Here is a 140,019-nt window from a genome sequence, read left to right on the forward strand (position 1 = left end):
ACCTCAGCATTCATCGCTGACAGAGAGCTCACCGAGGCCTGTGATTGGCTGAGAGCTGTCAGCTGCCAGTCAGAGGAGGATGTAGGGGGAGGCTGGCACACACACGAAATGGTGCATTAGTGCAGAAAACAAAAAGCCATTGAGCTGCAGGGTGAGTTACAACCTGAAAACTGGAGAGAGAAACAGGGTTCACACTTAAAAGAATAAGCCAGTGATTCAGTGTGTCCCTGAGTCCAGATCCCCTCCACAGACTGGCAGCACCAATGAATGTGTGTGAATCCAGAACCTGGTTCAGCTTATGGGTCTGAGCCGTAGACCTCCATTGTTGTCCAAAAACTATTAGAAACCCAGCAGGGAGCCACACCGCTGACCTGGCTCACATGGTTCTTCCTCACCAACAATGGGAGGCCCGTCTTTTTCCAAAAACCAGCTCCAGACTCTGAGAACGATCATCACTGTTTACAGGCTCTGGTTCCACTGCAGCTTCTCTCTGGTCTCAGGGACGAGTGGAGCTGGTTTGCATCTGCCATGTAAAGGATGTAAGATCACAGGAAAGAGCCAGGTCTGGGCGGTGGTTCAGAAGAAATGCACCTGGAGCTCATGTTAAAATCCAACAGGGAGCTGGATGTTATTTACTGCAGTTTTCCATTTTCTGCTACTTCGTACACAAGGAAAGTACCTCAAGTGCAGTACTTCAGTAAATGTACTCAGCTGCTTTGCACCCATCGTACCCGTGCTGGTCACATTCCTGGTTCTGTACAGGTGCTCTCACCTGCACCTGATCTCCACATGCACCCTGAGCCCGAGTGAAGAGTAAAAAAGTCCAAAAACTCGACCGCGGACACGTGGAGATGAAACTGACTCGTGACTGCACACGACCACGGGGTTTCAACAAATGTCAGGCTGCTCCTGTAATAAACGTCCACTTTAGGACGACGCTGTGCAGGTTTCAAGCCACTAAGTGCCAGCAGGTTTCTGATTTTTTTTTTGTATGAAAAAGGTGTAATTCACTTGTTCTGAGTGTTTCCTCTGTAAACCCGAGAGCTGTCAGGTTACAACCTGCTGCTCAAATGAAGCACAAAGAATTCATTCACATTCAGAGAGAAAGCAGCCACAAAATGATCCCCCTTCAGGCTGACAAGTACCCCTGCGGTTCACACACACACGCGCACACACACACACACGCGCACACACACACACACACACACACACACACACACACACACACACACACACACACACACACACACTAACCTGCCCTCTCAGCGCAGCATTAAAAGGCAGCTGTCATTAAGGCCTACTGTGGTGTGGAGCGCTCCGTGTGTGTGGGCTGCCATTAGGAGCTCACTGTGGAGAGGCTCGGTCCACTCTGGCCCACTGCATGCTGGGAAAATCTTCAGCTTCCCTGCCGGTCTGAGCCCAGAGCCAGAGAGCTAAATGACAGGGTTGACTCCTCCTGGACGCCCCGCACCGCGAATCCAACGCTCCCTCCACTGCTACCCTGCAATTAACAGGCTGCTATAGGAGGAGGAGGAGGGTTGTAAAGATGAGGAAGGCCTGATGAGTTCTTCCATCTGAAAGTAGAGCGTGAATGTGAAGCAGAGAGCATCGAAGCTGTAAACTGTCTGATAACATAAATGTAAAGTTTGGCTCATTTTCTGCCTCATCAAACACCATCATCGTTAACAGGCTCAGAGGAGTCTCCAGTTCTGCTGAGGTTTGACCTGGATCCACTTCCTCTTCGTTATTATTGTGCTGCAAAGCTTTTATTAGTTTTGGTTAAACCTAAAGCCGCATGAACTCAGGTGTTCCCCACAGTCTGGTCCCTGCAGGTACCCAGATCCAGGCTGTGGTGTCTCTCAGCTATACCACCCCCCCAGGACTCTCTGCTACCTCCAGGTAGCTGGTGTCTTTATTTGTCCTGTACCTGGAATGGACCCTGTATGTATCATAGTACCATGTGTACAGCAGTACGTACCCAAGGTATCTGGAGATTAGGTATAAATACACTTACTCACATACTGTACTTCAGTCCAATTCGGAGGTATTAGTACTTTGAGTATTACCATGTTGTGCTACTTCAAATTGTACTACACTACATTTCAAATCTTGTACTTTTTACTGCTCTGCATTTATCCCACCTGAACTTACCTGGTGTGAAGACTTGACTATACGATGTTTGTGTGTACCTGTGTGTACCTGTGTGTATTCTTTGTGTACAATGTGTGTAGCGTGGTCTGTACATGGAGGGTCAGTGATCAGACTGTCAGCACTTCCTGTCTCCTCAGCTTTAACTGATAATTGGATAATCATCTAATCAAACGTGAACGTCCACCAATTAGCTGCTAATTGACCCGAGAGCCTGAGAGTGTTGATACATCCACCCCCGTTACACCAACAGTGTGTGTGTGTGTGTGTGTGTGTGTGTGTGTGTGTGTGTCTCAGTAGGGGTTGCTAATGGAGCAGGTAGGCTGTGAATTCATTACTGTGTCATTTATAAGGAGGCCGTTTAAATGACCGAACCCCACAGAGCCAAATTACTGCTCTCTGTCTGTCTGTCTGCCCCCTTCAGTCTCTCGCCCTGTTTCCATATTTAGTTTGTCTCTGTGTATTTACATCAACCACAGATCTCAGAAATAAATATCTAACAAAGCTTCTTCGTCTGGGCTGAGAGGAGCCGGGTGCAAAAGCCAGACACACGACGGATGAGGGGGAACACACAAAGGAAACAGCGCAACCTGCAACCTGAGACCTTTCCTGAAGATCCGGAACCCGGTCTGGCGACACAGACGGACCGAAGCAGCAGGAACACAGCAAGGAAAGCTGCCATTAAAGAGAGAGAGAGGTTTGAGAAGAGGCAGGCTGGTGCTGACGTTAGGAGCTGCTGACAGTTTACTCTCCATTATGAAGCAAAGTGACTCTGAAGGACAGGACGGCCTGAGTGTGTGTGTGAACTAAAAGGGCCGGTGTGCATCACAAGGTCGACTCATGCAGCCTTGTACATAATTGTTCATCACTAATAACGACTTCCCCCTGATTGAGCTCTTCATTTAGGAACACTCCCTCGTACCTGTCAGATACATTGAAATGCAGAAAAAGCAAATTAAAAGCATCATTGAGAGCTCTCGGCTCCCTCTGGCCTTGTGTTGGAGCCTCAGCAGCAGGTGGATAATCAAGCTTTTATCTTATTCACTGCGACGCAGGGGACGAGAGCAGACGCATCCATTCACTCAGCAGCAGCAAAACACAGTTGAATGAAGATCAGCAGAGTTACTGAAGACGGCACTTACTGACAATCCGGTCGGCCATTTAGGAGCGGTCATTTCACCAGCTCACACCAAAACACTTGTTCTCCACCGAAAAACATCATTAAATAAACACTGTGCTGAAAACAAAGATCAGTGAAAGAGAAGTGCAGAACATTATAAATGCTGACGTTTCCATTTGAGCTGTCTTTCACTTTTTTCTGTTTCATTTTCTTAGTTTTGTTCAGGTTGATGATGAGAAACGAGAGTTAGCTGCTAGTTTGAAAACATTATGGCGTCGCAGCAACAACATGTTTTGTCAGTTTTCCTCCGACACAGAAAGAAAATGGACCTCAGGGACAGCATGGTTCCCTCACCTACAGCAGAACCTTATTCCAGACCAGAGTTACTCTAGTCCAGAACGAACCCCAAACATTTTGACCAGTGAACCTGCCCAAACTAAAATGTAGAACGAAGTTTAGAACCTGCGACCTCACATTTGGCTTTTTACGTCATTAAGACCAAACGAATCGTTTTAGTTACTGATTCATTTTTAATTGACTTGAATTGTTGTAGTCAATTGTTGTTACTGTTGTTATCAATTATTATTGTTTTTGGTTTTTGTTATAATTATTGTTAATAATAATTATAATTATTATTATTTTTACAATTATTGTTATAATAATTATAATTATTACAATTATTATTGCTGTTATAATAATAATACTACTACTACTAATAATAATAATAATTATTATTATTATTATTATAATTATTGCTGTTATTGTTGTTATAATTGTTGTTGTTGTTATAGTGGCTGAGTAATTGTTTGAGTTCTGGTACAGGAACAATTCATTTAAATCTTAGTAGCAACGTTAGCTCGTGCACTAACCAGATGATCATGTGACCAGTGACAGGTATGAGACAGTCAGCTGTTCACAGATTCAGGACCTCCAACATGGCTGCCGCCGCCCCATAGGGGGGCGTGGGCGGGCGGTCCGGGGTCAGCGGTGGTCGATATTCAATCTCCTTGGTGAGCTGGAAACAATGTGGCTCAGTTCATCTGGAAGAAGATCAGGCTAAATGTACAGAGAGCGCCATGGGGGGCGGAGTCACTGACCACCCAACACCTCGTGTTTTCATCCTGTTTCCATTTTCAGAAAAAGCCTAAATGCCCAAATCACTTCAGTCATCAGCTCATCAGAACATGGCTCACAAGGTTCTTAGAGAAACAGTAGATGAGCCGTGGGAGGAAAGGTCATCTGGTCTCCTCATCATGAACAGGGAGGGACTAAGATGTGAGGGCAGTGACATTAGACACGCCCACAGCTCAGGTGGAAGATGTGATGTCATCATTAGCTGACATTAGCCGCTACGCTACATAGCCTTATCTGCCTTATCTGATACACACTCAGGTAACTCGCTCTGTGTGTGTGTGTGTGTGTGTGTGTGTGTGTGTGTGTGTGTGTGTGTGATGTTATCTCAATCCACCCCCCACCTGTTCCTGACCTCACTTCTGACCCCTCCCACCTGTGCCATCATCAGGTAACTCACCTGAACACCCACAAAGGTCAAAGTTCAACCCATTAGTTTCCATTGACCCCTGACAACCCCCACCTACATTAACAATTATTAACAACATGTCGCTCCTGAAGAGGTTTATTTGCAGATTCCTGCTGTCAATCATTTCATCGGTCTGGTGTCATTGATGGACTCCATGTTCAGCACAAACAGCTGCGTCACATCTGTCAAAGGAATGTGAAACAGGACAGACTCAGCTTTTCTTCTGCAGATTCCACTGCACCTGTTTGGTTCTTTCCGTGTTTGGAGGCTAAAGGGCGACTCAGTCCTCACTGAGACTTTTTCAGTTCTGTCTGCTCTTTTCTCCTGCGCTCAGCCTCTTCACATTCCTCTGTCTCCTTCAGAGAGGAGAGGAGGAGGTCAAGAGGAGTCAACGAGGACGAGGAGAAATGAGGGAGGAAGAAAAAGAATAAATGAGCCCTGGAATATCTCCCGTAAGCCGCACTACACGTGATTTCGCTGCCATCAGTGTGTTTTTTACCTGCCTTTTATTATTTGTTGGAGCTGGTGCTGCTTTTTCTTGGAGGCAGAATTTCAGTTGGATCTTTGTTTTGAAGCTGTAAAGGATCAGAATTTCATTTTTCAAACCAAAACAGTGAAACAAATATTTGTACACTGCACTAAACACAGAAACACATACAGAAGGAACAAGGCCCCATGTGGATCCAGTGTGAGCACACACACACTCACACACATTTTACATTTTACAGATGATTCATGCACAGACACGTCAGACTTACCTGACATTATGGGGCAACAGTCGGAGCTGCAGGTCTGTACCCAGCATGCTTTGCTTCACTGCTCCCTGCCTTTGAACAGCCTTTGATATCGTTTAAGTTGGCCTGCAGGATTTCATTAGGTGTCCTTAGAGAAGAATCAATCAGATCAATAGCCTGATGGAGCCGCTCACACCCAGCAGCAGCAGGATCACAGTGCGCACTGTTCATAAACACAGTTAAATACAAAACACAACAAACTTTATCAGATGCATGTTCTGCTCGACCGATAGATGGGCAGATATCGGCTCTCTGTATGGGACTCTGTACCGCCAAGCATGTCGGCCGATAAGTGACAGGAAATTAAACAGGAAGTACCAGAGAGTGGTGAGACTTCTACACTGTACAGTCTGATGGGATGTATCATAAATAAATTACATTTTAACATCTTCTCAGGTCATCAGCCTGAATGTGAGCTTTGATTTTAAGATATTAATCACAAAATAATCAGTTTTTTAATGTTTACTAAGGGAAAGTATTTCTTACCTCCTGTGTTGATGAAGCTTCAGCCGTCAGGTTGAAGCTGTTTGATCCAACAGGATCGAGCTTTTAGTTGGTGAGAGGTTAGACCATTAGACCCTGGACAGGTCCCCAGTCCATCACAGGGCCACATAGAGACAAACAACCTCACACACTCACACTCACTCCTATGGGCAATTTAGAGTCACCAATCAACCTGACATACATGTTTTTGGACTGTGGGAGGAAACCAGAGGACCTGGAGAAAACCCACACAAGCACAGGGAGAACATGCAGACTCCACACAGAAAGGCCCCTGATGGGTTTCAAACCAGGAACCTTCTTGCTGTGAGGCAACAGCGCTAACCACTAAACCAACGTGCTGCCCTTCAACATGTTGTCTCTGGGAAAAATCATAAAACTGCTGTTGTTCACTTTGTACCTGGTTGTTTACGATGGAAACGGCCATTGGTTGGTGAGTTACTGTGCAGGCTGCAGGGACATGAAACCAAGTTTTTAGCTCGGACTTAAACATTACCAGAGATGAGGCTCGTCTAACATCATCAGGAAGACCAGTCCAGACTTTATAAAGGCTTTTATTTGCCTCTGCTCCTTTAGAGGCAGCACAGAAGTGAAATGATGCCACACTGAGGAAACGTCGTTTTTGTTGCTGCTTCAGACACACAGGTGACAGTCTCTTATGATTTATTGCCTCTAGTTTCCTGCCAACAGCTCAGCCTTCACAAGCAAACACAAGCACCGTGAGGAAACTGATTCATCGTGTGTCATGTTTGTCAGGTCCTGTCACAGATCAGCAAGATGCAGTTTAAGGTTTTTGCACCAGTGTTTTGATTTGTCAGAATTTTATCTTTCCGAGTTTCTCCTTAAATAATTTTCACTTCATTTTCTCTGCTGCAATCTAAAAACGTGTTGCTGCAGACATCATCCCTCAGCCCTAACCCGAAGGAAAACAACATGATGGATGTTTAGATACCGTGAGAAATTTACCTCTTCAGGAAGTCAAGAGAACAATACAGCTGTATAAATATATAAATACAAGCTTCTACACAGATCAATAAAATATAAATTCCACCTTTTATATAAGGCCCAGGTACAACAATAACACATAACAGAAATAACCCGTCATTATTACTACTATTGTTATTGTCGTCATTATTGTTCATAATTATTATTATTATTATTATTATTATTGCCATTATTATTGTTATAGTTGTCTTTATTTTTACTGTTGTTAATTTGTGATTGTAGAATTAGTCTGATATCAATTTAAAAACCCATCAGAATGTGAATTATTCATCAGATTAATTTACAAATCAAAGTTTTTTTTTTTTTTTCTTTCGGCGGGGAAACAACCTCAGGTCTCCGGGCTGAAACGTTTCATGTTGGATGTGAAACAGAAAACACGTTGACCAGTGGATGAACAGGATCAGAGCAGCAGCTCCACCTGCTGACCGAACCTCCACCTGCACGTCCTTCATCTGTTCACCATGGACAGACTGAGGATGATGAGGATGTGACAGGGACGTTCGGGAGTTGGGTTGCCAGGTTGTGGACCACACTTTACATTTTCATTTATTATTCAATAGACTTTGTGCAGTTCTAAGGTATTAGTACTTCACCTGAGTACTTCCATGTTGTGCTACTTCATCTTTGGACTTCACTACATGTCAGAGCGAAACCTTGGACTTTTTCCCAAGATACCCAGCGGTATATAAAGTACTTCAAATTAGAAGTATATAAGGTAGTTAACGTCAGCTACCCAGCGGTATATAAAGTACTTCAAATCAGAAGTATATGAGGTAGTTAACGTCAGCTACCCAGCGGTATATAAAGTACTTCAAATCAGAAGTACATAAGGTAGTTAACGTCAGCTACCCAGCGGTATATAAAGTACTTCAAATCAGAAGTACATAAGGTAGTTAACGTCAGCTACCCAGCGGTATATAAAGTACTTCAAATCAGAAGTACATAAGGTAGTTAACGTCAGCTACCCAGCGGTATATAAAGTACTTCAAATCAGAAGTACATAAGGTAGTTAACGTCAGCTACCCAGCGGTATATAAAGTACTTCAAATAAGAAGTATATAAGGTAGTAATGCAGTAACATTTGGAATGCAGGACTTTTACACTGTGGTACTGCAGTAAAGGATCGCAGTACTTCTTGTACCACTGCTGTAATTGTTAGAAACTGCCTGTTGTTGTTCTCAGAAAAACAACAAAACCTGAAGCCCCCAAACTCAGTTTGTTTAAAAGGTCAGACAGCACCACAGAAGAAGAGTTCAATATTCACTTAGAGCAGCTTGACCTTCACATTGACACACACACACACACACACACACACACACACTCAGCTGCCAGTGACCAGGGCCTGTAATAACCTGCAGCCAAGGGCAGCACCTGAACACCAGCCACACACAACAAATACGCTGCAATTATGATTATTGATTGGTCCAGGAGGCAGCAGCTGTAACTCTGTGTGTGTGTGTGTGTCTCTGTTTGTGTGTGTGTGTGTGTGTGTGTGTGTGTGTCTTGTCACCGTCCAGCTGCTGCCTTCATGTACCTGAGGCTAACACTAACTGAAGCTCCATGCTTGTTGTTTTCCTGAGGTCAGCTGAAACGTGGTGCTTGGTTTCAACCTGCCTGCAGCCCGTACGGGCGGAGACACCGATACTGTCTCCGACCTGCTGCTGTGACAGAAGGCCCTGCTTGTCCACTGGCTCATTCAGTGCATCAGTCTGGAGACCCGTCACCCATTGCAGACCCTCAGTCTAAAGCCGGGAGGAGAGCGGGACTAACTGGTCCCACATGCTGCTGCAGACAATCTGAGCAGATGTTGAACAAACACCAACAGCTGCACCCTGAGGACCGAACCATTCACACCTGGACTCGGGTGACCCGAACTGTTGAATCCACCAAGACCTGGACTGAAAATCAGGTTTCCGGTGTGGACAGGTGCGCGCTCAGGTTGAGCTGGTGCGCACGTCAAGACTCAAGGTCAGAAGGTAAAACTGTGTTTTCACAGTGGAGCTTCGAGCTCGTTCACCAAGGACCAATCACAGCTGTGAACAGGAAACACCTGTAAACAAACCCAAAGACACTTGAGCCTGAGAAAATGAATCTTACATTATTAGACCGGAACAGTTCCCTGTTAGGGTCCAACCAGCGTTTGATTTTCATCATCCTGTGAAACATCATTTCTTCCACATGAATCGTTTGGGATTTAAGTTGTTCCTAAGATCCGACACCAAAACAAAAGGCTCTTCAATCCTGTTTGTCTCTTTCAAAATAAAAGCAGAAGAGACTAAGCCAGGTGCGGTTTTCACCATTGCCCCTCCATCGTTTGGTTCCTACTGTGACATGAACAGAGATAATGTGGCGTCTGCAGATCCAGCTGCTAAACTTGTTCCTTTCACATTTGATCCTGTAGCATTTTACACTTAATCTGATCATTAAAGTTTAATTCATTAATGAAATACACGAATCGTATTTTCAGTCCAACATCATTGATGTAGATTGTAGTTATTTCAGCTTTAAGAGCAAACTACAGGATTTAAAATACAAGAAGTGCTGATGCAGCTACATTTTATTCTGAAGGTTTTATTTCCTGTGGAGTGTATTGTGCAGTGTGGTGTGTTCAGGGACAAGAGCAAACAGGAAACCAGAAAGCAGCGGCTGAGGAGAACAAGTTAGTTTGACTGTGGACGCTCAGAAACTCTTTATTGGACATCAGGGAAACTACTTCACAGAGACCAGCGGTTTTTACCTGATGGAAGGTAAACAGCTCCCCCTGCTGCACAGGCCCAGTCACTGCAGCGCCCAAACAAAAGTTCAGTCTCCTGAAAGTCTCTTGGGCTGTAGACTGATGTTTCAGACAACACGGGGACTGTGGTGATCATGCAGCACGCACCTCATGTGACACATAGACAGTCCCTGATTGGTTCCAATGAAAACAGGAAGTGTGAAAAGTGAAAAACCGGAATAAATAAAAACCTGCACGTGGTTCATCAGATCCCTCCTTTCACTCTGGAAAACAACGAATCACTAAGAGCCGCAGGTTTAAAACGTCGATCATCACTCGCTCAAAGACGTGGCTGCAGCTCAGAGCTACCAGACCCGCTTCCTCCGCCGCCACGCATCACAAATTAAAACAACGACGTGATCTCAGCGGAGGAATTCCTGCAGCGTCACTGAGCAGAGGCTGAGTGAGGGAGCAGGGCCGAGCCCAGAGAGAAGCAGGACGGTTGACGACGCGCTCAGGACGGAATCAGATTTTTTATTCCAGCAGAAAAACTACAACTTTGAGTTTTGATCCGTCTCGCTCTTCTTGTGGCATAAATTGTTATCTCGCCTGGTTTTTGGACGTTTTTCGTTCGTGGCGGGTCTTTCAGTCAGAACGGACCCGCTCTTTGTCTGCAGTCTTCTTAAAAAAAAAAACAAAAAAAAAACTTTTTTACCGTTTCGCTACAAACGTTTATTGTTTTCCAGGACGAAAGGAGCAACAGGACACACGGAGCAGAACCTCGACCCGATCTTTCACCACTCCTTCTTTTCGTCCATAGAGACCCCCCCAGGCCCCAGGGCCACCACCAGCAGCAGGCCTCCGATCACCGACGTGGTCTGGAAGAAGTCGTACTTGAGGAAGTCGTGCATGGGCTTGTACGAGGGGATGGTCCAGAAGGCGTTGAAGGTGAAGTTGATGCAGAGCAGCCAGGCCACCAGAGTCAGTGCCGCCAGCTTGGTCTTGAAGCCCACGGCCACCAGGACGATCAGCGCCGTCCCCACCAGGTTCTGTAGGATCTGAACACAAAGTCGGCATTTTACAACGGGAGTCAAACAGAACCTAAACTGGGCCTGAAACAGAACCTAGTCAGGGTTAGGGTTAGACCACTGCCTGTTCAGTGTTGCACATGGTCATTACTCGGTCCAGACCGTTTCCTGCTGACTTAAAGTTGGACTGAGCGTCCTCAGCGGCCCCCTGTGTCAGCACCAGGAGCAGCTGAGGCCAGAAACCACCTGGCCACGCCCTCCGCTGCTAACATTTTTCTGTTTCACTGTGTCGTCAGGTTTTCATCGTGAAATATGGCTGAATGCCTGGTGGACCAGAACACTGGTTAGATAACTAGTGACAAGATGAATAACTAGTACTACGCAACCGGTTACAGCAAGACGACAACCGGAGCGAGCAAAGTAACTGGTTGGTGTAAGATAGTGACAACGGACATACTGCAAACACCAACTAGTGACATCATTAGTGCGAACCAAAGAGAACTGAGAACAAGGTGAGAACCAGTAGTTTGAAGACAACAGCCAGTCCAGATGTGCACAGCTGTCAGACCCAGGGTTCACATCCTGGATCTCTGGCTGAACGCTGGAGACCGGTTCCTTCACTGTTTTTAGTGATGAACTAGCCAAAGTAAGACCCAGGTGGATTCTCTGCACCTGGAACTGATTCAACTGTGTGTGTGTGTGTGTGTGTGTGTGTGTGTAGACTCACACTGAACAGGCTGAGGTCAAAGTGCAGCAGCGTCATGAACATGAGGATGAGGAGCACCCTTCCTCCCAGCTGCAGGAGGTGCTTCGGGGAGCTCTGGTGGCCCAGAGAAGGAACTCCTGCAAACACAGTCCGAACCTCCCCCCGACACTCGGCCAGCAGGAGGAGGAGGCCCCCGCTCAGCGCCAGGTTCCTACACACAAGAACAGCAGCTCTGCTACAGAACTTCACTCTACAATCTAACGTTTTAAATGGATGTAGCTGGCCGGTTCTGTACATCTGCAGGTTCTGTACAGAGCAGGTCACACTCACCTCATTAGGAACTTGAGGTCCCACAGGATGCTGTAGGCCACCGTCTGCAGCCAGAGAACACACACTGGGTTTCAGGCCAAACCGCCGCCCATTACACTCCAACAACAAACTGTTCCTAACTCATCTCGTAATTAACGGTGCACAGAACCTTCCTGACAATGCTCCAGTTCTAGGTTTTCTTCAGTACCACAGGACTTTACTGATACTTCCCAGTACATCGAAGTGCAAGGACCCACAGGAAGTGTGAAGTGGACGCAGCGTGGACGTCAACATGAAGCTTGAGCTTCAGTCTGTTTTCATTTTTACTCGTTTATGTTGTGGAACATTCAATCTGCCAAATTAACTATTTATTTTTGCTGCGCACCATCAGATGTACTGACATCAGGACTGAAGTTTTATTAAAGTCCATTAAAGTCCATTAAAGTGATCGTGGTCTTGGCTCTTTAACTTTAGAATATTTCTGCACATTAAATGTTAAATGTTTCTCATGTGCATATTTGCTATTTTGGGAAATGTTTGAACATTTGTTGACGTCACAGACAGGATGATCACATTCATGTCAACAGCAATAAAAGAGAAACAAAGGTCTTGAATGTTTGAATATTCAAATGGACTTCTGACTTAGAGTCTGACATGTGGCACAGGTGTGTGTGTGTGTGTGTGTGTGTGTGTGTGTTTACCTGCAGGGCGATGATGGTGAACAGAGCGAAGCAGGAGTACTGGACAAAGTTTCTGCTGAGGATCAACACGCAGCCGCCTGCAGAGAGTTCCACACAAACATCCCACCTCACATGTCACTTCACCAGGTCAGAGGTCAGACCTGCATTTACCCCAAAGCTCCCAGACTGATGCACTTTGGGTAAAAATGATTTCAAAGCTCTCCGCCAAAGACGACAGAGCTGAAGGTGTGTGTACAAATTACCCAGCTGCCCCAGCAGGTTGAGCAGGACGAAGATGTTGGCGAGGAAGCGTCCACAGCCCCAGGTGGAGTCAATGTATTCGCTCTGCTCCCCCCATTGGAACCACATCCGGACCCCGTCTTCCAGGAAGGTGCTGACCAGACAGAGCCGGGCCACGTGGGGGAGGTGGTGCTTGGTGGTCCGCAGGAACTGCAGCAGAGGGGGGGGGGTTGGTTAATGACTTTCAGCCTCTATTGGCTCCTGGTTTGAGTTTTTTCAGAGATAATACGTCATCAAGCAGTTGGACGCAGCAGCAGCACCACAGAGGCCCCGAGACCTCAGAACCAGGTCCAACACCAGAGGTTTGTCTCTTTGACGCACTTATTTTCTTGGTTTAAATACATTTTACTGCATTATCTACTTTGAATGATGTTGTTTTAACTGCCTGAAGTGTTTGTTCAACCTGAGTCAACAAAGACCTAGAAAGGTGCGTCTCTGTGCTCACCTGTTGCAGTGATTTGTCAACTCGACAGCCAACAAGAAACAATTCAGATCTTTCATTTTGTTCTTTAAGTTTAGAAACATCTGCTAATTGATCTTTAAGGCGTTACCACCCGCCATACAAGACTCCATTGAGAAATCTGCCGATTTAAGACTTGCTTGTTCACCACTTTGTAGTGACTCAGCGGCGGCAAATGCCTGAAGACGCCCGGCTCCCGAGCGGCCCCCTCCTGCCCTCGGCATCCGTGTATCGACCGTAGCTCATGGGAAAAATGACACATTTGCTTTGTTGTCCTCTGCCATGCAGGTCTCGTAGCAGCGTCGTTCTGCCTTCTCTAACATGCAACAGGCGTCACACCAGACTCCCTTGAGAAATCTGTCAGTTTAAAGTTTCCCTGCGCGCTGGCGAAGGACCGTGACCGGTAGAAAATAACGGAAGTCCTCCGGAACAACATGACAAACAGTCTTCACATCGGCTCATAACGAACTTGTTTACAAGACATTTCCGGTATCAAGCAACCTTTTACATTTCTGACTCCCTCAATCCGCTTCCGCCAAAACTTTACAAAACTTAAACGTTTGGTCCAAAGACCCGGGACCAACCGCCGCGTTAGGGGCGACTTGTACCGATCAAAGCCGCAGGAAACCACCGGATTTTAGAACGGAATTCGGAAGTTGCGGAAAACGACCGAACTCGCGGTCCACCAGAGCCGCAGCCCAGTCTGAGTTCCGGTGTCGACGGCAGCTCACCTGGTCCGCCACGTCCTCGGCCCGGCTCATCAGGTCTCCGTGTCCCATCTCTCGTCCCGCGGTTAAGGCACTTCAGTGCGGAGAAACGGCTCCGAGTGCAGACAGAATCCGGTGCCAAGTCCCGATCCCGGTGCCGTTTTTGTCGGTGCTGAGGATGATGATGATGATGCTCCTGCCTCCGACCCACAATCCACTGCGAGAAGCGGGAGCGCGCCCCCTGTGGGCGCGACGCGGTGACGTTTGCCACGTGGACTGAGACGAAAATCGCAGTAAATAATGAAATAAACAGTGTGTGCGACTAAACAGCTGCAACAGGCTGGACGAGTCTGGAACAGGTTGATGAGCTGATTTATCTGTCACATTGAATTTATTTTTCTTTTTCTGAACTAACAAATTAACCAGGAAAATAATCAGCAGATTAATTACTGATGAAATCATTTTATATTGATGAGTGAGACGTTTTTATCTGATCTGAGAGGGCAAGGACAGAAAAACCATAAACGTGTTTAACAGATTTTTTGAACAATAGTTGTGGAAATGACAAAGACAAAATAAAGACAAGTCCTTTTTCTCACAAGCTGAAACCAAAAGTCACGTGAAGGACTCATGGCGTCAGGGTTTGTCGAAGTCTGTCTGGACCACTACAGAGAAGGTGTCCCTCAGCATCTAAAATGTTTAGGCTGCAGTTCCTCCGACAGCCTCCAGGTGTCAGAGCGGGATGAAAACATTATCCAATCCTGATGTAAGGGCCTGAAAACCCTGAACATCAGGCGGTTCGACTGTACTATAGGCAGCAGGGTGACATCACCTGGGCACACAGGTGCATTGTGGGACGCAGGTCAGGTCAGCGCCTTCTGTCCTCGTTCCTCCTTCACAGCCAGAGTTTCTGCCCTGAGCTCTGTGGCTCTGAAACACAACAACATCCAGATACTACTGAACATCCTGGGATTAGACTTCCAAATGCATTCTGGGTAGCAGCACCAAAAGGATCCTGATAAAATAGACAGAGTGACACCTCTTCAGGTCACATGTACATCTCTTTGGGTGAAAGGCAGGGGTCCACCCTGGACAGGTCCCCAGTCCATCACAGGGCCACATAGAGACAAACAACCTCACACACTCACACTCACTCCTATGGGCAATTTAGAGTCACCAATCAACCTGACATACATGTTTTTGGACTGTGGGAGGAAACCAGAGTACCTGGAGAAAACCCACACAAGCACAGGGAGAACATGCAGACTCCACACAGAAAGGCCCCTGATGGGTTTCAAACCAGGAACCTTCTTGATGTGAGGCAACAGAGCTAACCACTAAACAACTGTGCTGCCCTTCTAAAACATCCTTTAACAGGAAAAATGGCAGAAAGGGCAACAGAGGAGGGACCGCTTTCCAGGACGGACAGACAGGAAGTACATTAAGGTTCAGGGCGATCAGCACAGTGTGAGCTGTATGGGAGCCACTTCAACATGTTCATTCACACACATGCAAATGGAGGTGTGTGTGTGTATGTGTGTGCGTGTTACCTGCAGTTTGAGGGTGTGTGTGCGTGTCCTGCAGTGTGTGTGTCGTGCTGTCGACTCTCTGGAGAAAAACTTGTTGCAGAGTCGACACAGGAAGCCGGACACAGGAACCACAAAACTGCTTCCTGTCAGATTTTACAACATTCTATTATTAACACACCAACACACACACACACACACACACACACAACTGTCCATCATCACCAAGGCCTCTGATTGGTCTGAGAAGCTGGAGCTCCGCCTCCAGCGTCAGTGTTTCTCTCTCACCAAACTAACGCAGGATCTCGTGTGTGTTTATACGCAGTAAATGAAGGAGGTCTGGACATGGCAGGTGATGATTTCTCTGTGACAGGATGGACACAGCTCAGAAACAGCTGTCACATCTGTCCTCACAAACATCTCGTTATGACCTTTGCTGCAACCAGCCACCAGGGGGCGATCAACTTACAGTGGCTTCACTTAGACTGGTGAAAACGAAGAAGTGAGACAAAGCTCCTGTAGCTGCTCTGTGTAAATAAAGGTCACAACAATAATTCACAGGAACGTACCGTGGACGTCATTGTCCGTTCCCTCAGGATCCACCGTCTGTAACGCAGTTTTCAAAAACATTATTTTAACTGGACGTTCAGAGGTTCTGTCAGCACAGTCAACACCACTCAGTTACTACTTTCACATATCAGATGAAATTCACGTGAGAGCTGAGCTCGTACCTCCGACACTTTCTCCTCTGACTCCTCGTCGTCTTCATCAGCAACCACTACTCCCTCCTCCTCCTCCTCCTCCCCCTCGAAGCAGCCGACAGCGTCCACAGTGATGAGCTCCTCCTCCTGAGCGTCCTCCAGCTGCACCTGGGAGGAGACAGGCCGTAAATCAAACTCACCTTCAGTTCACCTGCGCTGCGGCACACGCCGGTAGCTCCTGAAGGTGCGACCAGACCAAAGTGGATGTTGTGGGAGCTGACCTGCTGTTTGTGTTCTGGAGACTTCATGTGCTCCACAAACTTCCTGGGAGTCCTGAAGTGACGTCTACACACGGGACAGAAGGGCCGGCACAGCTGCTTACACATCTGGATCAGAGAGACACAGCTGCTTACACATCTGGACCAGAGAGACACAGCTGCTTACACATCTGGACCAGAGAGACACAGCTGCTTACACATCTGGACCAGAGAGACACAGCTGCTTACACATCTGGACCAGAGAGACACAGCTGCTTACACATCTGGACCAGAGAGACACAGCTGCTTACACATCTGGATCAGAGAGACACAGCTGCTTACACATCTGGACCAGAGAGACACAGCTGCTTACACATCTGGACCAGAGAGACACAGCTGCAGTGAGCGGCACTAACACGAGGCCTCCCCTGAGGGCGGCGCTGCCTCTTACCTTGTGCTGTTCGGTGCGTCGGTGAACAATCACGTTGCCACTGAAGTGAATCTGACAGGTGTCACACCAGCGCTGAGCGGCAGGACGGCGCCCCCTGGAGGACGACAGGACATTAACACTGAGCCCACACAGAGGTACAGCCCACCTGAACCTGAAGTTTCCTTTGCTTGTCTCTCCCACTGAAGAGGAAATGAGCTAAATTCACATGTACAGTTTCCTGTTGCCTAAATAAAGGATATTATCCTGAAGGATAATGAGACACCTACAGGTGCAACAACAACAGCAGAGCTGTCTGTCCCAACAATATTAGACTCAGCCACAGGGTGTGAAGCTGCTGGAGGATCCAACATTCACATCACATTTACTGAGACCTGGACAGTTTTCACCTGCACAGCTTTGTTTCTACTTCAGGAAACTACACACATTTTCTAACAGCTGCAAACTGGACCAGTCATGTGCACCCCTAAAACATCACAGCTGGATCAGTGGGACTTGTTCTGTAAACGGTCTTGACTGGACATAGAACTGTGGAAACTGTGAGGCAGTTTCAGATCAGACAAACAAGGGAATCCCAGCTGGGTCTGGGTGGGGGTGGGCGCTCATACCTTTGCTGCAGTGTGTTTGTGGTAATGCAGATGGAGTGTGTGATCTGCTGCAATTTCTTCAGGTGTCCTGATCCTGACATGTGTTCCTGAAACACCTGACAGACAGACAGACAGACACACGAATGAAACTACTTTTTCCCACATGATGTTTTAGAATATTAATCTCATTTACTTTTATAATCATATGTGACTTCAAATGAAACGACCTGAGGACCAGCTTCTCACCTGCAGAGAGCTACAGCTGAGGTCGCAGACGTGACAGTGGAGTCCACCTGTCTGTCTGTCTGCTGTTCTGTCCGTCTGTCCAAACTCTCTGCTCTCACTGCTCCGCTGGATGGTGACCTTTAGTGACCCCACGGTCTGCAGCTACACACACACACAACACAAAAAGATTTCCACTTGACGTCTGTGAGGGAGGACTCACCACAGTCGTAGCTGAAGAAACATTACAGACTGTGTTAGTGTCCCCTGAGAAGGCATCATCTCCATCATCTGTCCATCATCTGTCCATCATCATCTCCATCATCATCTGTCCATCATCTGTCCATCATCATCTCCATCATCATCTGTCCATCATCTTTATCATCATCTCCATCATCATCTCCATCATCATCTCCATCATCTCAACACTCCCCTTTCCCTTTCCTACCTGCAGGTTGTAAACAGAGCCTGCAGGAGCTGGCAAGGCTAACCGGCCCACACACTGGTCTTTACCTGTAAGCCTAACAGAAATCTACCTGTGGAAGTCCACTACTGCATTAGCAAAAGTAACACTACACTGTGAAAATACTGCGCTACAACTACAAGTACACAACTGTGTAAATATCATCAGCAAAATTCACTTAAAGTATGAAAGGTACTGCTTGTGTAGAGAAATAAATGAACCTGTCAGTGTTTTCCTAAAAAACTACAGCTAGTTCATACAATTCACCATTTCCTACAAGATCTTGTTTGGAGTTCTCCCTGGACAGGAACATTTTCAGGTGCATGTAAACCCAGTTTGATCACCTCAGCAGCTCTGCTGTCCTCACTGTGCTCTGCTGCCCGCTGCTGGTCTGGAGCAGGAACTTTGGCCAAAACAGCCTCTGATGAAACATACATACACACACACACACACACACACAAGAAGAAGGTTTTGTTATTCCAGGCGTGCAGGAATGGATATTTATCTGTGGATCGTGGTAAACACAAGGCGTTTATTAACCAGATTTATAATATTAAAAAAAATAGATAAATGTGACTACATCTCCCATACTCACCTCCTGCAGAGCAGCTATTGCTTCCTGGTTGACCACATGAGCCCTGGTCTTTCTCTTTATTGGTCAGAAGTACAGCCTCCTCAGATCTGCAGACACAAATCAAACCTTTCAGACAAGCTTGTTGTTGAGCTGTAATTCCATCCAAACGTCTCCACAGCTGGACTCATTCATATGGACCTTGGTTATCACATGATATTTGGTGTGTGGGGACCAGAGGAACAATGAGCACAGACTAAGGAAGGCAGGTGTAAATGATTATACATTTGGGATTTTAACTGGGACCCATTTTGGTTGAACCCAGAAAAGGACCTCTGGTTATGTCTAATAACAGAAACAAGGGTTTGATATTTCTGCAGAACTGAATAGTTTTTTATGTGTTGAAGTGTCATGATCTACAGTGACTGTGCTGATAAGCAGATAACATCACACCTGCAGGTGTAAACACAGCCTGGGTCCTCAGACTGCTGACTGGCTGTTCTGCAGACAGTAGAGAAGAAGCTATTATCACAGTGCAGATGTATAATTTCAACTAAATATAGTTTAAACTGGTCCACCTGGTACTCTCAGGTATAGTTACAGCCCTTCCACCTCCTTCTTAATGATAACCCTGCCTTCCTTTCTGTTGCTCTCTCTTTCTCTCTCTTCTATAAAAGACTGGATCATGTGGCTGTAATGAGTGTGTCAGCCTGTAGGGGGCGCTGTGCTCCGCCACACTGGACATAAACACGGAAATTATGACAGAAATAAAATCAGCTGTTAAGGCAACGACCCGTCCAGCTTTGCTCTCTTGGACTCCAACTCTCCTAAACCTCCGGCAGGTCCTGGGTCTCCTCTCTCTTTCTCTGTGGTGGTGGAGCTGCTGCTGCACGGCCAGCTGTCAGCACTTCCTGTACCTGGTCCTGCCCACTTCCTGCCTGACACCTGACGAAGAAAACTAAGTGTGAGGTGAATCCACGACAGAGGCAGCAGGTGGAGGTGGAGCTTGCTTGTTACCTACCTGCTGAGGTGGAGGCTGCCTCTTCTGTACAGGGCCAACAGGGAACTGAACCCGCGACACAGCGTTACCTGGTGAATGTAGAAAACACCTGCAGGGGGAGCAGACAGGAGGTGGATGATCAGAAACCTGCAAACCAGCAATGAACTTCAAGCAGCTGTTCAGCTGCTCAGGGTAAAAAAAACAATCACCATCTCTCATCAGCATTTATCAAAACAAAAATAATTAATTAATTACAGCAGGTTTTCTCCACACAGGACAGGTCTAGTTTAGTCCTCACAGAATATACGACCACAAAGACCAGTAACCAGTGACCAGTTGATCACAAAGACCAGTTCTCACCTGTCTGTCCTCCGCTGCTGTTTGCCCATGGCAAAGGCTAGGCGAGTTGACCTTTGACCTCACCTGCAGTGATGGGTACAAAAGTCATCAGTTATTAAAGTTACACCGGAAATATCAAAGTAAAAGCCCCTTCAAACATTACTACAATAAAAGCAGTGTAAACTGTAAACAGTAACTAGTTTGTCTCCAAACCCAAATATTTTGACACCAGGTGTTACTTAAAAACAGACACTCTGCATTAAGGAAGTCCGCAGAGACCTTACATCGTGTCCTAAAGAAGATGAGCCTCACACATATTGAAACAGAAGGTGTGTGGGACATGCTGTGGGAGACGAACCTAAAACTAAAATGAATAAAACGTCCGAATTAACTGTTCACACGGAGCGTCACTCTGCCTGAAAGCAAACAACCAGTAAAAACGTGTCGTTTAACGGAACCGAACTTTAATTGGACCCACCTTATCGCTCCACAGAAGCTAAAGCTGTTAGCGGAAGCGACGCTAGCTCGGCTACATGTAAACAGACTGAACTCGCTGATGCTGTAGCTGCTGTGTCGCCCCCTAGAGGCCGGGCGGTGCAACTGCGGCCAACCGAGGTACTGCAGATCTGTCTGAAAATAAACACAAATATTTGTATGTATATAAACAGTGAACGTATAACATGGAATACACGCAGCCACACAGAGTTTAAACATATATATGTCTAATAAAAGTCTTCAGTTCCATCACTTTTACAGTGTTGATGGGAACTTGTGCATAGATCAGTTTGTTTTCTGCTGTTCAGCTGGTTCATGTTTTCTCTCGATTGAATTTTGCATGTTTGTTTTCATGGTTGATTGATCAAGAATGAGCCTTTTGTCTCACACTGGCATAGTCTCAGCGACGCTGATTGATGTGTCACTGAAGAAAATCAAATAAAAGCTGTAAATTAGCTCCAGCTAAACATCCTGGAAACCTTCCATCTGTATGAAACCCTGTTTATCCATGGATTCTGAGCAAAGAAATACATTTCCAGGCTCCAGGGGAGCGCAGGGATTGGCGGATGAGGTCTGGAAGTTATTTGCAGGTTGCAGTGAATCTATTGGTATTTCCTGGATTCACTCTGCAGACAGACCGGGGAGCCGCACCAGTGTTGTAGGTCTTAGCTCAAACTCTGCATTCGAAGCACGTTAGTAGCATCTGGTCTCATTATCGCCTCAGTGTCTGGGCTCTAAAGTCGTCTCATCATCTCTTGTGATGAATTCATAAATCTTATATATTTAGTCAGATATCTAGAGACAAACACTGTCTCAGTCTCTAAGATCTGTTTTTCATTTTGGATGGAAAAAGTTGAACTCTTCCTAAAATACAAGACGTAAACCACATGGCCAAAAGTATGTGGACATGTGACTTTGACACAGAACACAAAACACGACAAAGATTTTGCTGGAGAGGAAAGTCTGGTGTCTGTGTCCTCCACCTGTTTGAGTCTGAGCCGACTTCAGATTCTCAAGTTGCTGCTGTTCAACCACCACAGAAGAAGAATGTGTGTTAGTTTCATGTCTTTGTGTGAGGAAGGTCACAGCTTCGTCAACGCTCCACACACCCACATGTGTCGGTCACATGGTTCATGTTTCACTTTCGTGTGCAAACGAATAGAAATAAATGTATGACACAGGTGTAGCTGCTGTGGGAGTGCTCAACCCTGTTTGGTGTTGTTTGGTCTACTTCCTGTTTCCATCAAAAACTCATGAGACCTGAGTGAAACATGAACGTGACATGAAACACATGTTGATATGATCCAGTGTGACTTCCTGTGGATCTCATAATCTCTGATGTCTCTCCACAATAAACAGAGGAAACAGAGGCTGCAGAACCTCATTGAAAATCCTGCTGTTTCTAAGTTTCCTTCAGTACCACAGGGGTCCAGGGACAGTTGTCTGTGCACCCATGGGTTCACTGCAAACAGCAGCTGATCACTGTCAGTTCTGCTGCTGGAAATGGAAACAAAACCATAAACTTGACAGAAAATGGGTCTAAAGTTGCAGCTGACAACAAACTCACTGAATCCACACCAACATTATGCTCCCAGTCTTTTCTGCTCTTAGATAAGGGCCAACATTTTTAAAGTTTCCTCACATTTGCTGTTACGAACCCATAGAATAACGACCTGTGACCCGAGTTTACAGTGGATGGTGTCACATGACAGAGGCGGGGACACGTGATAAAACAGACTGAAATCAGTGAGAAGCTGCTGTGTTTTTGCTGGTTAATAGATTCACCACATGTTGCTTCAGTTTCCTCTGAATGGAAACACAGACACACACAGTGGAGACGATCTCCAGATCTGGTTCAGGAAGTCCTGCTGCCTGAGCAGTTCAGGCTCCAACACATCTTACCTACATTCTGCTAGATGTGATTAAACCTTGTCACTGCTCAGTGTTACACTTTATTAAACCCTGTGGGACAAGGTTTCCTCAAACAGGGGTCCAAAATACTGGACCCATCCCAAAACAAAACAACGGAAGACAGAAATTCATGTTGAAAAACATGAGCAATAAAACCATCCAGCAATCATAAAGATGAACATGGTTTAGAGGGTGAGGAGAAACTGTCTCTGGCTTCAGTCCTGTCAAATCTGTTGCTCACCTTCAGGTGAAATCCTTTATTTCCTCAGTTCCTTCTCAAACACACCTGTGACTGTGATGACATGCAGCTGTATGGTTCCCTAAACCACAGCCACACAATTCAGGTTCATTGGTCCTGACTCTGGACCTACTGGGTTTTCTTCTGGATTAGAAGGTCTATCAGATAAATGTGGTGCAGTAAAAAGTACAAACTCTGTCTCAGATACTTCAAACAGTTTACTGAAGTACTTGGGTAAATGTACAGATTTAATTGGCAACACTGGCTTCACCACCATCTAAACCAATGAGACTAGTGGTTACCTGGATTTAACCGCAGGTGTGGGAGTCTGTTTGAGAGCAGACACATTCAAACCAGACTGAAGACGAAGGTAAAATAAAAGACCCGTCAGTCGAGGTGGATTATCTTAATTAATTAAGTGTTACACAAAATGGATGCTGTAGTTTTTTTACATATACTTGTAATATAAAAGTTTCTTTTTCACACTGACAGAACTGACAGGAAACAAACCAGCGTTCATGCTGCGTCTGCAAAACTCCGAACCCTAACCCGCCCTGAGTAACGTTAGCATACAGGGAGAATAATAACATCCAAATAAATGTTGTCTTTCTGCTATTTTCCACAAAGACAGTAAAACCAGTCAAAGTGAACTTTGTCACCATGTTTTACTCTAAAAACCAGCTCCAGACGCTGAGAACGGACGTCGCTCCTTACAGTCTCTGGTTCCACTGCACCTTCTCTCCTCTCACAGCAGAGTCTGGACCTGGTTTTTGGAAACAGACGGGCCTCCCATTGTTGGTGAGGAAGAACCATGTGAGCCAGGTCAGCGGTGTGGGTCCCTTCTGGGTTTTTAATAGTTTTTGGACAACAATGGAGGTCTACAGCTCAGACCCATAAGCTGAACCAGGTTCTGGATTCACCACATTGATTGGTGCTGCCAGTCTCTGGATGGGATCTGGACTCAGGGACACACACACTGTCATATTTATTAGTACAGAGCTGGAAACAAACAGGTCTGAAGGAGAATCTGTCGAGTCTCTGGTCCTCTGCAGTGGAGAGAGGCCAAATCACTGAGACAAAATGCATGATTAAGTCTGTGCCATCAGTCACCTGAGCGTGAGATGATGATGATGATGATGATGATGATGATGATGATGATGATGATGTGTTTACTGTCTTCGAAGGTCCAACAGAGGGGAAATGAAATAACATCAGATGTCAGTAGAAGTCCTGGTCGTAGTCTGCAGTGTCCATCAGCTGCTTCATCTCTGACACGCTGTTGGCCAGGTAGGACGACAGCTCCTCTGACACACACACACACACACACACACACACACACACACACACACACACACACACACACACACACACACACACACACACACGGGTGTTGTGTTAATTTCATTAACAAAAACAAAACCCAGCACATTCATCCACAAACCGTCTGTTCCATGACAAAGGTGAAATTAGTGGGGAAGGAGTAAAAATGACTGGATTAAAATCACCTGACCTGCCCAGCTCCAGTCCAAACGAGACGACTGAATCAACCCCAGGTGTGACCAGCTGCTCAGGAGCTACTGTCTGAAATACAACTCTGGTTTCTCACCTGATCCCAGTACTCCCAGTACAGCAGCGGCGGAGACAGATCCCAGGTTGTTACGCGCTATGCACTGATAGGTCCCTGAGTCCTCTGGCCCTGCCCCCTCAATCTGCAGCCAACTGGAGAGCTCGAATTTCAGGGGGCCACCCCGGGACTGGGTGACAGACAGAAAACCAGATTGAGTCAAGTTTTGTCTCGCTCTGTAAAGCTAGGCCAACAGCTTCAGGTCCTTCCAGTCCTGGAGCTACGCTAGGCTAACAGCTGGCCCTGTACCTGGACAGAGATGTGGGGGTCGTCTCCGGGCAGGACGACATCTCGGCCCTCCTTCCTCCACTCCACCAGAGCCATTGGAAACGCAAAGACCTCGCAGAGAAACACCAGGCTGCTGCCGGACCCATTCACCTGACTCTGAGGAGGAACCTTGATGATGGGGACTGACAGAGACACACAGGAAACTGGGTTTAGTCTGGGCCACAAGGAGGGTCAACCAGGGACGAGAGACAGTCAAACAGTTAGTCAAACGGACAGTCAGTCAAACAGACAGACAGTCAGTCAGCCAGGCAGTAAGTCAGCCAGGCATTCAGTCAGTCAGTCAGACAGACAGACAGACAGACAGACAGACAGTCAAACAGGCAGTCAGTCAGTCAGACAGACAGACAGTCAAACAGGCAGACAGTCAGACAGACAGACAGTCAAACAGGCAGACAGTCAGTCAGCCAGGCAGTAAGTCAAACAGGCATTCAGTCAGTCAGTCAGACAGACAGTCAGTCAGCCAGGCAGTAAGTCAGCCAGGCATTCAGTCAGTCAGTCAGTCAGTCAGACAGACAGTCAAACAGGCAGTCAGTCAGTCAGACAGACAGACAGTCAAACAGGCAGACAGTTAGACAGACAGACAGACAGTCAAACAGGCAGACAGACAGACAGACAGTCAGTCAGACAGACAGACAGTCAGTCAAACAGGCAGTCAGTCAGTCAGTCAGACAGACAGACAGTCAAACAGGCAGTCAGTCAGTCAAATAGACAGACAGTCAGTCAGTAAAACAGGCAGACAGTCAGTCAGACAGACAGACAGACAGACAGACAGACAGACAGTCAGTCAGTCAAATAGACAGACAGTCAGTCAGTAAAACAGACAGACAGACAGTCAGTCAAACAGGCAGTCAGTCAGTTAGTCAGACAGACAGACAGACAGACAGTCAAACAGGCAGTCAGTCAGTCAGTCAGACAGACAGACAGACAGACAGTCAGTCAAACAGGCAGTCAGTCAGTCAGACAGACAGACAGACAGACAGACAGTCAGTCAAACAGGCAGACAGTCAGTCAAACAGGCAGTCAGTCAGTCAGACAGACAGACAGACAGACAGACAGACAGACAGACAGACAGACAGACAAACAGGCAGTCAGACAGACAGACAGACAGTCAGTCAAACAGGCAGTCAGTCAGTCAGTCAGACAGACAGACAGTCAAACAGGCAGTCAGTCAGTTAGTCAGACAGACAGACAGACAGTCAAACAGGCAGTCAGTCAGTCAGTCAGACAGACAGACAGACAGACAGTCAGTCAAACAGGCAGACAGTCAGTCAAACAGGCAGTCAGTCAGTCAGACAGACAGACAGACAGTCAGTCAAACAGGCAGACAGTCAGTCAAACAGGCAGTCAGTCAGTCAGACAGACAGACAGGCAGTCAGTCAGTCAGACAGACAGACAAACAGGCAGTCAGACAGACAGACAGTCAGTCAAACAGGCAGTCAGTCAGACAGACAGACAGACAGACAGACAGACAGACAGACAGACAGACAAACAGGCAGTCAGTCAGACAGACAGACAGACAGACAGACAGACAGACAGACAGACAGGCAGTCAGTCAGTCAGACAGACAGACAGACAGACAGACAGACAGACAAACAGGCAGTCAGACAGACAGACAGTCAGTCAAACAGGCAGTCAGTCAGTCAGTCAGACAGACAGACAGACAGACAGACAGACAGACAGACAGACAGGCAGTCAGTCAGTCAGTCAGACAGACAGACAGACAGACAGACAGACAGACAGACAGGCAGTCAGTCAGTCAGACAGACAGACAGACAGACAGACAGACAGACAGACAGACAGACAGACAAACAGGCAGTCAGTCAGTCAGACAGACAGACAGACAGACAGACAGGCAGTCAGTCAGTCAGTCAGACAGACAGACAGACAGACAGACAAACAGGCAGTCAGTCAGTCAGACAGACAGACAGACAGACAGACAGACAGACAGACAGACAGACAAACAGGCAGTCAGTCAGTCAGTCAGTCAGTCAGACAGACAGACAGACAAACAGGCAGTCAGTCAGTCAGACAGACAGACAGACAGACAGACAGACAGACAGTCAGTCAAACAGGCAGTCAGTCAGTCAAATAGACAGACAGTCAGTCAGTAAAACAGGCAGACAGTCAGTCAGACAGACAGTCAGACAGACAGACAGACAGTCAGTCAGACAGACAGTCAGCCAGGTAGACAGGTAACCATCCAGGTGTGTCCTACCTGTCCTGCAGGGCCCCCTCCCTCTGATCTTGAGCTCGGGTTTGGAGAACGCGGCCTCCCTGAACTGGCACATGTTCATGTATGTTCCTCCATCGCTGCCACAAACCGCCTCCTGCTCCTCACACACACACACACCTCCTCCTCCTCCTCCTCCTCCTCCTCCTCCTCTCCCAATCCTCCTGCAGGACGCGGGTCCTTCTGACACCGCATCCCGGTCCCGCACAGCCCATAATAGACGCTGCGGTCCCCGGGGTCGCAGGCTTGACCTTCGAGGTTTGCGCACTCCTTGCAGCAGCCGCAAGAGTCCGGCACCAGGCCAGCCCGGCATCCGCGGGTCTCCGGGCACAGGTCCGGCTCACACGGTCCGCAGGCGGATCCGTTCCCGCTGCGGCCACCGCCGCCTCCCAGCTCCTCATCCAGCTGGTCGTAATCCAGGAACGGGTCGCTGAGGGAGGTGAGGTCGGGCAGCTCGGTTCCGAGGTCGAGCAGCTGGTTGGGGAAGGCCCGACAAGTGTTGAAGGTGAGACAGAGACTCAGGAGGACTAACATTTTAACCCGGACTGTTCCGCTCCAAATACCGTCACTGGGACAGACAGGTGATGCCAAGTTGACCCAGGTCCGTGTCCAGTTCAGAGACTCAGAAAAGACCAGAAGGAAGAGCCGAAAATGTCTGAGGGACCTGCCTCTCGGGAAAATCTAAAGAATAAAAGTTCGCGTTCTGACACAGAATCCGGTTTCTGTTGAAAACGGAGTAAACCGGGTTTACGTTAAAGTCCGAGACCCGGGTCTGAACAGCTGAGCCGCTCGCGCTGCATCTGTACAAACACGAGGAGCGTCAAGACTGCCAAAATAAAACACAACACATCCGGTCACACCCTTAAAAATAAAACTCTGGCGAATGCGTTTTCACCGGGACACCAGAGGATGAAGCTGCTTCCTGAAATCCTCCTCTGCACTTTCATTCCAGTGACAGGTACAGAAAACACGGTTTGAGAATGGAAAGAGGTCCACCGGATGTGTCAGGTGTCCGGAGAACCACACCGGAGCCAAAGCCTAAATATTCTCCGCTCTTGAGTCCCTCTGAAATGATTCAGCATCAGTTTTTTTCTGAGAACCGATTAATCAACACTCACAATATTTATTGGTGCATGTAAAACAAAAAACATAATATAGATTAGAAACCCAAAGAAACTCGGTAGAAAGCAGGTCCAGCGGAATAACAGGTAGAAAACTGAGAGTGGAGGTCAAAGTTTTGAACTTTAGTACAGACAGTACTGACTGACTGACGTCTAATGAGACATGAGGTCGGTAATTCTCTCACAGTCCTGCCTGGTTTTTGAAAAATATTCTCTTCCTGAAAACCTATTTTACAGTAACTAATCGGCTTTTATTTTGAAGACACGGCCTTCCTATTCCCGCAGTAGTTGTATGTCACCTGACAGAGCAGGTAGAGTATCTCAGACGTAGCCCCCCCCCCCCCCCCCCAAGGACCTGGCAGCTGTTAAACTCATCAGGTCAAGAAACAGAAATTTTAAGTGTGGGAAGGTTCCCAGGGTCCTCCAGGAGATTTCAGGGACTGAAGCCTTGTCCATGTTTCAGAGGTGTGAGTGGAGGTCCGGAGGTTCCCAGGGTTCCCCAAAGAATTTTTACTGGGTTCTTGTATGAGAACTGCAGGTTCTGCGAGTTGTTTTCCTCTGGAAACTGTACCTCCTTAAAGACCTGTGATCGTTCAAAAAGGATTCTTGGTGAGATCCTGGGAAATGGCCACCAGATCCTTAAAGGTTTTAATAATGCATTTAGTAGGATTTGGGCTCCAGGGGGGTCTGTTCAGGCTTTCTGAGAAGTTATGAGTCTTTAGAAAACTCTTCAGGGTTCCAGGCTTGCACAGATCCTTGATGACATTATACGGGTCATAAAATAGGTTCCTTGGGCTCTACTGGAATTTCTTGGGGTCTATGAAGGCGCAGGGGTCTTGAGTTTGTTATTATAGACTCTGAGGTTCATTAAATGGATTCCTGTGGTCCTTCAGTGAACTCCTCAGGTCACACCCCAGGATCAAGTAGATCTGGACTCAAAGATGGTGGTCACCTCATGCATGAGCCTGGGTCTGTTATGTGTTGTCTGGCCAAGGCACATGCTCAGTAGCGTTTCCCCTCTGCTCTCAGACTTGACACTTGAGGCTCAGTCTGACAACATTGGCGGCCTGATACCGCAGCTCCGCCTTTGGTCACTGCTCCTCAGAATCCCTGTGGAAAATGTTTCACAAAACCAGGCGGCAGCTGCGGTTTCACGATATTTTGGATTCAGTTTCGCACAGTGGCAGGAAGTGGTTTGCTGTTGAGCCTGGCTGCTACTGTTGTTGATGTTTACAGCTGTCACGCTGAAAACAACTAGACCACCCTGATCCAGTTTTCTTGCTCTTTATAAAGTCTTTAAAGTGACTCCTGAGTCCCTGAACGTCTGTTTCTCAGTAAATCTGCCTGTCACTTTTACAGCATCACCACTTCAAAGTAAAAGCCTGAAAATAACCAGACAGAAATAGAGCTTAATGGAGGGTTCTGCTTCGGTCTGCCGTCTGACTTATTTTGTGCCTGGCGCTGTTCTTTGCCCTGACGCTCTAACAGCTTGTCTGCTGCCACAGGCACAGCTCAGGTTTTCAGTCTGACTCGAAGGTGAACCTGGTCTTTACCTGTGCAGGGTCACACCAGCATTTATGTTTCTGACAGCACAGCCTGTATTTACTGCGGCTGCACTTCAGGTTTTTATGAAGGGTCTGTCACAGCTGGAACATCTTGGTTTATTGGACCTTTCGTGTCATTAATAAAGGGTCAGATCAGTAACGTTCATAGTCCAGAGAAGAACTTTATTCCATTAACACAATCAATCTCCAAAATCTGACAATTAATTAAAGGAAAAAACATCAGAACCAACAAGCTCCTGTTTCCCATCATGCCCTGCAGCCTCTGACACACCTGTGTACTGTGTAACAGTAAAAGTACCAATGCATCCAAAGCAGTAGTAGCAGTACTAGATGAGTCTGCAAACTGTATTTTATTTACCTTTATTGTCTAGTTTCTGTGTTCAATGTCCATTAAACAGACATTAAATACTTTGATTTAGTCTTTGACTGGAAGAGACTGATTAAAACTCTGAACAGCAGCTTGGCCAACAGGCGACGCAGGGTTGTAGGTTCACAGCTTTAAAGGAGCGTTCCACCTATTTTTACTGTGTTTTTGGAGGAGACTGAAACCTGAAGATGCACTGGGTCCATCTCAGGACATAAGGAGAGAGGAATCGAGGACACATGAGACATCTGTCCCTCTGATCTATCATCTGATCAATCACCAGTCCATAATGACTTCAGGACAGGGACACTTTTCAAGATGGCTCTAATGAAACACCCTGCCCACCTGCATTATGGGAAATGTAGGATCCAGGGTTTGTGGACTTGATCCTCTGATAATCTGCGTCTCACTGAAGGAGAATGGAAAAGACTGAAGTGACTTTTTGTACTGAGGCGTTTGTTGACATAAGTGTCCAGGAACAAACAGACGATTTGCTTCTGATTCAGTAAATATCTTCAGACAAGCAAGATTTCAAACATTTACTTGAGTAAAAGCTCAAACGTTTTATCAGTAACAATCAACGTAAATCTCAAAATAAAATCAGTCGTGTTTTCATGTTGCTGTACGTTCCTGAGTGTTTCCATAAAAACAGCACTGGAGTCACTTTAAAGTCACGTTAAAGTCACGTTAAAGTCACTTTAAAGTCACATTAAAGTCACATTAAAGTCACATTAAAGTCACATTAAAGTCACTTTAAAGTCACGTTAAAGTCACATTAAAGTCACATTAAAGTCACATTAAAGTCACTTTAAAGTCACGTTAAAGTCACGTTAAAGTCACGTTAAAGTCATGTTAAAGTCACATTAATGGACTTTTGGGAATTAAATTTATTATCGAACAAAGCAATGTCATTTCTCTTCTCTCTCTCAACAGAGTAATGACTGTAGCTGTACTGCAGTAAAAAGTACCTCATAGTACCTCAACTGCTGTAGAGTAGAGGTATCCTGAAACAGAAATACTTAGGTAAAGTACAAGTACCTCAAACGTGGTCAGCATTTTAGGAAATGGACTTTTCTGTGTTCCATCATTAGCTGTTGAGTTTGCTGATGATGAAACTAAATATTCTAAAACATGAACATGAAAACCTGTCCCTGGCCTCTGCTGGACCAGGCCGGTTCAGACCAGTTCAGGTGCCCTTCATGTGAGCGGCGGAGTCACCGATGGCCCGACAGGGTCACAACCTCGCCGTCATCCTGCCCCTCCGGCGGGGAGCAGGCGTGGGAGATGAACAGGCAGTGGTAGTTCCACAGCAGCAGCAGCACCATCAGCAGCAGAGCACAGAGCAGCAGGGCAACCAGCAGGGGGAGACGCCGAGATGCCAGGAGAGGGGGGGGTGCACCACCACAGCTGACAGGCAGGGGAAGAGGAGACGGGGGAGGCGAGGAAGAGGAGCAGCGATGAAGCCACCAACAGAGACATTTGAGTTCAGACCTGCTGGGTGAGGAAGACATGGTCCTGGAGGAACTGGAGGTGTTTCTGGGGGGGCACTGGTCTCTGCAGGTTCAAAACACAAACATAACTGATCCTGAATATGAGAAGTACTTCACTGAGTCCAAGCAGGTCTAGGTCTCTGTCTTTTAGGACAAAAATCCTTAGAGTGATGGAAACAGTGGAACTTTGAAGGTTTACAGGACAAATTGCTGTGATGGAAGAAATCTTCCAGACCTTTAGTACAGTAAAAGAAGTAATACTGCATTGTTAAAGTACTACATTACATGTAGAACTTTGGAATTCAAAATGTCTTAAAGTAAAAGTAGAGAATTATTATTAGGAACAAGAACTGAATACATAAAACGGAGAACTTTAGTTTCAGGGCTTCAGAACCTCATGAAGAGCAGTACATTTTCTCATGTATATGTACTTCAGTCCAATTCTGAGGTATTTGTACTTTGCTGGAGTATTTCCATTTTGTGGTAGGTCTTACTTGGGCTTCACTACACTTCAGAGACAAATCTTGTACTTTTTACTGCACTGTATTATTCTGATATGTGTGCTGTTACTGCAGTAAAGGATCTCCTGGTTCAGGACCTCTTGACAACCCTCAGACAAGTGGAGCATTAAACAGAACTCACCTGTGTTAAACCAGGTGTGCACAGAATGTGGTCCGGGGTCGGCAGCTGCTGCAGGCAACAGGACAGAAGCAGCAAGAAAATGACGAAGGCCACAGAACATGCAGGGTCCAGGAGCAAGTGCTGGCAGTAGGAACAACAAGCAGCTGCAGGGGAACAGGGTGCTCAGAGATGAGTAACTGAGCGGGGGGGGGGAGGGACTGGAAAGGCAGGAAAGACTGGAGACCAGTCTCTGTGGAGGTGGAGCAAGGTGGGGGTGGGGATCTGTAATATATTACAAAGACACAGTCCATCAGTACTGAGTTATGAGCAGCTGCTGCTGAATCAACTAATGAATTCATCAACTGTTTTCTGACTTTGTAAACTCAGCTGCAACAGATTAAAGTGAACTAATGAAGAAATGATCTGACTGCAAAGCAAATGGATTCAGGCTTTATGGGGCCAAATCCACCTACGGATGAAGGACATGTGAACTTCACACACAGTCAGCCTGTCCAGGCCTCCGGAGGTTAAATAAAGCACAGAAGGCAAACATGATGTAACTGCAGTTTAAGGCCACAAAGGCTGGGAATGTGTGAATGAACCACATCAGACCATCTCAGCTGGGGGGGTTGGGGGTTCTTCACAAAGCCACGTGTGGATGAACATCCAGGATTGTGCAGCACTAAAACTAATCCTCTGTGCTAAGTTAGCAGCTGCCACACTGCAGAGGGACCAGGCTGCAGACAAAGATGCGGATGAGGACAGTAAATATAACAGCTGGAAGAAGGTAAATATGACAGGTGGAAGAAGGTAAATATGACAGGTGGAAGAAGGTAAACATGACAGGTGGAAGAAGGTAAACATGACAGGTGGAAGAAGGTAAACATGACAGGTGGAAGAAGGTAAACATGACAGGTGGAAGAAGGTAAACATGACAGGTGGAAGAAGGTAAATATAACAACTGGAAGAAGGTAAACATGACAGGTGGAAGAAGGTAAACATGACAGGTGGAAGAAGGTAAATATGGCAGGTGGAAGAAGGTAAATATGACAGGTGGAAGAAGATAAACATGACAGGTGGAAGAAGGTAAACATGACAGGTGGAAGAAGGTAAACATGACAGGTGGAAGAAGGTAAATATGACAGGTGGAAGAAGGTAAATATAACAACTGGAAGAAGGTAAACATGACAGGTGGAAGAAGGTAAACATGACAGGTGGAAGAAGGTAAACATGACAGGTGGAAGAAGGTAAATATGACAGGTGGAAGAAGGTAAACATGACAGGTGGAAGAAGGTAAACATGACAGCTGGAAGAAGGTAAACATGACAGGTGGAAGAAGGTAAACATGACAGGTGGAAGAAGGTAAATATGACAGGTGGAAGAAGGTAAACATGACAGGTGGAAGAAGGTAAACATGACAGGTGGAAGAAGGTAAACATGACAGGTGGAAGAAGGTAATATGACAGGTGGAAGAAGGTAAATATGACAGGTGGAAGAAGGTAAACATGACAGGTGGAAGAAGGTAAACATGACAGGTGGAAGAAGGTAATCATGACAGCTGGAAGAAGGTAAACATGACAGGTGGAAGAAGGTAAATATGACAGGTGGAAGAAGGTAAACATGACAGGTGGAAGAAGGTAAACATGACAGGTGGAAGAAGGTAAATATGACAGGTGGAAGAAGGTAAACATGACAGGTGGAAGAAGGTAAACATGACAGGTGGAAGAAGGTAATCATGACAGCTGGAAGAAGGTAAACATGACAGGTGGAAGAAGGTAAACATGACAGGTGGAAGAAGGTAAACATGACAGGTGGAAGAAGGTAAACATGACAGGTGGAAGAAGGTAAACATGACAGGTGGAAGAAGGTAAACATGACAGGTGGAAGAAGGTAAATATGACAGGTGGAAGAAGGTAAACATGACAGGTGGAAGAAGGTAAATATGACAGGTGGAAGAAGGTAAACATGACAGGTGGAAGAAGGTAAACATGACAGGTGGAAGAAGGTAAACATGACAGGTGGAAGAAGGTAAACATGACAGGTGGAAAAGGGTAAACATGACAGGTGGAAGAAGGTAAACATGACCGGTGGAAGAAGGTAAACATGACAGGTGGAAGAAGGTAAACATGACAGGTGGAAGAAGGTAAATATGACAGGTGGAAGAAGGTAAACATGACAGGTGGAAGAAGGTAAATATGACAGGTGGAAGAAGGTAAACATGACAGGTGGAAGAAGGTAAATATGACAGGTGGAAGAAGGTAAACATGACAGGTGGAAGAAGGTAAACATGACAGGTGGAAGAAGGTAAACATGACAGGTGGAAAAGGGTAAACATGACAGGTGGAAGAAGGTAAACATGACAGGTGGAAGAAGGTAAACATGACAGGTGGAAAAGAGTAAACATGACAGGTGGAAGAAGGTAAACATGACAGGTGGAAGAAGGTAAATATGACAGGTGGAAGAAAGTAAATATGACAGGTGGAAGAAGATAAACATGACAGGTGGAAGAAGGTAAACATGACAGGTGGAAGAAGGTAACATGACAGGTGGAAGAAGGTAAACATGACAGGTGGAAGAAGGTAAATATGACAGGTGGAAGAAGGTAAACATGACAGGTGGAAAAGGGTAAACATGACAGGTGGAAGAAGGTAAACATGACAGGTGGAAGAAGGTAAACATGACAGGTGGAAGAAGGTAACATGACAGGTGAAGAAGGTAAACATGACAGGTGGAAGAAGGTAAACATGACAGGTGGAGAAGGTAAATATGACAGGTGGAAGAAGGTAAACATGACAGGTGGAAGAAGGTAACATGAAGGTGAAAGGGAAACATGACAGGTGGAAGAAGGTAAACATGACAGGTGGAAGAAGGTAAACATGACAGGTGGAAGAAGGTAAACATGACAGGTGGAAGAAGGTAAACATGACAGGTGGAAGAAGGTAAACATGACAGGTGGAAGAAGGTAAATATGACAGGTGGAAGAAGGTAAACATGACAGGTGGAAGAAGGTAAACATGACAGGTGGAAGAAGGTAAACATGACAGGTGGAAGAAGGTAACATGACAGGTGGAAGAAGGTAAACATGACAGGTGGAAGAAGGTAAACATGACAGGTGGAAGAAGGTAATCATGACAGCTGGAGAAGGGTAAACATGACAGTGGAAGAAGGTAAATATGACAGGTGGAAGAAGGTAAACATGACAGGTGGAAGAAGGTAAACATGACAGGTGGAAGAAGGTAATATGACAGGTGGAAGAAGGTAAACATGACAGGTGGAAGAAGGTAAATATGACAGGTGGAAGAAGGTAACATGACAGGTGGAAGAAGGTAAACATGACCGGTGGAAGAAGGTAAACATGACAGGTGGAAGAAGGTAAACATGACAGGTGGAAGAAGGTAAATATGACAGGTGGAAGAAGGTAAATATGACAGGTGGAAGAAGGTAAACATGACAGGTGGAAAAGGGTAAACATGACAGGTGGAAGAAGGTAAACATGACCGGTGGAAGAAGGTAAACATGACAGGTGGAAGAAGGTAAACATGACAGGTGGAAGAAGGTAAATATGACAGGTGGAAGAAGATAAACATGACAGGTGGAAGAAGGTAAATATGACAGGTGGAAGAAGGTAAACATGACAGGTGGAAGAAGGTAAATATGACAGGTGGAAGAGGTAAATATGACAGGTGGAAGAAGATAAACATGACAGGTGAAGAAGGTAAATATGACAGGTGGAAGAAGGTAAACATGACAGGTGGAAGAAGGTAAATATGACAGGTGGAAGAAGGTAAACATGACAGGTGGAAGAAGGTAAATATGACAGGTGGAAAAGAGTAAACATGACAGGTGGAAGAAGGTAAACATGACAGGTGGAAGAAGGTAAATATGACAGGTGGAAGAAAGTAAATATGACAGGTGGAAGAAGATAAACATGACAGGTGGAAGAAGGTAAACATGACAGGTGGAAGAAGGTAAACATGACAGGTGGAAGAAGGTAAACATGACAGGTGGAAGAAGGTAAATATGACAGGTGGAAGAAGGTAAACATGACAGGTGGAAAAGGGTAAACATGACAGGTGGAAGAAGGTAAACATGACAGGTGGAAGAAGGTAAACATGACAGGTGGAAGAAGGTAAACATGACAGGTGGAAAAGGGTAAACATGACAGGTGGAAGAAGGTAAATATGACAGGTGGAAGAAGGTAAATATGACAGGTGGAAGAAGATAAACATGACAGGTGGAAGAAGGTAAATATGACAGGTGGAAGAAGGTAAACATGACAGGTGGAAGAAGGTAAACATGACAGGTGGAAGAAGGTAAATATGACAGGTGGAAGAAGGTAAACATGACAGGTGGAAGAAGGTAAACATGACAGGTGGAAAAGGGTAAAGAGCAGCACAGGGCCACAGCTTGGACTGAGATTCCATGGGGAGGCTGAATTGAACGCAGTGATGATGTCCACAGAAAACTGAACCAGCTGGTGCAGTTTTCCACAGCATGAAGCCCACAGCCTTCTCTGTGCTGCTACTTTTATAGGCTCCTCTGCTGTTTTCAGGCCTCATGGGAAATGGTGTTTGCTAACGGAGATCTAAAAGATTCTAAAAGCTACTGTACTTATTCATCCACTTATTCACTTCCTATTTTCTCCTCTCTCCACGGCAGCCTGAAAAAAAAATACTACGCTTCACTAATGTCCATGAAATACTCATAACAGCAGGGAACCAGGAGAGATGTACTGGTGCACTGTGGGTAAAGCAGGTCAGTGAAGCTGAAGCAGGAGGAGGAGCAGGTACAGCAGGAACAGCAGGAGGAGCAGAAGGAGTAGGAAGAGTAGCAGGAGCAGCAGGAGGAACAGGAGCAGGTACAGCAGGAGGAATGACAGGAGGAGCAGAAGGAGGAGCAGCAGGAGTAGAAAGAGTAGCAGGAGCAGCAGCAGGGGGAGCAGGGGGAGGAGCAGGTACAGCAGGAGGAGTACCAGAAAGAGTAGGAAGAGTAGCAGGAGCAGCAGGAGGAGCAGGTACAGCAGGAGGAGTAGGAAGAGGAGTATGAGGAGTAGCAGGAGCAGCAGGAGGAGCAGGTAAAACAGGAGGAGTAGCAGGAGAAGCAGGAAAAGCAGGAGCAGCAGGAAGAGCAGGAGAGTAGCAGGAGTAGTAGAGGGAGCAGGGATAGCAGGAGTAGTAGAGGGAGCAGGGACAGCAGGAGGAGCAGCAGGAGAGAATGTATTCAGGTACTGAACCCCATGATCCGATATGTCTGCATCCTCCTAGCTCTAAAAATACAACATGGTTACTACGGCAACAGACTGAGGGGCTTCAGCGTTACCACGACGATGCCCAGGAGGAGGACGCAAAGTGGTGGAAGAATCAGACCATTTACTGCAGTAAAACTAGAAATACCAGAGTAAAAGAAGTAAAGGTCCTGTATTCCAAATGTTTCTGCAGTTTCAGTGCAGGTGACTTACCTCTCAGCTCTTCTTTGCTGGTTTCTTCTTCCTGCTCTTCTTCTGTGGTGGAGAACAAACACCTGTAGCCACTTCTGGTCTCTGACTCCACCCGAGGCAGCCTCAGCCAATCACAGCAGCTGATCCCTTCAAAGGAAATCACTAATCAGGCAATGAGGAGCTCACGTTTAATGTCCACTCAACCTGCTCCTCCAACCCCCCCCCGACTCCACATGAACAGTTAGGGTCCATGTCAGTTACTGTGGATATCACACACACACAGACACACACACACGCACTGAGGTTGTGAAACATCAAACAAAGGCAGAAAAGACAAATTAAAGAGGGACAAGGCAACGTGACCAGAAACACTAAATCTGCTTTATCACAGGTCAGCACACTCTGGGCATTGGAGTACGCACGTCCTGTAAAAAGCACACAAGTATTGGGAGGTTCATGTAGTAAAAGTACACAAGTATTGGGAGGTTCATGTAGTAAAAGTACACAAGTATTGGGAGGTTCATGTAGTAAAAGTACACAAGTATTGGGAGGTTCATGTAGTAAAAGTACACAAGTATTGGGAGGTTCATGTAGTAAAAGTACACAAGTATTGGGAGGTTCATGTAGTAAAAGTACACAAGTATTCTAAGCTTCATGTAGTAAAAGTACACAAGTATTCTGAGCTTCATGTAGTAAAAGTACAAAAGTATTGAGAGGTTCATGTAGTAAAAGTACAAAAGTATTCTAAGCTTCATGTAGTAAAAGTACACAAGTATTCTGAGCTTCATGTAGTAAAAGTACACAAGTATTGGGAGGTTCATGTAGTAAAAGTACACAAGTATTGGGAGGTTCATGTAGTAAAAGTACACAAGTATTGGGAGGTTCATGTAGTAAAAGTACACAAGTATTGGGAGGTTCATGTAGTAAAAGTACACAAGTATTGGGAGGTTCATGTAGTAAAAGTACACAAGTATTGGGAGGTTCATGTAGTAAAAGTACACAAGTATTCTAAGCTTCATGTAGTAAAAGTACACAAGTATTCTGAGCTTCATGTAGTAAAAGTACAAAAGTATTGAGAGGTTCATGTAGTAAAAGTACAAAAGTATTCTAAGCTTCATGTAGTAAAAGTACACAAGTATTCTGAGCTTCATGTAGTAAAAGTACACAAGTATTGGGAGGTTCATGTAGTAAAAGTACACAAGTATTCTAAGCTTCATGTAGTAAAAGTACACAAGTATTCTGAGCTTCATGTAGTAAAAGGACAAAAGTATTCGGAGCTTCATGTAGTAAAAGTACTAAAGTATTGGGAGGTTCATGTAGTAAAAGTACAAAAGTATTCTAAGCTTCATGTAGTAAAAGTACACAAGTATTCTGAGCTTCATGTAGTAAAAGTACACAAGTATTCTGAGCTTCATGTAGTAAAAGTACAAAAGTATTGAGAGGTTCATGTAGTAAAAGTACACAAGTATTCTAAGCTTCATGTAGTAAAAGTACACAAGTATTCTGAGCTTCATGTAGTAAAAGTACACAACTATTGGGAGGTTCATGTAGTAAAAGTACAAAATATTCTAAGCTTCATGTAGTAAAAGTACACAAGTATTCTGAGCTTCATGTAGTAAAAGTACACAAGTATTGGGAGGTTCATGTAGTAAAAGTACAAAATATTCTAAGCTTCATGTAGTAAAAGTACACAAGTATTCTGAGCTTCATGTAGTAAAAGTACACAAGTATTGGGAGGTTCATGTAGTAAAAGTACACAAGTATTCAAAGCTTCATGTAGTAAAAGTACACAAGTATTCTGAGCTTCATGTAGTAAAAGCACACAAGTATTCTGAGCTTCATGTAGTAAAACCACACAAGTATTCTGAGCTTCATGTAGTAAAACCACACAAGTATTCTGAGCTTCATGTAGTAGTACACTGTCTTGTGCACAAGTGTTCAAAACTGGAAAAACTAATGGAGCCATTGATACTTGAGATAAATATTCTTTTATTACAGGAAGAAAACGCTGTACACAAACGCGCTGAGCTCGTATACACACAACATTTATTAGGTTAACTTCAGGTGTAGTAACTGATCGTTATTTGATTATAACTAGTAACAAATGACATCGCAGTTTACAGTAACTGATGTGACAGTGACATAAAAAATCCTGTTTTTGTGATTGAAGCTCACGTGACATCAGCTGAACCAGAAGCTGTGAGTCTGACAACCAAACCCGACCATGGGGGGGGCAGTCAAAATACAACATCAATTAAAATACATCTATGTATGCTGGAAGAAGTACTTAGATCCTTTATACAGTAACAGTAGAAATACCACAGTGTAAAAATCTGTACCAAGTCAAAGTCCTGTATTCCAAATGTTACTGCAGTAAAAGTCCAAAGTACCATCATCCAAATGTACTTGAAGTATCCAAAGTTAAAGTACTCCTTGTGCAGAATGGCCCATTTCACATGAATGTATCTGATATTATTGGATTCTAATTATTGATGGATTATTGAAGCACTTGTTTGGTTGAGGAACAGGTCTGTTAGCAGTAAAGAAGTATTTTTACAGTGTGGTATTAGTACTTGTAGTGATTGAAGGATGTGAAGGCTTCGTCCACCATGTGAAATAATAAATACAACCACAGAGTGATCGGCTGCTCTCAAACTAAAATCAATATTAGTTTTCCAGGAAACGCTGACAGACTGTTGGACTTTCACCTGAGAAAACCTGCACAGTAACATCAGGTCACTTCAGCTCAACCTGACGAGGCAGAAAAAGACACGTCTCCTGAGAATCAGCCTGCACAGATGTGACCATGTGAGGATTAAAATGCACCAATAAAATGAAAGAGCAGAACAACTCTTCATCTCCAGAGACAGAAAGTACAACAGCTTGTGTCCGTTCAGAAATCACTTCATTAAACTCATTTAACTCGACAAACACACACTATTCAACTATACTCTACTCGACTCTACTCGACTCTACTCGACTCAACTCAACTCAACTCGACTCGGTTTAGGTCGTTTTCCATTACAACTGAGTACCACCTCAACGTGGGTGGGGACGTCATAGCACGGCGGTGCAACACATTGTTTCAGAGCAGCGTTGGTCATTTGCCTCGCTGAAGATGATAAAAATGGCAAAACATACGGTCGCTGTTGCTGATTTTTAAAAATGCCGGGTTCTTGATTCTCGTGTCGGACGTCGCTCTCATGACTCTTACAGTGACGTCACTCCCTGTCCAATCAGTGTCTGTTGATGTCACATTTTAGTATCGGCTCAGCTCGCTTGGAACCTCAGCCAAGCAGGTACTAAAAAAATACCTGCTACCAGGTACCATCCCATAATGGAAAACCAAAAAGTCAAGTCGAGTCGAGTCGAGTCGAGCAGCGTTAGTGAAAACATGCCCACATGTACCTTCAGATCAATTGTCACTTCAAAAGTCCTTGATCCTGTTTCACAATGAGATGAAAAATAAAGTGACATTTATTTGCTAAATATCTGTAAAAAGGAGTCAGCCAGGCTAATGACAAACATTTTGTTATTTAATTAAAAATATGGTTTTCTGTGACCCAGAATTATCTTAATCTTTAACAAGATATTTACTGACATTTTAACAATAACTGCTACATTAATTTATAATGAAATGAATTAAACCTCATCCTAACCCTGATGCATGCACATACATTGGGACTGTACTTCAGGAATGTAAAAATGACAACTAATCTTAGCTTAGCATTAGCATTGGACCTGATCTTTCTTTAGAAATCCTGCTAACTGTAGTTTGAAACAGCTGTGGTTAGCTTTAGCGTTAGCCACATTGCTCTGATTACTGGAGTTCTAAGACTAAGCGGACTACAGTTCATCTCCTCAGGTACATTAGCATTAGCTGTAATACTGGTAAATAATGGTAAATACTCAGAAATGCTGCTGTAACTGGCCAAAGGCTGACTATAGTTAGCTTTAGCTGGGCCGATAACATGTTTGGTTGGTCTCCAATGCTAATCTTCACTTAGAGCTAGCTTGTTAGAAGTATTAGCATTAGCTAATAAACAGCTTATTAGCATTAGCTGCTTTCTGTTGGAACAGAAACAGTTGAAGTTAAATCAGTTAGACATTTAGTGCTGTGTTTTATGGGCCCAATCGTGGACAAACATAATGAACTCTGGCATTGGTTCATAAATATTAAACATTAAACAAATAACCCTTGGACAGTAAAGTTACACAAACTGACTGTGGTCTCAAATGTCTACAGGGCTGATTTGCAGTGTAAACCAACCAGTGGACACAGGAAAAGTAACACAGTAAAACACTGACATCTGACGAAAGTCATCATGCACATGTGGTTTTCACATTATTTGTAGTCACAGGTGAGTTCATTTTACAGACGGCAGCTACATCTGCAACAGGAAAACCTCCTAACTCCAGCACCACTGAGCGCATACGCCTGTGAGGACTTAGGGGCTTTCCAGAGGACATCAGTTTGTGTTATTGGCAGGGTGGAGTTACAGTGTGGTGGAGGTAGTCTGACATCACCAGCAGACACAGTGGACCACAGCTCCCAGCATGCCCTGGGACTGTCAGCAGGCAGGGGCAGAGCCTCTGGTTCAGGAAGAGCCAGATAGTCTTCAGTGTTTAAAAATAAATATTAGAAAACAGGAATAAGTCCATCGTTTATAATAAATGATCAACCTGAGGGGAGTTTATGTTTCTGCTAAACGCTGATTTTTATTTTCAGGCCAAACTGTGGAATAAAAATGGAAATAAAATCTTCTTCTTCTAAAAAGGTGAACATAATAATTGAGTGAATACGGTGTAAAAATCGAATGTGCTGGTGTTTCTGTGCTGGGTGGGGGTAGTACAGCTGGAGTCTGGACTCTGTCTGGCCTCAGTATTTATGAAGGTCTGCTGCACTCCTGTGGACACCAACTATACTAATTCATCTCATATTACTTCCTGTTCTGTCAAAGCAGAAATTTAAAAGAAAAATATTTCAAAATAATAAAACTAAATATTTGGAAATCAATTAAATTCAAACTTTCTCAGTGAACAACTGAGTTTTCATACGATTGAGACAAAAAGACTTTAAACACTTTAGTAAAAATTAGAGACGCTTTCCACAGTGGCTTCAAAGTCACTAAAAACTTTTTGTTCTAAACTGCCAGGTTCGCTCAAGACAAACCACATTTTTCTGTCAGTTTTGTGGGTCAGATCTAAAGACTACAGTACCCACAAACCTCAGCTGTGAAGACAAAACCTCACAGTCAGATCAGTGATCCAGGAGATGTCTGAGGTTCTGTGTTAAAGAACCACTTCCTGTCACAGAGGCTCAGCCTGCATACCACACTCTGATAAGGGATCAGGTCTTGATCGACAGTTCCCTGAACAACAGGTTCCTGAATGACAGGTCCGGATGAACAGGTCCCTGATCGACAGGTCCTTGATCGATAGTTCCCTGATCAACAGGTCTCTGATCTACAGGTCCGGATCGACCATTCTCTGAATGATAGGACCCTGATCGACAGGTTCCTGATCGACAAGTCCTGATCGACAGGTCCTGGTCGACAGGTCCCTGATCGACGAGTCCTGATCGACAGGTCCCTGATCGACGAGTCCTGATCGACAGGTCCCTTATCGACAAGTCCTGATCGACGAGTCCTGATCAAGAGGTCCCTGATCTACAGGTCCTGATAGACAGGTCCCTGATCGACAGGTTCCTGATCTACAAGTCCTGATCAACACGTGCTTGATCTACAAGTCCTTAACGACAGGTCCCTGATCGATAGGTCCTTATTGACAGGTCCCTGATCGACAGGTCCCCTATCGATAGGTTTGTAACAGACAGATTCCCAATCAAGGAGAGTCCAGTCCACAAGTTGTGTACTGACAGGTAGATAATCGACAGGTTCTCAATCAACAAGTTACTGATCAAAAGGTCCTGATGTTTAGAGGAAACATGTTGGATTTTGTGGGTCCAGAACAAAGGTGTCACCAGCGGAAGAATCAGTTCCAAACCCCATTAGAACATCTGATGAATCAGTGCGATCAATCAGTGTGACATACAAGTAACAAAATCAATAATACATCACAGATATCTATCAAAATAAAACCAGTGTGAAACTGTTCTTTCAAAATAAAAGCCCCTTTGGTTGCAGAATGCTGACAGCTACAAGCAGAACAAGGCGAGTGTGTTTTTGTGTGTGTGTGTGCATGTGTTTGCTATGGGGGTGGGGACGACAGATGGAGTGTGTGTGTTGTGTGTTGACACCCTCCTCTCTCAGAGGAAGCTCGGTCTGTCCATCTGTGTTTACATGATGTGTATTTATATTTGTGTGTAGAATGTGTGTGTTGGTGTGTCGTAGGTGTGTGTGTGTGGCTCAGCAGCAGCAGTGAAGCTCGCTCGCCCTCTCTCTTGCTCAGACCACGGTGCTGACGGAGGGATCTGATAGGTTGAGCTGGCCGGTGATGTCAGTCGGGTACGGCTACAGGCAGAGACAAAAAGAGCAAAAAAACACACACATCAATTCAACACACACACAGTCAAACAGCCTCACAGCCAAAATGGCGGCAGCTGATTTAGCAGGATTTAGTGCTGCTCCGGTTCTGAATTGAACATATTGATGATGCACTTAGTGGTCAGTTTGTTAGGTACAGCTGTCTTAAACACAGGCTGAGTCCACATCCCTGAATGTCCTGGTGTTTCCATCAGACCTGCTGTTTGACCCATGTCAGTCAGGGACATGGACCAGGTGTGAACCCCCTGAGCTCCTAAACTGCCCCCATGCACAGACTGAACTGACATGTGAAGAACAACAACATCATTTGTGCTCAATTTCCTCCAAAGCTGCTGGGTTCCCATATGTTCCTTCCAGTTTGGCTCCATCAGGAGCTTCTCCATAAATGTCCAACCAATGTGAAGGTCCTGGTCTCTCCACTGCCCCCCCTCCTCCATGTTGATGTTTCCCACACTGAATGATGACGACAGGCGACATGTGCAGAGGAGGGAGACGTTAAAACGACCACATGGATTCTGGTCTGACCGTTCTGACGGAGCTCACACACTCACACATCGGACAGGAATCAGATCTAGGACCCCATATGCAGGTGGACCAGATCTGGTCTGAGACCAGCTTGTTTGGTCTGTTTGGAACATCAGGTCTGAGAAGGATCAGTTGGGATGTGGACGCAGCCTGACTCAGTTTATTAGAAACCCCTGTGTCAGTCCCAGTCAGTTTATTAGGAACCCCTGTGTCAGTCCCAGTCAGTTTATTAGGAACCCCTGTGTTGGACCCAGACAATTTGTCAGTTTGTGTGTCAGACCTATCAGTCTAATCCAACAGTCCTGCAGTGAATCCTCCTCCTTGTTTGTCAGCGTCTCTGTGAAGGTTTCAGTCTGATGCTGCTGAATTAAATATTATCTTCTTTCATGTAATCTGAGCTCACATCAGTGCTGCCACAGGGAGCATTAAACTTTCATCTGCTCCAAGCAGCAGCAGGACTCACATTTTGTTTCTGTGACGCTGGTTTAAATTTTCAAAATGATGATTTGCTGGAGTTTTGATGTGGGACTTCTGTAGCGATCAACGAATGTGGTAAAATGTGGCGGTGCATTGTTTTCAGCACAGGTGTACAGTCTGCTTCAGATCCTCAGGGCAGAACTTGGTTCGATGGAAAACCAGCATGGACTAAACGACCTAAAACTATTTATTACATCACATTTAGGTGTTTTAGATGTCAGTGCCTGGATGTCTTGTTTTACAGATCAACCAGGAAATAACCTGAAATTTTAGTTGTAGTGTCAGAGGTGCACAGAGAGAAACTGACACATCACATGACACCGGTTTCTGTGTTGATTCCAAAGACTGGATTTTAAAGAGCTTGATTACTGATCTGCCATGTAACATAGTCCCTAGTGTGCCACAGAGTCCCTGACGTGTCACAGAGTCCCTGACATGTCACAGAGTCCCTGACATGTCATAGAGTCCCTGACATGTCACAGAGTCCCTGATTACTCCTACAGTCCCTGATGTGTCACAGTCTCTGATGTGTCCTACAGTCCCTCATGTGTCCCAGAGTCCCTGATGTGTCACAGTCTCTGATGTGTCCTACAGTCCCTGACGTGTCCCAGAGTCCCTGATGTGTCACAGTCTCTGATGTGTCCTACAGTCCCTGACGTGTCCCAGAGTCCCTGACTGGTGTGCTGCTGTGTCTTCGGCCATGCTTGCAGAGGAGGACAGAGGCAGTGTGTGTGTAGTACAGCATGTAGAGTCTGGACATGAGTCTGGACACCATTCAAATCCACTGAGAGGAAAAACACTCATATAGAAAATAAGGAGAAATGATCACAAAGAGAAATGAGTCCCCCCCTCAGTGTGATCTGCCTGGGACTTCACATTAAAATGTTCTAATGAGGTTTTAATGTGAAGTCGCAGGCAGTGTGTGAGAGTCTGAACCTGAGAAAAGACACTGGACCAGTTTGACTCCCTTCACTTTAAGAAACAGGCTGTGCAGAGAGACGCGATGCAAAATGGCCGACTGCTGTGAACAAAGAGACAAAACCCCGTCACATCTCAGACGTGGGGAAGGAGACAGGCTCTGACAGCACTCTTCACCAGAGCAACCCCAACCTTTTTCCAGATTTTACTTCTGTTTGAGATGGAAAGAAACTAACAGGCTGCATTTCTTCCACACAGACACTGAAAAATAAAAAGAGGAGCAGGCGGCGGCCGCAGACGACCATCAACCCTGAGGACAGAAAAGATCAGAAGTCCTAGATTCATTAATGATGCCATGTCTGAGAGGGAGCAGAGCGTCCTGTGGGGAGAATCTGCAAAAGAGACGTGTTAGAGGAGAAAAATGAGTCCGTGCTGACCGACCTGCCAGGACAAGAGCTCAACATTAGTGGAAGACCAACAGAAGGACCAGCTGAAAGGTCGGTGGGATTTTCTGAGTGTCAGCGCTGAGATGAAGGGACAGAGAGATGACAGGAGAGGACAGGGAGGAGGAGGAGAAACCAGAGACAGGACGAGGACAGACACAAGGACATGAACACACAGGACGGATGAGAGGACAAAAGGTCCACAGGAGAAAAGAGACCACACAGTCTGACCCTCTTCACTTCTCCTTTGCAAGAGGACGACGTGAACGTTGTGAAAAATAAACCCCCTGACGCCAAAACCTTCCAAAATCCCAGTACAACACCACACAAGCCCTGACCTGACTGGACGCAGCGAACCGGGTGGTTTCTGTCTTCAGTCTGTCTCCTGTCGTCTGTCTGTCTGTCTTTAGCGGGACAGGTGAGCTGATGGAGGTGAGAAGATGGCTGATGGACGGACGGGCGACCATGAAGAGTCAGCGAGGAGATGACGGAGCTGGGGATGAGATGAGGAGAGGACGAGAAGGACGAATGGCAAACGGAAAAACTGGTTCTGATGGGAGAAAGCAAATCTGTGGCAAAGATGAGGAGGAAACAGATAAAAGTTGGACAGCAAGGACAGACACATGGAGCAAAGGGGAGAAGGAGGAGGAGGAGGTGGTCTTCATCTCCTTACCGTGGCGTCCCCGGAGGCCCTACGACGTTTGAGGTCGGAGGTCGAAGTGATGGACCTAAAAGAGGTTTTCAGTTTGGGCTCGGGCTCTGCTCTACCACTTTTCCTATCCTAAAATAAATCATACGATAGGTGCACACACACGTTAACACGGCAGCCATACTCACCAGTACTCACCAGTACTCACCAGTACACACCAGTACACACCAGTACACACCAGCATTCACTGATACTAACTGATAAATGCACAGCTGAACTCATGGACTCACTAATACTGATCAATACCCACAAATAAACACTCATTATGACTCACTCATATGCAGAGCTGGTGTCGGTAATACTGACTGATACTCAACTGTACTCACTGAATCTCAGCTCGCTAATACTCACTGTAATATAGTGTGTAGTTTCAGTACTGTCATAATATACTATAGTTAAGTTTACTGTGATATGTTGCTGGTATTGTAGAGTAGTAATAACAATAGAATATCATATAGTAATAGTATCCTATACTATAGTTTGCATAGAATAGAATAATGCAGTAGATTATATTCAATATGAAGGTTCATATTGTAATAAGTCTAGTACTGAAGAGTAATACCTTAGTAAAGTGATGGTATAGTGTAGCAAAGTACAGTAATACTATAATAAGTGGATGCGAATAAATACACTCTCCTATATTGTTCAGCGCAGCAGTACATTATAAAACACAGTACACAGTACACAGGACAGTACACAGAACAGTACACAGTACACAGACACAGTACACAGACACAGGACAGTACACAGAACAGTACACAGTACACAGACACAGTACACAGACACAGGGCAGTACGCAGGACAATACACGGTACACAGACATGGTCTGCAGGCTCGTTCGAGACGAACCAGGTCTGTACAGAACTGATCAGACGAGGTGCCACAGGAATGATGGGAAACTCTTGATCTACGAGCTGATTGGTTCAGACACTGCACCAACGTTACGTTTGATGTTTAATGAATTTCCTTTGTCCACAGGACGAGAAGCTGCTGAAAATAATGTGGACACGTCAGTTCTTTGTCTCTCCAAGCCGCCTTTCGTCTGCTTTCCTGTCAAACGAGTGAGTGTGTGTGTGTGTGTGTGTGTGTGTGTTTGTGTGTTTGTGTGTGCTTCCTGTTTCAGATGAAGTGGTGTTTCAGTAAAACAGCTGGATCTGTTTTACCTCTACAGGTAAATCAACCACGTGAGGCTCAAACACAAACACAGCAAAACGCACCCTGGGGGCAAAGGGCAGGTGGTGGTGAGGGTGAGGGTGGGGGGGGTAACAAAGATGGCGGATGAGGCCTGAATGATGACGACGAACACATCAGGTCATTATACCAACACTCTGCTGCTATAATGCCAACTCTACTGTGTCTATGTGTGGAAACAGAAAACATAGGGGGGGGGGGGCAGCACATGAATGATGGTGTTTGAGCTCTGACATCATCAGTCGACCTTTGACCTGGCACATTGAACAGTTAGAGAGGTCTGACCTCAGCACTGTATTGTCCTCAGCCTCCACCAAAGCCACGTGCAGATCCAGACCAGTGATAGAAGTACTCAGCTCCATTACTGCAGTACCAGCAGAAATACCACAGAGTAAAGTTCCTGCATTCCAAATGCTACTGCAGTAACAGTCCAAAAGTACCATCATCCAAATGTACTTGAAGTATCCAAAGTAAAAGTACTCATTGTGCAGAATGGCCCATTTCACATGAATGGATCTGATATTATTGGATTCTAATTATTGGTGATTATTGTGTTGATCACTTTAATGTTGGAGCTGATGTTAACTACCTTATATACTTCTAATTTGAAGTACTTTATATACCGCTGGGTAGCTGACGTTAACTACCTTATATACTTCTAATTTGAAGTACTTTATATACCGCTGGGTAGCTGATGTTAACTACCTTATATACTTCTAATTTGAAGTACTTTATATACCGCTGGGTAGCTGACGTTAACTACCTTATATACTTCTAATTTGAAGTACTTTATATACCGCTGGGTAGCTGACGTTAACTACCTTATATACTTCTAATTTGAAGTACTTTATATACCGCTGGGTAGCTGACGTTAACTACCTTATATACTTCTAATTTGAAGTACTTTATATACCGCTGGGTAGCTGACGTTAACTACCTTATATACTTCTAATTTGAAGTACTTTATATACCGCAGGGTAGCTGACGTTAACTACCTTATATACTTCTAATTTGAAGTACTTTATATACCGCTGGGTAGCTGACGTTAACTACCTTATATACTTCTAATTTGAAGTACTTTATATACCGCTGGGTAGCTGACGTTAACTACCTTATATACTTCTAATTTGAAGTACTTTATATACCGCTGGGTAGCTGACGTTAACTACCTTATATACTTCTAATTTGAAGTACTTTATATACCGCTGGGTAGCTGACGTTAACTACCTTATATACTTCTAATTTGAAGTACTTTATATACCGCTGGGTAGCTGACGTTAACTACCTTATATACTTCTAATTTGAAGTACTTTATATACCGCAGGGTAGCTGACGTTAACTACCTTATATACTTCTAATTTGAAGTACTTTATATACCGCTGGGTAGCTGACGTTAACTACCTTATATACTTCTAATTTGAAGTACTTTATATACCGCTGGGTAGCTGACGTTAACTACCTTATATACTTCTAATTTGAAGTACTTTATATACCGCTGGGTAGCTGACGTTAACTACCTTATATACTTCTGATTTGAAGTACTTTATATACCGCTGGGTAGCTGACGTTAACTACCTTATGTACTTCTGATTTGAAGTACTTTATATACCGCTGGGTAGCTGACGTTAACTACCTTATATACTTCTAATTTGAAGTACTTTATATACCGCTGGGTAGCTGACATTAACTACCTTATATACTTCTAATTTGAAGTACTTTATATACCGCTGGGTAGCTGACATTAACTACCTTATATACTTCTAATTTGAAGTACTTTATATACCGCTGGGTAGCTGACATTAACTACCTTATATACTTCTAATTTGAAGTACTTTATATACTGCTGGCTGTCTTGTGATTGGCTGAGACTGTTGCTGGACGACATGCTGCTGCAGCAGAAGCTGACACAGTGGGGCTCAGTGTCGACAGACGGGCTCTGTCCACATGACTAACACGATCGTCAGGGAAATGTCCTGGATCAGACCTGGAGCTGCAGGCAGGAGCTCAGGTCAACAACACAGTCTGCATTAAAGAAATACCACAACCTCAGCTGCTCTGCTCTGAGGAAACTCAGTCTGACACACCTGGATCTGTACCGGCCGCTATGCTAAGCTAACCATTCAAAAGACTCTGTAGAGACTCAGGACAGCTGGAGTCACCATCACTGCTTTATCTTTGTCGGCTGCTTATAAACAGATGCTAAAACAGTTACTGATGTAACTCTGGCTCTGTGAAATGGCTGAGCATCGACGTCTTTACATGGCTGATACAGAACCATGGGCTGAGTGTGCACATGGAGTTTGTTGAAGAGGAAAACTCGAGAACATCAGCAGAAGCACAAGTTTCATTAAAACTGCCCAACAACACCCGGTTTGGATTCTGGAGAACAGTCCATTACTCACAGTCAACTCTCAGTTTGACATATAAAACAAATGAAACAATCACAAATTCAAAGCAGAGCATCAGCCTGAGGCCTGAGACCCACACTGGAGAGCAGAGTGAAAAAACTGGGTCCCAACATCAAAGGATCCCAAAAACCTACTTTAGGGTCCAATAAGGATCTGATGTCTAGCACCAGTGACTTCAGGGGAAGACTCTGATCAGAGCAACAGTTAGAAACAGGATCATATGAAAAATGAAAATAAATTCAGCAGCTCAGGCCTGCAGTAACCAAGACATCGCAAAGGAAAGGTCCTGATCCTGATCCTCATCCTGGAGCTCGAGTTTAGTCCATGTTTGGTTTTAGCAAAAGGACTCGACCCTCCACACTCAGCTTCTACCTCCATAACATCAAAATAAAAGCACAATGAAATGTTTTTATCTATGACTGTGGACGATGCTACAATCAGAACACAGAGACCAGGTGACGGTTCACCCGTATCTAATGATCTGTCTGGAAAGCGTGATTCAGTCCTAAAAGGGTAGAAGTCTGAATTTAGAGCCTGAAGACACAGCTGTTTGAAGTGCTAATCCTGCTCCGCTAGCTGTCAGCCTGTTTGAAGTGCTAATTCAGGCGGAGAAGTGACGGATATTAATGCGAGTCCAGCAGCTGACGAGGCGGGAAAACGTCTGAAGTGGCCTTTTGTTGTAGGAAACAGACAGCAGCCTTCTTCTTCTGCTGCTCTGAACTCTGGGATTGTTGTTTTTAGAAGACAAAAGATGAAGCAGCATGAAAATTCTGCTATTAATAACCAGAGCAGTCGGTCAGAGCTCTGCACTGATCCGGTTCTTCTCTCTGCTGGAACCAGCCAGTGTTCCGTAAGAAAGCAGCCATATTTTCTCATATTGTTATAGTTTCTCAGTTTAGTTCTCAGCCCTGGTGACAGAAATATAAAGAAACCAGTTAGTGCATTAAATGCCTCAGGATGACAGGATCTGGTGTGACGGTGAGAAAAGATGAAACCATGATCAGACTGAGACTCTCAGGCTCGTCGTTACGATCACGCTGCCTGGTTTAATTTGCTTTGTCCCTCCTTTGTTTAGGTCTGACTGATCTAATGAAACCAAAACCATCTGAAAGTATGAGCTGGTCATGTTTCTACTGGTCGTAAACTTCAGGCAGTAGATCTAACGTGTCAGATTTCAGGGTCTGGACTTGGAGAGAAGATATTTAAGTTAAACAGTCCTGAACTAATGAAACATGTTCCTGGTTCCTCTGCAGATGCGTTCAGTTCTTGCTACAGGTCTGCCCTTCGTTTCACCCTGACAGAACAAGCTGCAGCTTAATGACGAGCAGTTAGACTCTGAGGAGATGCAGCAGCACAGCGACACATGGTTCTGCAAAGGCTGCAGCTGAGCTCCAGCAGATAACCCTCACTACAAACTACAGAGAGTCCATATTAAAGGAAGGAAAGACCAGCTCTGGTTTCTTAAAGCAGCAGCTCCTCAGTCAAACACACAGGAAGTGTTCCTGCAGCCTGCAGCAGAAACACCAGCTCTAGTGTGATTTAATTCAGCAGGTCTTCAGTTTCATCTGTGTAGTTAGAAAACTCAAACACAAAACAAAAGTCCTGTACTGCAGTATATATAGTGTACTACCCACAGAAACACAGCCCGTCCTCTGTTAGTTTGGCAGATCGTCTCCTGCTGGGTCTAAATAAATACAGAGACTTTGGGCTTAACTAAAACCCTGTGGTGTCACTCTGAGAGAAACAGGGTTAAAATAACAAACGGGTTGATAATAAACACGTTGAAGCAGATTAAACATTAATTCCTTCTTCTCTAACATGTCGTGACTGTGGAGCCAACAGATCCAGCAGAGCAGCGGTGTGGAAAAACGCCTCGAGTGACGGAGGAGTCGATGCGGATCATCCTGCTGGATCTGAACCACAAAGTGGATTCAAACAAGGACCCTCATTAATATCTGTGTGTGCGAGCTCCTCAGCACATCTCAGCTGTTTCAGCCAGGTGTTTGCATCTCTTTCATATTTTACCTCGACACATGTGATCATGACGTTTCTAATCGTTCACAGCTTGATGCATTTCATTCTCAGCAGTGACTGGCAGACCTTTCCTGGAATCTTAAAGGGTAAATACGCCCTAAATCATTTTTGGAGCTCGTTCATACACTGATTGTTCTGCTGTGTATAAAAACAGGACATGCTGCTCAGATTTTGCTTGTTTGCCTCAGTTTGCATTTGAAAGTATAATCACAAAACTTTGTTGTTACTGCAGTCAGGGATCTGGGGACTCCTTTCACTGCTTTTTGGGTGGAGTCACTCGGCCGATTGGAGGATCTGCATGTGACAGTAAAGCCTCCGTTCGCTCGGTTTAAACGTGATTCACACACTCCAGACAGATCCACAGACTGGAAGGATCTGTTTCGACTGAGTCTTTTAACTTGTTTTCAGTTTTCTTCTTCTGCCTCCTGCTGCTTCACTAAATAACCACAAAGATCATCAAGCGACATAAAGTTTGATAGAAACACTAAACTAAATTCTCATCCCTGCACTAAAACCACAGCCTGAGCTTGTTACAGTGAATTGGCCTTAACCTTTAGCCTGTAGCTCCGCCCTTTCAGCTAACTAGAACAGCAGCGACATGGTGTTCACGGAAATAAACGCCCCCTGAAAAGTAAACTAATGACATCAAACAGATAAATACAAACCAAGTCATTCATTATTATTCAACTCAATCATTTTGTCCTAGAAGGTAAAACAAAACCAAGCACAAAGAATATTTAGAGAGCAGTGCAGAACAGAACAGCAGCAAGAACAGCTGAGCAGGTTAGGATGACTGTACGCAGAATGTTACGGTACAGTAGAACACGTTAGAACACGTTAGAACACGTTAGAACACAGTAGAGCACAGAAGAGTCAGGTACCTGCAGGTTCTTCCTCCACACGTTCACGGCGGCGAAGGCCAGCTGCATCTGTTTCCTGCGAGCATCTTTGTGCCGTTTGTAGGCGATCTCGATGAAGATGAGGAAGATCCCTGCGACGATGCCACCGGCAACCAGCATGAACACACCTGAGGAGGACAGGAGGCGTGGGGTGCTGTGAAACCTCATCACACAGCCTGACAGGTTTTACTTTCTTCTCCATGTTGTGTCCAGTCTGTTTCCTACCTGCCATGTTCTCGAAGGTGAGGGTAGCGGGGGCGTTGCTCCTGGAGTCGCACTCCTGGTATCGAACCCACGTCTTGTCCAGATCCTCCATGAAGCCGTTCTCATGAGAACTAAAGGAGAGGCAACAGAGTTTTTGTGACTTCATGCCAGGAAGTAAGGGGTTAAATACGGAGCAGGATTTCCAGAGGGCACATGGGATTTAAGGAGGACACGTATCAGAAGGATATCAAAGAGGTAGGTTCAGAATATGAGTGAGTCAACAAAATTATGTTAGTGGGTTATCTGCATTTTAACAAGACAGATCTGTGATTCAGATGTGGACTGGCTGATACCCCATTGATCTGCATGGTATCAGAGTATAAGCAGAGGAGCCCTGGGGTCCCATTAGAGTCCCTGTAGGTTAGGGTTAGGGTGTTTTACCTGAGAATAGCCAGAGAAACATTCTGTTTCCACGGACTGTCTTTCCTCATCCCAATCCCGAATCCAGAGCGGAAGAAAAGCTCTCCTGTCGTCACCAGATCGCACTTCTGTGAGGCCTCGAACTCCAACACCGCGCTGTCCCAGATGAAGGCGTGAAGCTTACTGCAGGGGGGCAAAGATAACAGACATGAGCGATGGTGAGAGGTGCTATCACCTAACAGTACCGTCACTGTCCAGGATCTAACTGCGTGAAGAACCTACTTGTCTCTGACGGCCTGGATGGCCTCTGCAGCGCTCTCATAGTTGTGCTTCTCCATGTGCCGGTACATGGTGCTCAGCTCCACCTGCCGTCTGAAGTAGATATCCACCGAGCTCTGCTTCACTGTGGCGTAGATGAACTTATCGGATGGGTTACGCAGCTACAAACAGCACAGAGCACAGGGTCAGGACTGAGATCAGGATCAGCTAAAAGGTAAATCTCCTATTTTTGCATTCCACCGTCTTTGTGTTGTGTTTGTGTGGCGAAGTCACTTCATGTGGGCCAAAAAACCAAAAATGATCCTCTGTCTGAAACACGAGGTCACATGGCCTCCATCACAACGAAGACAGTAAACACATCATCATCATCATCATCATCATCATCATCTCACGCTCAGGCAACGGCAGGAATGGGCCAGAAAAAAGGTGTTTTTGTGGAGGGAAATATGTCTAAACATCAGCTCAGGGAGGCAGTCAGAGTCTCACCCTGGGGTCATTGATGCCAGTGATGCGCTCCTCAGGCCGGTCCAGCACCAGGAAGGCTGCCAGGTTGGCAGTATATGACGCTACGATGATCATAGCAAATCCTGCCCACACCATTCCCAGAATCCTTGCTGAGAAACTCCTGGGAGCTCCTGCACACAGAGACCACAGTGACAGTGTTAATGTGCTGGAGGCAAGACTGTAGGATCAAAAGATTTATTCATTTACACTGAATAAGCATCACCTTCTCCTATCCCAGAGTTCAGCAGGACTCCCCATGAAAACCACATGGCCGAGGACAGGGTCAGGGCGTCTTCCTCTTCTTCTTCACTGTTCACTTTAAACCTTCCGAATGGGCTGCACAGGTAACACACAGGTAACACACAGGTCACAGATTAACACAGGTAACACACAGGTAACACAGGTAACACACAGGTAACGCACAGGTAACAGACGTCACAGGTAACAAACAGGTAACACACAAATAACACACAGGTAACACACAGGTCACAGATTAACACAGGTAACATACAGGTAACACACAGGTAACACAGGTAACGCACAGGTAACAGACGTCACAGGTAACAAACAGGTAACACACAGGTAACACACAGGTAACAGACGTCACAGATTAACACAGGTAACATACAGGTAACACACAGGTAACACAGGTAACGCACAGGTAACAGATGTCACAGGTAACAAACAGGTAACACACAGGTAACACACAGGTAACAGACGTCACAGATTAACACAGGTAACATACAGGTAACACACAGGTAACACACAGGTAACAGACGTCACAGATTAACACAGGTAACATACAGGTAACACACAGGTAACACAGGTAACGCACAGGTAACAGACGTCACAGGTAACAAACAGGTAACACAGGGAACACACAGGTAACAGACGTCACAGGTAACAAACAGGTAACACACAGGTAACACACAGGTCACAGATTAACACAGGTAACATACAGGTAACACACAGGTAACAGACGTCACAGGTAACAAACAGGTAACACACAGGTCACAGATTAACACAGGTAACATACAGGTAACACAGGTAACAGACGTCACAGGTAACATACAGGTAACACACAGGTAACGCACAGGTAACAGACGTCACAGGTAACAAACAGGTAACACACAGGTAACGCACAGGTCACAGGTAACACAGGTAACATGCAGGTAACACACAGGTAACATACAGGTAACACACGTCACAGGTAACAAACAGGTAACACAGGTAACGCACAGGTCACAGGTAACACAGGTAACATGCAGGTAACACACAGGTAACATGCAGGTAACACACAGGTAACATACAAGTAACATACAGGTAACACACGTCACAGGTAACATACAGGTAACACAGGTAACGCACAGGTCACAGGTAACACAGGTAACATACAGGTAACACACAGGCAACGCACAGGTCACAGGTAACACAGGTAACATACAGGTAACACACGTCACAGGTAACAAACAGGTAACATACAGGTAACACACAGGTCACAGGTAACACACAGGTAACACACGTCACAGGTAACAAACAGGTAACATACAGGTAACACACAGGTCACAGGTAACACACAGGTAACACACGTCACAGGTAACAAACAGGTAACATACAGGTAACACACAGGTCACAGGTAACACACAGGTAACACACGTCACAGGTAACACACAGGTAACACACGTCACAGGTAACATACAGGTAACACACAGGTAACACACAGGTAACAGGTAACACACGTCACAGGTAACACACAGATCACAGATCATGTGATATGATGTCATTTTGAGAAGTACCCCAAAGTAAAAATGGTGTGAAATGACTCCACTACTAGTACAAGAACTGCACATGTATTTGCTGTCAGCTAAAGCAGCTGACCTGGGTGAGAAATGGTCCCAGTCCTGATTATTAATATCAAAACCTGAGAAGCTACTGCAGGCCACTTTAATTCGGACAGGAGGGAATTACCTGAACCGGTCTAATAGGTAAAGCATCACCGCCACCACATGGACCGACAGACCGACCAACAGCCACAGTGTGCTCTGGAATGGCTGCATGAACGAATCCAGAGTGCTGCGAGGGATTTCCTGAACACACACACACACACACACACACACACAGGGTCAGTCCACATGCAGCAGCTGTTACAGTCACTGTGTTAAACCTAAAACCTGTGCTCTGTGACAGATCTTTGACCGTCTGCAGTCGTCCCACTGCCCACAAATGCCACTTCAGCCGACTGACTGACAAATGCTGGTCTGTTTCACTGTTTAGTTCTTTTCTCAAGTCTGGACTGTTCGAACTTTGGACTCTGCCTGTCGTGGACAGTTCTAAAGGCCTTGGACCTATGTTCTCTGACTGTCCCTGCTCTGTTTAGTCTGCCTGGACTTGAAGACAGCCCTGTCTGCTAAGCTCCACCCATCTGGCTCGAGACATTTTCCTCTAAAGCTGCTGTTAAACTGTGTGTTTGCTGCTGTTGTGTTTTTCCACAGGGAGTCAGAGGAAACAGAAGCAGAGATGATGTGACGGTGAGTCTCACCTTTTTGACGAGGATGGTGAGCCCCTGGTATTTGAAGGGTTTGGAGAATTCAATGTATTGAGCACGCTCATTGTTGATGGTGAGGGGGGCGACGATCATGTCGGCCAGACCGCCCAGCAGCTCCCCCATCATCCCATTCCACTCCTTCTTGTTACTGTTGTTCACCTGTAGGAGGACCCAGAATATAAACTTGGTGCTAACTCTCATTCTGAAGTTTTGGTTGTAAAAGTTAGTTCCCTTTCAGAAAAGACCAGGACAGTCATCTCTTTATTTGGGTGCAGAGATTAAATGCATCTTTTTTATTTTCATATCAGCCAATTCTGTGTTGTACCATCAGCTCCGCCCTGCTTCCACAGGCCGGCTGAATGTTTATCTGTCAGGAACCTGAAGCCGACTGACACCACAAATAAATCCACGAAGAGACGATGAGGACGAGGAGGCAGACAGACCGGAGACAATAATAGAAGAGAAGACGTGAGAGGAGAGAGAGATTAATGGCTAAATGTCTCTCGACCTTAACAAGGTCAGAGTTGGGAACAGACCAGTGGTGTCCATGGCAACAAGCCTGGTTGATGTACTGGTCCTGAATCAGTATGCAGGTCTCAGACAGTCCCAGAGACGCAGCAGGATGTAATAACACGGCGAGATATTAGAGGAGTGTTTGATGCGGCCACGTTCGGCCTCCGGTCGCTAGACATGAACACAGCACCTGATACAGATTTCTGCAGCCTGAAAAGGTGGAGGCTGGTTGGACTGATCATTTTTACTAAACTGATTCATTTATCTGTGTGATCACGAACAGAGACAAGAAGGTAGGAAGTGATTAAATGGGGGAGGGGGGTGAGTCAGTTATTTAAGTCTGAAACACCAACTGGTTCAGTAGCAGATGAGGCCAAACTGAACAAGTGGAACTACAGATCCCCTCAGGCTGCAGCTGCAACAATTCAGTATGGACAAATACTCACTCGCTCCTGTGTGCCAAATTTCCCATCAGCCACCAGGTGAACCTCGTAGGTAAAGTTCATGCTCATCGCCAGCTTGATGAGCAGATCGATACAGAAACCATAGCAACACTGGGGGACGATGGGCTGGCCTGAAGACAAACAAACAAACAAACAATAAGCTGATGTGTGGGAGCGCATATAGGTATCCTTCTGAGGACATCTCTGCACTGTGAAGGGCTGTTTGAGGGTTCACACCTAGTTTTAGGGTTTGGATCAGAACCAGATTTAGGTCAGGGTTAGAGCTGGAGTTTAGTTTTGATGGTTGAGGTTATAGAAGGACAAATGTGTATATATGCATGTGTACCTGGTATGGTTCCATTGGGTCCAGTACAGATCACCTTCTTGATTAAGACTCCATTAACAGTGTACTCCTCTTTACATGTCCCGTCGCTCTTTGTTGGCTTCACGTAAACAAATGGCTCCTGGTGGATTGTCACAATCTGAAAACATTACAACATTAACAGTTTCAGCAGTAGCAGCAGTAGTTTCAGCAGTAGTAATAGTAGTTTCAGCAGTAGTAATAGTAGTTTCAGCAGTAGTAATAGTAGTTTCAGCAGTAGTAATAGGAGTTTCAGCAGCAGTATCAGTACCTTGAGTTTAGTGGACATCTGGTATCCCACCGGCTTCTCGGTCTCTCCTCCAGGCCAGATAATCTTCCTCTGAGGGTTCATCACAACCTGAACCACAAACACACAGGATGGTTGTGTTGTTTAGTCAGGTCTTAGTGTCACATGACTAAATGACAGCAGCTGTACATACATATTTAAAGAAGCAGGAGACACACACACAGGATGTCTCTGCTGCTCTGATGCCTCTGTAGTATTTTCCCATAGAGTCTGGCAGTACTACTGCATCAGTGTGTAGTGCTGCTGGATTCTGTGCACAAAGACCACAAACACTGTCTGTTTCCAGGCGTCTTTACTCGGTGTTTGCATCTCACTATGTGGATCAATTAAAGTTCCTGAAATTGCTGCAACAAATGAAATAAAGTACATGTGATGTGTAACTAGGTGTTAAAAGTTAATCAGGTTAAATGAAGGTAAATGAAGTTTCTGTGACTCAGACTAATCCCAGTCTATCTGTTCAGCTGTCAGTCCATGGCCTTCTATAAACATGTGGCATCATTTCAGTTATCCTGCAGTAAAATACTACAGATATGCTGCCGCTCATGTAAGTACGCTGCTGTTACGTTAATGGTAACAGACATGTTTATAATCATTCATGTGGGCAGTTCTTGACACCATAACAAACGGCTGATGAAGCTTCAGTTCAGTCCGTGATCTAGTATATCCAGGCCAAAGGCTCGATCACGTTTCCTCTGCTCAGTGGCGTCCCCTTTGTTGGACAACGGACTAGACGAGGAACCCTAATACTAACCGTTAACTCAAACGAGCATTCAGGCCTAAAAGAGTCTTCCAGGACAGGTCAGACCCATTGACCCAAAGATACAGCGCTGGAAGTCTCTGAATGAGTCTTTTCCATTTTTTTGATTTTGTGCACAGTCCCATGGTCTATTTTAAGGACGCTGTGAATGTGCACTTATTGTTAATTCCATTTTTGTGCCCTTGGGTACCCCTTGGGTAAATAAACAAACAAAAAAACAAATGACCAGGTCAACATCCAGGTGTTCAACCAGGTATATAAACAAGATGTACTGTACCTGAGATCCATTGAAGACTCCAACCTGGATGAGGCGACCAGGTTTCTGTTGGTAGTTCAAGATGCTGTAGGTGGCGAAGCGTCGGTCACCATCATCGTTAAACTCAATCCGTCCCGTCAGACCATCAGGGTACTTTGATGACATGAGCACCCTGCAGAGCCAATCAGAAAGCAGGACAGTCAGGGTCAGCTCATCCTGTTTAAGTTTGGAAGTAAGACAGATCACATGTCAATGTGTTGCTGCAGAGACACAGTGTGACACAACACTCAGTAAAGACTGAATATGTCAGCTGAAGGTGGCTGCACTGACTCCACTCTGAAGGATAGAAACACTCTTCCAAACTCTGTGAGACCCGTCTTTTTCCAAAAACCAGCTCCAGACATCTCTGTGAGGAGAGAGAAGCTGCAGTGGAACCAGAGCCTTTAAACAGTGTCGGCCGTTCTCAGAGTCTGGAGCTGGTTTTTGGAAACAGACGGGCCTCCCATCGTTGGTGAGGAAGAACCATGTGAGCCAGGTCAGCGGTGTGGCTCCCTGCTGTGTTTTTAATAGTTTTTGGACAACAATGGAGGTCTACGGCACAGACCCATAAGCTGAACCAGGTTCTGGATTCACACTCCAGAACAATTTGACCTTTGCCCTCCACTCAGTGTGTGCTGGTGCTGACCGTTTGAAGAGCGGTCCAGTTCTCCAGATGTTGGTGTTTCCCACACAGCCCCGCGGCGGCTCCGTGATGTTCTCCTTCTCAAACAGCTCCTGCAGAGACTGAGCCACCACTGCCACGGCGTCCGCGATGTGAGCCGACTCGTTCTTACCGTTAATCAGCTGGAGGCCCAGCAGGCCTGCACCACACACACCACACCCACACAACACACACACCCAGCAGGGAGTTAAACAGGCTGCAGAGTGAGAAATGCCCCCATTCACACAGCCTCATTCATTAAAAACTCACACACGTTCATTTTACAGGTAATTACAGTGCTCCAGTGTAATTCAAACACACACACTTGGGGCTTCAGGCACTGGGTCAATGTTCAGTACTACCAAACTGCATGCTGGGAGTTCACTCTGAGAATCATGGCCGTTTGTCTCAGCAGCCTCACTGAGACGTCATGAACTGTGTCTAGTGTTTTTCTTCAGCAGAAACTTGTCCAGCTGAAACAAAGTGACTACATCTGTTCTCCAGCTGATCCACAACAGGTGGCTAACACTGTTAGCATTCCAGTCTGAAACCAATGGGAGCAGATGGCTAACACTGTTAGCATCCAGCTGGCTAACACTGTTAGCATTCCAGTCTGAAACCAGTGGGTGCAGCAGGCTAACACTGTTAGTATCACACTCTAAAACCAGTGGAAACACAAATCTCTGACCACACTAAACTTGTCACCCTTGACATTAAACACAGGAGCTACAAAAGAAACACCCACACACCTGTGTGGTTATAGGGTTTGTCATCAACTGGAAACTGCAGATAAACAACATTTGTTTATAGTTAGCCACAGTAAGCTAACATTCCTCCTGAATCAACCCACTGAAAGACAAGAGCTCCTTTAATCACACAAACATTAGCACAGTTGGCTAACTGTCCAACACGAAACTAAAAGCTGGTTATATGAAAAGTCATGGTCACGTCAGCAGAGCTTATTATTTCTACTGAGGAATGCTAACAATGCTAACAGGCTGCTGTTCAGTGAGCTGAAAAGCCAAATGCAGAAACTTCTTCTGCATAATGTGACAAGTGACTGGTGAAGAAAATACACATTAAAGCCAATAATGTCACAGAACTGCTTCATAGGTTGGTTCTTAGGGAACTGTTTCAGAAACAGATCCAGGGTTTGGACACAATAACAGGAACGTTTGTACAAGCTAACCCAACACAACATCTGTGATTGCCTGTGAAGTTCAGCTTTTGTTGAGACAGGATGTGCAGATTAGCTGTTGTTTGTGTTCCATGATACTTTAAGTGTTTGTGTTATTCTGGTCACCCCTGCACGCAATCCAACAGAGAAGGGCTGCAAAAACCTGTGCACTAACCATCCAGTCCACCTGGTCTTCATGTTGATTTAGTGTTAGTTCAGTTTTATCTTTGCAGGAAACCATTTGGAGAGAAAAGTGGAACCAGAACATCCAGGTTCTGTTACAGAGATGAGGGTACCATTGTCACGAACGCACATTAACCTTCAAGATTTTCTCAACAGCCTGTCGCTTCCTATGTTTAGATAAAAAGTGCAGTTTTGATCTTATACTGTTGTGTATTTACAGTATTTATAGTTTAAACCAAAAAAAGCCTGTGTGTTTGTGTCACAATAAAAAGATTTGATCTGAAACAGTTTCCCTAGAGAGAAACCTCCCCCAACAGAGACTGAACAGCTGAGGACTATTTTCAGAGTGCCGTCCTGCTACACTTTCAAGAAAATGATTATTTTTGACACATCTGGAGATGGGGAGGCAGGGATGTGTAGAAAAATAACACATCCTCTTTAAAAGTGCAGCAGCTGGCTGGTGAGGATGTTTTCTGAAACCAAAAGCCACGGCAACAGAGCGGGGAGCCGATTACCCAGCAGCCAGAGAAACGTCCAGTCTGATGGTGACATTTTTAGATCATTTCCCCCAGAACACTAGTCCTCTGTTACTGAGGTGGGACATGTGGTTCTGTATCACGTAAAACTAGCAAAATGTCAGAATTAAATCTAAAACTTTTTGTATACTCAGAGGAGCATCATGTGAACAGAACCTGGGCTGAGTTTAAGACTAATAACACTCACATGTTTTGTTTGATTAAACATGTGTTCTTATGGTGCACTACTTGGCCAAAAGTCTGCGGACACCCAAACACTACGGTGATGGGGCAAGAACTGTGACCTTCACACATAATCTCACCTGCTGTTTTTTTCTTGTTTGGTCTGTCCATTAGTCAAGTAACACAACAAACAGTTTTCTATCAAAATCATTGCAGATTACTTTTCCTGTAAGAAGAATTAATCGTTTTGACTTGGTTGATCCCTCTGCCATATATCTGTCCTGGTGACATAAAAAACAGATCGAAAGTAAAAGGTGTCCACATACTTTTGGTCATATAGTGAAGCTCTGTTTGGATCACATGATCATCTGGCTGTCTAAGTAATCAGCTGACTAAGCTCCCCCCAGGCTCCAGGTTGCAGTGGGCGGAGCCTCTGTTGACCAATGGCAAAAGGCAAAGCATCAAGCAGGTAACGGGAAGCAGCGTTGGCATCTTACCAGTGTTTGTTCAGACACGTCGCAGAAACTGCAGCAACATTTGCTGTTTATCAACCCCCCACCAACCCCCCTCCACCACCACCTCCCCGGACCGGAATAAAACCCAGCCCCCCCGTTAAGCAGCACATGTTATTGGCTTGTCTAGTGAGAGAACAGGCAGACGGGTGGGCGGACGACACACACTATAGAAAATGACAGAAACAAAAAGATGTTAGAAACATTTAAAGCCACAGTTACAATGAGCCAGGAGAGAAAACAGTGGTTAGGAACCTTTAAACATGTGACTTTTCTTTTTGAATGTTTAAACGTTCAACCAGCAGTCAGAAGAATCCAGAGAGAGAAACACACCAGGACGCTAAGAAGCTAACTGACTGTGATGAAGATTAGCTTCCTTCATCAGACCTGCAGCAGTACCAGACAGAGAGAGGAGAGGAAGAGCAGCCATGTTTCCATCCACGTATTTTAAAGACGATGCTCTCAGATACGCATCAGAACCAGCGATACCTCCATGGTGACCTAAACCCACTGCACTAAGGTAGATCAGACCACTATCACTGTCACACTGAAGAAAACTTCAGATCCTGAACGAGAGCAGCACCAAGCCTGGGAGAAGGCAGCCAGCAGAGTTTCTTGATGGAGTTACTCGTTAAAAGAATCTCCGGTCCAGACTCATCACAGAAACCCATCATGCACTGCACAGTATCTGAACTCCCCCACAGAACTGCGCCAACCTGAAAGTACCACCCAAATCCACCTTGCAGCAGTTTCTCCAACCTGCCCCTCAATAGCTGCCAGCAGGCCCAGTACAGTCCCAGTAGCTGCTTATGAACAGAATTTAGAGCTGATAGTTTTTACAGTGCAGAGCATCTCAAAATCCCTGACCCCCCCATAAATGATTTTAAAAACATGATAGAGGAAAATGAAAAAACTGTTCATGTTTACTGTGAACAGGGTTAGGATAGGGTCAGGTGGAGTTTAGTTTCAGCTGATATATCTGAATGCAGTTCAGTTTCCAAGCTGCCAGAAACTCAGGAACGAGATGTAGTAACAGTTCCTGAACACAGAGATCTGTTTTCTCTGCAGGTGACAAGTTCGAGGCTCAGTGCGCTGATGATCAAGTGGATTTTACTTCAGAATGTTTTAGTGTTTTTGCAAAAGTCGACACTAAGCATTGGGCTGAGGTGTGGATGGAAGCAGAGCTGAGAGCCAGAGAGAAACTGAGGAAGAAGAGCAAAGTTTAGTGAGGAAGAAGAATAAGGACGAGGAGGCAGGGGGTGACGTACCATCGGGAGCTTCACTCAGAGCTTTGCCGGTCATCTCTCTCTCTCCAACCAACCAGACATAACCAGAGCCGGTCATGTTGAGCTGCCGGGCGGCTTTATACACGGCCGCAGCTTCATCCTCACTGCACACACACACACACACACACACACACACAGACACACACATAGACACACACACATACAGACACACACATAGACACACACACACACACACAGACACACACACGCACACACACATAGACACACGCACACACACACACAGACACACACAGGTGCTTTTAGTCTTTTGACAAAACTTTATGGACTGCTTTCAAAGACAAAAAGAAGCAGAGACCTTATTTTAATTTTCGGCATTAAATGAATTCACTGATGGTCAGTACATCTGATGGTTCACACCAAAAATGAAAAGTTAATTCTGACAGTCGTCTCAAAGGTAAACAAATACACAAAATGACACCACATTTAGAGCTCACACTCTAACTTACTGTATCCATGGCAACAGTATACTACCTGTTTCTTGCAATTATCAATTGTTATAGACCTTAAGTTTGGCATCCTAGAAAGACTTATTCCTTCTGACCGCAACGCAAAGATGTCGGACTGAGCACTAATGACTCACCATCAGTGAATTTTGATGCTTGGTTTTCTTTCATTAAATCATCCAAAGTTTTTTGCTGTTGGAGCTGAACCCTGCTGCAATATGGCGGCAGGAGAGACGCATGTCACAAGCCGGACACAGCATCACCTCACGACGTGCTAACTACCACATGGATCACTCCTGGAACCTCCTACGAGAAAGCAAGCCAAACACAATCCCACGCACCTGGCAGACAGGATGATGACTCGGGCCTCCAGGTCTTTGGCCTCCAGCAGCAGAGCTGTCAGGTTGGTGTCCTGGCTGAACAGCAGCACCTTCTCAGCCTGAAGGATCATGATGCAGGGCGACAGGTACCATTGTAGGACATGGAGGAACACAGCAGAACAAAACACCACAGAAAACATCATAGGACAGGCATCATTAGCTCTCAACAATCAGGACTCCTGCCCCCACCACCCCCACCCCAACATCCACCATGCTCCCTCTCACCCACGCCACCACGGGAGGAGGGGGCAGGGCCAAAACATGGAGAGAGAAGTGCTGAAGTTCTGCTGAACTGAAAAGAAACTCAAATTCGAAGCTGGAATACAAATAAGGGGCAAAACGTTGTGTGTGGCATGGTGGCACATGCAAACTGAGGCGCTGTCAAGACTCCAACCAATCAACCAATCAGGCGTGCATGTTAGAGCGCACTGATGCAACCGCAAATGAAAAAAAGAGGGGAGGGGGGAGCAGATGAGCAGGGGGAGGAGAGAGTGGTTCATTTCCCAAAAGAAAAAGAAAAGGTTTTATGTTGGAGAAGAGTGAGAGGATCCTGGGGGGCAGTGTTGCTCAGACCTGCAGACGGAGCCAGGCCTCAGCCCAACTGCATGCAACCCTTCACATGGAAAAACTCAGGGTGAGGGTGGGGGAGAAGAGGGGGAGGAAGAGCAAGAGCGTCTCTCCTGCGAGTGTAAACCACTGGCGGTGTGCAGGACCATGAAAAACCAAAAGAAAGAAAAAGATGGTGGAGATAAGACGTGCCACCAGGATAAGAGTCTATCTCTGGAGCTGGGTTGGATTCTGGGCGGGGGGGCTGGCTGGTGTTGGGCTACTACTGGGCGAGCTCAGAGATTGGTTGGGCGGCGTGCATCATTTGACCATGCAAAGTTTATACCTTGGGTGTTCTCCTGAAGTCAAAGTTCTGTTGGTCGAGGTTTTCATAGTTCCTGTTTTTAGTCTGATGGTAATGTGCACAGAGAAAATATGCAGACACAGAAGAAGGTTAAAGACATCAGAGGGACGCAGCAACAAATCCAACAAATGAGTTCTGCTTCAAACAGGAGGTGGAGGACGCGCCAGACACATCTCAGCATGTCCACCTGACTGACTGACTGACTGACTGTCCGTCTGTTTGTCTTTCTGTCTGTCTGTCTGAGTCTGTCTGACTGACTGACTGACTGTCTGTCTGATTGACTGTCCGTCTGTTTGTCTTTCTGTCTGTCTGTATGAGTCTGTCTGACTGACTGACTGTCTGTCTGTCTGACTGACTGACTGTCTGTCTGACTGACTGACAGTCTGACTGTCTGTCTGTCTGAGTCTGTCTGACTGACAGTCTGACTGACTGTCTGTCTGACTGACAGTCTGACTGTCTGAGTCTGTCTGACTGACAGTCTAACTGACTGTCTGTCTGTCTGACTGACAGTCTGACTGACTGTCTTTCTGTCTGTCTGTCATTCTGACTTTCTGTCTGTCTGACTGACTGTCTGTCTGTCTGACTGACTGTCTTTCTGTCTGTCTATCATTCTGACTGTCTGTCTGTCTGACTGACTGACTGGCTGTCTGTCTGTCTGACTGACAGTCTGACTGACTGTCTTTCTGTCTGTCTGTCATTCTGACTTTCTGTCTGTCTGACTGACTGTCTGTCTGTCTGACTGACTGTCTTTCTGTCTGTTTATCATTCTGACTGTCTGTCTGTCTGACTGACTGTCTGACTGACTGACAGTCTGACTGTCTGTCTGTCTGAGTCTGTCTGACTGACTGACTGTCTGTCTGTCTGTCTGACTAACTGACTGTCTGTCTGACTGACTGTCTTTCTGTCTGTCTATCATTCTGACTATCTGTTTGTCTGACTGACTGACTGGCTGTCTGTCTGTCTGACTGACTGTCTTTCTGTCTGTCTATCATTCTGACTATCTGTCTGTCTGACTGACTGACTGGCTGTCTGTCTGTCTGACTGACTGTCTTTCTGTCTGTCTATCATTCTGACTATCTGTCTGTCTGACTGACTGACTGGCTGTCTGTCTGTCTGACTGACTGACAGTCTGACTGTCTGTCTTCTATCTGTCTGACTGACCTTCTGACTGACTGTCTGTCTGACTGACTGACTGACTGTCTGTATGTCTGACAGTCTGACTGTCTTTTTGTCTGTCTGTCATTCTGTCTATCTGACTGACTGGCTGTCTGTCTGTCTGTCTGACTGACTGTCTGTCTGTCTGACAGTCTGACTGTCTTTTTGTCTGTCTGTCTGTCTGAGTCTGTCTGACTGACTGACTGACTGACTGACTGTCTGTCTGTCTGTCTGTCTGTCTGACAGTCTGACAGTCTGACAGTCTGACTGTCTTTTTGTCTGTCTGTCTGTCTGAGTCTGTCTGACTGACTGACTGACTGTCTGTCTGTCTGTCTGTCTGTCTGTCTGTCTGTCTGACTGACTGTCTGTCGGACTGACTGACTGTTTGACAGTTAGCATAGCATTTGATGTATTATTTTGTGTGGTTAAAGGTCCCTGGATTATCTACAGTGTCGTCTCTTTGTCAAATTATTAGTCATATTCAGTAAACAAACAAAGCCCCATGTCTGCAGCACTGACCACCCTGTGGTGGCACTGAGTTTGTAACGTGTCACGTATTTCATTATTTAAACTGCAGTTTTCATGAGTTTCATGACTAAAATACGGATTTTGTGTATTTGTTCATCTCTGCCACTGCTGATTGAAGCCTCCAATAACAAATGGAGATTCACATGTGAACATTTAAAATCCAAAGAAACCTTTTGGGAAAAAGTGAACTTGCCCAGAATATGCAAAGATATTAACACTGAGCAGACAAAATCCACCTTTCTGTCAGTTACTGGTAGTTTTTGTCTGATCCACCACTCTTTTCCTGGTGGCACTGGTTTAAAAAGCTGCAAACAGATCTAAATGAGGACCAGCCCATAAATAGAAAGATTTCTATATTGATACATATCCATCCTGAAACACATTCGGACAGACAAGGAGACAACAAACTGTTCTAAATTCATGTTTGTTTGGTCCCTGCAGGTACCCAGATCCAGGCCCTGGTGTCTCTCAGCTATACTACCCTGCATGACTCTCTGCTACCTACAGCCCTTCTGTTGTTATTCCAGCTTCTCTACCCTGTGTTGGCAAAGTCCGCTCCATCAATAAGCCCCCCCTGCCACCTTGCCAAGGTCAGAAGCGTTTTTCCAATGGTCAGTAGTGGTTTCTAGGAAGGAGCTTATGGGGCAAGCTTTGGGTCAGTAGACCGTCAAGAGGCCGAGGAGACGTGAGGAGCAGTTTTCTTCTGATCTTAAAGCTGAACATGAACAGGACTCCACAGCACAAACCCTGCCCTGGTTTGAACAGCGTGTTGTTTCTGTCTGATGTGATTCATAATGTAATAATGACGATAAACCCTGCTGAACATGTGCTGTAATATTCATGGCTCTCCCACTTTAAAAAGTCTCTCCTCTAATATTCATGAAGGTCTTTGATTCAAACTGTGAGACAGGAAGACACATTTTAACGTGTCTGCAACTCATTTACTTCCCTTCAGTTGTTCGCCCTGTCGCAGTCCACCCTGTCCTTCCTCTCACATGTTCCTGCTCTAACTGAACATGGAAAGTTAAAACTCTCATCAAGAGTTTTGCCATTAATTCTTCACATTTCTTGAAGATGGGTGTTTTCAGAGAAGCTCACCTGGAGGCAAACACCTGTTTGTTTCATAAAGGAATAGTCCTTGTGACTCTGACTTTCAGCTGGATAATGTGGCACCTTATCTGTTGCAGGACGGGAACTTAAAAATAAACAGTTTATTTAGTTCAGTTTTAGTTCAAATTTCCTTAACATGATGTTCACTGAAGATCTTCCCACTGTTTCCAACTATGACCCCTGAGCTGCCATTGTCTTATCTTTTTCTTTCTTTACTGGACTTTATTATTTGACATTTATATTTTATAATTTCTTCCTATACATATGATGTTACTAGAGAACCTGAAATTAATTTAAGTACAATTTATGTTCTGATACAGGTCACACATTATTATGACTTTAGTTTATATGAGCATTATGATCTGTCTTTTTTGCTCCTGCAGCTTGTTCATTATTCTGGGTTTGAGTCTCAAACCTGAGACTTTCCAGCCTCCATCGCCTCCTGCTGCTTCACCCTCTGATGCTCATCTCAGACAGACAGACAGCTGCTGTAACAGTCGGGACTGAAGCAGCTGAGATGTGTTTGCACGACTCCCAGTTAGTGTCCGGGTGATGAGAAACCAGACAACAGGTGTAGGTGAAGAACTGAAAGATGACAGTGGCTGGACAGATTAAAGAGAGAGGGAACAGCAAACACAAGCCAAATGAAGCTGCTTCTGAACTGAAAGGAAGAAACAACTAAAGCAAGAAAAACAACAGAACACAGAAAACAAGAAGAAAATAAAAAGCATCCACCAAGACCGACTCTTTGACCTAAAGACACAATGTTTAGAAAAGCCTCATCTCTCTCAAAATAGACATGATGGAAAATCCTGGGACACATGACCCAGTCATTTCACTGACAATGAAAAGATCTTGATCTTGCACTAACACACATTTCCACCCGGCCTCTGCAGGTGCTGCAAACTTTTACAAAGGATGATTTCCATCCAACCAAAGCCTGGACTATCTTCTTGCCTGTCTAGAAGCTGATTCATGGCAACTGGACTTCTAGTGTTTAGGTCAGATTGTTTCACCACTAATTCACGTGGCTTCTTCTGAGGAAAGCTGGTAGGAAACTGAAATTTATCTTATTTATCTTGAATTGGCTTGTTAGGTGAACATGTGATGGTCGACTGTGACCCCTCTGATCCACAAACTGGGTGTGGAGTGTGTCCTCACTGAAAGACATGCAATGCAAACATTAGCTGTTAGATAAACTATGCTAACTGTCCAGGTATGGTGACCAGGTAAAGTCAAACTGAATGAAACACAGTGACAGCATCTCTGCAGGTCTGATCAGTGTCAGCCCTAAACCACAGCCTCAGTCCAACAGTCAAACTGTGTGTCTGGAAAATCTGTGTGTAACCCTAACCTGTCCATCACACCTGTCGTCATACCCGTCTGTCACACCTGTCTGTCACACCTGTCTGTCACACCTGTCCATCACACACACCTGTCTGTCACACCTGTCCGTCACACCTGTCTGTCACACCTGTCCATCACACACACCTGTCTGTCACACCTGTCCGTCACACCTGTTCGTCACACCTGTCTGTTACACCTGTCCATCAGGAAAGCTTCTATACGTCTCAAAATCTGATAATGGGTCCAGTATAATAATAATAATCAATAAAATTGATATTTAAAAAATGTAAGAATGGAATAAAAAGGTAAAAAGCTGACACTGAAAGTCATTTTAATTAGAATCCATTTAACTGGGCTCCCTGTGGACCAACAACTCCACTGGACCAAAACAAAATGTTTTGGTGGAGATTAAAAAAACAGGAAGACAAAACAGAAAGACAAGCAGTGAGCAAAGAGAAGCTGCACTCAAGCCTTTGGCAGGAAGAATATTAAAGCCAGCAGGATGGAGGGAGGATGGAGGGATGTGCAGAGAGCAGTTTCAGTTCTCTGACACTTGCTGAAGGCAGAGCTGCAGATCGTCTGACAAAGTTCAGAGACAAAAGTGTATTTCTATAAAACCACCAGGGCAAAGCAAAAGTATGATAACAAAGTAAATCACAGTCATAATAAACTCCGACCAAACTCAAACTCCAACCTCGACACCATGAGGACTAAAACCTTCCTCAGTGATCAGCAGAAAATCCAAAGCTCGTCCATTACAGCTCGTCTCTCGTCAACAGGAAGTTGGTGTTAAACGAACTACAATGGACGAGGCATTGGGATGCACCGGGCACAGTGCATCCTGGGTGTTGTAGGATTTTTCACCTCCTTCACATCCTTTTTCACTGTTTTTGCTGTTTAACCACATGAAGGGCTGAGTTGTATGAAATGATCCTCCATGGAGCAGTGAGTTTCTGAGTCTCTAAGTTTAGGGAGGAAACGTGGGGCTGACGGTGCAGCTGCTGGTCATGTTGATGAGGAGCAGCATCAGAGAGGAGGGAGCAGGGAGGTGATCGTCACGTTACTCGTTTCCAGGAGAAAAACCTGAGGAAAAGGGGCCTGTGCCCCACGCTGACGAGCAGCTGGTGATTTGTTGATGAATGATTCTCAGTACATCAAACTGCAACAGTTCGGGTCTCCACAGCCATGGGAAAGAACCAAACCAGATGTTCTCAGTTCTGATCTGGACCACATGTGGTCCTACATCTGGTTCCTACCCTATCTGTCAGAACCAGAATCTAAGTGGTTTTCATGTGAAAAACTCTGCCCTGTCACTGTATTTATGGACTGTTCTGATCTTTGTCTGCTGCTTTTTATGTCCCAACTGATTTCCTCTGTTTCTAAGGAGGGTCTGAGAAGCCCTGGACTGGCTCTGTGCTGCTGGCCTTCGACCAGGCAGGAGCAGAAGTGAAACTGCAGTCTGAAGGATGGAGGTGACTGACAACATACAGCATCACACTGAGAACAACGCACACACACAGCAACAGAAACACACACACCTTCATACTGGCTCTGTTTACTGTGTACATGTGTGTGATTACTGTGTGTGTACATGTGTGTATTTACTGTGTACATGTGTGTGATTACTGTGTACATGTGTGTGATTACTGTGTGTGTACATGCGTGTGTTTACTGTGTACATGTGTGTGATTACTGTGTACGTGTGTGTTTACTGTGTACATGTGTGTTTACTGTGTATGTGTGTGTTTAGTGTGTACATGTGTGTGTTTAGTGTGTACGTGTGTGTGTTTACTGTGTACATGTGTGTGTTTAGTGTGTACATGTGTGTGTTTAGTGTGTACATGTGTGTGTTTACTGTGTACATGTGTGTGTTTAGTGTGTACATGTGTGTGTTTAGTGTGTACATGTGTGTGTTTACTGTGTACATGTGTGTGTTTAGTGTGTATGCGTGTGTTTACTGTGTACGTGTGTGTTTACTGTGTATGTGTGTGTTTAGTGTGTACATGTGTGTGTTTAGTGTGTACGTGTGTGTGTTTAGTGTGTACGTGTGTGTTTAGTGTGTACATGTGTGTGTTTACTGTGTACGTGTGTGTTTACTGTGTACGTGTGTGTTTACTGTGTACGTGTGTGTTTACTGTGTATGTGTGTGTTTAGTGTGTACATGTGCGTGTTTACTGTGTACGTGTGTGTTTAGTATGTACATGAGTGTGTTTAGTGTGTACATGTGTGTGTTTACTGTGTACGTGTGTGTTTACTGTGTACATGTGTGTGTTTAGTGTGTACATGTGTGTGTTTAGTGTGTACATGTGTGTGTTTACTGTGTACATGTGTGTGTTTAGTGTGTACATGTGTGTGTTTACTGTGTACATGTGTGTGTTTAGTGTGTACATGCGTGTTTAAAAGCTGACCTTGGTCTCCCGCTCCTCCAGCAGGGTCTCCAGTCTCTTCTGGGCAGCTCGGCCCTCGTGGTCATCACTAACGATCAGGATGATGTGGTTCCACCTGAACTCCCTCATCAGGTCGAACCAGACATGAGCCTGATGGGAGTACGGGGGCACTGTCCTCAGGAACGACAGGTGGATGCTCTGAGGATGAAGATGACAAGGAGGACGGTGTTAATCTCTGGCTCACTACAAGCTCCAGCTATAAAGACTTTTTGACTGACTGTTGTTAAAGCTGTTATTATTACTCAATACTCAACATGTGCCTGGATCAGCTTGGGGGAGCTGTATGTGCAATTAACCCACATGACCAGTGTTAGCGTTCGATTTGAGCCCAAAAAGTCAGTCCCTGTCTTAACCTGACCTTTTTTGCTGGATATGTTTTTTATTTGCTTTGTTTTTCAGAACAATAAAGACTTAACTGACCCAGTAAAGCTGAAGAACAACAACCAATGATTACTGTCAGTCACAGATTAATGTGTAAAACAATGCAGTAGTAATGTCCAGAAAAAATATTAAAGAACCCAGGATAGATCCCTGAGGAATACCTCAGTAAATGTTCATGTTACCTTGTCAGAGTAGATGGACATGCGTGTCGTCAGGCCAACCACAGGGATTCGGTAGAAACCAGCCGTGTAGGAAACAGGTGTGGGAGTCAGGTGGTCATTGGACTGAGGAGGGTGACTGACCAGGATTGCATACACCTACAGAACAAGAAGACTATGTTTTAATGTAGACCAGAGTCCAGGCTCTGAGAGTGATCCTGGTCATGACAAAATCATTTGTCATTCATTGTGTCTCTGGACACGTCAACGTCTTTGAAAACAAAGAGAACATGCTGTACAACTGTCTTTGCAGTTCAATATTCAGGGAGTTTTCGGGATTTGCAGGGTGTTTTTGATGCTCAGGGGTGTTTTCAGTATTTGGGGTGTTTTCAGTATTCGGTGTTTTCTCACATCAGCATTTCCTACATGCTGTGCATGTGCTGTCCAGTGGGTGAAGATGTTGGCTGCACTGTGCCCCCAAGCTTTCCAGTTGTTTCAGCACAGTGTAACAAACAGCAGCTGCTCAGCGAGCCAGGATCCGGCTGTTTGTGATGGTGACAGTGAAATCAGCCCTGCAGCAGACACACTGTCGTACAGACGTTACGTGACTGTTTCTGGCAGAATAATCCCCCCCATCCCTCCACTGGGAGGACGGGCAGATTACTGCAGAGAGAGAGGATGTTAATCTGAGGTCCATCTCTCTGTGTCTCTCCAACACACTGCCAGACATGTCGACGCCATGTTGGCCTCATTTCCTCAACAAAGGAAACAAGAAAGAGTCACAGTCTATTCTCTGCTCATCTTTCAGTTCTTGCACTCACTGAGAGGAAATCAAATAAATATTTCTGTTGTAGTTTAAGTTTGTCTAATTAATTCATTTGACAACATACTGTATCTGCGATATTCATCTGAGAATCTGAAGAACAGATTTCTCCTAGTGTTTACATGACAGTTACTTCCTGTTGGTTTTCCCATTGTTTGTCAATCAGCCATCAGTGAGACACATGTTGCAGATGATTCAAATTAGGGCATAACCTCATAACCCCATCTTGTCTGGTAGGTTTTTAATTTGAAATATGCACATCTAACAGGTGAGACAGTATGGGATCGTCCACTCATTCTGATTAAAAACCCCCAGTAATCAAAACCGGCCAGTACAACCCCCCAAATGTTAAACCCAAAGCTGGGCCCTTGTCCTGTGAGACCATTTAAAACCTGGTTTTCTAGTGAGTCAGAGTGAAACTGGACCTGCTCCTCAGGTGTAACATGCTCGCTGTAGATTGATTCTGTCAGCAGAGGAAACTCTTGGAACAAGGAACCACAGACGACACGAGAGATGTCTCAGACAAAATGGGACGAAGTAAGAAAGACAAACGACATGAGACAAACTACGAAAGACAAAGGAGCTGCTGTTTGACGCCTCCCTTTGATTTTCCTGCAGCAGCTGCTCCTTCACACATCACTTCGTTTATTTTTATCTGCCTTTAATCACAGACTCAGAGCTGAAGGTCACAAACACACAGCTGAGAAACTGAGTGTTCAGATAAAACCCCTGAAGTTTCATTTTGGAAACGTCTACATTTGTGAGAGCTGTTATATTTTTAGTCTCTAAAGCTTCAGCTGTGACAGCCTTGTCTCTTTTCTTTCCTCTCATTCATCATTAAACCATCGGCCTGACTCTGATGGAACCGTAAACTGTTTCTTGTTTTTCTTAATTCTTATTTTTGCCTTTTGGACTTTCCTGCAGACTGACACTCCCACGTTTACTGCACCTACTGGAACTGTCAGACAAATCTTCATTTGTTTTGAATATTTCATCAATAACAACAATTGTCATAAAACACAAAGAACAATCATAAAAACTACAAACCTGCCATAAAAACAGACAGGTGTGACATCAAAAACTGCCATAAAAACATTTCACAACATTACCCACAATCCCCCTGTAATGACTTTGTCCTTCAGCAGCCCTCATCGCTCCCTCCCTCCCCCCACCTCTTCTTCTTCTCCCCATATTAAATAAACAACCTCAGCTTTGTGTACAGATGATAACGATGTTCAGCATTTAAAGGAAGCAGCAGCGATTTTCTGGGTTGGTGGTTAATTAAAAACCAGGTCCAGTCGTTGCTGTGAGCAGAGAGAAGCTGCAGTGGAACCACAGCCTATAAACAGTGACGGCCATTCTCAGCGTCTGGAGCTGGTTTTTGGAAACAGACGGGCCTCCCATTGTTGGTGAGGAAGAACCATGTGAGCCAGGTCAGCGGTGTGGCTCCCTGCTGGGTTTTTAATAGTTTTTGGACAACAATGGAGGTCTACGGCTCAGACCCATAAGCTGAACCAGGTTCTGGATTCACACACATTCATTGGTGCTTCCAGTCTCTGGATGGGATCTGGACTCACACAGAATCACCTGCTGTGTCTTTAATCTACCTGTGAGACTGAGAGCAGGTGTGGCATCAGGAGTGGCCTCACCTGGTTGGAGATGAGGTCCTCGCACACAGACAAGGCCATCTGAATGGCGTTGGGCTTGTGTGTGACGGAGATGGCGTTCATCTTGAACTTGTCCTTCCCGTACAAAGTGTTGGCCTGAGTCACCGCCTCCTTGAACACCTGCTCGTAGCGTTTTTGACTCAGCACGGCCCCGATGTTCACCAGCCGAGGTTCGCAGCCACAGCGAGCCACCGAGCAGCACTGCAGCACGGTGAGGAGCAGCACGCCCCGCAGCTCCACTGAGGAGGAGCAGGACACGGGGGGTTAGACAACATGGAGAGGAGGAAGAGGAAAGGAGGAGGCTCCTGAACTCCAAACAAACGGGACCAGTACATGTACATTAAAGGAACAGTTCAACATTTAGATAAATCTCATCACACTGTGTCGGACCCAAACGATATGTTCAGACTGATCCCGTGGCTGGACCCCAAATCAAGGCTCCATTAACTTAGTTCAGGTGGAAACAGCCTGAGCAGAAACTTCGTGCTGATTGCCCAGCCAGCCACGAAACAGTCACGCATTTCTTATGCAGATTAAACAAGCATGTCGCTCAGTGAGGCTCGCTGCGTCCACCTGCCTGCACTTCTTTCTGAGCTAAGCTAGCTGGCTGCAGGATGCCCCCTGGTGGCTGGTTGCAAGATAGGTCATAAGCCCCGCCCCCTCCATGGCACGTTCCAATTACAAATCTAACACATTTTCCCCAAAGCTCCTTTCTGTCATTTTACGTCGATATTATCACGCTGGTTTTGTACTAGTGTCGTTTTTCTGATCAGATTTTTAACAAGTTATAAAAAGAGGTGGATCTAAGATGATTGACAGATGTGATTGGCAGCCTAAAATCAAATAGTGGTTCTGCAGAATCTGGTTTAAAAAGCCTCAGAACAGCAGCCGACGTATTCACAATAGCTTGGATTCACTTTCTCATAGAGCCCTGACGGCTTTATCTCTGGGTCACACACTAAAGTGTCCCACTGAAACTCACCCAGACCGTTTACAGTCTTTATTTTATTTTAGGTATTTATTTTGTTTTCTAGAGGTTGAGTCGTGGCACCTGGACTTTCAGTTTTTAGGTTGAAACATTTTACCACTAATCCAAGTGGCTTCATCAGTCTGAGAGAAAGCTGGTATTGAAACTCCAATTTATCCTTCAGGTTGGTTTCACTCCAGCCCTAGTCCCATAGGCTCATTGGGTGACCAAAAGGAGTGAGCTCAGGCTCATTAGACCCTCACCTAATCATCTCAAACATCTGATTTGTTCCTTAATTTCCTGGGAACAGATGAAAGAGCAGCCTGGTAGATTGAAGACAGGTTATGTCTGAGCTTCTTTGACCCCTCTCTCAAACCACCCATCTTCTCTGTCCAAAATATGTCCATCACTGTCTTCAAATGACTGTCCTGTCTCCTTTAAATGGAGGTGCTCAGCTGACCTCCAATGTAGAGTTCTGAGTTTTCTACCTTACACTGGACACACTTTTCAGCCAGTTGGTGGATCAGAGGGGTCACATGAGTCCATTACTAGATCCTTAGACCTTCACCTGAGCTCACTTCTATTGTTCACTTAATGAGCCTATTCAGACCAGGTGTGAAGTGAAACCAACTCAGGAGTGTGGGTCTAAGGACTCTCACCTGATTTACATAGGTCACCTAATGAGCCTATGGGACTCAAACCAACCTGGGAGATAAAATGGAGGTTCCAGTCCAGCTTTCTCAGACAGATGAAGCCACTTGAATTAGTGGTGAAACGTTTCGACCTAAAAACTGAAAGTCCAGTTGACACGACTCAACCTCTGGATCACTTCACCTGGATCACTGAGACTCTCCACAGACTTATTTTGTTTTCATTTTACTTCATGGTTTGTTTTACTCTATGTCTCAGACTCTGAGAGATATTTTGATAATGTAGTTCATGTAGTGGCTAATCACAGTGCACTAGCTTAACCAACTCATTTTGTTATTGACAGCAACAGTGTCCAATCAGGTGTGCTAAAACTTTCGTGTGGGCGGGGCTTCATTTCACATGTGGTGGTTGATTGGTTCTTCAAACACTTTATTCCAGTAACTGTCACCATAGTCTGTTTTTATTTTGAGCCCAAATCTATTTTGACTGAATCCTGACACTTTGTTTTGAATTGTTCATGTTTTCTGACTTAACATGAGAATCATCATCATCATCATCATCATCATTATTATTATCATCAATATTATTATTATCATCACTATTATTATTGTTATTATTGTTGTTTTATTAAAAATCTTTCATCTCCAAAAAACTGGACACCGGATAACAGGAGAGTCCTCACTATTATACCACTATACTACTATTATAATCATTTTTATATGGGCAGATCGATCGATAGATCGATATCTCGATGGACAGATATATCCATCCATACACAGACAGATCGATCGATAGATAAAAACCTGACGGTAAGATGTTAAAACATCAACAACAAAAATAATTCTCATAAAACCATCTTCAATCTAAAAGTCACTCACTGTTTCCGGCTGGTTCTGCTTTGGAAATTAATCCGCCCGTCGGTTCTGAATTCCGTTACCGAACTGCGTCGTTCGCTCGGTCTCCTGTTGATTTCACCGTCTGTGATTTATTTAAATCACGGTGACCCCCCTCCCAACCACGGTTAGTCCGGTCAGCTGGTTCTGCTCCGGTTCGGTCAGGGTAACGTTTCTTTTTCGTCTTTAATGAACTGTTGAATTAAACGTTGAACCGGGAAACATCTTCGGTCACGTTTTGTTGTCGCCGTGTCGCACCGGGGACCGGACCGGTGAAACGCTGATTTTCATTCACAGTTTGCCGGTAAAGCCGCTGACCGTGTTGATCCGTCCTGTTGATTCACGGTCCCGTCCCGGAAAACACACCGGTTCGATATTATTCTGACCCCGTTCACGTGCCCGTTACTGTCCTGACCGTTGCTCCCGTTATTCGGTGTCTCTCGGTTGATGCTCGCGGACTTACGGATGACCTGATGCTCGCGTGCCCGCGGTCTGTCCTTGGATCCCAACGCTCGCTCTCAGCGCGTTCACAGACAGTGGGGCGCGAGCACGAGAGTCTGAGTCTGTTGTTTGTGAATTAATGAGCCAGCGCGTTCTCGCGGTCACACCGGTCCCGAATTAGATATTTCCCGGTGACAGACACATGCCAGTTTATTAGGAACCCCTGTGTCGGACCCAGTTTATCAGGAGCCCTTGTATCGGACCCAGCCGTTTTATTAGGAACCCCTGTGTTGGACCCAGTTTATCAGGAACCCCTGTGTCGGACCCAGCCGTTTTATTAGGAACCCCTGTGTCGGACCCAGTTTACAAGGAACCCCTGTGTCGGACCCAGCCAGTTTCTCAGGAACCCCTGTGTCGGACCCAGTTTATCAGGAACCCCTGTGTCGGACCCAGTCGGTTTATTAGGAACCCCTGTGTCGGACCCAGTTTACCAGGAACCCCTGTGTCGGACCCAGCCGGTTTATTAGGAACCCCTGTGTCGGACCCAGTTTACAAGGAATCCCTGTGTCGGACCCAGTTTATCAGGAACCCCTATGTCAGACCCAGTCGGTTTATTAGGAACCCCTGTGTCGGACCCAGTTTACAAGGAATCCCTGTGTCGGACCCAGTTTATCAGGAACCCCTATGTCAGACCCAGTCGGTTTATTAGGAACCCCTGTGTCTGACCCAGTTTACCAGGAACCCTTGTGTCGGACCCAGCCGGTTTATCAGGAACCCCTGTGTCGGACCCAGTTTACAAAAAACCCCTGTGTCGGACCCAGCCGGTTTATCAGGAACCCCTGTGTCGGACCCAGTTTACAAGGAACCCCTGTATCGGACCCAGCCAGTTTCTCAGGAACCCCTGTGTCGGACCCAGTTTATCAGGAACCCCTGTGTCGGACCCAGTCGGTTTATTAGGAACCCCTGTGTCGGACCCAGTTTACAAGGAACCCCTGTGTCGGACCCAGCCGGTTTATTAGGAACCCCTGTGTCGGACCCAGTTTACAAGGAATCCCTGTGTCGGACCCAGTTTATCAGGAACCCCTATGTCAGACCCAGTCGGTTTATTAGGAACCCCTGTGTCGGACCCAGTTTACAAGGAACCCCTGTGTCGGACCCAGCCGGTTTATTAGGAACCCCTGTGTCGGACCCAGTTTACAAGGAATCCCTGTGTCGGACCCAGTTTATCAGGAACCCCTATGTCAGACCCAGTCGGTTTATTAGGAACCCCTGTGTCGGACCCAGTTTACAAGGAACCCCTGTGTCGGACCCAGCCGGTTTATTAGGAACCCCTGTGTCGGACCCAGTTTACCAGGAACCCCTATGTCAGACCCAGGGTTTAGTTGCTTATTGTCCGTGTGTGTTCATGAGGGCGAACAGACAAGTTTGTTTCACGTTTAATTTGCTGCTGAAACTCTGTGGTTTCCTTTAGTTAGTGAAAAACCAACCTAAACCTTCTGCACATGATGATGATCAGGTCTGCATGTCTGCTACATATGAACAGATGGACTGTGTGTGTGTGTGTGTGTGTGTGTGTGTGTGTGTGTGTGTGTGTGTGTGTGTAGATAGCTTTGTGGGGCATGTGCAGTGTGTCGTTGTTAATGTGAGCAATAGAAGAAAAAATGACTTCACACTCTTCTTCTTCTTCTGTTGTTGTTTCTGTCTTAAATCACATTTGCATCCTCTGCCAGCATGCACTGCTACCATGACGACAGGGATGCAGCGCCAGATCCTTATTGCCATGGAAACAAGTATCTCTAACCCTCATTTACATGCCCCCTCCCCTACCACTTGCCAGATATAACTTATAATTAACATGCGTGTTCAAAGACTGCTTCAGACTGCCATCCCACGGAGTGAGGAAGAAAGAGACAAATGGCTTTGTTACTTTACTATTTATTACTGTACCTGCACTTTTAAAAAATAATTTTATTAGTCAACAAATCTGTGATGTATGAAACAATGTGGTGTGTATAAAGTCAGTAATATTATATGAGATGTGACAGAACTCTGGTAATAGCCTGATTCTCCTCCTCTCAGCAGTCTGCCTTTACCTTTCCTGGAGGGTCATGAACCCACATAACTCTGAGGTGCCAGGGACCATGATGAACGAGGAATCATGTGAAGCTGAAGAAGATAGTCCAGGACTTCGTAGATCCAAGGACTCGCAGATCAGACAGGTGGATGCAAAGACCAAACGCACTACAAGATTCCTACCCCCGCCTGCCCTTCAGCTCCTGTCTGTGCTGTGTGTGTGACATCACTCTGATCTTTGATGCTGAGCTCAGCTGTGAACATGAAGTAGGACACTGTGACCTCGTTGTTGTATTGCTCTGCTGTTCAGGATCAGGAGGAGAGTTTCCTTCAGCTTCCAGGCCACTGAGTCACACACGTTAGGACAGCTGTCTCTGTGAGGACACTCAATGACACAAAAACCCTGACCGAAACCTGCTTCTAACATGGATCTGACACCAGGTCAAACTCTTAAACAGCCAGTGCAGAAATGTCCTCATGGTGGTAAAATGTCGTCACGGTGTCCTCACGGTGTAGAAATGTCCTCACGGTGGGAAAATGTCCTCATGGTGTAGAAATGTCCTCAGTGTAGAAATGTTCTCATGGTGGTGAAATGTCCTCACGTGTAGAAATGTCCTCACGGTGTAGAAATGTCCTCACCATGTCCTCACGGTGTAGAGATGTCCTCATGGTGTAGAGATGTCTTCATGGTGGTAAAACGTCCTCACGGTGGTAAAATGTCCTCACGGTGTAGAAATGTCCTCACGGTGGTAAAACGTCCTCATAGTGGTAAAATGTCCTCACGGTGTAGAAACGTCCTCACGGTGGGAAAATGTTCTCACGGTGTAGAAATGTCCTCACGGTGTAGAAATGTCCTCACAGTGTAGAAATGTTCTCATTGTGGTGAAATGTCCTCACGGTGGTAAAATGTCCTCACGGTGTAGAAATGTCCTCACAGTGTAGAAATGTTCTCATTGTGGTGAAATGTCCTCACGTGTAGAAATGTCCTCAGTGTAGAAATGTTCTCATGGTGGTGAAATGTCCTCACGGTGGTAAAATGTCCTCACGGTGTAGAAATGTCCTCACCATGTCCTCATGGTGTAGAGATGTCCTCATGGTGTAGAGATGTCCTCACAGTGTAGAAATGTCCTCACAGTCTAGAAATGTTCTCATTGTGGTGAAATGTCCTCACGGTGGTAAAATGTCCTCACGGTGTAGAAATGTCCTCACAGTGTAGAAATGTTCTCATTGTGGTGAAATGTCCTCACGTGTAGAAATGTCCTCAGTGTAGAAATGTTCTCATGGTGGTGAAATGTCCTCACGGTGGTAAAATGTCCTCACGGTGTAGAAATGTCCTCACAATGTCCTCACGGTGTAGAGATGTCCTCATGGTGTAGAGATGTCCTCACGGTGTAGAAATGTCCTCACAGTGTAGAAATGTTCTCATTGTGGTGAAATGTCCTCACGGTGGTAAAATGTCCTCACGGTGTAGAAATGTCCTCACAGTGTAGAAATGTTCTCATTGTGGTGAAATGTCCTCACGTGTAGAAATGTCCTCACGTGTAGAAATGTTCTCATGGTGGTGAAATGTCCTCACGGTGGTAAAATGTCCTCACGGTGTAGAAATGTCCTCACCATGTCCTCACGGTGTAGAGATGTCCTCATGGTGTAGAGATGTCCTCACAGTGTAGAAATGTCCTCACGGTGGTCAAACGTCCACACGGTGGTGAAATGTCCTCACAGTGTAGAAATGTCCTCATAGTGGTAAAATGTCCTCATGGTGGTAAAATGGTGGTAAAATGGTGGTGAAATGTCCTCACAGTGTAGAAATGTCCTCATAGTGGTAAAATGTCCTCATGGTGGTAAAATGTCCTCATAGTGGTAAAATGGTGGTGAAATGTCCTCCTTACAATGGATAAAAGCAGACACAGACTCAGTGATGCTCTTTCTCAGTGTGTAGTGGACAGAGAGATGCATGCTGGGATGCCTTTGTGGCCCGCTGTGTGCCTGGGGGGTCAGAGTGTGGGGGGCTGGTTGTACAGGGAGCAGTGTCACACAGTATCAGCAGCAGCCTGAGGCAGAGCAGCACAGTCACATGTTTCTGCACAGAGAAGACCAGCGCTGGAACAAGCACTCAGAACAAAGTACTGCAGTAAAAGTAACAGTACCACTGAGGGAAATACTCCACAGTACACTGAACACAACAGAATTAGAACAGAAAGCACAGCAGGACAAAGCAAAAGAGGAAAACAAACAAATGACAATGGACAAAAGAGCTGATCCACCTGCTGCAGCCTGGACTGTCAAACCTGGTTGTGGACTCAGGACCAGCACAGCAGAGCATCTGAGGACATCATGGACGAGCGGTGCTTAAATCAGGTGTCCTGACCCATGGGTCAGGACTGGACTTGAACTATGAGCTGGAAACAGTCGTGTTTGTTAAAGACGGCGAGCAGCTGAAGTGTGTGTCTGTTGTGCTGCAAACACACTAACTGACCACATTCCCATTCATTTTCACTCATTTTACAGGAAGTCCCTTCCTGTTCTGGCTCTGGGCTCCTTCCCAGTCACATGACTCCTGGTTTTTGCGTCGACCACGATGGTGGACTGGTCCTGCGGGAAAACACCTTTCTGAGTTTAAAAGTCTGTAGCTCACCTTCTCAGTCTGCAGGTCTGAGCTGAACAAAAACCAAAACACGTTCGATGAATCAACAGCTTTAATGAAATCAAAGCACGAGAACGTGCACGTCCTGACACATTTACATGCTGAGAGAACAGACCAACACAGCGCCTCCTTCTTTTTGACTTGGATACTTTGGTGGTATTTGCTGCAGTGGTCTGCACTGACAGGCTGATCACTTTCATTGATCAGTGAGTCAGAAATCGTCGTTATTTATTGATCTGTACTCACATACATTAGTAAATACAACAACACTTATTTAGAAGCTCGTCCTCTGCACAATTTAACTCTTTATTTATATTGATATGTTTAATGTAGCTGCTTCGCTCTCTTTTGTTTTCTTATTCAAATTCTGTAGCTCGTCTGACACAGGTGATAGCAGTACTGATGTGTGTGTGTGTGTGTGTGTGTGTGCGTGTGTGTGCGTGCGTGTGTGTGTGTGTGCGTGTGTGTGTGTGTTAATAAAAGCTGGGGCGCCCTCTACAGGAAAACATCTGGCTGCAGATACATAGATGCATTTTGTCACATTTTGTATTAAAAAGTTGATCAGCTGCTGCTTTTAAACGTCAGACGCCAGAGCTTCTTTAAGCATCTGAGCATGGAGACCTCTCCAGGCCATCTTCTTCCAAAAACCAGCTCCAGTCTCTGAAAGAAGAAAGAGTCAACTGGTCTCTGGTTCCTCTGCTCCACCAGCTTCTCTCTGGTCACAGCAGTATCTGGAGCTGGTTTTTGGAAACAGACGGGCCTCCCATTGTTGGTGAGGAAGAACCATGTGAGCCAGGTCAGCGGTGTGGCTCCCTGCTGGGTTTTTAATAGTTTTTGGACAACAATGGAGGTCTACGGCTCAGACCCATAAGCTGAACCAGGTTCTGGATTCACACACATTCATTGGTGCTGTCAGTCTCTAGATGGGATCTGGACTCAGGGACACACACACTGAATCAGCAGCTGTGACCTTTAAGTTTCATTGAAAGAAAATGTGATGCAGCAGTGATGCACCAGACAGATTTGATTGACAGGAGCCAGCTTTGCGTAGCAGTCTGCTCCACTTTCACAGATTATGTTTCCTGTAGCGAAGGACATTTCAGGAGAACATGAGGCCAAGGGGTCTGAGTCATGAGTCTGCAAATACCAGATGCTGAAAAACTTATCTCTGAGTCTTTCTCAGCAGCACTGGTGGTTTGTGTGTGGTCTCTACATCTTCACCTTCACGTTGTTGTACGGGGAATCTCGCTGCCCCACCCCCTGCTCCGCCTCCTCCTCCACATCTTCCTCTGCTTCTTCAGTGGTGTCTTGTGCAGCAGGAAAGGCCCTCTGGGGTCGTTTGGGCACAGCGTAGTCATCAACCCGGGGATTGTACGGGTACTCGTGGCCTTTTGGGTCAGAAGCTCCCATGATCCTCCAGGCATCTCCTCTCATCTCCTCAGGGTCATCGTAAAGTGAGGTGGGAGCTGGCAGCTTCTCTTTGGGGGCAGCGCAGCCTTCGGGCTCATCGTAGATGTGTTCCACCTTCCTGTACGTTGCTCCAAGGGTATCGGCCTCGTTTGAGAAGATGTTTCTGATTTGCATCTCGTCTATGCTGTCGTAGACAGGGTCGACGCAGGACGCAGAGGCCTCATGGGAGTTCGGGATGTTCATCATGATGTTCTTGGTGATGGTGTCGAACGGGAGGGAGTACTCTGGTTCTGGGGTGATCAGGGTGGGGTTGCCAGGGGGAGCCAGGCCGCCACCCCTCTCGCTTCTCTTCTCTCTCTTGGCTCCTCGATCAGCAGCTGCCGGCACTGTGATCTGGGAGTACGTCTGCTCCTGGTTTGGATTAGGACTGAGGCGGGGGGTGGGGCTGGAGCCAGGACCCGGGGCTGGGCTGGGACCAGCCTCAGGGTTGGGCAGTGGGCAGCTGGAGATAGTCTTGACCTGGTTCTTACGGGGGATAGGGACACCCCGAGTGTCCAGAGTCAGACTCTTCACTCCGGTCAGGACTTTGTCGACTGGAGGCTCCAGACGAGACTGAAAACAGAACATATGCAACCAATCAGTGATCAATACTTTCACACCATTTCACTTTCATATCAGGGTTGATTTGTGTTGTCTGTGAGCAGTCACTGATTGAAGTCGTCCAGCAGGGGGAGCTGCCTCCACCAGTCCTGAGCTGCTGAATGAATGAATTGTTTAAACAACTAACCCCATTTTAATCTCACATTAAAATTAAATTAAAATTTTCAGTCCCAATCATGAACTGAATTTTTTATATTTAATCTTGCAGCTGGTTAAATTGTGGTGCGTGTTCTTAGTAATTCTGGTTCCTGACTTCCTGTATGAGGTTCAGATTCCTTAGTCCCGCTGCACTCTCAGGTTCAGCTTTAAGGACTTCTGCATTTTCTGGTTTAGCCGCAAAGACACAGCAGACTTTCAAAGGAGATTGTGTTGTTCTCATCACCAGGGACTCGTTTCAGACTGGAGTCAAACGTCAGGTCTGATCCGACAAATAAACACCAGGACTCAGCGCCTCAGGGCCCCTACTGTCCCTGCAGGTGTCCAACAGCCTGTGGTGGGTCAGTGTTTGGATGGAGCTCAGTCAGTTTCCTACCAGCTGAGGGCGCTGCTGCTGCTGCGAACAGGCCGAGCTCTCTTTGTCTTTGTGATGTTTGGGGGCGTCAGTCAGCATGCTGTACACACCGTCAGATACCTGCAGACAGAGTCCAAAAATAATCATCATGCCCCTTAAACTGCTCAGACCAGGTGGGAAACAGAAATGAATTTATCTGGAAAGAAAAAAAAACTACAATCTGTGGCTATAAACTTGTTTTTTAAAACTCATCAATGTGAAACTCATTTAGAATTTAAGGACCTGTGATTTTGGTCCACAGAGAAAAATTTAAATTGAAACATCAGAATTATGAGCTTGGTCAAATCTCCCTGTTAGATTTGTTGAGGTTTCAGTTTATTCTGAACATCCTGAACTTTGCAAACATGACTTTACTTTTATAAAAAACAATATTTCAACCTGGCTTTATTTAAAAAAAATCAGACTTTGTTTTAAAAAACATCCAGGTTAAAGCTTAAAAATCTGGACTTTATTGTGAAATTTGACTTTATTTTGAAGATCCTGATTGTCCTGTTTTTATTCTGGAACAGATGAGCAGTAATGTCAGCTGACCTGAGCAGCAGGTGGTTGTGTGATATGGCTGCGGGTCTGAGGGGGCGGTGGCGTCCTGCTTTGGCCCGGGGGCGTGTTGAGGGGCAGGCTGAAGCTCTGGAAGGAGTCTGGACTGCCCTGGCCCCCCCCGGAGGCCTGTCTGTGGGGGAGGGAGATCCTCTGTGCGTTGATGGCTGCCTCCACAGCCTGAAACACACTGTTCCCCTGTTTGGTGTCGAACTCGAAACTGCCCTCACCAGAGTCACACCTGCGTCCCGCCTCGAAGGAAAAGGTGGACTGAAGAGGAAACACAGTTAAAGCTTAGCTCAGACCTCAAATCCAGTCCGGCTCTAAGGGTACAGTCTGACGGCCCTCATAGTCCACAGGGTCTGGACCTGCATGTCTCGACGTTTCTATCACTGTGAGGACGTTTCTATCACTGTGAGGACGTTTCTATCACTGTGAGGACTTTTCTATCACTGTGAGGACTTTTCTATCACTGTGAGGACGTTTCTATCACTGTGAGGACTTTTCTATCACTGTGAGGACGTTTCTATCACTGTGAGGACTTTTCTATCACTGTGAGGACCATTTTGAGTATAATTAATAATCAGCCCCTCATTTTTTCATACCTACTTTTTTTGAGAGTTAAGATTTGGTTTTAGGATTAAGGTTAGAATTAAATTTAGGATTAGCATTAGGGTCTACAGTGTGTGACAAACACAAAAATCTGTGTGCGTGTGTCACCTTGTCTCGCCCAAAGCGACGCAGGTATTTGTATGGCCAGCTGTACACAATGTCTCCAGACTTGTCCAGCAGGTGAAGAGCATCCATGTCTGCTCGCAGGACACCATCTCCTTTCATCCTGCAGCGATCAGACGCCTCTGTCCTTCGAACACACACCCTGAAGTCCTGCATTGATACTGACACAGAAACACACGATTGTGGACTTTTTCCGCAGTGGTTACGTTGTATGTGTGTCCATGTGATTCTAAACTGCAATTTAACTTGTGTGAAGTTGGCCGTTTTGTTTTCGAGGTTAAATGTGTGACTGTAGCAGTTTCCAGAGACAGAACACGTGTGATTACAGGAAACATGAGGGCTGTGTCTGCAGATGGTTTTTGCAAACAGACGGACCTCCCATTGTTGGTGAGGAGGAACCATGTGAGCCGGGTCAGCGGTGTGGCTCCCTGCTGGGTTTTCAATAGTCTTTGGACAACAGCTGGTTGTTCCATGCAGCAACCTCTCTGTGCTCTGTCACCACCCACTGATTAAACACCTGAACTGTTGTGTGTCTGGAGCAGTGGCAGTTGTGTGACTGCAGCAGATCCACAGAGGAAACCACACAGGCAGACTAGTGTGTGAGCTGCAGGTGTGTGAGGATGTGGGGAAACAGTAGCTGCACATCACGACTTCAGTTACACAGAGAAATGTGACTGTTGTGGTATAGTAACACTGTGCTATATTTAGCACTACCACCTATATAAACATTATTACTCAACTGTTTTTATTTTTAATTCAGTTTACATCAGTTTATTCTCTTCTGATTTAATAGTTTTCATTCTAACATTCTGTGTGTTTCCTGGGTTTGAGCATCTTTGTACATTTCTGACCTCATTACCTCAAAGTCACAATCTGAGCCAGAAACTGGTTGTTATGAAGTGTGAGGTGGGAAGACGACGGAGGATCGGTAGGACCCAAATGCAGAACAAGTTGACTTTATTACACCTGGATCATCCAGGGCTCAGGCACTAACAACGAGGAAGCCACTGTCCAGGAGAAAAACTGTACAAGTTTAGAAACGAGTGTCGCATCCCTTACTAACTAATGCTCCTACAAAGGACTAATTAAAGGCAGGTGAAAGTAATTTAGCCAACAAACATAAAGCTACCTGCGACTAACCAGGAGGAGCCAAGGCACCAAAATAAAAGACAAACAGGAAACCCAAGATCCGAACACTGGTGGACGTTTTGGTTAAAGTTAAAGCTCCATGACCTCAGGTGTTCCCCACAGTCTGGTCCCTGCAGGTACCCAGATCCAGGCCCTGGTGTCTCTCAGCTATACTACCCCCCCAGGACTCTCTGCTACCTACAGCCCTTCTGTTGTTATTCCAGCTCCTCTACCCTGTGTTGGCAAAGTCCGCTCCATCAATAAGCCCCCCCTGCCACCTGGCCAAGGTCAGAAGTGTTTTTCCAATGGTCAGTAGTGGTTTCTAGGAAGGAGCTTATGGGGCAAGCTTTGGGTCAGTAGACCGTCAAGAGGCCGAGGAGACGTGAAGAGGAGTTTTCTTCTGATCTTAAAGCTGAACATGAACAGGACTCCACAGCACAAACCCTGCCCTGGTTTGAACAGCGTGTTGTTTCTGTCTGATGTGATTCATAATGTAATAATGACGATATGCTGAACACTTTCTAAAGTGTGCATCTAAAACATGTTTATCTGACAGCTGGGAGTGTTTTTTTTAAATAAACATCTGTTTCTAAGGGTTTATTTTAGGTGACCCTCCTCAGCCTTTTTTCTGCACTGTAACACTTTCCACTTCTGATTCTCTGGATCCGCTTAGCAAACATAACATCTATAGTTTTGCAGAGACATTTATGGAGATCATGCACTATTTTACTTTGTGGTTTTACCAATTTTCAATAAAAAGAGTATCTTCCGGTGCTGCTGCTGAGTGAAGCTTCCTGCTGAGGAACAGGAAGTTTGTCCTGTGAAGATTAAAGCTGAGGTCGTCCTGCAGCCGCCGGCCACTGCAGCGCAGCAGCACCCTGCGACAGACTGCAACACCACAGCAGGAACTAACACATACACAAGTTTCCATTACACAATATACACCACAGCCCCAAGGGTGTGTACAAATACACAACAAACCACAGTGGAAAATTCAACAGGTTGAGTAAAAAATAACATGTACAAGCAGAAGGTTCTTTACTCTGCCTGAGAACAGGGTCATCTGTCCAATCTATAATCAACATTAGCTGATGCAACACACCAGCTACCAGCAGTATATAAAGTACTTCAAATTAGAAGTATATAAGGTAGTTAACGTCAGCTACCCGGCGGTATATAAAGTACTTCAAATTAGAAGTATATAAGGTAGTTAACGTCAGCTACCCGGCGGTATATAAAGTACTTCAAATTAGAAGTATATAAGGTAGTTAACGTCAGCTACCCGGCGGTATATAAAGTACTTCAAATTAGAAGTATATAAGGTAGTTAACGTCAGCTACCCGGCGGTATATAAAGTACTTCAAATTAGAAGTATATAAGGTAGTTAACGTCAGCTACCCGGCGGTATATAAAGTACTTCAAATTAGAAGTATATAAGGTAGTTAACGTCAGCTACCCGGCGGTATATAAAGTACTTCAAATTAGAAGTATATAAGGTAGTTAACGTCAGGTACCCGGCGGTATATAAAGTACTTCAAATTAGAAGTATATAAGGTAGTTAACGTCAGCTACCCGGCGGTATATAAAGTACTTCAAATTAGAAGTATATAAGGTAGTTAACGTCAGCTACCCAGCGGTATATAAAGTACTTCAAATTAGAAGTATATAAGGTAGTTAACGTCAGCTACCCAGCGGTATATAAAGTACTTCAAATTAGAAGTACATAAGGTAGTTAACGTCAGCTACCCAGCGGAATATAAAGTACTTCAAATTAGAAGTACATAAGGTAGTTAACGTCAGCTACCCAGCGGAATATAAAGTACTTCAAATTAGAAGTATATAAGGTAGTTAACGTCAGCTACCCAGTGGTATATAAAGTACTTCAAATTAGAAGTATATAAGGTAGTTAACGTCAGCTACCCAGTGGAATATAAAGTACTTCAAATTAGAAGTACATAAGGTAGTTAACGTCAGCTACCCAGCGGAATATAAAGTACTTCAAATTAGAAGTATATAAGGTAGTTAACGTCAGCTACCCAGTGGTATATAAAGTACTTCAAATTAGAAGTATATAAGGTAGTTAACGTCAGCTACCCAGTGGAATATAAAGTACTTCAAATTAGAAGTATATAAGGTAGTTAACGTCAGCTACCCAGCGGAATATAAAGTACTTCAAATTAGAAGTACATAAGGTAGTTAACGTCAGCTACCCAGCGGAATATAAAGTACTTCAAATTAGAAGTATATAAGGTAGTTAACGTCAGCTACCCAGTGGAATATAAAGTACTTCAAATTAGAAGTATATAAGGTAGTTAACGTCAGCTACCCAGTGGAATATAAAGTACTTCAAATTAGAAGTATATAAGGTAGTTAACGTCAGCTACCCAGTGGAATATAAAGTACTTCAAATTAGAAGTATATAAGGTAGTTAACGTCAGCTACCCAGTGGAATATAAAGTACTTCAAATTAGAAGTACATAAGGTAGTTAACGTCAGCTACCCAGTGGAATATAAAGTACTTCAAATTAGAAGTATATAAGGTAGTTAACGTCAGCTACCCAGCGGTATATAAAGTACTTCAAATTAGAAGTATATAAAGTAGTGTCAGTGTCGGACCCAGAGCTTTTACTGAGGGAAACTCCTGCCAAAATAAAAGTACAGAGTTCAGCATCACATCAATGAACCACGAGCAGCAACGTTAAAAGGACAGATGTACATGTTTCTGCAGTTCAGGGCTGCGACTGTCTCAACACTTCGTCTCCATTTAGCAGCTAAATTTAGCAGCAACAGGGAGGAAGTGTGGTATGAGAGGTATGAGAGAGGAAGTTGTGAGTGAAGCTAGAACTGAAAAAATGATGATGCAGCAACTGTTCAGACAGAAACTGCACATTGAAATGTCACAAATACAGAGCTTAGGGACGTTGCTGAACCGGCTGAGGTCAAGATGCTGATGAACGCTGAAGGAAAAGCTTCCAGCGTCTACTCTGCCCTGGCATGATTATCACACCTGGTAGTTCATAACTTCCTGTCGGTCCTGGCATGTGCTGGCCATGTAGGTCACATCACAGAACTTTGAGTCAGATGTGATGTTTCTGTGTTGATGACGACAGGCCACATGTGCAGAGGAGGGAGACTTTAAAACGACCACATGGATTCTGATCTGACCGTTCTGACGGCGCTCGCACACTCACACATCGAACAGGAATCGGATCTAGGACCACAAATGCAGATGGACCAGACCTGATCTGAGAACATCTGGTTTGGTCTGTTTGGAACATCAGGGCTGAGAAACATCAGCTTTTGTTATTACTGCACAGGCTGGTATACTGGGATTTAGTAAGAAGTTCTGCTGGATTTGCTGGAACTGTAAGCTAACGGAGAACCTGGTCTGCTCTGCAGTTTAATCTATCACTAGATCACTGTGACACTGAAGAAACCTAAGAACAGCAGGTTTTTGAATGACGTCTGCTGGATTTATGGAGGTTTATGTGGAGGGACATCTGAGTGAACAGGCGTACCTGTCCCCCTGCCGCTGTACAGAGAGTTATCCTCCATGCCTTCGTCTTCATCCACTCTGGCTGCTCGGTGCAGACTGCCTCGCTTCCCGCCGTGCTCCACCCAACTCATCTGCACACAAACACAAACTGCATCAGCACTGAAACTACCATGATCATTTTCTGGATTTATCAGTTTCATCATTTTTTACACTGAAATATCAGAGATTCATGAAAATCTGAAAACACAAGTTGAAATAGTTTCCTGTAGTATTTGTAACATCCATCCATCATCTGTACCCCCTTAGTCCTAACCAGGGTCCCAGGGATCAGCTGGAGCCTATCCCAGCTCTCTCTGGGTGAAAGGCAGGGGTCCGAGGTGTAAACTGTGGTCCCCTCTGGCTCAGCATCAGTCTGACATACTACCTGAGGTGGCAGCAGACAGAAGCCACCATGTGATTGGCTGTTGTCTTGTTAAGTGTGTACTTCCTGTTGCACGTATAAAGAAAGAGGAAGTCGAGTTGAGTCAGGCCTGTCAGCTGTCTGTCATCATCCTGCTATTTATAACACCAGCCCAGGTACCTGCACTGCCTTCAGGTTTACAGTCTTAACATTTGAAACCTTTGAAGTGTTTTTGTTTTGCGGCACTGACAGGATTATTTACTTATCCCATCAGTGTCGTTTCCGTGGCAACCAACTGTATTTAACAGCCAGAGACAATCTTCTCTTCTGTGAACTGTCTGCGTCCGCCTCGATAACCACCAAGCAGAAGTTTTCTACATCTCAGAGAAAACTACCCTTTTCTGAGACTGCAAGTTTCCTAAAACTGAACTGAAGTGAAATGTTCAGTTCTTCGTACTGTGTCACTCTTTCGAAACACTTCCCACGTTCACACGGAGGTTAACCATGTTTCTTTGCTTTCCGACGAATTTCAAACTCGCACCACCCAAACCACCAGCACCTTACAGCATCTGTGACACCGACAGTGTCCACACATTCTGCAGGGATGGAAAAAGGAAAAGTAAAACGGCGACCCGCTGGCTGGGAAAAACCTTCATGGATTTTATCTGATCAGTGCAAAGTTCTGGGTCCAGCGTAGGATTCTCTTTCTTTTACAGTAGTTTTTCATCCTCCTGGAGTGGAACTCCAGTCAGACTCTAAGATGAAAATCGTTTTAAATGTTAGGATGTCTGAGCTATTAATTACCCCCCACCCTACATTATGACTTCAAATCACAATACTGAAAATCTCGAAGCTGCACTGCTGTTCACACCACAAGACACAGTTTGTCCCAGATTCATGCAGAGAGGTCAGACCAGGGTGTTCGGGAACTGCTCGCACAAATCACACAGGTCTTTTTAAGCAGACAATGCGTCACAAAAGTTGAAAAGTGGCTAGGAACAGCATAACAGGATGTGCTGTTGACCAATACTTTTAAGAGTTACTTTAGTAAACAGCAACTTCCGACAACACTGAGGTCCAGGCTGACTGCGCCACAGAAAATTCAGACAGAGCTTAATGGATCAATGCAAAGCGTAAAAAATTCTCACTAGCATTGTTGTTGAATGTTGCCATAGCAACCGTCAGCCGACTGATGTTACTTCAGAAAAAAGAGGTCTGGAGTTCTCGGGTCCATTCCTCAGCGGGGTAGTTCATAGAACTCAGTCCCTAGAAGTGTTCGGTCTGAAAGCGCCTTGTGTGTGTGTGTGTGTGTGTGCATGTGTGTATCTGTGTGTGTGTGTGTGTGCATGTGTGTATCTGTGTGTGTGTGTGTGTGTGTGTGTGTGTGTGTGCATGTGTGCGTATCTGTGTGTGTGTGTGTGTGTGTGTGTGTGTGTGTGTGTGTGTGTGTGTGTGTGCATGTGTGCGTATCTGTGTGTGTGTGTGTGTGTGTGTGTGTGTGTACCTACAGGGAAGGCGATCTCACACAGTTTCTGTGTCCAGTCATCGAGCTGGTTTCTGTCGGCAGCGAACACATAGATCTTCTCAGTCGTCTCCACCAGAAAGGGTCCTGTATCTCTGGGACACCCATCGACTTCCACCTCCGAGACCCGGATACAGTCCCCCAGACGGATCACCTAAGAGAGGCACAGGTATTGGAGTATGTTATTGCTATGGGAACAGAGTAGGAAATCACACTACTTGACAGATCAGTACTGAGCAGTGCAAATCCTTCCATCCACCATTATCATCCATCCATCCATCCATCATCATCCATCCATCCATCCATCATCCACCCATCATCCACCCATCACTCATGGTATCATTGTTTCCGTCAAGAGAGAACAGCCTCAGACTGGGAGGTTCTGATTCTGACGTCAACAGAACCATTTGACACCCCCACCTCCACATCACACATCTTCTCCAAGTCCACAAAACACATTCCAATGATGGCCTTGTGAGAGAAGAGTTCAATGTTCATCATAGAGTACTGCACTGCAGGAGAGTACAGTAGAAGTAATACAGGATATGGGTATGGTAGAGTACAATAGAGTGCATTGAAGTACAGTACAGTATAATATAAATATTAGAATAATGTAGAATACTGCAAGGCAGGCCAAAGTGGAATAGAGTGCAAATGTAAAAAGTGGAGTACAGTAGAACAGAACAGAGTACTCAGATGAGTATAATACAGTAGAAAAGAGTGAAGGATACAGTAGAACAGGACAAAAGGAGAACAGATTGTATTCTTGTAGAATAGAACAGGGTGTACAGGGGCAAGTGAGTCCAGCAGAGTCCTGTACAGAGTACAGTAGAGTACAGCAGAGTAGAACAAAGCACCTTAGAGTACAGTAGTCGTACCTTTTTATGTTCCTGTTGTTTGCGAAGATTTTTGTCACTTTTCTCCATCGTGGCTCCGTCTTTACACTCAAAGAACTCGAGTCTGGAAATGGAGCAGGAGCTGTCTCGATACAGGACGCTCCACACCCGCTTCCATTTCTACGCACACAAACACAGCTGTTACAGCAGCTGCAGGGCTCTAACAGGATGGACAAGAAGACTTTAAAGTGTCTCTGGTAGTCTGGAAGAGATTGCAGCTGCTCAATCAGTGAACAGCATGAAGTCACCTGATTCGTCAATGATGGTAAGTTTATTAACAAACAATGCTGAAATGGTTAGAGGCCCCAACATGCTGTTTACATGGATCTTCTTCTTCTCCTTTGGGCTGCTCCCTTCAGGGGTTGCCACAGCGAATCATCTGCCTCCATTTAACCCTATCCTCCAGGGGAGGAGGAGGAAGAGGAAGTATTTAATCCTCCTCACCCACACCAACTATCCTCATGTCCTCCTTCACTACATCCAAGAACCTCCTCTTTGGTCTTCCTCTAGGCCTCCTTCCTGGCAGCTCTAACCTCAGCATCCTTTTACCAATTCTAATCTCAGCAACATGGATACTGATCTGATTTAAGCTGAATAAACGATCGACACAGGCAGTGAAGTATTTAATCAGCAGGGAATATAACAGAAGAAGTTTTCCAAAGAAGAAGATGAATATGCACCCACCTCAGAGGTTTTAAAGTTCAGGGGGAAACTTGTCCCAAAACTTTCCCCCACAAGGGGCAGACATACACAGAAAGAATCTATTTATTCCAATGAGAGAAACGATTCCATGGCCAATATTTTCCTACTGATTGGATTATTTAAGTTTTACATGCCCTGTCATTCCCATTGGAAATTAGCCTGCTATGTTAGCTGTGATGTTAGCCTGCGATGTTAGCTGTGATGTTAGCCTGCGATGTTAGCCTGTGATGTTAGCTGTGATGTTAGCCTGCGATGTTAGCCTACAGTGTTAGCTGTGATGTTAGCCTACAGTGTTAGCCTGTGATGTTAGCTGTGATGTTAGCCTGCGATTTTAGCCTACAGTGTTAGCCTGTGATGTTAGCTGTCATGTTAGCCTGCGATGTTAGCCTACAGTGTTAGCTGTGATGTTAGCCTACAGTGTTAGGCTGTGATGTTAGCTGTGATGTTAGCCTGCGATGTTAGCCTACAGTGTTAGCCTGCGATGTTAGCATACAGTGTTAGCCTACAGTGTTACTCTGTGATGTTAGCTTACAGTGTTAGCCTGCGATGTTAGCAAGCGATGTTAGCTTACAGTGTTAGCCTGTGATGTTAGCTTACAGTGTTACCCTGCGATGTTAGCCTACAGTGTTAGCCTGTGATATTAGCTTATGTTGTTATACGTTATTGATTTGAGCGCCTTTATCCGTTAATTATATTTCATATTATATTTTATATTTTATAGTGGAATCTCTGTTAAAGTTATTAGTTAAGAGCTACAGGACAATCTGAATTTCTCCAATGGGGATGAAAGTATCTATCTATCTGCAGTGTTAGTCTGCAATGTTAGCCTGTGATGTTAGCTTACAGTGTTAGCCTGCGATGTTAGCTTACAGTGTTAGCCTGCGATGTTAGCCTGTGATGTTAGCTTACAGTGTTAGCCTGTGTGTCTGTTGCTTTGTACCTTTCCAAACCTCTGCTGCTGGAAGTAGAGCATCCCCTGCTTCCTGATGTCCTCCTCCATGTTGACACTCCTCCTCTCCTCACCTCTTCTCTCTCCTCTTCCCTTCTCGCTCCACTTTTCTTAATGTCTCTTCCTTGTATACCTTATATTTCGTCTTCTTCTACTTTCTTCCTCTTCTGCTCTACGTCCGACTCCTCTGGCCTACTCTTTTTGTCCAAGACTTCCACTCTCTCCTCCTCCTTGTTACCTCCTCTCTCTCAAGTTCACGTTGAGTCTTTTTGTTGCTTCTATATGTGAAATGTAGAGTTTTAGACTTTAGCTGGTCCTTCAGCTCTGGCCCTTCTGCTTTTCTCTTTGCTTTGTCTTTCCCCTCTTTGCTAAGTGAAGCTTCGTCTGTGTTTCACTGCTGTCTCCTTTCCTCTGTCTGTGGTATCAGTGTGATGCAGACAAACGTTGAGTGTGTCATCTCTGTTTCCTGCCCTCAGCCTGTTGCAACATGTGATGCAGAAGTAACAGAAAGAAACGTCAGTATCTTCCCCTCCTCCATGTCCGGCTTCTCTTCTCCTTTTTTTACCTTCTGTTTCTCCACACAACCTTATACGAGCCTGCAGAACAGCAACATTAAGTGCTGGGGTTCAGAATGCCATCTGCTGGCACAGGTGTGTCCAGGTGTAAACCACCGAACAACAGAGAAAAGCAGGTGACAGTGCTTTGCCGGTTAAACGTACAGAGATAGGGATATGATGTGTGCAGTCACAGGTGTTTTGTGATCTAACAACAGTCTGATAATAAATGTGATGTCTAATTCAAGTGTGTCAACTGAAAAGCAGGATAAATGTAGGTTTAATGAGCAGCTGCACAGTGAGGACAAGTGTCAGAGTTAAACTTTGCAAATAAACATTCAAAGATTTTGGGGTTTTTGCTGACGAGGAAAAGCTGATATGCATTTGAGAATGTTTAAAAAGCCAGCGCCCCCCTGTGGTTGCTTGGTACTTCAAGTGTGTTTGAGTCTGAGTCTGACCCCTTAATCGGGAAATGTGCTATGGATCAAATCCCTCAAAAGGCGCCTGATATTTGTTTGTATGTTGATGTCGTTCAGGTCTTGGTTTAGTATGGTTCTGCTCATGAAACTTTGTTTTTGAAAATGGTAGTATGAATTTAATCAACTCAGGGACCCTTTGAGGTCACACTGACCCCAGGTTGGAAACCACATCATGGATATACGAATGAAATGAATAAAAGGCTCAGAGTGCAGAGTTATTTATTCCAGAAGAATCACAGTCTTCAGAGTGGTCTGCTCCTTCTGCCCGACCTGCCTTTGTCATTGAAGTGAAGACGAGACGGTGACGGGGCAAACTGAGCCTGGATCAGTTTGGTGTCTTTATTGATGGCAGGGTGCTGTAGGTTCTGGTCCAGTAGTTGACGTAGTCTGACCTCAGGTCGTAGCTAAAGAGACGAGACACAACAAAACACTGACAGTATCTACAGCATCACTCTCTGGTTTCTAAGATGAAAGCAAAGTTTTTGTGTTTACTGTTGATTAATGACAAATGATTCGACATGAACACGTGAGCCGTGTATGAGCTCAACCATTAACAGGACTGCGTTTTTTCTATATGTCCTGTTTTAGTAAGGAAATATGTGTAAATGTGAATACACGTTATTTTAGGTTTCATCTTTTTGTAGTAGTGTTAAAAATAGAAAAGAATTTACTGTCACTCCTCTAACAGTAGAAAATATACAGCCAATTGAGTTGGGTTAAATCAATGAAGAGGCCCTACAGTAGTACAGGAAACAGTACAACTGTTAGACCAGAATGCAGTAGAATACATTAGAAAACAGTTGAGTAGAGCACCACACAAAAGGAAACAGAAATCAGTAGAACGCAGTAGAATGGAACAGAACGGAGCAGAATGTAGCAGCGCACAGTAGAACTCAGTTCTAGTACCTGACAGAGTTCTTGTTCATCTTATGATTGAGGGTGAGATACAGTTGGTGATGTTTGTTGAAGACGGGCCAGAGAACTGGGACTCTGCTGTCACCTTTATTGGGATCACTGGACAGGAGGAGAAGAGCTACAGCTTGGACCATGTTCAGACCAGTTTACACCAGTTTCAGAAAAGTCTGAGACCAGTTTCTACTAGTTCAGACGACTTAGACAGGACAAACAGACATTAGTTTATAACCAAACTGACCTCTAGTCTAGATCAGGTCAGTGGAGCAATAAAGACCAGTATAGACCAGTATTTGCTGTTGTGAGCAGTAGAAGCCACAGTCAGAGCTTGAACTGACTCAGAAGTATTGACCTGTGCATGCAATGCATCCTGGGACTTACCCAGTCCTGGCGAAGTTGGTCCAGTATGCGATCATATATTTGGACAGGTCTCGGTGTCGGGGTAAGTAGATCATTGACATAGAGAAGGGTTTACCAAACAGGTACTGCAGGTCCTCTGCGTGCTCCGCCTCCACCCAGATGGGGAATCCGGGGATACGAGTCTTCATGTTGAACAGGTAGGAGTAGGTACGGGCTCCTCTGAGGGACAAAGAATATTTTGAAAAAGTGCAAACTCAAACTGATCTAAGACCAGATTCAGTTCCTAGGAACTCACCCATTTGTGCACAGACACTGATGGAACAGCCACCAGAGGAACTAGGGTTCACTTTCACATATGGACTACTAAACCCAGGGATCATACCACCAATCCCTTGGTTCATAGTCAATCTGCTCTACCTCCTGAGCCACAGCCACCCAAACATCCACCAACTAATACTTTCAACCTTGGTCTTGGACTAAGTAGATCTGACCTGGTGTTGTTGGCATGAAGCTGGAGGGCGATCTGAGTTGGGACCAGGAACAGGAAGTCAGTTTCAATGTCAGCCACTGTCTTCTTCACCACAGCCTGTAGTGGAGTCAAACCCCAGTGAGACGTGTAAACATCATAGGCTGAACTGACAGCAGCATTCCCCTTCTCTTTAGTCAGCCCACTCAGCAGACCCGTCACCTCCTTCCTGAGGAGAAGCACTGATTAACCAGGACATCACTGTCTCCTCTGCAAGCAGTTTTCATCACAGTTTATTTTCCAGGTCACAAGACCTCACTGCTTCTTTAAAGAACATCACAAATTCTCTGGAAGCTCAAATTACTTGGACTAACAGCACCCTGAATCCAGCGTCCTGGTTAATGCACTTACACAGCTCAGTCTGACCAAAGCCCAGGAGTTACTTCATAAATGTAAAAAACAAGATGAGGCAGTGTGTTGGATTAAAACTGGATTGTTTAGTTCTTTAAACAAAAAAGACATGTTAATCTTTAAGCTTCAGAGATGCCGGTAGGTTGATTTGGTTAACTTACACTACCCATTCTGCACTGTTTTCAGTCTTTCTGCTAAGCTGATCTGAATATTTGCTTTTTAAAGAAAAAAGAAGCCTTCAGTAAATGTTAAAATAGTTTCAGTTGCAGTATTTTCTATTATTTTTAAGAATGTTTCCCATTGTGTGTCTGCATGAAGCTCTGAATGTCTCTTGTTCTCTTATTCATGTCATGGAGTAGTAAATACAATCTTAGGTGTTTGGAATCTGCTGGACAAAGACCTGATTTGTCTTGGATCCTGAATGATCCTGCTTTGATTTTTTTCAAAACAGTAAAATGGTGACCATCAGGATCTACATAGAGTTGGGTGTCGTCTGCATAATGGTGGACCACAATGCTCTTCTTTGGTTTGGCCTCAGTGGACCTGTGGTGGGTCAGTACTCACACAGTGGTTTCATTTTTCATGTTGATAGAAGGAACATCGACTCCGGCGAAGAGGTGTCCATCCATGCTATTGATCCCGGCCATGTAATCAAACTGAGCAGCATTGTGGAACAGCTTACTGGGGTGATCAGGGATAAAATCACCATCAACCACTGGAGAAAGTTCAAGGAGATCCATGACTGTACCTGCGGGAAGAAGAGACAATGCTGGACTCAGGACCATCTGACCATAAACATATTAAACAAGTTAGACAGATATTTAAAAGTCAGAGGACTCCAGCAGGATCAGTGTGTCACAGTAACGTCAAGGAAATGCTTGTTGACATATTGAAACCACACACTGACAGAGTGCTTGTTGAGGGTCTCTGTCAGCTCCTCTGACCTTTTCCCAGAATAAGCAGCACATCAGTTTTTCCAGCCAAGGTTAGGCCGACCGGGTCGCTCATCTTCAGACACTCTAACATCTCATCCTCGTTGGATTTGGAGCAGCCGACCCTTCGGGCAATCTGCAGCAACAGACGTACCCTTTAACATCAGAGTGCAATGGAGGAAGAAGTATACAGGACTGTTATACTTTAAGTAAAATTGGCAGTACTGCAATTTAAAACATGACTGTGTGCTTAAACCCTGATTACTTACTGATTAAATACAAGTATTGACATTTGATCAGCAACAGAATTTTTACACCGGTGTTTCTACTAAAGTAAAGGATCTGAGTTCTTCCACCACTGTAGTAATTAAAGGTGTCAGAGAAGTATAGTTCAGTACAATCTATAATATTTTCCTCTGGAATGTGGTGCAGTAGAAGTACAAAGTAACATAAAATCATAATACTCAAGTAAAACTGTAATTCAGTTTGTACTGCTACTGTAGAGTTGGCAGAAGAACCTGGTGGACCTAAACCAGTTTGATTATTCTTCAGTATTTCCTAATGGCTGGTGTTGAGCTCCAGCAGTGTGTTTGTGGACCTTCTTTGTCAGAGCCATGGGTTTCTTCTGCAGCGCCCAAGGACTGAGGGCCACACCTCCCTGTGTGATCGCTCTGCGGAATAACCCTTTACTGTGGGGGGACAGCATCTGAGCAGACAGACAGGGAGATGGCTGAGTTAAAATGACTCTGTTCATACCGACCAAGGAATTGGACCTTCAGCTCATCTGGAATAGATAGTTTTCTCACCTGGAAGCTGACACTGGCGGCTCCGGATGATTGGCCAAAGATGGTGATATTGTCAGGGTTTCCTCCGAATGCTTCAATGTTCCTGTGGACCCAGGAGATGGCGGCGTGCTGATCCCACAGTCCATAGTTACCTGAGAGGTGGAACAAGTCACCTGATTACAGACTGAGGTCACCTGAAACATGTTGTCTTGTTTGTTATATACCGCTGGGTAGCTAACGTTTACTACCTTATATACTTCTAATTTGAAGTACTTTATATACCGCTGGGTAGCTGACGTTAACTACCTTATATACTTCTAATTTGAAGTACTTTATATACCGCTGGGTAGCTGATGTTAACTACCTTATATACTTCTAATTTGAAGTACTTTATATACCGCTGGGTAGCTGACGTTAACTACCTTATATACTTCTAATTTGAAGTACTTTATATACCGCTGGGTATCTGACGTTAACTACCTTATATACTTCTGATTTGAAGTACTTTATATACCGCTGGGTAGCTGACGTTAACTACCTTATATACTTCTAATTTGAAGTACTTTATATACCGCTGGGTATCTGACGTTAACTACCTTATATACTTCTGATATGAGGTACTTTATATACCGCTGGGTATCTGACGTTAACTACCTTATATACTTCTGATTTGAAGTACTTTATATACCGCTGGGTAGCTGACGTTAACTACCTTATATACTTCTAATTTGAAGTACTTTATATACCGCTGGGTAGCTGATGTTAACTACCTTATATACTTCTAATTTGAAGTACTTTATATACCGCTGGGTAGCTGACGTTAACTACCTTATATACTTCTAATTTGAAGTACTTTATATACCGCTGGGTAGCTGACGTTAACTACCTTATGTACTTCTAATTTGAAGTACTTTATATACCGCTGGGTAGCTGACGTTAACTACCTTATATACTTCTAATTTGAAGTACTTTATATACCGCTGGGTAGCTGACGTTAACTACCTTATATACTTCTAATTTGAAGTACTTTCCATACTGCTGGGTATCGTGGGAATTTCCCACCAGGGATCAATAAAGTTTGATGATCAGACTGTATTTTGTTGGATCCATCTGCTTCGGAAAAGGTTTGGCTCTGACATGTAGTGAAGTCCAAGGACGAAGTAACACTACATGGAAATACTCAGGTATGAAGTACTAATACCTTAGAACTGTATTCATGTACAGTACATGTACATGTACATGAATGTGCTAAAGCTGGTTAGTAAACCTCTGGGTCTGACCTGGCAGGCGGGCGTCTCCGGTGCTCAGGAACCCCAAAGTGCCGACTCTGTAGTTCACTGTGACCACAATAACATCACCTCTGTCGGCCAGCTCCTTCCCATCGTACAGAGAGTTTCCAAGGACCTCCACATCGTTGGACGCCCCCAACAGGAAGGCACCGCCAAACAGATACACCATCACCGGGAGGTTCATGGACACTGAAAGACACAATGGACTTTAAAACGCTACAGACTGGAAATATCATAAAGATGCAATTCTGCCCTATATTTTCTGGTTCTGACACCTACAATGTCCTGTTTAGATCTGGTTTTAGAGTCCAGATTAGATCCAGGTTTAGGTCAGGGTGGGGTTTGGGGTTAGTGAGAGTAGCCGGTGTGCTACCTACATGAGCCTCCCTGTGGAACAAAGATGTTCAGGTAGAGACAGTCTTCACTGCCATGGGTTTTTTTCTGCAGAAGTGTCAGCTGCAGGCAGCGATCCCGATACTCAGTGGCCTTCAGGATTCCTGGAAACAACAAATATAAGTCTGAGCTGCCTCCCTGGTGTCAGAGCTAAATCTGTTGGTAACCACAAAGGGAGATGTTGGTTTGTTGACTTGGTCAACATCAGCAGTGAGGGGGAATAACTAACACTTCTTGTTATAAATATATATATATATATATATATTTATTTATATATATGTGTGTGTGTGTGTGTGTGTGTGTGTGTGTGTGTGTGTGTGTGTGTTCATAGTGTGTGTCATGTGTCAGTGGACTTACCGCTCCAGCCAGGGTGGGATTTTGGTTTCTCCCACTTTTTAGGGACGTCAGCGAAGGGGATTCCTTTAAAGACATCGACACTCCTGAAGAGTCCCATCTTGTAGTTCTTCCCCTCCACCTTCCCCCCCTCTGTCTGCACCACACCCAGCTACACACACACACACACACACACACACATTTTACAGCAGTAAATTCCACCTCAAAATAAATTTACAGCATAGTGAAATGTGCAACAGGTGAAGGGATGTGAAGACTTTCTGAAACACAGGAAAATCCATATCTGAGGTCTCCTCTGTCCTACTGACAAACAGGAAACATTTAGACAAGCTTGAAAAACAGATTGTTAAGAACATTAAGTAGTGAGCAAAAGCTACTAAGGAAAAACAAAAATATACCACAGTGATGAAAATACTGTGGTCTAAGTGCGAAACCCTAAAGGGCAGTCGCTACATTTAGAGAAATTGTTGTGTTACCTCGATGCCTCAGCAGTTAGTCAGTTTCACATATGTCTAAAAATAATAATAAAGTTATAATTTCCCACCTTCTTCCGCCACTGGTGCAAAAAAAAAACCAAAACGTGTAGGTTACCTTTGCAGCTGAGGCCGAATTCAGCCAGACACCAGACAGAAGCACCAGCAGCAGCATTATCACCTGTTCACCTGTCTGTTCACCTGCTGCTGTTTATACTCGCCTGGAAACCTCTTATCTCCTTTGTTGCTGGAAAATATTTACTGAAACCCTCCTGTTTAAAACCTTCGCTGACCTGGATTCAGAAACTAACACGGTACATTTGCTCCACTACTTAAAGACAGTTCAGGACAGTACTGACAAATTTGATTTTTTAGTATTTACATGTTGTATATATAAAGTAGCTAATATCAGCTACCCAGAGGTATATAAAGTACTTCAAATTAGAAGTATATAAGGTAGCAAACGTCAGCTACCCAGCGGTATATAAAGTACTTCAAATTAGAAGTATATAAGGTAGTTAACGTCAGCTACCCAGCGGTATATAAAGTACTTCAAATTAGAAGTATATAAGGTAGTTAACGTCAGCTACCCAGCGGTATATAAAGTACTTCAAATTAGAAGTATATAAGGTAGTTATCGTCAGATACCCAGCGGTATATAAAGTACTTCAAATTAGAAGTACATAAGGTAGTTAACGTCAGCTACCCAGCGGTATATAAAGTACTTCAAATTAGAAGTATATAAGGTAGTTAACGTCAGCTACCCAGCGGTATATAAAGTACTTCAAATTAGAAGTATATAAGGTAGTTAACGTCAGCTCCAACATTAAAGTGATCAACATCATCAATAATTAGAATCCAATAATATCAGATCCATTCATACTTTTACTTTGGATACTTCAAGTACATTTGGATGATGATACTTTTAAGTACTTTTACTGCAGTAACATTTGGAATGCAGTACTTTTACTGGGAACAGAGGATTTTTATACTGGTACTTCTCTCTGTACTGTACACTGTTTGTGGACTATGTCTCAGTCGTGCAGGTGAAGTTCTGTAGATGCTGAGGCAACTGGACTTGGACCTAAAAACTAGATGTATGTGGACTGTTTCTTATCACCTCATTTATTATTTTATCTTTTTTAACCATGAGTCTTTGTTGTGATACGTTGTTATTTCCTGTGTGCAGCTGCCCTGGTTCTGTGTTATTCTATTCTGTTGTGAATGGAAGTGACATCAGCCTGAAGGTGAAAGTTAATAAGCTGCAGAGTTTTATCACCAGCAGACCTGAGAACACACACAGCTGCTGCTAACAGTAAACACATACTAATAACACACACTGTTAACTGGTCTGTCTGTACCACACCACCTCAGACCTAGTTTGTGATTTTATCCATCCATCCATCCATCCATTCTCTATACCCGCTTTTCCTGGCTCAGGGTCACGGGGATCTGCTGGAGCCTATCCCAGCTCTCTCTTGGGTGAAAGGCAGGGGTCCACCCTGGACAGGTCAATTTTATCCATTTTAAATAATTTTATTTTTTTAGCAGTTTTAATGTGTCACAATTTTTAACAGAAATGTGCTTCTGTAGTATCTGAGTCTGGTCTAATAACAAGAATAATGCCAAGTTTTTGTAAAATGAATGGAGCCAGATTTAGCCTAATTATCACCTGTTGTCCCTGCACAGATGTTAAAAGGCACCCTAACAATAGAATAAAACAACACACCATAAAACTGATACATATGCTACAACAGAAAGTGGTAGCATGAACAACACAATGTAAATTATGTAAACTGTGTAGAATATGCAAAATAATTAACGATAAAACGACTGTAAATAGATGTTTTCACGTCTTTCGCAGGTCAAAGCTCGTTTTTCCCATTTTCTTCGATCTCCCTGAACGCCTCCAGACTGTGATTGACATGTGAAGGTATCGGGTGACGGCGGTGGGCGGGGTTTTGTGTTGCTCAATATGGCTGCGCCCTGCGCGGATCAACAGGTCTGAAGGTAACTGCGTTTTTCTGAAGTTAAACTTCGTTTTTCCAGTTTTCATTTAAGTTTACTTTTAATTTGAAGTAGTTTAATGATCTTCGTCTGTTTGTCCCGGAGCACCGGAAGTGCCAAAGCAGCTGCAAAGCGGGAAAATACGGCTGCTCTTTTAGCTCATCTGCCAAACAACACAGTTAGCATGTTAGCTTAGCTCTTAGCTGTGATGCTAACTGTTAGCTTCCGTCTGCCACTCAGGTACATTCGAAGTGGCGTCATCACTCTTATTAGTGACGTCACAGTCGCGTGCTTTAGGTCATTTAAAATTAAACCAATAGAAAACTAATAAACTTAAATTAGTTTTCTATTGGTTTTATTTTAAATCTCCTTGTTGAACATTATCAAAGTTTGAAAGTGAAAAACTTTCTGTTGTTTCATAAAATTACCTGTTCAAACTGTGTCAGGGTCAAAGGGGACACTGAGCATGTGATGCAGGAACATCAGGTAAAAAATTACTTGTTCAGTCACTTCCGTTAAATAATCGACCCCCATCTGTTTGACCTCCACCTGCCAGGACACCTGTCTCGTTGAGGTCACGTTGTGGACACGTGATGTCACAGTAACACGGCCCCTCCTGGTCTCTCAGGTGTTTTCTCAGGTGTTTGAGTGAAGCTCCTGGTGCTGAGGTAAGTGCGACACCTGTCGGGGAGGGCTCTGGCAGTTGAGCAGTTGAGCAGTTTCTCAGGTGTGTGGTATGAGAGGGCACAGGTGTGATGTGCCCTGAACTGGTCCATGTCTGAAAGACCAACATGTTCAATATGGGTGTGTGTGTCCAGGTGTTCACGATGTCCAAGGAGCAGGTGAGTATCAGTGAGCTCCTGCTCTCATTGGACAGTTCAGAGCTGCAGGAGGCGGAGCGAGTCAGAGCAGCAGTCAACCAGCAGCTGAGCACAGGTGAGTCCACCTGCAGGGGGTTAAGGATAGGATAGATATGTTATTACTCCCGATGGGAAATTTACACCTTTCAGCAAAATATAAAAATATATGTATCCTGTGCAATTTGAATGTATTAAAGCGTATGAGTATTTAGGCATGAGGTTCTGTCTCCACCCGTCTCCACCTGTCAGTGTGACCTCTAGTTTGTGCTTTCAGACAGAGGAGGTACTGTGCTCTCGTCTCTGGTGGAGTATTACCTGGACTCGTCTTCCTCTCAGGTAGTGCTGCTCCTGTCCTCCACCAGAGAGCCTCATCACAAGGTCAGCATCAGTGGCTGCATTGTCTGAGCTGGACTCTTTAAGTGTTTAACCCTTTTCTGACCGCCGGTGCCATCTGCCAGGTCCTGCTGGAGAAGCTGAACGAGTCTCTGAACAGACCTGGGACCCGACTGGCTGGTCTCACACTGCTGGGTCACTTGATCAGGAAACAGCCTCCCTGGGTTCATCACATCAGCCAGTCGGCCGTGCTGCCCTCGCTGCTGCGCTGCCTCAAGGTACACGTCCTAACCAGAATACACATTAGTACATGCTAAAATACACACGAATATACAAAAATACAGGGTACATCTACTGCTGTAGATACCAGTTACTGCTAATATTCACTAATGTAGACGCTAGTAAATACTTCTACTAGCTACTGCAGCTGGCTGCCATCCCACAGGCACCGTACTAGAACTGTTATCTGCAGAACAGAAGATACATATAAATACACAGTAGTACACAGTAGTATACACTATGGGGTACGCATATGGGGTATGTGTAGCAGTGGCCATATACTACAGTAATATCTAATAATATCTGCATGTACTACATTCACCATTGGTGGTTTTTGACAGACCGAAGGGGATGTGGTGGTCCTGATCACTGGAGTCCTGGTCCTCATCACTCTGTTACCCATGATCCCTCAGGCCGGGAAACAACACATCTACGACTTCTTCGACGTGTTTGGCCGCCTTGCATCCTGGACCTACCGAAACCCTGGTAACAGCAACAGTAACGACCACAACAGAAGAATCCTGTTATGTTGAAGATTCATCCTGTAACTGTAACGTAACGTCACACTGAACAATGTGTCCTCATTAGTTCTGATTGTTTCCTCAGGTCATGCACCTGTGAGCCACCTGATCCACCTCCATGCAGGTGTTTATTCTCTGTTCCACCGCCTGTACGGGATGTTCCCCTGTAACTTCATCTCCTACCTGAGGCTGCACTACAGCATGAAGGAGAACCTGGGCACCTTCCAGGAGCTCATCAAGGTCAGCCCAGACCAGCACAGACCAGTACACTCTGGAATAGACCAGTTCCTAGCACAGACTAGTACGGGACAGCACAGCAGAGAGCAGATAAATAAAACTTTTGTTACAGAATTTATGTTCTGCTCCTTCTTATATCTGCAGAACCTCATTGAGAATCCTGCTGTTTCTAAGGTTCCTTCAGTATCACAGTGATCCAGGGACAGTTGTCTGTGCACCCATGGGTTCACTGCAAACAGCAGCTGATCACTGTCAGTTCTGCTGGTGATGAAACACTGTGACTGTCTGTAAGTAAATACCAACTTAGGTCACAGGGTTGAGGTTGTAGCTCACATGGACTCAACAGTCACTGGTGGCGTTAAGCTTCCTGTTTACACCTGTAGTCCTCAAACAGAATATTGATGTTTTCATGTGATGCTCAGTATGAATGTAGGCAGGAGTGTTTTTGTCTAAACCACGTTGTTTTCATATTGAAATGTGAACGATGACCGACTGACGACTGGTTAACTGGGTGGAAACATGCTGGGACAGTAACAGCTGCTGTACTGGTTTCCAGTGCTGACACGCTCATGCACAGAAATAGCGGCTGTAAATACCAGCTGCTGCTGTTCTCAGATAACATGAGCTGAAACACAAGAATCTGTCTGAAACCATCTGAACTCTGCTCTGTCCCTCAGCCCATGTTGGACCACGTCAGGGTTCATCCTGAGCTGGTCACAGGGACCCAGGACTACGAGCTGGACCCGTCCAGGTCAGTAAGATACACAGAGACCTGAACCTGCCCCCTTTAAAGTCAGGGTTAAAATCTGTAAGCGAAGATGCAAATGACTGAAGTTTCCACACTCACACACACGGTCCGAGCTGAATCTAAAGGAGCGTTTCTTTTCTTTTTTAACTTTCTTTTTTCTTGATTTTATGTGTTTGGGGAAAATCTTTGGAATTCAGATTCCAAGTTTAAATTATACATATAAAACATTTGAGCCTCCAGTGGTACAGAGTGGTGTCAGAGTCCGAGCTGCTGTTACTGCTGATCAGATGGGAAGGACAGAGCTCGGCGTCCTGCCGCTGCTCCGCCGTGTCCCCTGGGCCCTGCAGCAGCAACAGGCAGCTCAGCTTCAGCACAGACCGACTGAGCTGACACTGACTGAATGAGTGAATGAGGAGCAGGACGACTGAGGACAGGGGTCATGAGAAAACCCTTCAGCTCAGCTCACTGTGCGTGGTTCAGTGTTGACTTCCTGTCAGTCCAGGTCTAAAATAACCAGGAGATAACTAACTGAATTTGCCGTATCATCGTGGCGGCGAGTTGAGTATTTTATTGTCATGTTTGGTCCCAGCAGCTTCGTGGTCTGCCTGCACCACAGCTGCTGAGGAGGACCAGGAGATCTGACTGAAAGCTCCAGAACAGCTGCTAAACATCACAGAGATCAATTTCTCAGTAGCATAAACATTCAGCCCATATTAAGAGTGAAACAAAAGACCTATAAACAAAGACAAAGGGAAATAAGACCAAAGCTGATTACGTGATTCCTGAGGTGCATGACCACCTGGCATTACCTGTCCACTCCACATAAAGAGGAGAAACAGCGAAACAAACCTGTTCTCACTCTCTGCCCATCTCAGGTGGAAGCGTTACGAAGTCCATGACATCGTGATCGAGTGCTCCAGGGTGTCTCTGGACCCTCTGGAGTCGTCCTGTGAGGAGGACTTTTACGCCTCCCTCCCTCACCTGGACCTCACCTGTAGTCCTAGCAACAGAGAGGCTGTCAGCAGCTCAGGTGAGTGTCACACACACAAACACACATGCCACAATGTGGAAAATGAATCCTCAAACTGAGCTTTCTGCGATGTGAAGCTTTTTCACGGTTTATGAAACGGAGGGAAACTGATAACGACTGTCGTCCGTCTGTGCAGGAAGTTCAGCGTGTCCTGGACGTCCAGGTGTCCCTGCTCTTCAGCCCAGCAGCTCCTCCGCTCAGGTGACTGTGTCCAGCTTCAGCTCACATGACGAGCACTGCCTGTTGAAGTAATGACCCACAGCCTTCTGCAGGCCTGTGAACGTAACGTGGATCTGCTGCTGTGGCGTCTGTCGTTAGAAGCTCAGTGTTTCAGTTCCACCTGAAACTGTCACAAATGTAATAACTGAGCTGACAGTTACAGGTGAGATAAACCAGCTGTGATCACACCTGGATCAGCTGATTGTTTCTGTGTGTTCAGGCTGATGATGTCACATGGCGGCCCTCCTCTCAGTGTGGTTTGTCCACACCACCACCTGAACTGGCCACTACAGGCTCCGCCCATCCCCTGGACTGGACCGCCTCGGCCTCAGGTGAGAAACACACAGTGTGATGGACCTTTTTTCTTAATGGAGACGTGACGCAAACTGAATAAAACCAGAACCGTGACGACGTTTCCCCAACAAATAAAAACCGAAGGTGAGAAACACGTCACGGTCTTGTTGGGTCACCTGCAGCGTTGGAGCAATCACATGCTGTAAAACTGTTCAGACGCTGGTTCAGCTGCCTGGCCTGTTGCTGCCGTTGAACTAAAGACCCAAACTCACAGCTGAGACACGCGAGGAAACTGCAGACGCAGCTCGACCACAGCGTTACGGTTCCTGGTCTGGGGGTCTGATCACTGTCAGTTCTGCTGGTGATGAAACACTGACAGTTTGTAAGTAAATACCAACTTAGGTCACAGGGTTGAGGTTGTAGCTCACATGGACTCAACAGTCACTGGTGGCGTTAAGCTTCCTGTTTACACCTGTAGTCCTCAAACAGAATATTGATGTTTTCATGTGATGCTCAGTATGAATGTAGGCAGGAGTGTTTTTGTCTAAACCACGTTGTTTTCATATTGAAATGTGAACGATGACCAACTGACGACTGGTTAACTGGGTGGAAACATGCTGGGACAGTAACAGCTGCTGTACTGGTTTCCAGTGCTGACACGCTCATGCACAGAAATAGTATAAGCCTGATCCCGATCCTGATCCTGTCTGTCTCCAGAGGTCACATCAGAAGAGTCCCACCAGCTTTCCTCCTCCACTGAGCCGGTCCTCCTCACCTCCACTCCCACCCATGAGGCTCCATCTTCAGGATCCCCTTTCCCCCCTGCTTTCTCCTCCCTCTCACTCTACTTAACCCCCCCTCACTCCTCCACCACCTCCCACAGGCCAGAGGAGGGAGGCTCAGCCGCCCCGTATGAACCCCTGTTTGAGCTGGCTCTGCCCCGCGCCGCTGTGCTCTTCCTCGGAAAGAAGACTCAGGTAACCTGGACTCAACTGGATTAGGGTTGTCAACAAAGTTAGTCTGTCAGGTGCTGACTCAGTGTGTGTCCCTGAGTCCAGAGCCCATCCAGAGACTGACAGCAGCAATGAATTTGTGAATCCAGAACCTGGTTCAGCTTTTGTTGTCCAAAAATGATTAAAAACCAGCAGGGAGCCACACCACTGACCTGGCTCACATGGTTCTTCCTCACCAACAATGTCATGAATTAAAATGTTGTTAGTTTTAGTTGTTGATGCAGATTAGATTAAAAGTGAAGACGACCCAGATCAGAGTGAACTGAAGCTGCTGTTGATGTGCTGTGGCCTGTAGGAGGCGCTGGAGAGGGCAGGGCTGCAGGTGAAGGGAGGTGGAGGAGAGGGAGAGGACCTGGAGGAGCATCACACCCCTGTCTCTCCTCTGGAGGTTTTGGACCAGCTGATCGTCCATGGACATGACGCCCATGATCACCTTATGAAGAGGTGAGACTGTTAACGTGGAGCTAAACACAACCACCTGACGAAGCCCAGTAAACAGAATAATGTGTGTTTGTTTTTGCCTTTTCCTAAAAGATCATAGTTCATAGAGCGAGAGACAATATCTGCTGCTGCTGCAACATTAGACGCAGTAGTTTAATATCTAGGGTCTGTCAAAGTGCAGGTTAGACCACATTGTAGGAATAACTTCTCAAAACAAAGTCAGAAAGAGGTTTACATGGTTGGAACTGGTTTACATTTAGAGCTTTATACTTAAAATTGTGCCTGTGGCCCGTTGCCACTGTGGATCAGTTCCTGTGAGTTAGGGTTAGGGGACGTGAATGTGGATCCATCAGGTGATGGAAACACAACAGTGTGTTTGTGTTGCAGGTTGTCAGAAGAAAGGAAGTCGGTGGATCGGAGTCAGTTGGGAGGTAAACAGCAGAGCATGAAAAGCAAAGGTACCTGAACGCCACCCTGCTAACAGCTGCCAGAGGACGCACCTGCAGCTGCGTCACTCTTCTGCTTCTGATCCAGATGTGTGTGTGTGTGTGTGTGTGAGTGAAAGGGTTTTTACTGGGGGGCATGTGGTAAACTTATCTGAACAGTCAGTGAGTGTCAGTTTAGGACTTACTGATGTTTTTTCCTTATTAAAATCATTTGGAAATAACATTAACAGTTAACGATGCTAACAGTTTCTGTCTGACACAGCCTGGACAAGTGTGACAAGTGTGAGTAAGAACAGGCGTCATGATATTCACATGTTGAAGTTTCAGAGAGAAGAGCAAAAGCTGATGTGCTTTCATTTTAATGAGAAGGCACAAGATGTTCCTGAGTCTGGATAAACCTGCTCAGTTTCTAATCACTGCTTGGTCTGACTGAACCACCTGACCAGATCTTTTCATGAATCAGACTCATGTGACTTCTCCGATCATCAGCTGTCATGGTGTTGCTTTTCCTGTGGTGCAGAATGAATTGAAACAAGCTCATCTGGAAAACTCAAGGTCACCCTTGTTCTGAAAAAGCAGCTGAAACCTGCACGTAAACACTCCGAACTCCAGACGTGCTGCGGGGCTTTGAACGCACCACTGTCTAACAGGAAGCATGTCTCTGTGTGCATGTGGTTTGTATGTGTCATGTGACATGTCAGGCTCCGCCCTGGGTGAGGACCTTCAGTCTCTGAGGAGCCAGGTGTTGCTGGTCCACAGTCAGCTTCAGTACGAGCGCTTCAAACGGCAGCAGCACGCCATCAGAAACCGCCGCCTGCTGCGCAGGGTCATCAACGCCACGGCACTGGAGGAGCACAACGTAGCCATGGTAACACATACACGCACAAGGTTGAAGGTAACTTTATTGGTGTAATGTGGTATACATCAGACAACAACAAGGAGGCTGGAATAACTTAAACCTGTTTGTTCTACATGGCGGCACAATAAATCAGAGACCTGACCTTATACAGGAAATGACGATCATTCAAGGGTATCCTAGCAATCTGGCTGCAGACCATCACAACACCTGCAAACGTTTTTGCCTTGCCAGCAGATAGTTTGTTAGAAGTGATTCAATAAAACAAGAACGAAATTGGTGTCGGCATTAAAAGTGCAAAGCTCATGGTACAAGTTTTCTACACGTTACTATATCCAGGCTCGACATCAGCCGTTGTCAAGTTAAAACAGTTATAAAAACATGAACCTCCTCACAGCCGGAGAGAAAAGTAGAGACAGTTTTTGTCAGTTCGTTAAAGCTGCTCAGAAACTGTCCTCCTTCCATTATTGTCCCTGAAGGTGGCGCTGCAGCTCCCGTCCACATTTAAACCTGTATTGTTCAGGAAAAATGTGCCGTGCTGCGACTTCACGACCTTTCACAGTCACTGGAAGAAACAGTAACGCTGCAGTAACAGAACTGTGTGTTTCTGCAGTATTCACTAGTATTCCTGCGTGTTTCTGCAGTATTCACTAGTATTCCTGCGTGTTTCTGCAGTATTCACTAGTATTCCTGTGTGTTTCTGCAGTATTCACTAGTATTCCTGCGTGTTTCTGCAGTATTCACTAGTATGCCTGCGTGTTTCTGCAGTATTCACTAGTATTCCTGTGTGTTTCTGCAGTATTCACTAGTATTCCTGCGTGTTTCTGCAGTATTCACTAGTATGCCTGCGTGTTTCTGCAGTATTCACTAGTATTCCTGCGTGTTTCTGCAGTATTCACTAGTATTCCTGCGTGTTTCTGCAGTATTCACTAGTATTCCTGTGTGTTTCTGCAGTATTCACTAGTATTCCTGCGTGTTTCTGCAGTATTCACTAGTATTCCTGCGTGTTTCTGCAGTATGCACTAGTATTCCTGCGTGTTTCTGCAGTATGCACTAGTATTCCTTCGTGTTTCTGCAGTATTCACTAGTATTCCTGCGTGTTCCTGCAGTATTCACTAGTATTCCTGCGTGTTCCTGCAGTATTCACTAGTATTCCTGTGTGTTTCTGCAGTATTCACTAGTATTCCTGTGTGTGTTGCAGAAGGCTCAGCTGCGTGTTCAGGACGAAGAGATTTGTTCTCTGAAGCTCAGTCTGGAGGAAGAACAAAGACGATACACACACCTGCAGCAGGACGCACAAACACACAGCGACCAGCTGCACACACACATCCGACAACTGCTGCAGCAGCAACAGGACGAGCAGAGAGAACAGCAGAGACTGCAGGTGCCCAGTACTACACAGTACTACACAGTGCTACACACAGTACTACAGAGTTCTTCACACAGTACTACATAGTACTAGACAGTAGCCCACTTTAGCACCTTCAGGTAGATTTTGATCCTGATACTTTTGTACGTTTTCATAAACGCACTGATTAAAAAAACCTCTTCCTTTACAGTACAGAGTCACAATAACCATCTTTGTTCTGATTGGCTGGTTTAAAACTGTCTGCGTTGGGATTGGCTGTTTCAGAGAGAGCTTCAGGAGTGTCAGAGTCGGGTGAGGGACCTGGAGGCGGAACTTCAGAGAGCCAATAACAAGGCTTATAATGCAGAACACCAGCTGGCTCAGCTGTCACTCAAGGTGAGGAGAACTGCTATTGGCTGATTGCTTCAATAGAAAGGTGAAAGGTGCTGCAGCAGTGACAACACTGGCCTCTTGTTTCCTGTGTGCAGCTGTGCAGCAGCGAGCAGCTGCAGCAGCAGATGTTCGTGTTGAACCAGCAGCTGGTTCTGCTCAGAGAAACGAACAGAGCTCTGACGGAGCAGCTGGAGGGAGGAGCAGCCGACCACTGCACTGTAAGGACAAAGGCCTGGATCCCTTCAGATGTTTTAGGGTTTGGTCCAGATCTCAGTAATGTGTCTGTGTGTCAGGAGGCGGCCATGCTGCAGTGCAGTGTGGGCAAAGAGTACGAGCGTCTAAAGGACAGCGAGGTCCTGCAGAGACAGAGGATGGAAGCAGCCAGTCACAGGATTGCAGAGCTGGAGAACCAGCTGACCAAGAAGGAGCAGCTGATCCTGGACCAGAAGAAGCTTCTGGAGGACACTAAGGCCCAGAGCAGGTCAGATGCTGCTACACCACTAACTGCTCTACAGATGATCATTGCAGTCCAACTCAGTGAAACAGTAAAAAATGTTCTTATTCCCAAGGTGAAAAATCCTACAACACCCAGAATGCACTGCACCTGGTGCATCCCAATGTCATGTTGATTGTAGTTGCCTTTATCACCAACTTCTGCTTGAGCCGTGATGGACTGGATGTGCCTGTGCACCTGCAGACGCTGCTCAGGGCTGCGAGAACACGCTCACTGCCCCGGGCAGCATCCTGCTGAAGAACCAATAGAAAGTGTCGTCTTTTTCCTGCACGTTGACGCTGACCATCAGTCACAGGCAGAGCAGCTTTAGACTTTAGACGGTTAATGAATTCATAGCCTGGTTACTAACGACGCTGTAGTATGAATCCATAATCACAGGAAGCAGCTATCGAGCATGTACAGTTCCAGCAGCAGAGGCAGCAACAGAAACACCTGTGATATCACAATAATTATATTCTACTGTCTGAGTTGGTTTCAGGGAAAGCAGCTTCACTCACACCTGTGCTGTCTGTGTGTGTCAGGGCGGAGCTGTCGGCCTGCGACGCTCGTTGTGTCGCTCTGAGGAGAGTCACCCAGACGCTGCAGACCGAGATGCTTCACCTGTACAGCCAGCTGCACCTGGACGTCTGCAGCAGGTACACGGCCTCTGAAAACACAGAGTCAGTGAGAACAGGTTTATATCGGGGGCAGCTCTGTAGAAATAAATCAACCTGTAAGACTGAAGTGATTTAATCAGTTTTTTCTATGTTTGGGTCTTATCTGCTTCAAAAGTTAAGATTTAATGAGACGAGTAAAATGAGGCTTCGCATGACATTGAACGTTTTAAGTACACAAAGATCAAAAGATCAAAAATAAAACTTGACCAGATGGAAACTTTATTAAAAGAATTAGAATTTCCAGACAATAAAAATTATTAGCATTGATTAATAAACTAAGTGTAGCAAACTGAACAAAGGAGTTTTATTATGTATGAATTTTACTTTATTTGTATTATGTCTTCAACATGACACTATAAACAACCAATCAGAAGACACCGCTGATGATGTCAGTACTGTAATCGTGTGATGTAATATGACGTCATGTTTCTCTTACCCAGGCCAAATGGTGGCAGTGTCACTTTACCTGTTCCTGAGGACAGCCTGAAGCCCCACCCCTCTTCTTCTTCTGTTGGTATAATAAACGGAGAAGTCCTCTCCACCTCCCCACTGCACCTTCCCTCCTGCTCCTCCTCCCCCCTCTCACTCTCCCCCATCGACTCCCCCCTTGCTATTGGCTCCTTCCTCGAGCAGCGTGCACGGCAACTGTTCAGACCAGCCGATCACAGCCAGGAGGAGGCAAAGAAGCAGGAAGAGGAGGAGCAGCAGGAGGAGGTGGCCCAGCCAGAAAGCCCCACTCTGGGTCAGGAGGTGGAGGAGGCCCCCGAGTCGGAGCCTGCGGGCCAGGCTGCAGCTCCCCTCCCTCCGACCACCCCTGCAGACCTGACCCTTGCTGTTCAGCAGAGGAGACACGAACTCAGCATCATGGATTATGACGAGACTCTGCCGGAGTATTGACACAGTATTGACACAGTACTCGTGCAGTGCTGAAACAGTACTGATGAAGGAGCCCATACCTTAGAGGGAGCAGAGACACCTCCGGCTAATCTGTGTTTCCATCCTCCTCCTGTTATGCACATGAGTGAAAATGCCAAAAATTCAAGGAAATCTTGAAAAATTGCCAAAAAATTATGTGTGAAGTGGAAAAGTTAATGTGGCAGTATATTTCCACTGAAGAGCAAAAACACACACACACACACACACATATATATATATATATATATATATATATATATATATATACACCAGAAATAATTAGATAAATTTTCTGATGGAATCTCTTTTATTTGTATCTTTATTTTTTGGTCTCTGGTTTATTAATTGCAGCTAAAGGAAACAGTGGGTTTGTAGTGGGAATATATGTAAAGGCAAATGTAATCGTCATCAGGAAACTATTTATAAAAGTCAAAAATAAGGAAAGAAAAATGTAGAGTTGTATATGTTAATATTTAATTGAGCTAACAGCGGCGGTGGAAATATTAGGCGTAACAGAAAACCCAAACAAAATGTTGTTTTTTCTGCAGCTTCCATTGTTCAAACTCATCACCTGGTGCTAATAGTATGAAAACACTAAGTGAAGTCCGACATTGCACCTGCACCAGCAGTTTGGTAAATGAGTAACACTATTATTATCAGAGTAATGATGACTGTAAGTTGCATTCAGTGTTTATTTTTTATTTTTTGGTCCTTTTTTCATCAAAGCAGGATCAGAGCAATTTGTAGACAATATCTGACATCTTATAAATGAGTCCACATCCAGCTGGCACAGAGTAACGTAATTCAAACGGTGTAAGTGATTGGTGAGTTCCTTATTTACATTATAACATGTCTGTAAACATCACAACATTTTCCCAAACTGACAGCAATTTCTTGAGTGTTTTCTGGAACATAACTATATTCACCATATTCTGCTACTGTGTGTACATGGACAGTGTCACTGTGATCATATTGAGCCTTAATGAGGGGAAATAGGCCAATTAAACCTCTGACAATTTTGAAGCACATCGCAAACTGTTATTTAATGTGTGCAGGTAAACTGGCCTAAATGTTCTTGATGTTGAGAAAAATATCTCAGGTTCAGAAACAGAAAATACACTTATTTGTTTCTGCTACTTATGCTAAGCTAGGCCAACTCTGTTGCATTTATAATTTTCAGACTGAATTATCATTCAGCATTCAAGTCAAAATTAGGACTGAATCCAGCTGATTAAACCTGAATGAATGAGTTGATCATTTTCTCATTTAAGTGATTTTGTTTTTTTCTTGCTGTTGGGAAGAAACTTTTCCTCAGCAGAGTTTGAACCTCACGAACATGTTGCTGTTAGAAACGTTTAAATCTGTTGTCAGCACTTGTGTATCTCCAAGCTGAAGAGATGAATGTTAAAACTGAAACTGTGAATGTTAAAACTGAAAGCTGCAATAAAGACTTTCGTAATCTCTGAAATTTACTTCACTCCTGAAATCAAGCCTCAGCACCCTTGGGTTCTGTAGCAGTGAGGGTTGTCTTGTCAGTCTGATAAACCTCTTTAAAAGGATCATTTCTGATTGAAATAAATAAAATACATGGAAAATGTTTTTTTTACCTTGTTGTATTGATGAAAGTACCAGTAATACTCTAATAAAAGTAAAAGTCTTAAATGTAATAATACAGTTTACAACCCATTTTCATACGTCAGAATTCTATAATATTGGATAATTAGTTCCATTAAAAATGGGGATTTTTATTCCACTCTTAATATCACTAATAGTCATTGCTAACATTTGTAAAATATTATACTTCATAATTTTTAAAAAGTGTCATCTTGTATTTACTGCACTGTGAATAAGAATTTGGTATATAATTTAATATAAAAATATTCCACACATTATTGCCAGGCTATACAATTATTTTTAAATTTAATTTCTGGTAAAATACTCAAATATATTTTGCTCGGAACATTTTATTTCACTTTATTTAATATGAATAAACAGTGTACCTAATTATTGCTCGCGTTCATTTAATTATATTAAAAGATATTTAGTATAGCTTTCGCTAAAAATATTTCAAAGATTCAAACTTAAGATTTAAGTATTTTATTTTATTTTATCATGTATTTCATTTCATGTCGCCATCTTTGTGTACAGTTACCATGGTTACGGGTGTCGTGACGTCGCAGAGACTCTGCAGCTGATTCGTCCGCGGTGTTTAGGGGGCGGAGTGATAGAGGCGTCGCACCGACGCGCAGCGGCGTTGCTAGGAGACGCACGCACTGCCCCTCCTCACTCGTGCTGATGACGTTCTTCCCTAGCAACAAGAGAAGGCGCCATAGAAACCGGGTCATCAAGCGGCAGGTGAGACGCTTCCGGACTAACTTTACATTTATACCTATTGCACTTTTATTAACTATCAAACAGCCGTTTCTGGTCAGTTAGCTAGCGGAAACACCAGCTTCCGTCTGTCCGTGTCAGGTGTCACCCTGAAGTGTGTTTTCTAGTATTATTTTTATTTTGGTGACGATCCTTTGCCTTCGTCCTCCTCCGGATGGATGAGATAACGAGGCCGCTGCGGATTCCTCCTCAGATGTCAGTGTACGCCGACAAACACAACATCTTCCACCTGGTGCAGGTAAAGGACAAATTCTGCAGCTTTTTCCCGTTTAATGCACCGGCTGCGGATCACGTGTGCAACAGCGAGGCCGTGCGTGTGCGTGTGTGTGTTTCAGAGCTTGGTGTCCAGTCTGGCCATTGATCAGCCTGAGGAGCCGATCCCCTACCTGATCCGCCTGCTGCGGAGGAGCAGCCTGCACAGTAAGACAGTGAGACATCAGCCAGCCTTTAGTTTTCCTTTGCAATCCTGTTAAAGCAGAACAAAAACTATTTGGTCCTATTTCATTAATGTAACTGGATGTTTAAGAAAGTCAACTACACTGCGGCCCACTGGGTGGAGCTGTGGGCGCAGCTGCTCCTCAAACATGTTCCACTTTGAGTCTTTCAGGCTGATGATTTGAAACCGTCTGTCAGTTCCCAGGGTCATGGTGCTGGGTCCTCCTGCTGCTGGGAAACACACTGTGGTGAGTTCAGAACCATACAGCCAATCAGCAGTTTGGCCTCTTCAAAATGGAAACCTTTATTTGTAAGTGGGGAAGGAGGCGGAAAGAAGAGGCTCAGGAAACCAGGACCAGACTAAACCAAAACTCAGTGCTGTTCTAGTGTAACATGATAAAACTGCAATGTCTCTCATATAGGCTGATCAGTAAAACGCTGCTCTGGCTTGTAGTCCACAGTCCAGATGCACCAGCTCACAGACTTACAGCTCACAGACTAAATTTTCATGTGTACCATTGTGACGTAATGGGCTTTCATACCTCGCCTTATCAGTTCTTCTTCTGTGGTGGTTATTGTTGTCGTCCTTCAGGCCAGGAAGCTGAGCGCAGAGCTGAAGGCCATTCATGTGAGCGCAGACAGTTTACTGCAGGACCAGCACACACTCGCCGAGCAGGTACAACACGCTGACATGTGTCAATCAATCAAGTGTGCCTGTGTGTGTGTGTTTTTTGTGCTGACATGTGACCACAGAGAGCCAAGCGTCATGTGACCATTTGTGTGTTCAGGAGCTTCCTGTGGAGCTACTGGTCCACCTGGTTCAACAGAGGCTGAATGAGGTCGACTGCTTTAACAGGGTGAGTCCATGGAGACTGTACAGTCTCAGTGTTATTGTGGTCACAGCACTGTGGACCCCAAAGACCCACAGCTTTGGGACGCCTTCACAGCTCCAAGTGGGAGTCCCTGGATGGAGGCTGAGACCTGAGGCTGTGGTCCTGATGAGAGGTGGGACAGCGAGGACTCAGTAAGAGGGTGTCTTCATGATGTGACATCAGGAAGACAGGACCACAGCACATCCTCCTGATCCAGGCTTTGTACAGTGTGCTTTCACCTCAGTCCACACCTGGGCCAAGAGTCACACATGGAGCCCTCATCCTCAGCATCACTGCAGCTCACCCTACAGAAGTCTGCGGGCATTGGGGGTCATGCAGACCACATGTGAGGCTGCTAAACATGGCTGTGGATGCTCATCATGTCAGCAGGTGCATCTCAGGTTGTTGTTGAGAAGAATCTGTTGATTGGTGGAAGCACAAACAGGCACAGGCTGAGTCCAGTTAGCACAAGTAAGAACTAACTATCGGGCTCACCTGGTTCAGGTTCTTACTGTTTGTTTCAAACCTTCGCTTGTGTGCAGTTTAATGCACCAAACCTTTATACTGAGATTGAAAGGTTCTGATTTCTTTGTCTTGTTGGCTGATAACCAACGTCTGCTCTTAATTTCACGTGAGCAGCCTTAATGAAACCAGGTTGGTGTGGTGCTGCCAAACACAGCCTCATCCAGCAGAAAGGTGCAAAGTCCTGTGGCTCTGCTGCTCAGTCCGTTCTCCTCTGATGTGCTGCTGTGATGATAATAATTAGCGCTCTGGTCAGCGTTGTGTGGCACTACGATTCCCAGCAGGCCGAGCAGCATGTTGGTGCGATTCCCCAGAGATGAGGTGATCAAGCGGACGTGCTGCTGTCACATCATGTGTGTTATTTTCACTCGGGCCCGTCGTCACTGCTGCTCCTCATTAGCATCACGTCCCGTTTCCTGTCAGCGTCGATCAGGACGCCGAGCGCTGCTTTCTGATCAGTTTAGGAGAAACAAAGCAGAAAGAGCTGCTGCCGCCCACAGCAGTGTGAACAAACTGTAAATACACAGGCGGCTGACAGTTAAAGGATGGCCATCCATCTAAAGGAGGGCTTGTGCCGTCATCTACGAGGTTCTTGTGGTCACTGAGTGGTTCTTTGGGTCCATTCGGCGGTTAGATTGTACTTTTACCGGGTTGCAGTGAGGAGCATTAGGAGCCCAGACAGTGGTTCTAGTGTTTAGGTGGAGGGCCTCAGTGGGGTTCTAGTATTAGTCTATGCAGAGTGTTGTGGGCACTAACCAGGTTGTAGTTGCAGTGTGTGTGTGTGTGTGTGTGTGTGTGTGTGTGTGTGAGCGATGCAGTGATCAGCAGTTTGTCTTGTCCTCTAAACTCTACCAACAGCTGCTTCCTGCAGCGTTTAGCTTCAACACTTAGCATTTAGCATCGGTGTTGACTGTGTGTGTGTGTGTGTGATTAGCAGCTACTTTGATCTGCTAATGGCTGTTTTTGGCTGCAGGCTAAACTCTTCACACACACTCCAGGGACTGACTGACGGTGAGTGTGTGATGTCTTCATCTTCTCTGTGTCATCACGAATGGAGGAGGGGAGGATGATTGACAGCTCCCATCAGGGCCCCTCCTCCTCCTGTCACAGTTTTTACTCTCACATCCTGTCTGACTGACTGACTGCCTGATTTACTGACTGACTGACTTACTAATTGACTGACTGTCTGTCTGACTGACTAATTGACTGACTGACTTACTGAGTGTCTGTCTGACTGACTAATTGACTGACTGACTTACTGTCTGTCTGTCTGACTGATTTACTGACTGTCTGACTGACTGATTTACTGACTGACTTACTAATTGACTGACTGTCTGTCTGACTGACTGATTGACTGACTTACTGACTGTCTGTCTGACTGACTTACGGACTGACTGTCTGACTGATTGACTGACTGACTGACTGCCTGTCCGTCTGACTGAATGTCTGACTGATTTACTGACTGTCTGACTGACTGATTTACTGACTGACTTACTAATTGACTGACTGTCTGTCTGACTGACTAATTGACTGACTGACTTACTGAGTGTCTGTCTGACTGACTAATTGACTGACTGACTTACTGACTGTCTGTCTGTCTGACTGAATGTCTGACTGATTTACTGACTGTCTGATTTACTGACTGACTTACTAATTGACTGACTGTCTGTCTGACTGACTAATTGACTGACTGACTTACTGACTGTCTGACTGATTGACTGACTTACTGACTGTCTGTCTGACTGACTTATGGACTGACTGTCTGACTGATTGACTGACTGACTGATTTACTGACTGACTTACTAATTGACTGACTGCCTGTCTGACTGACTAATTGACTGACTCACTGACTGTCTGTCTGACTGACTAATTGACTGACTGACTTACTGACTGTATGTCTGACTGACTGATTGACTGACTGTCTATCTGATTGACTGACTGACTGTCTATCTGACTGACTGACTGACTGTCTGTCTGTCTGTCTGACTGACCGACTGTCTGACTGACTGATGTTGTTGTCAAAGTAGAAAATCACAGTTATTTACCTTAGTGTTATCCCTATAAATGGGTCAGTTTATGTGTTGGACCCAGTCAATTTATTGGGAACCCCTGTGTCAGACCCACTCGGTTTATTAGGAAGCCCTATGCTGGACTGAGTCAGTTTGATCCAGCAGTCAATGCAGTAAATCCTCCTCCATGAAGGTGATAATGTTCAGTTTGTGTTCAGACTGTTTCAGAGCTGCCGATTCACCTGGAGGCTGCATTTTGTGCTGCTGGACTGGACTATGGTCCTGTCATTCTGTCCACTCTGTTTCTATCAGTGAACCCCAGAACCAGCTTTCAGTGTGACACAGAACAAACAGTTTGAGACTAATGCACATGAGAAAAGATCAAATGTGACAAATATGAAAAAGTAAAAACCAGTGAAATAAAATAAATCAGATACCACAGATCACAGATGTGAATAAATAAATCTAATATGAAGCGATTCCACCACATTTTAGAAGAAACTGGAAACAGTTGGTGAAGACAAACACACAGACAGACAGCCTGTCAACCATGCGTGTCAGTGCTGCTGTCAGTTGTCTTTGTTCAGCCTGGCAGGCAGCACTGAGGGAATCAGCGGCTCTCTGCAGACTGCTCAGGTTTCAGAACAGAGGCTCACTGATCGCTTTAACAGCTGCACAGACCTGACGGGTTCACACTGAGCTGATGTCACACACACCAACAGCTGAAGATGGGCCCTTTATAACTGACTGTGCTCTGCTCATTAAGGATTTTATTTACATGCTCTAATTAATTCATTATTTAGGGTAAAACCTTTAGGAAACTGTAAAAAATGCCCAGTGTAGGCTGAAACAGTGTGTGTGTTGCAGGGCTGGGTGTTGGACGGAATCCCTCAGACCCGTTTGCAGGCTCTCAGTCTGCAGCAGGCCGGAGTCATCCCCGAACATGTTGGTGAGAACACATCAGCGCCGTCAGCTCACAGGCTGGTGAACGTGCTGCTTCTGAAAACACTGAAAAACATTGTGCCTGTGTTGCCAGTGATGCTGCAGGCGCCTGATGATGTGCTGCTGGAGAGGAGTCGGGGGAAACTGGTCGACCCACTGACAGGAGGTGAACTAATGAAGAGTAGATTCTTTTCGGTCAGCGCAGTAACGAGGCCGCATTTAGGAAAGTCCTGCAGTCCTGCCACGGAACTCATGGGTTTGTATGTCATGACATCACTTCCTGTCTGTAGACGTGTATCATCAGACCTTCATCTGGCCGGACGATGACATCATCACTCAGCGTCTGGAGAAGGCACAGGGTCCGTCAGAAAAGCAGCGATTGGCTGAGCTACACCATTACCACTGTGAGGTCCCAGGTCTGCTCTCAGCCTATCAGCACGTCCTGAAGACCATCAGCAGCGACCAGCCGCACACTGACGTCTACAGACAAGGTACAGACACAGCCTGCCCCACACTGATGTCTACAGACAAGGTACAGACACAGCCCATGCAGACCTGACCCTGTGTAATTTAATGTAATGTGTCTGTTGTGTCAGTTCTGCGTTTTGTCCAGACTCGTCAATGCTCAAGAACTCCCAGAATCCTTCTCTTGGGTCCACCTGGGTCAGGGAAGAGTCACCAGGCCAGGCTGCTGTCAGAGAAATACAAGATGGTGGACGGTACGTGCGCGCACGCGCACACACACACACACATCCAGGTTAAAGGTGGAGTCAACAGACTCCTTCGCTGCTTTGGGCTGTTTCTCAGATCACTGTGATGTAAAGATTCCACTTCACAAGAAATTCATCCAAGTCTGAAAAACCAGCAACATGGTGAAAATACAGACATCAAATGTCACTAAAATGCTTTGAAACAGACACTTGTCTTTGCTTCATGTCTGTTCAACAACAAAGCAGGACTTTGGAAACAGGAACCGTGACTCTGACTGAATTTATTTTACTAAACAATATTTTCTGACTGACTAGAAGGCACGAAATGAAGGATCGCATGTTTGATTTGATAGGTAGAATCCAGCAGGTGACAGCGGCTCAGTTTAATATAATCACAGAGTCTGTAGTTCAAACATAAATGTACAATGAGACTGAGTGACGTGCACAACCTTCAACATCTGTGTTTCCACTGTCAGATTAGATTCAGACTTTTATTCTGAAAAGACCTGCTGGGAGGTATTGAGACAGTAACAAAAACTGCACAGGAGGATTTTCTCCTCATACACCCAGGCCGCCATCATCTCTGCTCCATTGTTGAAGGTTTAATTGTAAAGCAATAGAAAGAAGCTGACTACTGACAAAGTGTTTCGGCCTCAGTGTGCTGCGGTCGGCTGCTCAGGGCTGCAGCTGCTGGCGGTTCCAGTCTGGGAGCAGAGATCCAGCCGTACCTGGACGATGGACGACCAGGTAACCACACACACGTTTTATTTTACTTTAACTGAAAACAGGTCTGTTTGATACCTGTGTGTGTCCCAGCAGCACCTGGGGTTTTTGCCTCATATGCTACAAAGACTCCCACCCCCTTCGTTCTTCACAGCTCTCTTCAGATTTCCATCCTGTGTGACAGCAGTGCTGAATATCAGCAGCTGTGCATTTGCAAACAGCTTCAGTGTGAGCTGTTCTGACAACAGACCAGTGTCTACAGACGAAGATTTGTCCAGCACCAGCATTTAGTCGAGATCTGCATCACACTTTAGAAACTCCTGCTGTTTAATGGACACGTTATTAGTCCACTGTCCTTTTGTTGTTCTGCTGCTGTGATATCCAACCAGAACTGTCCTCATACTTCAGCTGTTCATTAGACACTAAACCTGAAACATGAAGCACGGACTCCACAGGCCTGGTTTTCATTCATGTTCTAGCATAAACTCTGCACAGGTACCAACGACTCCGCTCACACAGTGAAACATACCTGACTCCAGACCAGTGTGACACAGAAACCCACACTCAGCTCTGAACATGTGACAACTGACAGGCTGTTTCTCTTATGGTCACATAGATTTCATTATAAATTGTCTGTTTAGTTCCAAACCCACTTCCCAACCAGGTCCGTTCAGTCCAGGAAACTGGATCAACCAGATCTCCCAGCTGTTTCCATGTAGTCGGTAGTTCCAGCTAACTGTTGCCTGACCTGTGCAGTTCCAGACACGCTGGTGCTGCAGGTCCTCGAGGAACGTCTGAGCCGGGTGGACTGCAGCTGCAGAGGCTGGATCCTGCATGGCTTCCCCTGTGACCTGCAGCAAGCCAAGGGCCTGCTGGAGTCCCAGCACGAGCCCAACAGGTACAACAGTACTCTACTGCTAAGTAGAAAGCATCATGTTCCAGTCTCCTGTACTAGTGCCACAGGGCAGCTGCTGGTTTGGTCCCAGGTCAGGGAGCAGCCTGAGCTTCACAGACTGGGATATTTTAGAATAAGTAGCCTCGCCCAGCTCAGGGCTGGAGGGGGAGCTTACAGCTGAGCCCCCTGGTGGCTCGGCTGGACCCTGTGTGGTCTGGTCTGGGGAGTTCAGCGCTCACTGTCATAAACGTTTTAACATTTACAATTAAATGTACGACACATTAAAGTGGAGAAGAAACGGACAGTTTGTGTAGCCACTGTGGTGAAGAGCCAGATCAGGTGTCAGAAGACACTTGGATGATTCATGTTGTCTTTAGGAATCTCATCCAGGAACATGAGAAGAAAGAGAGCAGTAAACTAATGTATCTGCTGCTGTGTTAATATTCAGCTCTGATTGGTGATGATCTCTTCTCAGAGTTTTCTTCCTGGAGCTGACAGATGATATTTGTCTGGAGAGAATTACCCTGGGAGCTACAGACCCAGTCAGTGGAGAAAGGTCAGTGTCACCAGTGTAACCAGTAAACCTCTTGTTCATGTGTTGTGTCAATGTTCTGTGGTTCAAACATCCCAGAGCCCACCAACAGAAACAACTGATGATAAGTCTGCAGCAGGAGCAGGGTCCAGGCCCATGCTGATCCCAGTACACATGAAACTGCATCGTGAAACTGATGGAGGAGGAAGATTTTGATGATCCGCTTCCCACGTTCACCGTGACACTGACTTGTGCCTTGTGTGTCTCAGCTGTTAGTTTGGGTCTTATTCTCAGGGGACTGGAGGTGGATTTAGTTTACTATTAACAGGAGCAACAGGCTGAGCAGCTGAACCAGCGTCTGAACTGCAGTGACTGGGTTTTTCGGATCAACTCAGATCACTGGTTTTATCTGGTTTTAGTCTCTTTTCTTTGAGAAAACTCGTCTTTATTTTTTTAGATTGACCTGATCTCCTCCTGCAGGTTCCATGCTGTGACTCGACCTGCTCCGAGCTCTCAGGTCCAGAACAGACTGAAGACCAGACCAGAGGACAGTGCTCACACTGTAACACACAGTCTGAACCAGTACAGGATCTGCGCTGCTGCCCTGCAGGTACCCGCGCATTCGCAGTGTGGAGATCAAACGGATCAGTGGTCTGAGCTGAAACAGCCGAACGTTTAGTGTGATTGTTGGTTCATTTATTAGTCTGGAAAGCAAAAACTCCAGGTGCAACATCTGCTCATTATTAAACTGTGGCAGGAAAATCCAAAGAGCACAAACCAAAGTGATAAAAAGCATCATGTTCCAGTCTCCTTTACTCAGGTGGTGACACAGGTGTGTGTGTTCAGTCTGTTTTTCCAGGTGCTGTTCACATCAACGCTGACCAGGATCCTCACTCTGTGTTTGAGGCTCTGGAGAGCAGATTAACCACTGACTCACACGAACTCTCCTGAACATACCTGGACTCCCCTAGACTCACCTGAACTCTCCTGGACTCCCCTAGACTCTCCTGAACTCTCCTGGACTCCCCTAGACTCTCCTGAACTCTCCTGGACTCCCCTAGAGTCTCCTGACCTCTCCTGTACGCATCTAGACTCTTGGCCGGGGAAACAGAAAGAGAAGACAATCACTTCTCTACTTCTGTCATGTTTTTCCCAAATGTTTTTAGTTTGTTATGGAAAAATAAAAGTTTCCAGTTTGGTCCTAGATGGAGCTCCAAGGATCTTTCTTTTCAAAATGATTTTCCTGGAAAATCAACAGCTGCGATGGAGGTCAGGGTGTCTCTGCCGGAGAGATGGGTGGAGCGTCTTCAGAGAAGTCTCTGTTTGTGGACACGTGTCTTCTGTCAGAACCTCCTGTGTTTTCTGTGTTTTTAATGAAATTTAACATGTGGCCTTGAACACACTCTGATTTAAAAAAAGATTTGTAACCAGACAGCAGGACTGTCGCCTGAGGCAAACTTCATCTTTTAAACCTGATCACGTCCCAGAGTTCAGCTGGTTCAGCCTTTTCACACAGAATCCACAAACATTTCTGACAGGTGTCAGTTTGACAGTCCGTGACGATTCATTGTTTTTTAACGTCCCACATTTTCAGACAAGGAGACACGTCTCTCCATCATCCCATTGACGTATTTAAAGGATTTGCCAACGATCTGTTTACACTGCAGTCTGTCCATAACGTTTCCGTCCTGACAAAGGCCCCTTTCAACCAACGGGTCCGACTGTTCGTACACTTCCACTTCCTGCTGCACCAGTAAAACTCAGGCTGATTCCACTGGTGCAGGTGCAGTGGAAGAAACAAGATATTCTGAGTCTATACTGGTACCAGGACTGATACAGTGCTGGTACTAGTACAGTACTGGGAAACAACAGTGAAGTCTGGTTTGAGCAGCATGACAGAATTAGACCTGAGCCTAGAACAGCCAGACCTGGACCAGCAGGCTTAAGAGATTTAAAAGGGTGAATCACATTTAGAGTTGGTTCCACCAGCACCAGAGAATTTAGACCTGACCCAAAAAGGACACTGAGCTGAGACAGGCCAGTTCCAGGGTCAAAAGACCCAAAAAGAGACCACGGAAAAGTCAAAACCAGTGTGAAAACAGTCCTGAGAAGAGTAACAAGACACAGCACAAAAGGGGGACACTCAGCCCCAATCCAGTAGAGGCCAAACTGTTAGACTCAAAGATCAAGTCAAAGATCTGTGGCAGTAAATTCAAATGACCTGATCAAATTCAGATCCTGGATCAGGTCTTGGTTACTATGAACTGATCAAACCTATAAAGACCCCTAGGCTAGACCAGCAGGGTCCCCCTGAAGACCCTCAGAGGTTTACAATTAGTCCATGTAGAGTTTTGTTTCTTTGCTCAGAGGGACATAGTCTTGTGTATATACTGGACCGGCAGAGACCCCCTGAAGACCGTCGGACTCTGTCTATCAGCACATCAGCAGCTGTCACGTGTCATTTCCCGCTTGCCGGTGTAGGCAGCGGGACCTAAAATAGAGCTGTCAATCAGGCCGGGAGCCCGCACCGCTGGGACCCAGACCGGCGCTCGGGAGGATTAATTATAGTCATTTACCAAAATCGTCGCTTTGAACCGTCGCTGTGATTGAGCCGCCGCTGGAAGTGACGCCTGGGTCGCAGTTTTGAAGAACAGGAGATATTTTAACATGAAGGATTGAAATAAACGGCGATAACGAGTTTTAGATCAGAGCGGCCGCCTGTCACAGAAACATCAGCTGCTGTCACTCATTAATATCATTATTCATTCTGTTCATACAGACACAGCTGGTCCAGCAGACCCTCTACTACAGGCACCACACAGGACCGAGCCCTCGAGTACCGAGCTACAATAAACCGGGACCCAATAATCTCATCAGCAGCGCCGACCCACAAGAAAGAGCTACGGCGCATGCGCAGTTATGGGGGCGGGGCTACAGTGACGTATCAGGAAGCGTCCTTCACGCGTGTGTCGGTGTGTTCGGTGAGTTTCACGGTGAGTTTTTATTGTTGTGACCCTGCGTTAACGTGTGTGTGTGTGTGTGTGTGTGTGGTCCTCAGAGCTAACAGGCTAACAGGCTAACAGGAGCGCAGATCCCAGGTCTAACTGTTTGTGTTGCTGCTCCACAGTGACGCTCAGAGACCTAACCAGCAGGAACCGCGTAGATACGTCGGTTAAAGGTCAAGATAAGGTCAAAAATAAATCAGCTTTAGTTTGACTGATGTGTGATTTTCCTACGTGGCTCCTTCACGCTTCACTTCCTGTGCCTGATGTTGTCCAGGTGTGTCGATGATGTCATCAGCAGAGGACCAGCTGTTGGTGAACATCAGCAGCGGTTTGTCGTCGTCGTCGAGGAAGCGCGGGACAGCTCGACAGCGATGGGCCACGGTGAGCATCAGCACAAGTGATATCACGTGACGAAGTCACGAGAAAGCACACCTGCCTCAGGTAACTGATGTTTCTGTGGTTTGCAGAAGTGGCGGCGCAGCTCCTCAGGGCAGCACACACATCTCAACAACCAGGGCCTGCAGGTACGTGCTGAAGCTCCTCCTCCTCCAGCTGCACAGCCACAGGTGAGTCCGACATCTCAGAGCACCTGTGAGGGATCAATAACTTATTAGCCCTGTTGTGTTCAGGTTCCGCCTCCTGACGTGGCTGACAGGAAACCAGAGAAAGAGAAGAAGAAGAAGAAAGAGACGGACAGAGGAAAGGAAACAGGAAGGAGCGGCATCAAGACTTCCTCTCTGTTCAACCACAACCCAGACATACCTGAGCTACAAAGGTGCACAGCTCCTCTGATTGGCTGAATAGCCGCTTCTCTGTTTCTGACTGGTCCACATCACTGTCGGTTTCTGATCGGTTCTGTTGATTATCGGGTTTAATCGTCCTCCCTCCTCCTTCCAGGCCTGTTGTTTCTCAGGTGACGGAGACGATCTTCACGGCTGACTCGTTCTCAGACCTGCAGCTGCACCCACACCTGGTAACAAACACACATACGCCTGTTTTACTTCTCTACTTGTGAGCACCTTCAGCAAACAGGACTTTATCCGATTAAAAAAAAAAACCTTCCTGGTCCTGATCCTGGTCCTGAACCAGTCTGAGACCCTCAGGGTCTCAAACACACATGACCACATCTCAACTCAATGTCTTGTGTGCTTATTGGCTGGTTTCTGTTCCCCAGGTGGCAACGCTGAACAAAGTCCTGAATGTTTCCACACTGACCAGGTAAGTACACACACACACACACACACACACACACACACACACACACACACACACACACACACAGACACACAAGTACTTTATATTCCACTGGGTAGCTGACGTTAACTACCTTATGTACTTCTGATTTGAAGTACTTTATATACCGCTGGGTAGCTGACGTTAACTACCTTATGTACTTCTGATTTGAAGTACTTTATATACCGCTGGGTAGCTGACGTTAACTACCTTATATACTTCTAATTTGAAGTACTTTATATACCGCTGGGTAGCTGACGTTAACTACCTTATATACTTCTAATTTGAAGTACTTTATATACCGCTGGGTAGCTGACGTTAACTACCTTATATACTTCTAATTTGAAGTACTTTATGTACCGCTGGGTAGCTGACGTTAACTACCTTATATACTTCTAATTTGAAGTACTTTATGTACCGCTGGGTAGCTGACGTTAACTACTTTATATACTTCTAATTTGAAGTACTTTATATACCGCTGGGTAGCTGACGTTAACTACCTTATATACTTCTAATTTGAAGTACTTTATATACCGCTGGGTAGCTGACGTTAACTACCTTATATACTTCTAATTTGAAGTACTTTATGTACCGCTGGGTAGCTGACGTTAACTACCTTATATACTTCTAATTTGAAGTACTTTATGTACCGCTGGGTAGCTGATGTTACCTTATATACTGATGATTCTGTGAATGCTGCTGTAGAAATCAGGTTTTATTGATTAGTTGATTGATGTGTCCTCCATACTAAACGTGCACCAAAACCAACTCCACCATCTTCATGCTCGACTGGTCACTTTGACATGTTCGACCTTCTGCTGTGTCCAGTGTTCAGAAACAGACCATCCCTGTTCTTCTGTCTGGACGAGACGGCGTGGTTCGCTCTCAGACGGGATCAGGTGAGATTCTCTGAGACTGTTTAAATTCACCAAACACACGACACATGTCCACAGATGTTCTGATCCGGCTGTGTGAGGCTGCTGAGGGCCTCATTGATGAACAGTTTTCTGCCTGAAACAGTAGCAGATGCTTTGTGTGGAGCAGGGTGGGGATGTGAGCTGCTGTGAGGATGGTAAACACATTCAAGACATGCAGAGTGATGGCTGAATGTCTCTGCAGGTAAGACGCTGTCCTACGCCGTCCCCGTGGTTCAGAGTCTGCAGTCGGTCCAGCCAAAGGTCAGCAGGTCGGACGGCCCTCTGGCTGTCGTCATCGTCCCCACCAGAGAGGTGGGTGTCACCACGTGCTGCTGCATGTCTGTCTGCAGCTCTTATTACTTCCCACTGTTTTTCAAAACATCTGTTCTGACTGATCAGGCTCAGGGTGTCCCTGAGTTTTCTCTGCGTCCCAGCACCAAATCGCTAAAGTCATTTGATCAAAAGCAGCTCCAGTCGACTGGTCTGGTCGCTGCTCTGTTTCCACTGCTCCACCAGCGTCTCTCTGCTCACAGCAGCATCTGGAGCTGCTTTTTCTGTTTCTAATAGTTTTTGGACAACAACGGAGGTCTACGGCACAGACCCATAAGCTGAACCAAGCCTTTAAACTGACAGGCAGACATCATTCAGTACATCTTACACTTCCCTCACGTCTCTGGTAACATGTTCCTGCGCTGTGCTGAAGTCTGACTTCATGTTACTAAGTGAAGCTGCTTCACTTCCTGTTTACACTTTGCTTAAACATGATTGGCTGACTCTTGTCCTGTCTATCTGTCCATCAGCTGGCCCAGCAGACCTTCCACACCTTCCAGAAACTTCTCAAGGTGAGTGTCATGTTCTCTGCTGCAGACATTGTGTTGACAGGCACAGTGTGATTCTGTGGTTCATGACTGGATTTGTACCAGGTTAAATAGAGGATCAGTCGAAAGACTTTTATTATGAAGCAGCAGTAGGAGCCGTGTTGGTAACAACAGCTGAACAGGTGTTCTTTCTTCTGCAGCCGTTCACCTGGATCGTCCCAGGAGTTCTGATGGGAGGAGAGAAGAGGAAAGCAGAGAAGGCCAGGTACAGCCACCTCCTCATCCTCCCCTCCCCACTCTTCCTCCTCGTGTTTGTCTCTGGTTCAGTCCTTGAAAAGGCTCCAGGAAACTTTGGGGAGGTTGTGGGAATATTGAGAAGGTTTAAGGAGTCTCACTAAGGAAGATCAGAGGCATCTACTGGAAATCTGACCAACCCCCTCCTTCCTCGAAGTGTTTTTTTTACAATGTGTCAAATGTTTCAGCACAAAATTAATAATTAAAATCTGATAGCATCATTTTATTGGAGGACCCAGAAGTCCTATAGAGAGGTTTCTGGAGACTGTAGTCCTAAAAGAGGACCCAGGAGGATGGCATAAACATTGTATTTTCTCTCTTCAGGCTCCGTAAAGGAATCAACATCCTGGTTTCGACTCCTGGACGTTTGGTGGATCATATCAAACACACCCTGAGCATTGCCTTCAGCGCTGTCCGCTGGCTGATCCTGGACGAGGCTGATCGGTAACGTTCAGTCTTCATGGTGATGCAAACGTTTCCTGTGTGTGGACAGTCAGCAGATGGTAAACGATAAACGTTTAGAAACAGGATACAGACATGTCACTTCATTATCATGTAGAGACATTTGCTGTTTTCAATTATCTGAGTCTGTGGAGGCTGTGGGAGGTGAACAGAGGAGGATCTGGAATGAAGCCATGAGGAACTCCACTGAAGATTCACTAAAACGTTGGCAAAGGAGAACGAGCAGGAGAAGTGTGTGTGTGTGTGTGTGTGTGTGTGTGTGTGTGTGTAACCATAGTTTTTGCAGCAGTTGAGAAGTTTGATTGGATCAAAAACTATGAAGAAGCCAAAGGACATGCAGACCCAATATAATATGTACTTACCTGTGTGTGTGTGTTCAGGACTCTGGACCTGGGCTTTGAGAAGGATCTGACCATCATATTAAACAGTCTGAACTCAGCAGGACCAAGAAGACAGAACGTCCTGCTGTCCGCCACACTGACACATGGTAAATAGACCTCAGCAGTGTTTGTCTCTGACTCTGGACAGTCAGTCTCACATTTGTAGCACAGGTGGCTCCATGTTCCTAAAGATGTTGGTGGGTTTGAGTGTTCTTCCCCAGTGAGCGCACATGTCCCTGAAGTGGTCCACCTGTGGTCTGTGTTTACTTTAACCCTGACCTGTCACCTCCCCCTTGTGTCTTTCTGTCTAACACACCTGATGGTCCCGTTTCCTCTGAGGTGGGAGGACCAACTGTCGGGACTGTTGCCGTCCGTTAGTACCACGTAACTGAGGGTAGCTAATACAAAGTGTGCAGCCTCTGTTAGTTCAGCTGGAACATCACATGACCCTGAACCACTGAGCTCATGAACATGTGACCTTGGTTCCTCCACAACAGGCAGAACATCTGGAACGTCACCAGGTTGGTCTGTCTTAGTAAAACTCCTGCTGTGTTCCAGGTGTGATCCAGTTAGCACACATGTGTTTAAACGACCCCGTCAGCATCCACGTCTCTGACCCCGCATCCTCCACTCTCGCCTGCTTCCCGACCTCTGACCCGAGCCCAGCCAGCCAATCAGAGAGCTATGCCGTGCCAGAGGGTTTAAAGCAGTATGTGGTGGTGGTTCCCAGTAAGATCCGACTGGTGTGTCTGGCTGCTTTCATTCTGGACAAATGCAAGGTACACAGACACACTACACACAGAGTACTACACACAGTACACAGTACTACACACAGTACTACATAGTGTGGCCTCGAACATACGCCATATGGACACAATAACAGCAGCACTGTTTGTTGTAGTTTTCCCAGAACAACAAACTCATCGTCTTCGTCTCGAGCTGTGAGGTCGTAGAGTTCCTCCACACTCTGTTCACCGCTGTCCTCTCTGGACCCTCGACCAATCACAAGCCTCCACTCAGCTTCCTGCGTCTCCATGGTAACATGAAGCAGGAGGTATGGACTCTATTGTGAGCGCTCAGTGTTTTTCTGGTTTACCTGAGCACAGTCAGTCACATGTGCTTGTTTTCTCCACCAGGAGCGCTCTGAGGTCTTCCAGCAGTTTTCAGTGTCTCGGTCTGGAGTCCTGCTCTGTACGGTCAGTCTCTCTGCACTGTGCCATATCGCAGGTTTCACTCTGGTGCTTTTTATCTTCTAAAGATGAGATGTGTGTTTCAGGATGTAGCGGCCAGAGGTCTGGACCTGCCTCAGGTCACCTGGATCGTTCAGGTAAACGTCCACTACAGTTCAGTAACCTGCTGTTCTTCCTTCAGTCACAGATAGTTACAGGTCGGTGTGATCAGGTTTCTCACCCAGAGAACAGTTTGTAATTTAATCATGGTCTATGTTGCGATGGTCCTACTGGAGCAAAATCTGTTGAATCTCTTTATGTTGAATCTCTTCGTGCCTCTGTGGTCCTCCTCGTCTCCCTGTGGTTTCCCTGTGGTCCTTCTCATCTCCCTGTGGTCTCCCTGTGGTCCTTCCTGTGGCCCTTCTCGTCTCCCTGTGGTCCTTCTCATCTCCCTGTGGTCTCCCTGTGGTCCTTCCTGTGGTCCTTCTCGTCTCCCTGTGGTCCTTCCTATGGTCCTTCCTGTGGCCCTTCTCGTCTCCCTGTGGTCCTTCCTGTGGTCCTTCTCGCCTCCCTGCGGTCTCCCTGTGGTCCTTCTCGTCTCCCTGTGGTCTCCCTGTGGTCCTTCCTGTGGCCCTTCTCGTCTCCCTGTGGTCCTTCTCATCTCCCTGTGGTCTCCCTGTGGTCCTTCCTGTGGCCCTTCTCGTCTCCCTGTGGTCCTTCTCATCTCCCTGTGGTCTCCCTGTGGTCCTTCCTGTGGTCCTTCTCGTCTCCCTGTGGTCTCCCTGTGGTCCTTCCTGTGGTCCTTCTTGTCTCCCTATGGTCTCCCTGTGGTCCTTCTCGTCTCCCTGTGGTCCTTCTCGTCTCCCTGCGGTCCTTCCTGTGGTCCTTCTCGTCTCCCTGCGGTCCTTCCTGTGGTCCTTCTCGCCTCCCTGCGGTCTCCCTGTGGTCCTTCTCGTCTCCCTGTGGTCCTTCTCCATCTCCCTGTGGTCCTTCTCCATCTCCCCGTGGTCCTTCTCGTCTCCCTGTGGTCTCCCTGTGGTCCTTCTCGTCTCCCTGTGGTCTCCCTGTGGTCCTTCTCGTCTCCCTGTGGTCTCCCTGTGGTCTGTTGGATGCTGTGATGAATGCGTTTGTTCTGTGCAGTACACTCCTCCGTCAGCAGCGGCAGAGTATGTTCACCGTGTCGGTCGGACGGCTCGTATCGGAGGACGAGGAAGCAGCCTCCTCTTCCTTACTCCTGCGGAGACCACCTTCATCGAGGAGCTGGCCAATCACAACATCAGGTCTGCTGACTGACGTCCGTGGCATCCAGTTGCCACTTATCGCAGCTCAGTTTTGACAGCATGCAGTACCATCTTAGGAACCACGTACTACCACAGACTCTGCTGTAGGTGCTGCAGTAATTCTCCAGGTTTTGACTGTGAGTGTGTCTTGTTGTGTTGTAGCGTATCAGAGATGAAGGTGCTGGACATCCTGTCCAGTCTGATGATGGACGACACCTACAAGGGGCGGGGCAAATACCACAGCAAGGTAAGACACCTTCATCCCATCACCTGTGCTTCTCAGACCACAGACGGTGTGTCCTGACATCCTTCAGGGGCTTTTAGGTTTTGGTCTGTGATTGGTTGTGGTGATGAACTGTGTCTGTCAGAGTTCCTTCACAGCGCTGCAGCAGGAGACCAGAGAGAGAGCCGTTGTCCTTCAGACCCACTTTGAGGACTTCGTTCACTCCGGTCCTGAGTCGGTACAGACCGCCAAGAAAGGTACAGGATTTACTTTCACTTTCTTTTGGTCTGTCTGTGTGAAGCCTGTGATTTGTTGACCCTGTGATGTCACCAGCCCTGCAGTCCTTCCTGCGGGCGTACACCACCTACCCTGCTCACCTCAAACACATCTTCCACATCCGCTCGCTCCACCTGGGACATGCCGCCAAGAGCTTTGGCCTCCGAGACGCTCCGCAGGGTCTGAGCGCCGCCTCCAGGGCCCACGGCACTAAGCAGGCTAGGGGGACCAAGAGGAAGCTGAGTAGCAGCCAGACTGCAGGACGGGGCCCAGCAGGACAGAAAAGGTCAGTCAGGTGGACATGGGTCTGTTGCATTTTCACATCTCAGCTCTTCAGTCACATCCTGCTGACACAGCTTCACAGTAAAAGCTTTCCACTGCCAGTGCTTTTATTGTGACGACGCAGAGAATGCAGGTATGTCAGGCAGTTAACCGCTGCAGGTGAACGTCTGTTACTGAGCAGTACAGGTGAGTTTCTCTACCTGGTGAGTCACTGCAGACCAATAAGCTGAACCAGGCTCTGGATTCACACACATTACGCTAAGGACACCACATTCACTGGTGTAGTCAGTCTCTGGATGGGATCTGGACTCAGACACACACACACAGCTTCAGTGTGTTTGGCAAATGCAATGACCTGAATGTGTCTGTGCAGCTCGTTCCACTTTTGTTTTAGTTTTCAAAAACTCATTACCCACAATCCTCCAGGCTCATCATATAAACACTAATACAATTAGTAACTAAAACAACAATAATAATTGTGATAATTGTTGTTTGAAGTTCAAATAAACTGGCTCCACACTGAGCTCTTTGTGTGTGTGTGTGTCTGACACATGTCTCTGCTCATTAACACACACACCTGCTGACACAACTGACAACACACACACACAGTAAACATAACGTGTGAACTCGCATATTAGGTTTACCCTCTTGTGAGTGAGTGTGTGTGTGTGTGTGTGTGTGTGTGTGTGTGTGTGTGTGTTGTTAACAGCTGCTCCTCACAGCTGGCATGTCTGGACACGACCTAACCCAAGACACACACACACACGCACACACTGGTCAGCAGAGACATAATTACAGGTGTGTGTTTGGGCTCCAGTCCCACTTGCCAGTTCGTTCAGGTGTCCCTCTGTGAATAAACTTAGTTATGATGAAGATAAACAGTCAGTGGCCTGTTTATTAGGAACCGCTGTGTCGGACCCGGTCGGTTTATTAGGAACCCCTGTGTCAAACAGAACATGTTTGTTGCTCTTTAATCAACATGTTTTATTGTCCTCAGGTTGTGTCCTGAAAGGAGGGAGGTCGGGCTGTTACGGTCTGAGTTCTCCAGTGGGTTGGATGGAGCCAAGAAGAAGAAGAAGAAGAAGAAGGCGCTCAGTGAATCGGGAGAAGAGGACTGAGGAGGTACAGCAACTAGAACTGACCAACAAATAGTTCCTGACAAAAAAACCTGTGAGGAAGCTGCTCAAGTGTTCTGGTCAGACATGAAAGACTGGACCTGCAGGACGTGCTGGAAAAATTGAAGCTTTTGGACAGAAGGAGCGACAGGATGTGGTGTGAGTGTTTGAGGGCGCAGCACACAGAAGAAGAACTGTTCCCTCGGGTCTAAACGAGCCCGGGCTCTGGTTGGTCCCTGTCGTCAGTTAGGTTTGACTTTCTGTTCTCACTGGTTTTAAATCAACACAGTTCACAAAGAAACAATGTGAAATGTGCAGGACTCAGATGTTTGTAAAACCAGTTTCCACAAACTGAGAATCATGTGATTGTTGTCAGGTTGTGTGTGTTAAATACCAAAGACACGTGTTCCTACAGTTTGTGTGTGATCTGTCTGAAAACCTTATTTCCATGTTGGCCTTTTTCCTGCTCTACATTTATCTGATAACTTTAGTTTTCACAATCAGATGGATCCAACAAAATACAGACTGATCATCAAACTTTATTGATCCCTGATACCCAGCGGTATATAAAGTACTTCAAATCAGAAGTATATAAGGTGGTTAACGTCAGCTACCCAGCGGTATATAGAGTACTTCAAATTAGAAGTATATAAGGTAGTTAACATCAGCTACCCAGCGGTATATAAAGTACTTCAAATCAGAAGTATATAAGGTGGTTAACGTCAGCTACCCAGCGGTATATAGAGTACTTCAAATGAGAAGTACATAAGGTAGTTAACGTCAGCTACCCAGCGGTACATAAAGTACTTCAAATGAGAAGTACATAAGGTAGTTAACGTCAGCTACCCAGCGGTACATAAAGTACTTCAAATGAGAAGTACATAAGGTAGTTAACGTCAGCTACCCAGCGGTACATAAAGTACTTCAAATGAGAAGTACATAAGGTAGTTAACGTCAGCTACCCAGCGGTACATAAAGTACTTCAAATGAGAAGTACATAAGGTAGTTAACGTCAGCTACCCAGCGGTACATAAAGTACTTCAAATTAGAAGTACATAAGGTAGTTAACGTCAGCTACCCAGCGGTACATAAAGTACTTCAAATGAGAAGTACATAAGGTAGTTAACGTCAGCTACCCAGCGGTACATAAAGTACTTCAAATGGAGAAGTACATAAGGTAGTTAACGTCAGCTACCCAGCGGTACAT

General features: G+C 45.5%; 9 protein-coding genes and 1 long non-coding RNA gene across 20 annotated transcripts; 3 read left to right on the forward strand and 7 right to left on the reverse strand.

The window, feature by feature from the left end:
* Positions 1–9,772: 9,772 nt before the first annotated feature.
* Positions 9,773–14,243, reverse strand: surf4l (surfeit 4, like). Its single transcript, XM_026322065.2, has 6 exons — positions 14,036–14,243; positions 12,808–12,994; positions 12,566–12,642; positions 11,886–11,929; positions 11,577–11,766; positions 9,773–10,879 (listed from the first exon to the last, which is right to left on the reverse strand). Exons 1-6 carry the CDS (start codon positions 14,081–14,083, stop codon positions 10,616–10,618), a joined length of 810 nt encoding a protein of 269 aa, XP_026177850.1. The 5' UTR covers positions 14,084–14,243; the 3' UTR covers positions 9,773–10,615.
* A 210-nt stretch (positions 14,244–14,453) lies between these two features.
* On the reverse strand, positions 14,454–20,670 carry ciz1b (cdkn1a interacting zinc finger protein 1b). 2 transcript variants are annotated; one of them, XM_026322062.1, is made up of 14 exons: positions 20,604–20,670; positions 20,147–20,209; positions 19,808–19,895; positions 19,580–19,731; positions 18,811–18,896; positions 18,560–18,636; positions 17,777–17,917; positions 17,552–17,646; positions 16,947–17,040; positions 16,520–16,624; positions 16,269–16,406; positions 16,107–16,143; positions 15,562–15,683; positions 14,454–14,941 (listed from the first exon to the last, which is right to left on the reverse strand). In XM_026322062.1, the coding sequence occupies exons 2-14, from the start codon at positions 20,173–20,175 to the stop codon at positions 14,840–14,842; spliced, it is 1,266 nt and encodes a 421-aa protein (XP_026177847.1). In that variant the 5' UTR covers positions 20,176–20,209; positions 20,604–20,670; the 3' UTR covers positions 14,454–14,839. The 2 variants fall into 2 exon arrangements, with proteins under 2 accessions (XP_026177847.1, XP_026177848.1); XM_026322063.1 differs by lacking the exon at positions 14,454–14,941 and having other exon boundaries at positions 15,568–15,703.
* Positions 20,671–23,759: 3,089 nt separating this feature from the next.
* On the reverse strand, positions 23,760–27,667 carry kazald3 (Kazal-type serine peptidase inhibitor domain 3). Its single transcript, XM_026322064.1, is given in 5 exon segments — positions 23,760–24,073; positions 24,376–24,523; positions 24,643–24,803; positions 26,897–27,029; positions 27,032–27,667. Coding segments are annotated over 5 exon segments (942 nt in total). The 5' UTR covers positions 27,446–27,667; the 3' UTR covers positions 23,760–23,987.
* Positions 27,668–29,738: 2,071 nt separating this feature from the next.
* On the reverse strand, positions 29,739–32,246 carry LOC113138981 (uncharacterized). The gene is made up of 2 exons (XR_003296507.1): positions 32,094–32,246; positions 29,739–31,515 (listed from the first exon to the last, which is right to left on the reverse strand). It is a non-coding gene; the product is annotated as an uncharacterized LOC113138981 (long non-coding RNA).
* Positions 32,247–43,461: 11,215 nt separating this feature from the next.
* grin1b (glutamate receptor, ionotropic, N-methyl D-aspartate 1b) lies at positions 43,462–81,828 on the reverse strand. The gene is made up of 22 exons (XM_026321173.1): positions 81,762–81,828; positions 76,117–76,373; positions 73,669–73,803; positions 73,067–73,243; positions 66,501–66,563; positions 65,570–65,667; positions 64,747–64,868; positions 60,894–61,068; positions 60,230–60,380; positions 59,160–59,246; positions 58,874–59,009; positions 58,531–58,658; positions 57,566–57,730; positions 56,995–57,113; positions 55,250–55,362; positions 55,009–55,157; positions 54,526–54,683; positions 54,265–54,426; positions 53,845–53,954; positions 53,602–53,747; positions 47,052–47,159; positions 43,462–43,982 (listed from the first exon to the last, which is right to left on the reverse strand). The coding sequence occupies exons 1-22, from the start codon at positions 81,826–81,828 to the stop codon at positions 43,917–43,919; spliced, it is 2,892 nt and encodes a 963-aa protein (XP_026176958.1). The 3' UTR covers positions 43,462–43,916.
* A 2,813-nt stretch (positions 81,829–84,641) lies between these two features.
* On the reverse strand, positions 84,642–97,297 carry dok2 (docking protein 2). 2 transcript variants are annotated; one of them, XM_026321154.2, is made up of 8 exons: positions 96,801–97,297; positions 95,141–95,278; positions 94,249–94,416; positions 92,363–92,471; positions 87,702–87,877; positions 86,976–87,251; positions 86,406–86,504; positions 84,642–85,825 (listed from the first exon to the last, which is right to left on the reverse strand). In XM_026321154.2, exons 1-8 carry the CDS (start codon positions 96,858–96,860, stop codon positions 85,013–85,015), a joined length of 1,839 nt encoding a protein of 612 aa, XP_026176939.1. In that variant the 5' UTR covers positions 96,861–97,297; the 3' UTR covers positions 84,642–85,012. The 2 variants fall into 2 exon arrangements, with proteins under 2 accessions (XP_026176939.1, XP_026176940.1); XM_026321155.1 differs by lacking the exons at positions 95,141–95,278; positions 96,801–97,297 and having other exon boundaries at positions 94,245–94,382.
* Positions 97,298–98,044: 747 nt separating this feature from the next.
* Positions 98,045–104,449, reverse strand: LOC113138757 (bile salt-activated lipase). Its single transcript, XM_026321492.1, has 12 exons — positions 104,336–104,449; positions 103,748–103,895; positions 103,375–103,494; positions 102,989–103,186; positions 101,730–101,860; positions 101,522–101,629; positions 100,936–101,059; positions 100,556–100,739; positions 99,606–99,809; positions 99,136–99,333; positions 98,749–98,856; positions 98,045–98,246 (listed from the first exon to the last, which is right to left on the reverse strand). Exons 1-12 carry the CDS (start codon positions 104,390–104,392, stop codon positions 98,168–98,170), a joined length of 1,659 nt encoding a protein of 552 aa, XP_026177277.1. The 5' UTR covers positions 104,393–104,449; the 3' UTR covers positions 98,045–98,167.
* Positions 104,450–106,152: 1,703 nt separating this feature from the next.
* Positions 106,153–118,795, forward strand: tsc1a (TSC complex subunit 1a). 2 transcript variants are annotated; one of them, XM_026321509.1, is made up of 21 exons: positions 106,153–106,227; positions 106,781–106,892; positions 107,043–107,160; positions 107,359–107,462; positions 107,543–107,695; positions 108,038–108,182; positions 108,303–108,457; positions 109,132–109,205; positions 110,078–110,232; positions 110,369–110,433; positions 110,672–110,783; positions 111,463–111,722; positions 112,054–112,202; positions 112,587–112,657; positions 113,347–113,513; positions 114,703–114,885; positions 115,135–115,245; positions 115,338–115,460; positions 115,536–115,723; positions 116,278–116,391; positions 116,853–118,795. In XM_026321509.1, the coding sequence occupies exons 3-21, from the start codon at positions 107,052–107,054 to the stop codon at positions 117,307–117,309; spliced, it is 2,895 nt and encodes a 964-aa protein (XP_026177294.1). In that variant the 5' UTR covers positions 106,153–106,227; positions 106,781–106,892; positions 107,043–107,051; the 3' UTR covers positions 117,310–118,795. The 2 variants fall into 2 exon arrangements, with proteins under 2 accessions (XP_026177294.1, XP_026177295.1); XM_026321510.1 differs by having other exon boundaries at positions 112,587–112,630.
* An 874-nt stretch (positions 118,796–119,669) lies between these two features.
* On the forward strand, positions 119,670–128,533 carry ak8 (adenylate kinase 8). 2 transcript variants are annotated; one of them, XM_026321800.2, is made up of 14 exons: positions 119,670–119,956; positions 120,054–120,138; positions 120,352–120,401; positions 120,746–120,829; positions 120,942–121,010; positions 124,424–124,505; positions 124,593–124,664; positions 124,789–124,989; positions 125,095–125,217; positions 125,866–125,955; positions 126,688–126,829; positions 127,302–127,382; positions 127,839–127,968; positions 128,205–128,533. In XM_026321800.2, the coding sequence occupies exons 1-14, from the start codon at positions 119,873–119,875 to the stop codon at positions 128,307–128,309; spliced, it is 1,398 nt and encodes a 465-aa protein (XP_026177585.1). In that variant the 5' UTR covers positions 119,670–119,872; the 3' UTR covers positions 128,310–128,533. The 2 variants fall into 2 exon arrangements, with proteins under 2 accessions (XP_026177585.1, XP_026177584.1); XM_026321799.2 differs by having other exon boundaries at positions 124,424–124,664.
* Positions 128,534–129,923: 1,390 nt separating this feature from the next.
* ddx31 (DEAD (Asp-Glu-Ala-Asp) box polypeptide 31) lies at positions 129,924–139,210 on the forward strand. 7 transcript variants are annotated; one of them, XM_026322448.2, is made up of 22 exons: positions 129,925–130,351; positions 130,486–130,547; positions 130,638–130,744; positions 130,831–130,929; positions 130,978–131,138; positions 131,261–131,336; positions 131,538–131,581; positions 132,425–132,495; positions 132,716–132,825; positions 133,314–133,355; positions 133,532–133,596; positions 133,950–134,069; positions 134,468–134,574; positions 135,026–135,246; positions 135,369–135,521; positions 135,604–135,663; positions 135,744–135,794; positions 136,777–136,916; positions 137,079–137,163; positions 137,285–137,396; positions 137,473–137,701; positions 138,695–139,210. In XM_026322448.2, exons 3-22 carry the CDS (start codon positions 130,646–130,648, stop codon positions 138,813–138,815), a joined length of 2,166 nt encoding a protein of 721 aa, XP_026178233.1. In that variant the 5' UTR covers positions 129,925–130,351; positions 130,486–130,547; positions 130,638–130,645; the 3' UTR covers positions 138,816–139,210. The 7 variants fall into 7 exon arrangements, with proteins under 7 accessions (XP_026178236.1, XP_026178233.1, XP_026178235.1 ...); XM_026322450.2 differs by having other exon boundaries at positions 129,925–130,339; XM_026322449.2 differs by having other exon boundaries at positions 129,925–130,339; positions 130,486–130,536.
* Positions 139,211–140,019: the final 809 nt, after the last annotated feature.

Source organism: Mastacembelus armatus, chromosome 9, assembly GCF_900324485.2.
Source record: "Mastacembelus armatus chromosome 9, fMasArm1.2, whole genome shotgun sequence".
NCBI classification, from domain to species: domain Eukaryota; kingdom Metazoa; phylum Chordata; class Actinopteri; order Synbranchiformes; family Mastacembelidae; genus Mastacembelus; species Mastacembelus armatus.

Excerpts from the sequence above, each read along its gene's own strand:
- surf4l (XM_026322065.2), bottom strand. The coding sequence starts at position 14,083 with ATGGGACACGGAGACCTGATGAGCCGGGCCGAGGACGTGGCGGACCAG. Across the intron at positions 12,643-12,807 it reads CAACCTGCTGGGGCAGCTGG|GCGGCTGCGTGTTGATCCTC; the intron begins GTAATTTGTACA and ends AACTCTCTGCAG. Across the intron at positions 10,880-11,576 it reads TTGACCTCAGCCTGTTCAGT|ATCCTACAGAACCTGGTGGG; the intron begins GTGAGTCTACAC and ends CTTTGTGTTCAG.
- ciz1b (XM_026322062.1), bottom strand. The coding sequence starts at position 20,175 with ATGGGCAAACAGCAGCGGAGGACAGACAG. Across the intron at positions 17,041-17,551 it reads ACAAACACACTGCAGCAAAG|GGGGCGCCGTCCTGCCGCTC; the intron begins GTATGAGCGCCC and ends GTCGTCCTCCAG. Across the intron at positions 16,407-16,519 it reads CTCCAGAACACAAACAGCAG|GTGCAGCTGGAGGACGCTCA; the intron begins GTCAGCTCCCAC and ends GTCTCCTCCCAG.
- grin1b (XM_026321173.1), bottom strand. The coding sequence starts at position 81,828 with ATGAGGACATCTCTACACCGTGAGGACATGGTGAGGACATTTCTACAC. Across the intron at positions 66,564-73,066 it reads TGGAGGAGCGGGAGACCAAG|ACTAAAAACAGGAACTATGA; the intron begins GTCAGCTTTTAA and ends CATTACCATCAG. Across the intron at positions 57,114-57,565 it reads TCACCATCCTCGTCAAAAAG|GAAATCCCTCGCAGCACTCT; the intron begins GTGAGACTCACC and ends GTGTGTGTTCAG.
- dok2 (XM_026321154.2), bottom strand. The coding sequence starts at position 96,860 with ATGGAGGAGGACATCAGGAAGCAGGGGATGCTCTACTTCCAGCAGCAG. Across the intron at positions 87,252-87,701 it reads GTCGCTTTGGGCGAGACAAG|TCCACCTTTTCCTTCGAGGC; the intron begins GTGACACACGCA and ends TTTCCTCTTCAG. Across the intron at positions 86,505-86,975 it reads CACAACCACCTGCTGCTCAG|GTATCTGACGGTGTGTACAG; the intron begins GTCAGCTGACAT and ends CTCTGTCTGCAG.
- LOC113138757 (XM_026321492.1), bottom strand. The coding sequence starts at position 104,392 with ATGCTGCTGCTGGTGCTTCTGTCTGGTGTCTGGCTGAATTCGGCCTCA. Across the intron at positions 101,630-101,729 it reads CCGCCAGTGTCAGCTTCCAG|ATGCTGTCCCCCCACAGTAA; the intron begins GTGAGAAAACTA and ends CTGTCTGCTCAG. Across the intron at positions 99,334-99,605 it reads CTTCATGCCAACAACACCAG|AGGAGCCCGTACCTACTCCT; the intron begins GTCAGATCTACT and ends TTTGTCCCTCAG.
- tsc1a (XM_026321509.1), top strand. The coding sequence starts at position 107,052 with ATGTCCAAGGAGCAGGTGAGTATCAGTGAGCTCCTGCTCTCATTGGAC. Across the intron at positions 107,161-107,358 it reads CAACCAGCAGCTGAGCACAG|ACAGAGGAGGTACTGTGCTC; the intron begins GTGAGTCCACCT and ends TTGTGCTTTCAG. Across the intron at positions 114,886-115,134 it reads GAGAACAGCAGAGACTGCAG|AGAGAGCTTCAGGAGTGTCA; the intron begins GTGCCCAGTACT and ends TGGCTGTTTCAG.
- ak8 (XM_026321799.2), top strand. The coding sequence starts at position 119,873 with ATGGATGAGATAACGAGGCCGCTGCGGATTCCTCCTCAGATGTCAGTG. Across the intron at positions 120,139-120,351 it reads GCGGAGGAGCAGCCTGCACA|TTCCCAGGGTCATGGTGCTG; the intron begins GTAAGACAGTGA and ends ACCGTCTGTCAG. Across the intron at positions 120,402-120,745 it reads CTGCTGGGAAACACACTGTG|GCCAGGAAGCTGAGCGCAGA; the intron begins GTGAGTTCAGAA and ends GTCGTCCTTCAG.
- ddx31 (XM_026322451.2), top strand. The coding sequence starts at position 130,646 with ATGATGTCATCAGCAGAGGACCAGCTGTTGGTGAACATCAGCAGCGGT. Across the intron at positions 131,139-131,260 it reads GACATACCTGAGCTACAAAG|GCCTGTTGTTTCTCAGGTGA; the intron begins GTGCACAGCTCC and ends TCCTCCTTCCAG. Across the intron at positions 132,826-133,313 it reads TCATCGTCCCCACCAGAGAG|CTGGCCCAGCAGACCTTCCA; the intron begins GTGGGTGTCACC and ends TCTGTCCATCAG.